The sequence below is a fragment of the Nomascus leucogenys genome, chromosome 15 (genome assembly GCF_006542625.1).
Source record: "Nomascus leucogenys isolate Asia chromosome 15, Asia_NLE_v1, whole genome shotgun sequence".
Taxonomy (NCBI): domain Eukaryota; kingdom Metazoa; phylum Chordata; class Mammalia; order Primates; family Hylobatidae; genus Nomascus; species Nomascus leucogenys.
In genome coordinates, this window is record NC_044395.1 from 75,884,791 (window position 1) to 76,003,325 (window position 118,535).

At 40.0% G+C, this 118,535-nt stretch overlaps 1 protein-coding gene and 1 pseudogene across 4 annotated transcripts; both read right to left on the bottom strand.

Moving 5' to 3' along the window:
- Positions 1-5,417: 5,417 nt before the first annotated feature.
- On the bottom strand, positions 5,418-11,145 carry CALCA (calcitonin related polypeptide alpha). Of its 4 annotated transcripts, XM_030829272.1 has the most exons (6): positions 11,045-11,145; positions 9,863-9,957; positions 8,672-8,812; positions 7,570-7,741; positions 6,418-6,598; positions 5,418-5,852 (listed from the first exon to the last, which is right to left on the bottom strand). In XM_030829272.1, the coding sequence occupies exons 2-5, from the start codon at positions 9,946-9,948 to the stop codon at positions 6,572-6,574; spliced, it is 426 nt and encodes a 141-aa protein (XP_030685132.1). In that variant the 5' UTR covers positions 9,949-9,957; positions 11,045-11,145; the 3' UTR covers positions 5,418-5,852; positions 6,418-6,571. The 4 variants fall into 4 exon arrangements, with proteins under 4 accessions (XP_030685132.1, XP_003282389.1, XP_004092693.1 ...); XM_003282341.2 differs by lacking the exon at positions 7,570-7,741 and having other exon boundaries at positions 5,419-5,852; positions 11,021-11,080; XM_004092645.3 differs by lacking the exons at positions 5,418-5,852; positions 6,418-6,598 and having other exon boundaries at positions 7,245-7,741.
- A 14,998-nt stretch (positions 11,146-26,143) lies between these two features.
- LOC100602284 lies at positions 26,144-87,473 on the bottom strand (annotated as a pseudogene).
- Between the last annotated feature and the right edge of the window lie 31,062 nt (positions 87,474-118,535).

The following is a 118,535-nucleotide window of genomic DNA, read 5'->3' on the forward strand; positions in this document are numbered from 1 at the left end:
CTGCTATTACCATTTCTACTTCAACATTGTTCAAGAAGCTCTAGTTGATGCAGGATGAGCAAAAATATGAAATAAGATTTATTGTTTTTCATAGATAATACAATTATCTACCTGAGGAACCCAATCCCAGTCAAAATACAAATAGTATTTTTTAAAAATTGAAAATTATTCTACCTTCTGGAAGAGTAAATGTGTGAAAATTGTCAAGAACGTTTTGAAAAAGATGAGTATGAGTATGGGAGTGTTTTTCCTTCCCTAGCTATTAAGCTGTGATACTGGTGCACAGAGATATCAATGCAAGAGAAAAACAAGAAGGCCAGAAGATGATCAGTATATGATACATTTGATATTTCAAATAAATTGAGGACATTTTGGTTCATTTAATAAATAATATTAAGATAGAAGACATAATCTGATAATTAATAAAATCTTTCACCTCTTTGTGAGTGTAACCACTGTATGATTTCTGAGATCTGTCATATTGTTGGGGAGTATTTGCCAAGCCAACTTGGAACCATGCATTAGGGGGGCGATTCTAGAATCCTGTTGCTTTTTGAGTATGGGTACATTAATTCTCTATCAATAATTTTTCAGTAATTACATAATTTGAGGCTGTATTGTTGAGTGCATGTATATCTTCTTGCTCTATTTTTCTTTTTCTATATGGAATATTTCTTATTCCATAAACCATTTTTTGCCTTGAATTCTATTTTGACCATATATTAAGAAGTTGTCACAACTTGTTGTTTGTATTTGTCTTATATATCTTTCATTATCTTTTGATTTTAATCCATTTGAATCTTTTTGTTCTGAAAGTTTCCTTTGTGGATAAACATTGCTGGATCCTTTAAAAATGCAACCTAATAGCCTTGGTGTTTAAATTGTTGACTTGAACTAATTTGAAATTATTTTAAAGCCATCTAAGTATTTATTATTGCCATCATTTTTCACATGGTACATCTACTATGCATTCTTGGGGTCTTTTTTTTTCTACTTTGCATTGAATAGGATAGATTCTCTTTGGCTAGTTTAAAGGTTATTTATTCTTTAAAATTTTTATGGTGGTTGCCTTAACTTAAAAAGGACCCATGCCTGTGTTTATTTATTCCTATTAAACATGAATTATATATGCCATTCACCTATTCCAACTACCCAGCTTAGAAAATAAAACCTTAGGAAAGAAAAACCTTGATAGAAGCTGCCTGTGTACCCTTCTTCATGACATTTCCTTCCCATCCCCACAAAGTTAATCACTCTTTTGAATGTGATATTTATAATCCCTATACATGACTTTATATTTTTACTATATGTGTATATATCTTTAACTTATGTATAATATTGTTATGCATGCTTTAATCTTAAAATAAATGGCATCACCTGATATGGATCCTTTGCAACTTACCTTATTTTACACTTACCATTATGTTTAAAATTTATCCAAAGTTGATACATACATTTATGTTCAGTGCTGTGTAAGGTATTGTGCATGTCCATTATATAAATAAGCCACAATTAATTTATCTAAGGTATATGTTATTCAGTTTCAGCAACAGGAGGCTGGAACAGAGATGAGACAAACATCCTTTAAGATGATTTTGAGAAGACAGAGTGAAAATGGTTACCAAAATAAATTACTAAAAAGAAACAACAAACTGCACGTTGTGCACATGTACCCTAGAACTGAAAGTATAATAAAAAAAGAAATAAGTAGATTTGTCAAGTTAGACGATCATCAAATTTACCTAGAGCTCAACAGGAGGAAAAGCAAGCTGTGGCAACAAAAATAATTTTATCCACTAATGCCCCTGAATTAATCTGCTCAGGTTGCCATAAGAGAATGCCACAGACTGAGTGACTTAAACAAAAGAAATTTATTTTCTCATAGTTCTGGAGGCTGGAAGTTCAAAATCAAAGTGCCATCAAGATTGGTGCCTAGGGTGGCCTCTCTTTCTGGCTTGTAGATAGCTGCCTTCTCACTGTGCCCGCACCTGGCCTTCCGCTCTGTGTGCACATGCTTGAAGAGAGAGAGAAGGCTCTCTTGTGTCTCTTTCTCCTCTTATAAGGACACCAGTCCTATCAGATTAGGGCCCTAACCTTATGACCTTTTTAACCTTAATTACATCCTTAAAGGCCCTATCTCCAAATGCCGTTAGGTCTTGAGGTAGGTCTTCAACATATAAGTTTGGGAGGACATTGGGAGTTAGGTCTTCAACATATAAATTTGAGAGGACACAGCTTAATCCATAACATCCCCAAATACTATGAATCACTTAATTATTGCCACAACGCTACATAAAAGCAAACTTAATTTCAGTGGCTTATAATAACAAATACTTGTTTTTCTTGCTTACGGGTTTGTGGGTTAGTTTGGATGAGGTTGATCTCAGCTAGTGTTGGCTGGGTATGGATCCAGGCTGTAGGCCAGGTTTAGGTCCACATGTCTTATTTTGGAGTCCAGGCTAATAAGGCAAAGAATACTGCTATGATTTGAATATGTCCCTCAAATTTCATATGTTGGAAACTTAATCACCAAGTTAATTTGTTGATTGGCAGTGGGGCCTTTGAGGGGAAATTATGATTAGATAAGGTCATCAGGGTGGAGCACACATGATGGGACTGGTGGCTTTATAAGAAGAGGAAGAGAGACCTGAGCTGACACACGCTCTTGCCCTCTTACCATGTGATGCCCTCCCCCATATTATTACATAGCAAAATGGCCCTCACCAGATGCTTGCAGGCACCATTTTCTTGACTTCCCAGCCTGTAGAACTATGAAAAATAATTTTTTTCTTCATAAATTACCATCTTTTGCATTTTATAATAGCAATGCAAAACGGACTAAGATAGATATCTAGGGCATGTTCTTTTCATGGTGATGGCAGAAGCACAAAAGCCCAAAAGCCAACCACATAAACATATTTCAAGCCTCTGCTTGCACCATGTCTACTATAGCCCATTTGCCAATACAAACCACACGGTCAAGCCCAGAGTCATGAGGTAGAGAAGCCAACTTCTCTCCCTATGGCAACTTCTACCCATGGCGAACCAACCATTAGATCACAGCAATAACAAGCGTTTATAATACTATGATTGTATAATGAAGAACTGGGAACAATAATTCAGTCAGCCACAGCATATATACTGAGGCTCTGATTGTTTGGGATGAGCATTAACTGGCATTAAAAGACATCCTTTCTCTGTAGTGTCCTGTGGGATTTTAAGTAGTAAAGACTGATGAGGCATCCACGCCCAAAGTCATTGTTTCTCCATTTTGTGCTTTGATTGCTTTATGCACTTTTCACATCTTTTCTTAGGTTCCTGATCCAGTGAACTCTGTGTTTTATTTGAGGATTAAAATTAACTGCACTCTTTTACTCTATGAACTCTGCGTCATTTGAGAAATATCCACAAGGTCTTTGTGTGAATTCAATATAGTATTAACTTTATTATTGGCGAAGGTGTCCTGGACCCAAGACTGAAATAGTCTTCCTGCTATTTCTCCTCCTGATTTTGAAGTTACCTGTCCACTCATAGGTATCAAACCCAGAGAGCACCCTCCTGGTTTACTTTGTTCACTGCATGGGAAGAAGAAGAAAAGCTGGTCAGAATTAATCACATGGAGGAGGAAGATGGGGTTAGAAGTGTGTCCAAACAAAATAAATAGTCTGTGTAAAAGTATTGAGGCAGGAAACAGAGTTACTGATAAACTGATGGCCACTGCAGTCTTTAGGCTGTTGAACAATTTACTATCCAGCTGTGATTGTTAAAGCTTAAGGCCCTTGGAGAATTTGGCATGAAGAAAAATAGGTCCAGAGGGAACCTAAGAGTTGACCACAAAAGTAAAAGAGAAGGCTTTACTTCGTTAATCCACTCTTTCATTCAATAAATATTTATAGAGTGCTACCTTGTGCCAGGCACACTGTTCAGAATTTTGGGATACAGCAATTAACAAAATAACCATATCCCTGACCATGTGAATCTTATACTTATGGCTGGGAGGGATACAAATAACAAACAAAATAAGTAAACAAAACATATAGTATGGTAGAAGGTAATAAACAGTAAAGAGAAAAAAATTAAGCAAAGAAGAGGGCTAGGGTATGTTGTTAGTGGGAGTGGGGTGCAATTTCAGAAAGAATGGTCAGGATAGGTGACATCTGAGAAATAATTGGAGGAGATGAGGGCTGTGGATGAAGAGTGTTCTTCACAGAGTACGAGTGGTGGTTGAGTGCTGGGAGATAGAAGTTGAGGAATAGTAAGAGGGCCAGTGTGCGGGAGAGTAGGAGATGAGATCAGGCAGGTAATGGGGGTGGTGGTGAGAGGAGAGAAAGGGAAGGTGAGCTTGGCCTGCAATGCTTCAGGTGTTTGCTCATGAGATGGGGAGTCACTGGGATGTTTTGAGCATAGGAGAGACACGGTGTGATCTACCTTTTACAGTCACAGTGGGTTACTGTGTTGAGTACAGACTGGAGGAGAGAAGGGGGCATAATTCTATATGGTCCTGAGAAAATAGAGTCAGTGGGTAGAAGGGGCTGACTTTTATAACCACTAGTTAACTAGCTAACTAATAACTAACCCTAATTAGCTGACTACCACCAGTGAAACTGGCTGCCAACTCACCTTGGGAGTTACACTCAGCAGCTTGTCACTGGTGGTCTCAAAGGATGCTATGGTTGTTGATGGTGGGTAATTCCTACCTTGAATAAGGAAGGCATCAGACTCTATGACATTCTGGATTCCTTCCAATATTGAGAGTCCTTGATTCTATAGCATGTACCATCTCAATCTCCTCCACTAGAATGTAAGCCCATGAGCACAGGGGGTTTTTTCTGCTCTGTTCAGTTCATTGCTCTATTCCCAGTGCCTAGAATAGTGCCTAGCATATAGCAGGCGCTCAGTAAGTATTTGTGAAGTGTATGAATGTCTCTATTAAACCTATTGCTGGACCTTGAGCAAGACGTTTCTCTGAACCTCACAGAATAAAAACGTTGGGTTGAATGGCATTGATGACCTTTCTAGGTTGGCCAGTCTGTGATCCCCATTTCAGGATCTGAGCCATTGTCTCTAAAGCAGGTTAAGGGGTGCATGAAGAGCTTTTTATATGGAGGAAGGGCAGGGCCATCCTCCTTACCCTGCCCTGGGTAAAGGCAAACCTGCATGAAGGAGGAGTACCTGGGTAACTTCTGAGGCTGGAGACCAGGGCACCCTCTGAAAATAAATATGAATTGTTCTCTTTGATATGCACAAGGCTCTAATTCCCATAGGGGATGCTTCACTAGAAACTGAGGGTACAAGACAATAGGGATCCATCCCAGCATGTTGTCTTTGTGCTAAGGGAGTCAGCTTGGTCAACAGAGTGCTCACAGGCCCCTGAAACTCTCCTGGGAAAAATAGCATAAATAGCAGCAGAGATTCCATTGAAGGGTGTAGAAAATACATTTTTAATTTTGATAGAGTTCACAAATGACAGCATTGACATTTCTTTAATCAAATACTTCTGTCAAGGCACAGCATCACCATGTGTCCCCAGATGCCCAAGAGGCAGTAATTTCATGTCCCCCTGAGGTTTAGCAGAGCCACCAGTGTCAATAGGATGGCTGATGAGGCCTAGATTTGCTACCAGATAAGCCAGTGAGACATGCTGTCAGATTTATGGTTACATAATCAAGTATTTAAAAAGATGCACAATAGGTAACTGCAATGATCTTGTTCTGCATTTAGCAATAGTTCCTTTCAAACAAAGAAGATAGTTTTCAGTATCAAGAAGGATGCCTATATATATATGTCTTCCATGGAGCCTTTCCTACAAATTGCTTTCATTACACATTAAAGGAGTTCAGCTTCATTGTCACCTAGGAGGAAGAAAATAACAGCTAGAATTTAGTTACTGGTTAATTGTCAGACTCAACATCTATTATTTCACTTGCTCTTTATAGTAATGCTTGGAGGTAGATACTGTTGTAGCCCTCAATTTATAGTTAGAGAAACTGAGGCTTGGAGAGAGTTAAGTAACCAGTCATATAGCTGGTAAAGGGCAAATACAATCCTTGAACTCAAGTCTGTACACTTAATTCGGAGGTACATGACATAGTAATGTATACTCTAAAATGATAGTGTCATTATCTTTCAAACTCAAATGCTAAAATAATCAAAATCATAAATGTCAAAGAGCAATGTTTTAAATAAACAGGATCTATATTTCTTGGTCTGATGATCTAAGGGTTACAAGGAGAGACTGAAAAAACAGAGATGAATCCAAATTCTAGGGTTTTAGCTACTGGAACTCAGATACTGGTGTGGGTACTTTCTCTTATGGATTTTTTTAAACCACATGGTCTCAGGGAGGCTCAGAGTGGTTTTACATCCCTGTAAAAACCAGTCATTCATCTTCCCATCCCATCATACAAGGGAAGTCACCTTCTTGAGTCATTCAGCTACTCAGGCTTGAAGGTCCCTGCGGCGCCTGCCAAAGGCTTTGGAACCCACATTGGTGGGCACAAAGTTGTTCTTCACCACACCCCCTGATCTGCTCAGCAAGCCTGCCAGCCGATGAGTCACACAGGTGGCAGTGTCACAGGCTCTCTTCTGGGCAATGATTCTGATTTGCAGGATGGAGAAAGAAGAGAAGATCTGTGAGTGAGAGGCTGGGGGAGAGGTCAGCCCCATGGGACCTTCATGGTAAAGTTGCTGTGCTGAAAGGCACCAATTAACTTTAAGTGTTTCTCCTAAACACAATTATCAGAGCAGAAAATCAAAGGCCATTAGGGAAAATGCCATGATCACTCCCCATAGATATTCCCAGGGGTGTCAGAAAGCCCAAAGGTGACTCTGGATGACTGGCTATGGAAAGTGGAGCAGTAACAGCCAATCTTTCCTGTATAAACTAACTAAAAATCAAAGCGGAGGTTTATGACACTGGAGTGAATTATGGCCCCACACCCAGCCCCATTCACAAAGGACTATAAAATCTATACCCCAGTCTCGGGCACCAAATATCCCTTCTTAGGAAAATAAAAAATTCCTCAGTCTTACCTGGAAGAGGAGCAGAGTTTGCAGCATCAAGTCCTAGAGGTGCTTACCTGCTCCTTAGGACCCCTGTTCTTGCTGCTTGAGCTTGGTCAGAGGGACCACCCACCATATCCTCTGTCCAGCTAGCCTAGGGTTAAGGCTATTTCTAAGCATAGGTCTTAGACACTATGAAGCCTGAGACATAGATCAGAGCAATGACCATCACAGCTCACATCTTTGGGGAAAAATGGTTTTATTCCTCAAATGATCAGCACATTCAGAAGCAGGACAGAGGAGCCCTCATGACATCTCTGGGGGACTCAAAGCGGCCCTCATTTTCTGGTGTTTTCCCGGGTGATTCTCTTCCAGACTGTGAGTCCTGCTCTCTTTCCTCCCATCTAAAGTTTGAGACATCCTCTGCCACGAGGAAAGCCACCAATACCAGCCCAAAGAGCCACCAGAGAGGAACCAAACCACATGCATCAAGTTATAGGAAGGATGCAAGAAGGGAAATTAGGAAGGAGAGGGAGGAGTTTAGTTGGCATCCTGCGGCACGCTAACATGAGGGTGATGGTCTCTCTCCAAGTCGCTGGACATATCCCTTTTCTTTCCAGGTGCTCCAACCCCAATTGCAGTTTGGGGGAACGTGTGAAACTTGTTGAAGTCCTGCGTGTATGTGCCCAGCATGCAAGTACTCAGATTACCGCACCGCTTAGATCTGGGGCTGTCCAGGCTGCAGGAAAAAGACATGCCAGACAGTACCATGCACCAGAATCTGTCCCCATGGGCAGTAACTTAGAAGGTTAGACCAGGCAGGGGACCCTGGGAGCAGGAGGGGCAGGCAGGAGGGCAGCTCACTTATCCTTCACTAGGAGATCTCAGAGGTGCAGTGGGCCAGGGCAGTGCAGGGAAGGGCTGGATGGGGAAGGATGATCTTTTCTGGCATTCCACATGCTGTTCAGTCCTTCATGCTTGACAGAGGGGTTCTCAGGGCAGATGCAGGGGCAACACATGCCTCTGCCTGAGCAGTGCTGGGGCCAGGACAGGGGCTGGTCTCTGCTCAGGCTGAAGGTACACAGGGATGTGGATCTGGGGAAGGGTGCTCTCCCTGGCCTCCTGACAACATGCACATCGCCACAGATGCCACACATTTAAAGGCTCAAACCTACCTCAGACACTGCTCTACCTGTCCCCATCCCCTACAAGGGCCTCACCTTCACCTTGCAAATGTGAAATGAAGGCTCCTTGCAGGTGTGAAAGAATGGCATATGCAGATTAACAAGGTGGATCCAAATTTCTAAAGCTTCCTGAGATACACTATATCTATCCCTGACTTCACCCTTACTAGTCTTAACTCATCCAGTGCTGGGAGGTCTCCCGGTACTGCAAGAACAATTCCCACAGTGAGCGATTCCACACCTCCCCATTTCATTTCCTAAGAACTTTCAGAAACGGAGCCTTTTATTATGTCTAACCACAGTACCTCCAGCTGCAGTGGGACCTCTGTCTCCCTTGGCTGAGAACAGCCGGGCCCCAGGTCCCGGTGAATAACACAGCCTGTTGGATTCCTGGCCAGTGTGTTCTCTCCTGCCTCTTGGGATCCACCTTCCTGGGTATGCTGCGGGGAGAGGAGGCCCTGTGCTGGGCGCTTGGGGAGCCTCACCTGGAGCTCTCTGCCTCCTGCTCCTGCTCCAGCTCACTGGCCTTCATCTGCACATAGTCCTGCACCAGTGCAGCCAGCAGGAGGCGCGCTTCCTCCTCACTGAGCATGGCTGGGTCTACTGGGCTGCTCTCCAGGGCAGACCTGTGGAGGGGAAGCAAACTCAGTGCAGGCTGTGAGCCCCTGCTTGTCCCTCCCCAGGATAAGCTGCCAGGCTTCCTGGTCTTTTGGCTTCCTGGTCTTTGCTTTTTCCCCTGAGGATGTGGCCAGTGGGAGTCCTAGGGGACAGGGCACAAGGCCAGTGTCCTCCTCAGGACCCAGGCACTGGGGTGGCCTCCAAGCAGTGGTGTGCTGGAGCCGGTTTGTATAGGCTTGTGAAAGCTGATGGTTAAATTTTCAAGAATTTTGCAAGCTGAGTGCAGCCATTATTAAAAATTAAATGCTTAAACTTACAGTTAGTGCTGAACCTGAAAATAGTTTCAGTTTAATAGATTTATATGTGAGTGAGAAATATATCAACAGGTAAAATACCAGATTTAACAAAAACAAATTTAGTGGCAAACTATTTAACAGAATAGGATTCAATTCATTTCTCAAATCATGGCTGAATAGGATAAATAGGATGGCTACACATACAAAAGTTTGGTTAAAAGCAACAAAAGCATTTTGTGAGACTCAGTGGGCTATATAAAATTTATAATAGGCTGGGCGCGGTGGCTCACAGCTGTAATTCCAGCACTTTGGGAGGCCGAGGCAGGCAGATCACCTGAGGTCAGGAGTTTGAGACCAGCCTGGCCAACATGGTGAAACCCTATCTCTACTAAAAATATAAAAATTAGCCAGGCATGGTGGTGGACACCTGTAATCCTAGCTACTCGGGAGGCTGAGGCAGAAGAATTGCTTGAACCCAGGAGATGGAAGTTGCAGTGAGCCGACACGGTGCCATTGCACTCCAGCATGGGTGACAGAGTGAGACTCTGTCTCAAAAAAATTATAATAAAGAATATTGTCTAAATATTTATCACTACTTATAAATTGTGTACCACACATCTTTATATCAGCAAAAAGTTATATATGTGCATGAGTACATACATTACCCCGGCCCCCTGTTGGTTTTTAAGCATTCAGTACACCACACTTAAGAGGCATGGAATTGTCTGATACCAGTGCAGTTCTGGCTTCAGGCTGTCTTACCCGAATGGTGCTGCATGGAGGCTGCCTGCCTGCAACAGGACCAAGATGCTGAGAGCCAGGAAGGGGGAGAACTTTTGGAAGCTCATGACACCTCTCTGCAAGGGAAGAATGAGGTAAACCACCTGTGCCAGTTCGAAGTTCTAGGAGCCCACAGACCTTGGCTCCTATCCTGCTTTTCTGTCTTGCTTCTAATGCCCTGGCTTTGTGGCTTCAGACTGGTTGTTATATTTCTCTTCTTCTTTGTTTCCTCATCAGCACAGTGGACTCCTGGGAGGTTCAGTGGGCCTGTAGCATGCACAGTTTGACAGAGCTGGAGGAGCGATCCTAGCGGGAGAGCTGAGTGGGGGAGGTCTCAGTCCTGCCCTTCTCCCCAAAGCCACACACATACATATAAACCTGTTAGCCAGGTCTCTGTGGAGGACATGCTCCCAGGCCCCTGTCACAGAAGCTGCTTCCATAAGGAAACCCAGAGCTGTCCTCCTCTTGTGGGGCTTTTGCATACACCTTGGTGGGAGGGATGGGGAGATCTGTCCACAGGGATTATCTCTGCAATTGGAATCTGAGAAATAAAAGAATCAATTTTAGTGCTCAGCCGCTCTGCCTGCTGGCACCTCAGTCCCCTGCAGGAACCAAGGTTTACTCTTAAATTGGGACCCAAGACTTTCTCTCTTTGCTCCCAGAGCCTGTGACTGGGGCTTGCAGTTTAGGGCTGCTTGTCCCTCAGTCGTCGTGCCTATTTGCCACCCATCCGCTCTGTTCCAGGTTCTGAACCAATTTCCCTGGGACTGCTGGGCGCCAGACGCCATCCCTGATCGCACCGTCTGCGGAAAGTTTCTCTTTCCTCCGGCTCTGTGCGCGGTCCCTAGGGAGCCTGAGTGTCCCGAGACTGGCCCAAGCCTGTGTGCAGTGCGAAAGAATAAGACTGGAGTCCGCAGCCGAGCAGGAAGAGCGAGCTGGGGGATTGAGACTGTCCGATCCAACCTAGGGCAGGAGCCTGGTATAAATCGCGGACTAACAGAAACTATCTGATGAAGAGACTAATGGAGAGAGAGGGAGAGGAGGAAAGGGAGAGAGAAATTGACTAATGGAGAGAGAGGGAGAGGAGGAAAGGGAGAGAGAAATTGACTAATGGAGGGAGAGGGAGAGAGAGACATATACCTGAGCCAGAATCTCGGGGCTCACCTGGCGGGAGGTAGCTTGAATCAGAGGCGGTGGCAGCGGTGGCGGCGGCGTCCAGCCAGAGCCCTGTGGAAGCGGCGGCGGCACTTGGGCTGGGCAGTGTCTCTGATGCCTCCCAGCGCCAGCGACTGCTCTTATTCCCGCCGCTGTGGGTCGGGAAATTTCCGACAGTGCACAGCAACCAATGGGCGGAGGGGTCCTTTGCCCCAGTTGGGTTGCGTCACCCTCAGGCTTCCAGAACCTGGAGGATCCAGTAGGACGGTCCCACTTGTATTTGCATTGAGGTCATTGATGGAAATGGGAGGAATGGTGGGGCACCAACAAGAAACGCCCTTAAAGTGAGCGGGAATTTGAGGGCAGTTGGACGTCATGGTGAATTTCACCTCTCAGTCTGGCCTGGTTTTGAACCCGCGCCCCACTCCACCCCTGGTTTCAGGATTTGGCGGAAAGGGTCCAGGATTGTAGGGACTCTTCCGACTCTGACCCCAGACCCCTGCCCAAGTGAGATTTTAAAGGTTAATGCCCCTATGGGTGGGTTCTGGGCCCAAGAAGTCTGACTCCAGTAGCTGGTATTACCTACAGAGGGCCAGGGCTCGTGGGAAACAAGAGACGGAGTTGGGAGCAAGAACTTTGTTAGACAGGAGTTCTATTACAGTTGGCCCAATTCCGGTTGTGTGATCATGGGAAAGTAACTTCACAGAGCCTCAATGTACTCATCTTTGAAATGGGGACCACAGTCTCATCTTGAAGGAATGTTGTGAGAAACAGCCCAGCGCCTGGGCCTCAGATAGGCAGGGATCTACAAGAGTTTCCTGGTCGGCATAGGGGATTCTGTAAGATCTCCATGGGTACTTTCCCAGTCTCCATCTCCCCGGACTGTCCCGGGGTACTCTTCAGATCCATTACGTGTGTGAGGAGGGTGAGGAGGGGGCCGATGACCTGCTGGGCCTGAGGGGTGAGTTGCAAGGTACAGATGCGGAAGCCTCCATCCAGACCTCTGGCCCTTCCCCTTCCTATCTTGCCATCCATCACCTGCCTGAGCCGTTTGCACAGCTGCCCCTTTGCTTCCGGCTGTTGTTTGCCAAGATGTCCCAGAGACATTTTATTCCGGCCCCACACCCCCCACCCCTGAAGAGTCCTCTACTAAAGAGCAGGCAGGCGTGACGGTGCTGTGTGGTCCCTGCCTAGACCAAGCTCACACTCACTTCTGGTCACACTCATTTACACACACCCAAACCCATTACTGCCTCCCAACATGTGCCCACTCTGAATCACAGACACTAAAAAACAGATACTTGCGCAGAAGAGTATCCTGAGGGGTTCACTCAAACGTGTCCCAAGCCTGCCTCCGAGTCTCTCGGGCGGTCGCATCCACACACCCGCACGACGATGACCTGCTTGCATCAAACCTGCACACATCACGAACAGACGCCCTCCATCACACCCAATTACGCGTGACCTCGACAACTCTCACATCCCGCAGAACCGGGTTTCAGTTCCACTGTGCCTGAGCGTTCAGCTCAGCAGAGGTCGGTACTAAGGCTCTTGCCTCCCACAGCGTCCAGAGTGGCGAGAAAGAAGCTTTTGAGCTTCCCCACCGTCTCCCGGTGTGAGAGCTCAGCGCGCGATCTGCAGCAGCCGGTCCGGGCGCTGCCTGTGCGGTGAGCGCAGCAGCGGCATCCCGGGGCTGTGGGAGGAGGCAAGGACCCTGGCTTGAGGTTCTTTGAGGCAGAGCAGAAATTAGCCCCTAGGTGTGCCGTCCGTGGCACAGGAACAGGCAAGCTGCGCGCGGAGCAGGGCTTGGATGGCGGATCTTGGGCACAATGAGCCCCGGATCCTGAAGGAAGACAACCCTGCTGAGACCCTGTCCGGAGCCTCGGAGCTTTTCAGCAGTTTAGGCTCCAATCTCCGGCCTGGGTTTTCGGTGCAGAGCTGCTTGAAGAGTTGCGAAGGCCGCAGTGCGGGCACTAAGTGGGGCGTAGTGCTTGGGCCTCTGCCACCGGGGCTGTAGCAGAAGAGTATTTGCGCTCAGCTACCACATACTTCAGCGGAAATGATTTTTTCCAAGACCAGAGGTTTTAACATAAGAACCTCCTGAAACCGTCTGTAAGTGTGTGTGTCTGTGATGTGTGTTTTCCTAAAGAGAGCTCATAGCTTTCGCCCGTGCCACGGTGACCGCAAAATGAAAGACTGTAGACGCAGATTTTGTGGCCATGTCAGTTTGCGGGGTCGGAATTCTACTCCTGACTGTCGTGTGTGTCTTCAGCCTTCAGAATAGACACGCACTCCCCACTATCAAATCTTTGGCAGCTACAAATCAAAGAAAGGCTCGTGCTGTGGGGCGCTAACCAGAGCCTGCGTCCAGAGGGCGCTAGTGTAACCCTGAGCAGTTTCAAGGCTGACTTTAAAAGTCAGGAGGGACGGTCTTTGGGACAGGAGGGAGGGTTATTAACTCACCTCTCAAGCACTCCTTGAGTTTGTAGGAAGTGCCTGGCGCCTTGCTGGGGGCCGAAAGTTTTTTTTCGTTTTTGTTTTAAAATCATTTTCTCCAGCAATTAGCACCATACCGGACACCCTAGTAGACGATCCGCCAAAGTTAAATGAATGAAAATTCATTCTGGCAAATTCACAAGGTAGCTTGCAGAAAATTCGGACCTAGTTAGAGCGGCATTTCTCTTTGCTTTCCGAAATCCACGAACTATTCAGCCAGACTCCTCCCATTTTATTTGTCACAGCAAATCTGTTCCCAGGTAGAAGTTTTCAGGAATGAGGCAGGGAAGTAAGGATTTCGTCTAGGGTTCTCTCTAAAGACTGAGATCTTCTGGTGCGAAATGCGAAGCCATTCTCTGAGCCCATCCCCGATTTACTGAGCGAGCCGAAGGAAGCGTAGAGCTTCCTATGCGCGGATCACTTAGATTTCATCCTGCTATTCCTGGAACTTCTCTGAGTTTCAGTACTAAACAGAGCATGGTTTAACGAAAGTCGCTAAGGAAAATGCTGATTTTAAAAAATGTAGTCGCTTAACTATTTGACCCTTGATTTTTACTGTCTTATTTCCTAACTTTAAAATCTGGAAACTAAGGTCAGTTTTGAAACAATCTGATTTTGGAAAAAAATATTTTTACAACACTCCAATAAAGTCTAACTGTAATGTTTGTTCCCATTCGTTTAGACCAGATTCCTGTACCCTTTGCTTTAGAAATAAAAATAAAGATGAAGTCTGGTTGAAAATTCTTATGTGAATTTCCATGTGATTAAAAAAGTCACACCTAAAGGCTTGAGTTCAGAGCTCAAGTTAAATTTATTGCTGCTCTACAATTCCTTTATAATATAGACTCAACCACAAAATCTCAGCAGTAGCAACAGCACTACCAGCAACAGTAATACCACAGCCCACAACACACACATTTTCTTCAGCCTGGTAGAAACGTGGAGCTATCAAATTAACTGGAAAATCCCAACTGAAAATCTATTGTGCTGTTTAAAGAAGGGCAGAAATCAAAGCCGTCCATCATCGTGTTTACTGAAGAACATGCCAAGCGAAGTAGTTGCTTCTGAACTATTTTCCTAAGACACTTTTAGACTGCAGTAAAGCTGCTTTTGGGGGAGGGAGTACAGAAGTGGCTGCCAAAGAGACAGCAAGATTCACAACAACCAAGATACAGAAACAGCCTAAGTGTCCATTGATGAATGAATTATTAAAGAAAATGTGGTGTGTGTTTATCATACACACAATGGAATATTAGTCAGCAGTATTATTCAGAAGAAGGAAATATTGTCATTTGTGTCAACATGGCTGAACCTGGGGGATATTATGCCACATGAAAGAAGTGAGGCCCAGAAAGACACATAATACATGATCTCACTTACATGCAGAATCTCAAAAAACAAGTCAAACTCAGTAACAAAGGGTAGAATGGTGATTATTTGGGGCTGCGGTTGGGGGTAAAAGAGAAATACTAGTTAAAGGATACAACCTTTCAGTTATAAGATGAGTAAGCTCTGGAGACCTAATATACAGCCTGGTGACTATAGTTAACATATGCTTGAAATTTGCTAAGAGAGTAGATCTCAAGAGCTCTAAGCACACACATACACACACACGAACACACACACACAGAGGAAACTATGTGAGGTAATATGTTCATTAACTTGATTGTTGCAATCATTTCACAAAGTATACATGTATCAAAATATCATATTGTATACTTTAAAAATAAAAACCTTTAATATGGAAATAAAAGTGAAAATAAAAAAGAGAGTGAGAGACAGCTGAAATTCCCCAGTGGGAATTTTGCTGAAGACGTTAGAAGAGGTGCATCTATATAAACACTGAAGAGGATATCAATGTTTTATTAATAACCTAGATATAGAATTATCTAAAAGATGTTGCATGTGCAGTAAGTATGAAAATTCATATAAATCATATTAAAATGAAACAAATAAAAGATATTATAATATAAATATTATAACTACCATCAAATAAGTTCCATCCCTGTGCCAGGCACTGTGTATATAGTATCTTTCTTACTCTCAACAGCTTAACAAGATAGATATTTTTATCTTTGTTGTATATGCAAGGGAAGAGTAAGAGTATTTGGCTTGAATTAATTATATTTTCCAGGCTCCTTTTGAGGACCTGAAACATAGCTTATCTGTCTGCCATATCAGGTAAGAGGTCTGGTCCCCTGGATCCAGGCACTGAGTCAGAGGAAGATATGGGCATGTCTGCCCGCTTCAGGGCCAATGTGGTTTGTAGTGAGAGACTCAATCAGCAGGCATAAATCATTTACAATTCCTGGACCAATATTTGGGAACATTGACAGTTTTGCAGCAGGAAAATAAATATTGGTGCCACCACTTAAGATAAGTAAATTGCTAAAGAATAAAACCCAAATCAGATTTATAATAATAGTCATAAGAGAAAATTTAAAACACTTGAGTTCAAACAAACAAAAATCCAAATGACTTAACTTCCTATATTAGCATCATGCATTACTTCATCTTGTCTGAAATTGTGGTTGATTTTATGGAGTGTTCTATTTTGCCAGTGGATGTGGGGGTTGAGATGGGATGGGATAGGAGTTAGTGGAAACAGTGCTGGGAGTCAGGAGTTAGGGTTCTAATTCTCACCCCAAAGGGTATGGCTTTGAGAAAATCGTTTGGGCCTCTGTTTCCACATCTGATATATGAACTTTTATGGGATTGAGGGATTCCTAAATTCCCTTTTAATTCTGACATTCTGTCAATATGCTGTGAATTTTATGCTGTTTTACAGTACTTTTCTATAACATCTGCTATTTGGCTTCCTCCACTTGCCCTGGCAGATACCAGTGTCTTCTAAAAGAACAGCTGAGGAGTTCAACATGAAGGAGGAAGGATATGTCATTCTTTGCAGTGACACAATCAGAAAAGGTACTGCTCCCCCACCTAAATATGAGGGATAAGTGATTTTCAGAAGAGACAGGAGAAGAAGGGAACAAATGTCCTGGTCCTTGTCTCCTTGTCAACAAAAGATGTACTGGTATCCTTTGAAAGGGGACAGAGAGGATGCCAGCTGAACTGGGGGCACTAAGTTCTCTGCTTTGTGAAAATGAATCTGCAATGAACTCCTGGTCTTTGTCTGGATGCCCATCTTTCTGCAAGTTGTCAGCAGAAGCTTTGCAATGTGGCTACTTGGTGAGTTCACATACAGCCCAACACATAGTTCTGATGGAGCCTGAAAATCAGCCCTGAAAAGTTCTCCTTAGAGGATGCCTCTGAAGTGAGAGGCATGAAAAAAGAGGCTAACCTTCAGGTAGGTCCAGCTAATATTTTAACAAATATTCAATAAATAATTTGGTTGGAAGGTAAATCAATTGAATATGCATAGAGAAATGTATTATGTCAAGTAGTACATACAATAAATACATAAAATGCATTTGTTTAGGGGGGTTATAAAATTAGAATTATATGGCTATACATGTTTGGAAATATTCTGTATTAGTAGAAATAGAATGAACCAAGCAAGTACTTTTATTAAAATATATGAGGAGCAGGTGAAAGAAAGAAGTATAGGACTATTTATATCTTTGTTACCAAAGAGCAAAGAGAAAGTATGGCTAGTTAACTGGAGTTAATGAAGAGACCCCCACCAGCTTTTCTAACTAGGCTCTCTTCTTGTGTTAATGACATTGTGTCCACAAATGCTGTGTGCAAATGAGGCAATCAGGTAGAGCCATCCTTGATCTTCAGATCATCTTGGGTGGGTTTGGAGTGCATTATGAGTAGAGAACAAAGACTGAGATCATATGGCTAAGGCCCTGTATTGCAAATAAAGGAGATATGCTGAGTTTTTGTGTTCAAGACCATCTTGGGCCTACCTGTTGGTCTCCTGCTGGTATAACCTGAGAAATGTGAGTAAATCCAGGTTGCCTCACCTTCTATGTTTGCTGTCATCATTTTATGTAAGGACCCCTGGACTAGGGAATAGTAGAGTTTGTTCTCTTGGTGGCTATTGAGAGCTAAGTTAGGTTGCTAGTAATTGGGTGGCCTGATGCCTCATTTGTTTCTCCCTGAACCCTATTGCTGTCAGAGGGTCAGCATTATTTAGAGGAAGTGAGATAATGAAGTTAAGAGGATTGAGGGGTCACCATATGCAGGAAAAGGTGGAAACGAATAAGACCAATTTACTAAAAGCACTATGTGGTCTCTCAGGGAGACAAGACCCACATATCTGAAATAATGAAAGAAGAATACAAGATAGTGAATAAGTATACTAGTTTCCCATTGCTGCTGTAACAAATTATCACAAATTTAGTGGCTTAAAACAACACACATTTATTATATTACATTTTTGTAGGTTAGAACTTCAACATCCAACATGGGTCTCACTGGTCTAAAATGTTTGCAGGGCTGTTTTTCTTTCTATAGGTTCTAGGGGAGAATCCATTTCCTTTCAATTTCCAGTTTCTAGAGGCCTCCCAAGTTCCCTGGCTCATGGCCCCCTTCCTCTATCTTCAAACCCAAAGTGGAATACATCTCACATCACATCACTCTGACCTCCTTTTCTGCTTCCCTCTTTTACTTGACAGGATCCTTGTGATTACCTTAGGTCCAACTCCTGGAGAACCCAGGATAATCTCTCTATCTCAGGGTCCTCTATTTAATCACATCTGCAAGGTCCCTTTTGCTCTGTTCTTGGGGATTAGGGTGTGAACATTTTGGGGGAGGTCATTCTTCTGTCTGCCATAATAAGTAAAGGCTGGGCTAATTGGCCAGGAATGTAAATGATGGGGGTTGGAGAAAGAGGCTGCAAGCACTTTTAGGAAGCCTCCCAGAGATGGTGGGGCCAGAACCAGAAAGTGGCTGAATGGGGGAAATTACAGAGTCTCTGTTGAGCGATCCATCTACTGGGTTGGGGAAGAGGATGAGGAGACAAGACAAGCCCTCTTTATATCGGGTGCCATCCTCTATGCCTCTTTTGCTGGGAAGGGAGACCTCCTGAATATGTACCGTATGGTTGTTGGCATTCACTCCTCAGGTGGACTGTCTAGAAATCATGAAATCTCATGTATCAGAAATTTCTCTTTTATCAACTTCCAATTTATTATGTGTCCCTTTGATATTCATGTTTAGATATGCTGTAAACAAAAGGGAGATACTGAGCCAACTGGTGTCAGGTTTGGTGCAGACATCTCTGGGGTGAAGTTCTAGTAGGGATGGGGAATGAAACCTTTGCCACCACATTAGTCCATGTCTTAGCATATTATGATGGTGCTATTAAATCTTAAAGTTGGAGCTTAGCCTTTGAACCCATGGCTTAGATATCTTGCTAGACTCCTTTGACAAATAACCAAAGAGCAGGTTTCTAATAAATTGATCACTGAATTAAAACACATTTGAAAAAAATCCACTTAAAAAAATTTAGTGGCTTCACTGAGGTTGGGCAGGCAATAGGGAATTGCTAAAATGTGAGGGGTGTGTAGGTGAGCCTCAGGACTTTCCAGCACCCAGTGTGGGGAAGATTTCTAATGTCTCCCTACTCCCATGAGAGAAGTTGGTAATTATTCATACTCAGGCATTGGGGCTTGTGAAGATTTTATGTGTAACTCCCCCCTACCATGGGACATATTAACTGCCATTAGAGCTGAGAACAAGGGACACAAAGTCAGTACATTTTAGCTTAGATCAGAAATGAGAAAAACATTTATGGCAGAGAGAATGGGATTTTACTTCTATGGGGGTTTTCCTGGCCTCTCATTCTTAGAAAATGAGAGGGCTTAACTGATATTTTTATAGAGTGGAGCTGACGTTGCCCAGGGAGCAATTATTCCCAACCTCAGTGGTACTTTATTTGCTGTAGGCACCTGGAGAAGTTCCTTCCAAGGTCCAGAGGCTATTTTTAGGGTGACTTCAACTGCCAGGGAAAGAGCTGAGTATAGTGGACCAAGGGCCAGGCTGGTCACTGAGAGGTGGATGGACTTAGTGGGTGACATCAAGGAATTACTCAGGATGGGTTCCTTTAACATGATTAAAATTCTCCCTTGGCTCAGACTAGCCAGATCTAGAATGGCTCTTCTCTCCCTGGCTAGGAACATTGTTCTGTGGAACAAGAGAGATAGAGATAGGAAGCTTCCCATGGTACCAGAAAGCTCATTACAGAGATGACTCCCTTATGGGTATTGCCAGGGAATAATAAGTTACATATAAGGGGATTTCTTATATAAATTGACTCTGACTGAGATTATGAAGAGTGGGGCTTTGAGGTCTTATGCAACTGGATTTGAGTCTTGGCTCTACCACTCACTTATTGTTCTTAGGCAGATAATAATCTCCCTAAACTACAGTTTCTCAACATGTAAAATGGGGATAATAAGAGCTACCTAGGAGGGTTAAAGCTATTTTATGCTAGAACACTTGACACATTGCTTGGCATGGAGCAAATTCTTAAGAGTGGTGGCCATTATTATTAAAACGAGCTTATTCCTTCAAGTGCCAAATGACATCAGCTTAATACAGTAAATTAAATAAAATCATTACACATTCCTCTGTCTTCTTCAGAGGCCAATCTATAAGCCTTTAATTCTCAGAATAAAACTAATTGCCAAGGCCACAACAGAATGGCTCTGCCTTTCCCAACCCTCTCAGATTCATGCCTGGCTGTGTTGCAGCCTTACTGCCCAGCGGGATTAAGCACCTGGCATATTGCCAGCATGTGTAGAATAGGCACTGTAGAGTGATGGCTATTATTGTCGTTATGACAAAAGCTTACCCCTTCAAGTGCCAAACTATATCAATTTAGTTTGAAAAATTAGAAAAAAAAATGGATTTCACACACCTCTACCTTTTTATAAAGAATAAACCAAATATAGTTTCAATTCTTTCTTGACAATTCATTGTCACCATCATAAGAATATCACTTAATGTGTTGGCCCACATGTTGGACCAATAGCCTCAAGCAAGATCATACCACATTGTCTTTCTTTTTGAGGTGTAATATATATGTAATTTTATGATTATTCTATTTTTTTTCTTCAGTTTGTCTCCTATCGCTTATTACTGGTTTCAAGTAATATAGTAGTAATCTATCTACTTACATTTTCATTTGGTACACAGCAAAACAAACAATAAGACACCAACAAAAACAAAAATCAAGCTTAGTAGAATTGTATGGGAACAAAGAACTTATAGTCATGGAGTATGGACCTGTAAATACTGGTCAAGAACTATAGAAAGGGAACTTTTTGGACATCTGCTCAACTAATTTGTACTCAAGAGAACAGAAGCAAAGCTTTTCAGAATTATGTTTAGGCACACAGCAGATACTGAGTGTGCTCTTATGGTCTTTTGGTCAGGAACTTCATGGTCTTTTGCAACAACGGCTTCAATTGACTTCTGCTTAGGGAAACCAAACAGAACAAGCAAACATGGCAGAGCTGTGTGTGCATGAAGAGCCTATAGACCTTGAGTGAGAACTTCATAATGGTCATAATGGCAATAATGGATCACTGTGACACCATTACAGTTACTCATATACGGGTTTTTTTGGTCTTTTTTCTCAGCTTTGTCTGGCTTAAGGGAGGTTGCCAGGCCAGTGACACCTGATGAGTGGGTGTTTTGTAGTTTTTTTCAGGAGGTAGAATACTGGTGAAGACAAAGTCCATGATGTGGGAAGGTGTCTCAGTCTGCTATCTGTTAGTTTTAACACCATACCTGAAACTGGATAATTGATAAAGAAAAGGAATTTATTTTTTATAGTTATGGAGGTTGAGAAGTACAAGGTTGAGGGGCCACATCTGGTGAGGGCCTTGTTGCTGGTGGGGTCTCCCTGCAAAGTCCTGAGGTGGCACAGGGCAGCACATGGAGAAGGGTTTGTGTGTGCTTGTTCCTCTCCTTATAAAGCCACTAGTACCACTCCTATGACAACCCATCAATCCGTTAACCATTTCATTAATCTGTCAATAGATTAATTCATCCATGAGGGCAGAGCTTTCATAATCCAATCACCTCTTAATGGCCCCCACTTCTCAATACTGCCTCATTGAGGATTAAGTTTCCATATGAGTTTTGGAGGGGACATAAAACCGTAGGCAAGGGGTCAGTGATCGAGGCTGAGATTTTATGAGGATTATGTCTCTAATTAATAGGGTTCTAAGGACATGAGTAGAAATGGTGTCTTTATTTCCAGGAAAATATCTAATTGGTCCTTGGAGCTGAGGAAAGATCAATCAATTTTCAGGTTTTCAGATCTTATATTGATTTCTGCACTGCAAACTCATTCTTTAGAATAAAAAACCCTAGAGGATCTTAAAAGGCCCTTCGGAAACCCCTTAGACCTGGCACCAGTTGTCTTAGGCGTACTTTTAAGCAGTAGTGAAACATGCTTAAGCAATCGATGCATAATTTCTCTTCAGCACCAACAAGTATTATTTACAGATAACCTCCAGTTAAATGAGAATGTAGTGAACAGGCTGCCTGAGGAGTCCAAGGACTGAGCAAAGACCACAGGTTAGTGAATGGTTCTTCCTTTTTCCCTCCTTTGCCTTGTGGTAAGTCTGGCAATGACTTGATCCTTTTGTCTTTGTCTCAGAATTTCAAGATTTATTGCCCAAAAGACTGCTAAGAAATCCTTTTTCCTCTCTGTAGGAAGATAGAGATTCCAGGTTCCTGCAGGTCATAAAGGAGGATAAGGAGAGGTTGTAGAGAAAGTTTATTTTTACTTCTGTCATGTATATTGAACAGGAAATGTCTACACAAGCCTTCTGGCTTTTATGTTCCTTCTCTGAGGTCCTACTATGTATGGGGTAAAGTTAGATTATATGCAGTTGCTAGATCATATAGAGATCATGTTAGGAAAGTTGTTCTAGTGATTTGACCTCTGTTTATATGTTTTACAAATAGTTACATGTAATTAGAATAGCTGTGAAGCCCATTCCAGTCTTATACTTTTAGTTTATTTAAATGGAGAGGGAGTGAAGGAGGTGAATACAGAAGAATAAAGAACAAATGAAGGATGTTATATGACAGCAATTAGATTTACTAGGGGGTTAGTTGAGAAATACTGGTGATGATTATTTTATTATATTTTGGTGGTGAATGTCTGCTCGAATTCCTGGTAAGCACTTCTAGAAGAAGCAGTCTTCAAGAAAGCTTCTTTCAGGGGGTTCTTGCTCAAGATGGCTGACAGAAGCAGCTAGTGTGTGCATCGCTTTCACTGAGAGGAAACAAAATGGGTTCAAGTGATTCTTGTGCCTCAGCCTCCAGAGTAGCTGGGACTGCAGGCACGTGTAACCATGCCGGGCTAATTTTTTGTATTTTTAGTAAAGACAGAGTTTCACTATGTTTTTGCCAGGCTGGTCTCAAACTCCTGACCTCAGGTCATCTGCCCAACTTGGCTTCCCAAAATGCTGGGATTACAGGCATGAGCCACCGTGCTGGCCAGAAGTGCCTGCCTTTTTAAGGCTGAATAGCCTTCCATTGTATGAATGAACTGCCCTATGCTTTTTCATTCATCTGTCCATGGACCCTTGGGTTGCTTCCACATTTTTGGCTGTTGTGAATAACGCTGCTATGAATATGGTTGTATAAATATCTCTTCCACTCCTGACTTCTAATTCTAGATGGTAGGTACCCACAAATGCAACTGCGGGATCATCTGATAATTCTGTTTCTAATTTTTCAAGTACACTCCATACTATTTTCCCTGTTCCTGCACAGTTTTACGTTCTGATCATGTTTGAGCATTCCTACTTCCCTCTAGTTTCACCATTGCTTGTTTGTTTATTATATCCATCCTAATGTGTGGGATCACATTTTTGGTTTGATTTGCACTTCCCTATGATTAGTGATTTTGAATATCATTTTATATGGTTATTGGCCATTGGTATATCTTTCTTAGGTAGATGTCTACTCAAGTCTTCTGACCATTATTAATGGGATGCCTTAGGTTTCTTGTTGTTTAGTTCTAGCGATTCTTTATATATTATGGATATCAGCCTCTTTTCAGATATACGGTTTGCCAATATTTTTCCTAATCTGTGGGTTATTTTTTTCACTCAGTTCATGGTGTTTTTTGATGCACAAAAATATTTCTCATTTAGCTGCAATCCAAGGAATCTAATTTTCTTTTGTTGCCTATGCTTTTGGTGTCATATCTCAGAAAGCATTCCCCACCCTGATGTCATAAAGGTTTTGCCAGCATTTTCTTTTAGGCATATTATAGTTTTAGCTCTTGGGGTTAGGTCTTTGATCCATTTTGTGTTAGTTTTTACATCTCGTGTGACATAGGGTCCACCTTCATTTTTTTGCATGTGGAAATCAAGTTTCTCCAACACCATTTGTTGAAAAGGCTGCATTTCCACCAATGAATTTTCTTGGCCCTCATGTTAAAAATCATTTGAACATGTATGTGAGAAGTAATTTATGGGCTCAAGAACAAACAAACAACAATAGGTAAAGAGGTAGCATGGGCCGGGTGCGGTTGCTCACACCTGTAATCCTAACATTTTGGGAGGCCGAGGTGGGTGGGTCACCTGAGGTTGGGAGTTCAACACCAGCCTCACCAACAGGGAGAAACCCTGTCTCTACTAAAAATAAAAATTAGCTGGGCATGGTGGCGCATGCCTGTGATCTCAGCTACTCGGGAGGCTGAGGCAGGAGAATTGCTTGAACCCAGGAGGTGGAGTTTGTGGTGAGTCGAGATCAGGCCATTGCACTCCAGCCTGGGCAACAAGAACAAAACTCCGTCTCAAAAAATAAATAAATAAATAAAATAAAATAAAAAATAAAAACACAGGATGATTTCAAGAGTTCCAATCTAGCCTAAAAAAGAAGAGTATAGAAGGGTGTGATTGGAGCAGAAAGAGAATAACTTAGAAACCATCATAATGAGAAAGTTAGGAATCTTCTTTCCAAGCCATCTGGAAATATACAATAAATATTTGTGAACTAAAATTTCCGTACTGTACTTTCAAACACTAGAAGTCATTTGTTCCATCTTTTTGTATTTTATGCCCAATTATCAACTTCTCTTCATTCCCCATCCCACCCCTTTTCTTTCTAGCCTCTGCTAACCACCTTTATAATCCCCACCTTCATGAGGCTCCTTTTGTGCGTATGTGTTTGTTGGAGTCTCATTGTGTTGCCCAGGTTGGAGTATAGAGGTAAGATCTTGGCTCACTGCAACCTCTGCCTTTTATATTCAAGCAATTCTCCTGCCTCAGTCTCCCAAGTAGCTGGCACTACAGGCATGCACCACCACCCCCAGGTAATTTTTGTATTTTTAGTAGAGATGTGGTTTCACCATGTTTGCCAGGCTGGTCTCAAACTCGTGGCCTCAAGTGATCCATCCAACTTGGCCTCCCAAAGTGCTGGGATTACAGGCATGAGCTACCACACCTGGCCAAGATTTTCTTTTTTGTTCCTACATATAAGTGATGACATGTAATATTTGTCATTCTGCGCCTGGCTTATTTCACTTAATATACTGACCTGCAATCTCATCCATTTTTGCTGCAGTGGAGAGGATTTTATTCCTTTTTAGTCTGAATAATATTTTATTGTGTGTGTATACTGCAGTTTCTAAATTGAAACAAATTTTTTAAAAACAAATATTTTAAAAATGTTTCGGAATGGGAAACTTTAGGGATACTGTGACCATTTTATTTTCTATTTCCCATTTTATGTATGTACAAGTGTGAAACAAAGCAGCAATCAATGTGTGTATAAATCTATAGCTTCAACAAATATAAAATGAAAATGCTAAGTGGTAAGAAAAAAGAGCACAATAAAATTTTTTATAGTGTTTAAGGACAATGCATTTGAAGATAACGTTTGAAGAAATTATATTACAGTTAAGTTCTATTCTTACTCATCAGAGCTTGATCCCTGTAGGAACTTCATAATTGGAACCATCTCTTTTGCTTAAAAAAAAAAAAAATCCGCATACCCACACAGGTACAAGTAAATCAGAATCTTAGGTAATGAGACTCAGGCCTCATCATTTGTAAGCTACCCAGGTGATTTCAATCAAAGCCAAGACTGAAGACCAGTGACATGAATCTCTATACATAACCTGCCTAAATAGATTCCCTAGAAGCAGTTTATAAAGGAATTCCACATGAACTGTGGGAAAGGATGTGCATTTGATGTAGAGTATTCCTCACTTAACATCTTTGATAGTCTCTTGAAAACTGCACCTTTAAGCAAAATTATGTGTAGTGAAACCAATTTATTTCTCATCAACATTATAACTAGACAACTTTAAACAAACCAATGGTGTTGGAAGACCTGCTCTACATTGTTTCCACAAAGTCAATTTTCAGGAAATTACAAAATGAAGTGAGGACTTCCTGTATATAAAAAGATGGTTGTGATTCCACCTGGAAAATACGGTTATTGCTCAGAAACTAAAGGAGGCCACCTAGGTAAAGAAGATTCAGTCATGAGGTTTATGCTAAACAAAGGATCCCAGAATACTCACCCGTTCCAGTTAAAGGCATAACAAAGAAAGCAATATTCACATAGGAAATGTGGAAAGGAATATAAGCCATCAAGCAACAAAAATAATGTGACAAAGGGGGCAGGATTTGCAGATGTAGAGATTTAATGTGGTTGCCCTTTCTAACCCACACAAGAAAAAGGATGAAACAGATCATGAGATTAGACTTTTCTCCTGCGCAGCCTCCACAGGGCACTTTGAATGCCTCTGTTTCTCAGGCTGCAGATGAAGGGGTTCGGCATGGGGGTGACCACAGCATACAACACTGATGCCACCACACCATTCCTGGGTGATAGTGACACAGCTGAAGTCAGGTACACGCCAATGCCTGTTCCATAAAATAAGCAAACAATTGCCAGGTGAGAGCCACAGGTGGAGAAGGCTTTATACTTCCTGTCTGACAATGGAATTCTTAGAATAGAGGGCACAATTTTATAGTAAGACAAAAGGATCCTTGAAATGGGAAGAAAACCAAATATAGTACTATCTAAATGTATGAATATGTTACTGATGACACAGTCAGAACAGGCATGGTTGAGAAGTTGAGATCGGTCACAGAAAAAATTAGAGATTTCCACATTCTTGAAGCAGGTGAATTGTAACAATCCAATTGTGCAGCTGGGAATCCAACAGGCTAAGGAAAAAGGCACCAACACTAAGAAGACACAGAGGTGAGGATTCATGATGACTGGGTAGTGCAGGGGGTGACAGATGGCCACAAATCAGTCACAGACCATCACAGTCAGGAGCATGTCGTCTGTACGTGCAAAAAGGACAAAGAAAGATATCTGTGTCAGGCAGCCCACATGGGAGATGACTCTGCTATGTGATTGCATGTCTACAATCATCTTGGGGACCGTGGCCAAGGTGAAACCAATGTCAGGCAAGGACAGGTTGGAGAGGAAGAAGTACATGGGGATGTGGAGGTGGGAGTCAGGGCTGACGGCCAGGATGATGAGCAAGTTCCCCAGCACCGTGACCAGGCACATGGACAGGGATAGCCCAGCAAGGACTGGCTGCAGTTCTGGATCATCTGAGAGTCCCAGGAGGAGGAATTCTGAGACACCTGTGAGATTCTGTGGCTCTGTGTGACTTGGACACCTTGAGAAGAAAAAGGATTGGAAAAATAAAAGATAAAAACCAGCACTTAATGCTGTGTGTATATTTCGGAGACAAGCAATTCACAAGGAACATTTTCACACTTGAGGACCATACACCCTCAGCAATATTTCTCAGTTGTGACAAACCCAAAAATCTCAGGATTATTACATGATTTACTTTTTTACTATTCAACTCTTTCTGTGCATACCTACTTTAGAGAAAATCCACTGGAGAATGATAGAAGACCAAAAAGTAATATATAACAAATCTAAGATCTCAGTAAAATATAGCCTACCCTTTTCAGAAAAAATAAAATAAAAAATGTTCTTCTCTCTCTAAGAAAACAAACTCAGTCTAATTTAAAAATTAAGAGGCAGTGAAATACACTTGATTTTATTCTGACACTGTGCAGCAAATTCCTTTGATGTAGAATATTTATAAGCACTATACAAGAGCTAGGATCACATTATCTAAAAATGAAATCGAACCTTATAGTTCTTAATCAAAAGACCTTTTTACATGCCAGTTACTTTTCATATATATTATCATCCTTAAGTTTTCTGACATAATTTCTTCATAAAAGTAAACACACACTCAAATATGGGAGCTATGTTTCCAAATTTATTTAATATATAACTCTCTGCCAAGCACATTGGCTCACACCTGTATTCCCAGCACTTTGGAAGGCCAAGGCTGGTGGATCACCTGAGGTCAGGAGTTCCAGACCAGCCTGACCAGCATTGTGATACCCCATCTCTACTGAAAATACAGAATTAGCCAGGTGTGGTGGTGGGCATCTGTAATCCCAGCCACTCGGGAGGCTGAAGCAGGAGAATCCCTTAGAATCTGGGATGCAGAGGTTGTATACTCTGTGATATTATTTTTGATATCCTAGGGAGATATTGCTTCTAATGTCATAGTGGGCATACACCCTGTGATATTATTTGTAATATCCTACAAAGATATTACTGCTAATATCACAGTGGGTGTATACCCTGTGATATTATTTGTAATATCCTAGGGAAATATTACCCTTAGTATTACAGTGGGTGTACACCCTGTGGTATTATTCATAATATTTTACTGAGATATTACTCCTGATATCACAGTGAGTGTACACCATGTTTGTACACTTGGTGATATTATTCATAATAACCTAAAAAAATTACTTTAATATCACAGTGGGTGTACACCCTGTGATATTATTTGTAATATCCTAGGTAGATATTACTCCTAATATCACAGTGGGTATATACCATGTGTGCACATCCTTTGAAATTATTTGTAATATCCTAGGAAGATATTTCTCCTAATATCACAGTGGGTGTACATCCTGTGATATTATTCATAATAACCCAGGGAATTATTACTCCTAATATCACAGTGGGTGTACACTCTGTGATATTATTCGTCATATCCTAGAGAAATATTTCTCCCAATATCACAGTGGATGTACACCCTTTTATATGAAAAGTAATATCCTAGGGAGATATTACTCCTAATATCACAGTGGGTGTGCACCATGAATGAACACCCTGTGATGTTATTCGTAATATTCTAGGGAGAAATTACTCCTAATATCACAGTGATATTTTGGTGTTATTCATAATATCCAAGGGTGATATTGCACCTGTCACGGTGGGTGTAAACCATGTGTGTACATTCTGTGATATTATTCGTAATGTTTTAGAACGTTATTGTTCCTAATGCCACAGAGGGTGTATACCATGTGTGTATACTCTGGGAGTTTATTCATAATATCCTAGGGAGATATTTCTCCTAATATCACAGTGGGTGTACATCATGTGTGTACACCCTGTACTATTATTTGTTATATCCTGTGCAGATATTACTCCTAATATCATAGTGGGTGCACACCATGGGTGTAAAATCTGTGATGTTATTCGTAATATCCTAGGGAGATATTACTCCTAATGTCATAGTGGGTGTACAGCCTGTGACATTATTAATAATATCCTGGGGAGGTATTATTCCTATTATCACAGTGGGTGTACACCCTGTGATATTATTCATAATATCTTAGGGAGATATTACTCCTAATCTCACAGTGGGTGTACACCCCATGATATTATTTGTAATATTCTAGGGAATATTACTGTATACACTGTGATATTTTTGTATTATTTTAGCGAGATAGCTCTTCTAAAGTCACAGTGGGTGTACACCATGTGTATTTGTAATATTCTAGGGGGATATTACTCCTAATATCACTGTGAGTGTACACCCTGCAATATTAGTTGTAACATTTTAAGGAGATACTACTCCTAAAGTCACAGTGGGTGTAAGATATTCTTCTTAATATTTTAGGGGATATTACTTCTAATATCACAGTGGGTGTACACCCTGTGATATTCCTCATAATACCTATGGATATATTACTCCTAATATATCACTTAGTAGTGATATTGTTCATAATGTCCAGGAAGGGAGAGAATTATATTACACCCCAATATTGCAGGCGTTGGGGAAGAATGATATTACACACAATATCACATGGGGTGTACACCTCCCCTGTGATATTGTTTCTCATATCCATGGGCCAAGAGGATGATATTACTCCAAATATCTCTGGGGTTGTACACACTCCCTGTGATATTGTTGCTAATATCCAGAGGGGAGAGGATGACATTATTCTCAATATCGTGGGGGGTGTCCATCCCCCTGTGATATGGTTCGTAATATCCAGGGCGGGAGAGGGGGGTGATACTAATCCCCATATTGCAAGAAGTTTAAACCACCCCCTGTGATATTGCTTCTAATATATAGGGAGGGAAATGATTATATTACTCCCAATATTGAAGGGTGTGTACACCCCCACCCCCCCGTGATATTGTTTATAATATCCAGGGAACGAGAGGATGATGTTACTCCCGAAATTGCAGAGGGTGTACTCTACCCCTGTGATATTGTTCCTAATATTCATGGGGGAATGCATGATACTACTTCCAATATTGCAGGGGTTGTACACCCCCCTGTGATATTGTTCTTAATATAAAGGATGGGAGAGGATGACATTACATTCAATATCGAGAGGGGTGTATGCCCCGCCCGTGTTATTGTTCCTAATATCCAGGTGGGGAGAGGAAGATATTACTCCCAATATCGCAGTGTTGTACATTTCCCGTGTGTTATATTTTCTAAAATACAGGGAGGGAGAGGAGAGTATTACCTCCAATTTGGCAGGTAATTTACACTCCCCTTGTAATATTGTTCCTAATATCGAGGGGGGAGATGATAATATTATCCTAAATATCGTAGAGGGTCTCCACCATCTCTATGATATTATTCCTAATTTCCAGGGGGAGAGAGTATGATATTACTCCCAATATCATAAAAGTGTACACCCCCGCTGTGATATTGTTCCTAATATCTGGGGGATGGGGCGAATATGATATTACTCCCAATATGGCATTGGGTGTACATTCCCCCTGTGTTATTGTTTCTAATATACAAGGGAGAGAGGATAGTATTTTTCCCAATTTGGCAGGTACTTTACACCGTCCTTGTAATATTGTTCCTAATATGGAGGGGAGAAGACAATAATATTACCCTAAATATCGCAGGGGTGTACACCACCCCTGTGATATTGTTCCTAATTTCCAGGGAGAGAAAGGATGATATTATTCCCAATATCGTAAAAGTGTACAAACCCCTATGAGATTGTTTCAAATATTCAGGGAGGCCAAGTATGATCTTCCTCCCAGTCTTGAAAGGGGAATACATCCCCCAGTAATATGGTCCCTAATATCCAGTGGGGGAGGGGATGACATTACTCCCAATATCACAGGAGGTGTACACCCCTCTGTCATATTGTTCATAATGTTCAAAGGGAAAGATAATATTACTCGAAATATTGTTAATGCCTTGTGTCTCCAGCCCCCTGTGATATGGTTTGTAATATCCAGTGGGGGAGAGTGGGGTGATATTACTTCCCATATTGTGGAGGGTGTCCACCCCCCGTGATATGGTTGGTAATATCTGAGGTGGGAGAGGGGGTTAATATTAATCCCCACATCACGGGGAGTGTCCACCCCCCGTGACATGGTTTGTAATATCCAGGGGGGGAAAGGGGAGTGATATTACTCCCCATATTTTGGGGCATGTCTGCCCCCCGTGACATGGTTCATAATATTTAGGGGGGTATAGGGGGTGATATTACTCCCCATATTGTGGGGGATGCCTGCCCCCCGTGACATGATTTGTAATATCCAGGTGGAGAGAGGGGCGTATTCCTCCCCACATTGCAGGGGCATCCATTCCCCTATGACATGGTTCGTAATAACCAGCAGGGGAGAGAAAGGTGATATTACTCCCCATATCGTGGGTGGTATCCACCCCCCTGTGACATGGTTCGTAATACCCTGGGGGAGGGGGGTGATAGTACTCCCCATATTGTGGGGGTTGTCCACCCCCCTGTGACACAGTTTGTAATATCCGGTGGGGGAGAGTGAGGTGATATTACTCCCCCGTCTTGGAGGGTGTCCACCCCCCTGTGACATGGTTCATAATATTTAGGGGGAGGAGAGGGGAGTGAAATTACTCCCCCTATCATGGGGGTTGTTTACCCCCTGTGACACGACTTGTAATATCCAAGGGATGGAAGAGTGGGGTGATATTACTCCCCCTATTGTGGGGGGTGTTCACCCCCCATGACATGGTTCGTAATAACCAGGGGGTGAGAGTGAGGTGATATTACTCCGCATATCACGGAGGATTTTCCCCCACTGTGACATGGTTCATAATATCCAGTTGGGGGAGAGGGGGGTGATATTACTCCCCATATTGCAAAGGGTGTCCACCCCCCTGTGATATGGTTTGTAATATCCGGAGGGGGGAGAGGGGTGTGATATTACTCCCCATATCGTTGGGGGTGTTTAACCCCCTGTGACATGGTTCATAATATCCACTGGGGGGAAAGGGGGGTGATATTACTCCCCGCATTGCGGGGAGTGTCCAACCCCCATGACATGTTTTGTAATATCCAGGGTGGGGAGAGGGGTGTGATATTACTTCTCATATCGTGGGGGGTGTCCACCTCCCTATGACATGGTTTGTAATATACAGTGGGGGAAGAGGGGGGTGATAATACTCCCCATATCGTGGGGGGTGTCCACGCCACGTGACATGGTTTGTAATATCCAGGGGGGGATAGCTGAATCAATCAAGCAGAAGCAAGGATATCAGAGATTGAAGATCAACTTAATGAAATAAAGTGAGAAGACAAAACAGAGAAAAAAGAATAAAAAGGAATGAACAAAACCTCCAAGAAATATGGGACTATGTGACAAGACCAAATCTACGTTTGATTGGTGTACCTGAAAGTGACAGGGAGCATGGAACCAAGTTGGAAAACACTCTTCAGGATATTATCCAGAAGAACTTCCCCAACCTAGCAAGACAGGCCAACATTCAAATTCAGGAAATACAGAGAATACTACAAAGATACTCCTCGAGAAGAGCAACCCCAAGACACATAATCATCAGACTCACCGAGGTTGAAATGAAGGAAAAAATGTTAAGGGCAGCCAGAAAGAAAGGTCGGGTTATCCACAAAGGGAAGCCCGTAAGACTAACAGTGAATCTCTCAGCAGAAAACCTACAAGCCAGAAGACAGTGCAGGCCAATATTCAACATTCTTAAAGAAAAGAATTTTCAACTCAGAATTTCATATCCAGCCAAACTAAGCTCCATAAGTGAAGGAGAAATAAAATCTCTTACAGACAAGGAAATGCTGAGAGATTTTGTCACCACCAGGCCTGCCTTACAAGAGATCCTGAAGGAAGCACAAAATATGGAAAGGAACAACCAGTACCAGCCACTGGAAAAACATACCAAATTGTAAAGTCCATCGACACTTTGAAGAAACTGCATCAACTAATGGGCAAAATAACCAGCTAGCATCATAATGACAGGATCAAATTCACACATAACAATATTAACCTTAAATGTAAATGGGCTAAATGTTCCAATTAAAAGACACAGACTGGCAAATTGGATAAAGAGTCAAGACCCATCAGTGTGCTGTATTCAGGATACCGATCTCACCTGCAAAGACACACATAGGCTTGAAATAAAGGGATGGAGGAATATTTACCAAGCAAATCGAAAACCAAAAAAAAAAAAAAAAAAAAAAGCAGGAGTTGCCATCCTAATCTCTGATACAACAGACTTTAAACCAACAAAAATCAAAAGAGACAAAGAAGGGCATTACATAATGGTAAAGGGGTCAATGCATCAAGAAGAGCTAACTATCCTAAATATATATGCACCCAGTACAGAAGCACCCAGATTCATAAAGCAAGTACTTAGAGGCCTACAAGGAGACTTAGACTCCTACACAATAATAGTGGGAGACTTTACATCCCACTGTCAATATTAGATCAACGAGACAGAAAATTAACAAGGATATTCAGGACTTGAACTCAGCTCTGGACCAAGCAGACCTGATAGACATCTACAGAACTCTCCACCCCAGATCAACAGAGTATACATTCTTCTCAGCACCTCATCGCACTTATTCCAAACTTGAGCACATAATTGGAAGCAAAACACTCCTCAGCAAATGCAAAAGAACGGAAATCATAACCAACAGTCTCTCAGACCACAGTGCAAACAAATTAGAACTCAGGAGTAAGAAACTCACTCAAAACCACACAACTACACAGAAAATGAACAACCTTCTCCTGAATGATTACTGGGTAAATAACGAAATGAAGGAAGAAATAAAGACACTTTTTGAAACCAATGAGAACAAAGACACAATGTAGCAGAATCTCTGGGACACATTTAAAGCAGTGTGTAGAGGGAAATTTATAGCACTAAATGCCCACAAGAGAAAGCAGGAAAGATCCAAAACTGACACCCTAACATCACAATTAAAAGAACTAGAGAAGAAAGAGCAAACTCAAAAGCTAGCAGAAAACAAGAGATAACCAAGATCAGAGCAGAACTGAAGGAGATAGAGACACAAAAAACCCTTCAAAAAATCAGTGAATCCAGGAGCTAGTTTTTTGAAAAGATCCACAGAATAGATAGACCACTAGCCAGATTAGTAAAGAATAAAAGAGAGAAGAATCAAATCGACTCGATAAAAAATGATAAAGGGGATATCACCACTGATCCCACAGAAATACAAACTACTATCAGAGAATACTATAAACACCTCTATGCAAATAAACTAGAAAATCTAGAAGAAATGGATAAATTCCTGGACACATACACCCTCCCAAGTCTAAACCAGGAAGCAGTCGAATCCCTGAATAGGCCCATAACAAAATCTGAAATTGAGACAGTAATTAATAGCCTACCAACCAAAAAAAAGTCCAGGGCCAGACGGATTCACAGCCAAATTCTACCAGAGGTACAAAGAGGAGCTGGTACCTTTCCTTCTGAAATTATTCCAAATAATAGAAAAAGAGGGAATCCTCCCAAACTCAATTTGTACCAATTTGTGAGGCCAGCATCATCCTGATACCAAAATCTTGCAGAGACACAACATAAAAAGAAAATTTCAGGCCAATATCCCTAATGAACATCAATGCAAAAATCCTCAATAAAATACTGGCAAACTGAATTGAGCAGCACATCAAAAAGCCTATCCACCACAATCAACTCGGCTTCATCCCTGGGATGCAAGGCTGGTTTAACATGTGCAAATCAATAAACATAATCCATCACATAAACAGAACCAGTGACAAAAAACACGTGATTATCTCAATAGATGCAGAAAAGGCCTTTGACAAAATTCAACAGCCCTTCATGCTAAAAACTCTCAATAAACTAGGTATCAATGGAATGATCTCAAAATAATAAGAGCTATTTATGACAAACCCACAGCCAATATCATACTGAGTAGGCAAAAACTAGAAGCATTCTCTTTAAAAACTGGCACAAGACAAGGATGCCCTCTCTCACCACTCCTATTGAACATAGTATTGGAAGTTCTGGCCAGGGCAATCAGGCAAAAGAAAGAAATGAAGCGTATTCAAATAGGAAAAGAGGAAGTCAAATTGTCTCTGTTTGCAGATGACATGATTGTATATGTAGAAAACCCCATCGTCTCAGCCCCAAACCTCCTTAAGCTGACAGGCAACTTCAGCAAAGTCTCAGGATACAAAATCAATGTGCAAAAATCACAAGCATTCCTATACACCATAACAGACAGAGAGCCAAATCACGAGTAAACTCCCATTCACAATTGCTACTAAGAGAATAAAATAACTAGGAATACAACTTACAAGGGATGTGAAGGACCTCTTCGAGGAGAACTACAAACTACTGCTCAAGAAAATAAGAGAGGACACAGACAAATGGAAAAACATTCCATGCTCCTGGATAAGAAGAATCAATATCGTGAAAATGGCAATACTGCCCAAAGTAATTTATTGATTCAATGGTATCCCCATCAAGCTCCCATTGACTTTCTTCACAGAATTGGAAAAAACTACTTTAAACTTCATATGGAACCAGAAAAGAACCCGCATAGCCAAGACAATCCTAAGCAAAAAGAACAAAGCTGGAGGCATTGCACTACCTGACTTCAAACTATATTACAAGGCTACAGTAACCAAAATAGCATGGTACTGGTACCAACACAGATATATAGACCAATGGAACAGAACAGAGGCCTCAGAAGTAACACCACACATCTATAACCATCTGATTTTTGACAAACCTCACACAAGCAATAGGGAAAGGATTCTCTGTTTTAAGAAATGGTGTTGGAAAAACTGGCTAGCCATATGCAGAAAATTGAAACTGGACTGTTCCTTACACCTTATGCAAAAATTAACTGAAGTTGGATTAAAGACTTAAACGAAAGACCTAAAACCATAAAAATCCTAGAAGAAAACCTAGGCAATATCATTCAGCATATAAGCATGAGCAAAGACTTCATGTCCAAAACACCAAAAGCAACAGCAACAAAAGCCAAAATTGACAAATGGGATCTTATTAAATGAAAGAGCTTCTGTGCAGCAAAAGAAACTATCATCGGAATGAACATGCAACCTACAGAATGGGAGAAAATTTTTGCACTCTATCCATCTGACAAAGGGCTAATATCCAGAATCTACAAAGAACTTAAACAAATTTAGAAGAAAAAATCAACCCCATCAAAAAGTGGGCAAAGGATATAAACAGACACTTCTCAAAAGAAGACATTTATACAGCCAACAAACATATGCAAAAAGACTCATCATCACTGGTCATTAGAGAAATGCAAGTCAAAACCACGATGGGATACCATCTCATGCCAGTTAGAATGGTGATCATTAAAAAGTCAGGAAACAACAGGTGCTGGAGAGGATGTGGAGAAATAGGAACACTTTTACACTGTTGGTAGGAGGGTAAATTAGTTCAACCATTGTGGAAGACAGTCTGTCGATTCCTCAAGGATCTAGAACTAGAAATACTATTTGACCCAGCAATCCCATTACTGGGTATATACCCAAAGGATTATGAATCATTCTACTATAAAGACACATGCACATGTATGTTTATCATGGCACTATTCACAATAGCAAATACTTGGATCCAACCAAAATGTCCATCAATGATAGACTGGATAAAGAATATGTGGCACATATACACCATGGAATACTGTGCAGCCATAAAAAAAGGATGAGTTCATATCCTTTGCAGGGACATGGATGAAGCTGGAAACTATCATTCTCAGCAAACCAAAACAAGAATAGAAAACCAAACACCGCATGTTCTCACTCATAAGTGGGAGTTGAACAATGAGAACACATGGATACAGGGAGGGGAACATCAGACACCTGGGCCTGTTGAGGGATGAAGGGCTGGGGAGGGATAGCATTAGGAGGAATACCTAATGTAGTTGACAGGTTGATGGGTGCAGCCAACCACCATGGCACGTGTATACCTATGTAACAAAACTACACGTTCTGCACGTGTACCCCAGAACTTAAAATGTAATAAGAGAAGAAAGATTCCAAGCATACGTTTACGTATACAAAATCAGACAAAAAACACTGATACGTAGGTGGTAGGCAAGTAGATAAATAAGAATAGTTTTATAATTAAGTTTCATGCTATACATGCCTTTTAAATGTACTTCATTGACTATATTTGAATTCAATACAATAAAATAGGCTTAAGGAATTGCTGAATTGTAGGTAAATACTTAATAACAGGATCATACAATTTATCATGAATTCAAGCTGTACTTTGCATTTTTTAGTGCGTATGTCCTCTTTAGACAATAAGAGTATTCTCCCTGCTATAAAAATACTTTCTCATACCTTCTCGTTTTTCTTAGTCATAAAATTATTTTATTTTGTCAGAGCATATACTACTTTTTCCAGTAGTAAAACAGGAATGAATTAACAAAATTTGAATGAAACTTAAAACAAAGCCTTGCATAAAATGTACCACATTATTTCAGGAGTATGATTCTGGGAATCAGATTTTGTATGTTACCTTGCAATTTTTTCCAAGTTACAATTTATATACTATCAGATACACCCATTTTAAGAGCACTCAGTTTGATTAATTTTGACAAATGTGTACACACATGTAATCACCACCATATTTAAGATGTAGAATGTTTTTATCACCCCAAAACTTTCCCTTCTTCCCCTTCCCAGCAAATCACCGTTTTCCTCACCCATACTTCCACTGATCTGCTGTGATTGTAGATTAGATTAGTTTTCTAGAGTTTCCAATAATCGTAACCATACATTATATACTCTTTTATCTGCTTTCTTTTTGGAACCTATCCATGTTGTGTATATCAGTAGTTTGTTTCTTTTTACTTCTGAGTAATAGTTCATTGTATGAATGTACCACATTGTGTTTATTCTCTTGATGGACATTTTGGCTGTTTGCAGTTTTTGCCTTTCATAAAAAAAAATCTGGGAACAATCTTGTACGTATGGTTTTGTGGAAATATGTTTTTATTTTTCTTGGGAAAATAGAAGTGTCATTGCTATATTACATGATAAGCATATGTTTAATTTTATAAGCTGCCAAACCATTTACCAAAATGATTGTAAAAATTTACATTCCCGTCAATTATTTATGACAATTCCACTTGTTCCACATTCTCCTCAACACTCGGCATTGTCAGCCTTTAAAATTTTTAGCCATTCTACTAGTGGTGTATTTGTATCTCACTGTGGTTTTGATTTGCATTTTCCTGATGACTAATAATCTTAGCATCTTTTGATGTGTGTATTGACCATTTGTATATCTTCTTTTGTGGAATGTTTGTCAAAACCTTCTGCCTGTCTTTTAACTAAGTGGATGTCTTCTAACATTGAGTCATAAGAGTTCTTATTATTTGTAAGATTTATACATATCTGATATATATTTAGATATCAGTTTTTGTCAGATGTATGTATTATGAATATTTTCTCCCAGCCTGTGGCATTTCTTTAAAAAGCAGGAGGTTTTAGTTTTATGAAGTCCAATGTTTCATGCTTTTTGTTTCCTATCTAAAGAAATCCTTACCAACTCCAGGGTCACAAAGATTTTCTCCTGCGCTTTCTTCTGTAAGTTTTATAGTTTTAGCTTTTATGTTTAGGTCTATAGTCCTTTTCAAGTTAATGTTTTGGTATGGTGTGGGATCAAGATTTCTTTTTTTTTTTTTTATCTTACATGAATATTCAGTTGTTCCAGTACCGTTTGTTAAAAAGATTATCCCCTTCTCATTGAATTGGCTTGGAACTTTTGTCAAAATTGGTTGACCACATGCATATATTTCTATTTCTGAACTCTTCTGTTGCATTGATCTGTATGTTTATCCTTATTCCATTACCACACTGTCTTAATTACTGTAGTTTACATTAATTCTTGAAAACAAGTAGTGTGAGTTCTCCTGATTTATTCTTCTTCAAATGGTTTTGGCTATCCTAGGTCCTTTACATTTTGATTCATTACTATTTCTCACAGGTTTTTTTTTTTGTAGATTTCTCCAAATTTGGTACTTACATTGTATCACCATCTGTGAATGAAAGCAGTTTTATATCTTTCTCTCCAATATGTATAACTTGTGTTTATTTTTCTCACCTTATTGCATTGACTTTGACATCCAGTACAATGTTGAATAAACATGATGGTTGTAAACATTTTTGCTTTGTTTACAATCTTTGGGGAAAAGCATTCATTTTTTCACAAGTAAATGTGATGTCAACTTCAGGATATTTATAGATGGCTTTGATCAAATTCCTTCTATTCGATAAAAACTAATAATTTTTACCATAAATTTGACTTTGTCAAATGCATTTTCTGCACCTATTAAGACATTCTATTTTATTTTTAATGTTATTTTGTTGAATTGCATTGATTGATTTGAAATATTAAACAAACTTTGCATTTCTGGGATAAATTCCACTTGTTCAAGATACATAATACTTTGTACATATTATTTGATGCAATTTGTTATTATTACAGTGTTAAGGATTTATTTTGTCTATGTAGATGATGGATATTAAATTAATCTGTGGTTTCTTTTTCCTATAACATTTTCATCTTTTTTCTTTAAATCAGGGTAATGCTAGCGTCAGAAAATGAGTTGGGATGGGTATCTCATTCTTAATCTTCTAAGTGAATTTGTGTAATTTTCACTTCATATGCTTTATTTTTCTTCTTTTGCAGTTCCACTCAGTTTCATTTTTTAAATCTTCCATTTTTCTCCTCATTACATTCATGTTTTTATTTAAATTCTTCAGCATATTAAACACATTTTAAAAGTAATTTTTATCTTTCTTGCTACTAATTCCACCTTATCATTTCTGTATCTGTTTCTATGGAATTATTTTTTCTTTGGGTACATTTTCTTCTATTTTTGCATATCTATCAATTTTTGATTGAATGTTAAACATTGTAAACATTTTATTGTTAAGTGCTGGATTTTGTTGTATTTCTTTAAAGGAAATTAATTTTGTTCCGGCAAGAAATTCAACTAGTTGTGATTCAGTTTGATCTTTTCTAGGCTTATTTTAAAACTTTTTATGCGTTTTGAGGGTGTGTTTAAAATCACTGTTCCTGTAGTACCAGTTTAGCACCAGATAGGCTTCTTCTGGCGTCTCTAGTAAATTTCATATGCATTTAACAATATCATTCTGCCCTGGCTGGAAGGAACTTGAATAATTCTGGCTCTGAATAAGCTATGGATATTGTTTGGCTTCTACTTCCTGGTAATTTTTCTTTTTCTACATGTTGTTATTTGTACAGTCTTGTTAAATTTTATGCTATGCATGGGCAGATTATTATTCAGTCAAAGACTCAAAGGGACTCCCATTCAATTACCCAGAGCCCTTTTTTCTAAATAGTCATCCTCTCTGCAATATTCTACCTTGCAAAATCTAGTTGCCTGGGCCACCCTAAACTCTAATCTCTGTCTCCTCAACTCAGGGAAAACTCCTCATACTTTGATCAGCTTCCCTATATCTGCACTGATGGGCCATAAATTGTCTATAGGCTAAAAGTGGAAGCTATTGTAGGATTCACCTATTTCCCTTCTGTCAGGGATCACAACCCTTTACTGAATTTGTCCAATGTCCAAACACTTTTATTTTATGTATATTTGGCTAGCTTTCTAATTGTTCCTGGCTAGAGAGTACATCCATGTTCTTTTACTCCCTCATGACTGTAAGCAAAAACTACAGTATTAAATAATAATCAGAATCTGTCATTGATGTTTCTCTGTACATTTTTTGGGGGGGATGTTGTGTACCATTTTAATCTGATGATTTTGATTTATAGATTTTATTATTTCAAGGATGTTTTTCTGGATTATATTTCTAAATAATTTTTGAGGGCATTCTGTTTGTTGGGTTCACTATTTTTGGGACATCAAATATCCTCCATGTGAGATTTTCTTTCTCTGATTTCTATGTCTATTTTTTACCCCATTTGTTTTACTCTTTTTTTCTATTAATTTATGATTATTGGATTAAACCTTCCAACTGTTTTTGAGTATTGCTTTGTATATCCTGTTCAGGTAATTTCTAGTTTGTGGACAATGTTATTTTGACTTGTTTTTATTTCCTTAAGTTTACAATTTCTATTTTTCTTTCAATTCTGTTACTTTGTTTTCCATTTAGACCTTAAGCTCTTGATTTACTGATTTCATATTTACTATTTATAGATCTACATATAGATCTACTTAGATCTATAAAGCTCGGCACTTGCAGGCAATTTGCTTCCATATTCTATGTTACGTTATTATCCGACTGGGTTATTTGACAGTTCTTGCTTACTTTCTGGATTATTTGCTTCCTGGGAATGAATTCTGTTTGATATCTCTCTCACTTTATTTGAGAATTGTTTTTCTTTTCTGATTGGAGGTCTAGATATTTCTTTCCATTCACTTTTCTGAAGCCAGTTTATACCTTGGGTGTTGACCTAAATGTTAGTTACTTAGAGAGGCTTTCTCTTATTCTCTTATCTAAATTAGGATTCCACTGTTATTCTCCATCTCTGAACTCTGGTCTTTTCCTTTATAGCATTTATTACAATGTGTGATTTTGATCACAATTTGAGAAAGAAAATTCCTTTTATCTTTGAGGTAATTTTTGCTCACACCCCAAAAGGTTTACTAGTGTCATCAAGGGTTTTGTTTTTTTTTTAATTTTTAGCATTAGAAATTTCATCATTGTGACTTGCTATCTGGTGAATAAAAAAAATTAGTGTGAAACTTTCAGAGAATTTTAAAGAAAAATAACTCGTTTATAAACAGCACAGATAATATAGCTTGCTTGGGGCATGAATAAATGTCTAAATGTCATTGGAAGATATTGATTTTCACAGCTAGTTTGTTTGATCCTTTCTATTAAAGTCCTTACCCAGTGCTAAGTGATCAATACCACTTAAGAGCGTTCTCAGAACATCACAAAAAAAGATGATCAAAAGGACAAAAATGTATGGCTAAAACAAAAATCTGATGCTCTTTTTTGGTCCTGTCTGAAAATGATATTTTACTCTATGCCCCAAATCTACCCCATGCACATTCTGAAAATTTCTGACTTCATCTTTTCAGACTTTTTATTCTCTCTCTCTCTCTCTCATATATAGATAGCTATATAACTACTTTTTATTTTGTGCATACTGTCATTGGCACAACTTAAGAACTGTGGCCAGACAAAAGATGAGAGGAATTTACGTGCTTGAAACCAAAACATTTTTATATTTTTGTAATATATCTAGAGCCAACTGAAAACAATTTGAAAAAAACACCACAAAATTTAATTGGGCAGAAAAGTGGTTAAATCCAACCTGGGTGTTTCAAAATACCATTTGTCCCAATTAACTCACTATAAAAGAGCCCAGCATGTTCTATTCCAAAGTAGAATCATTTTGGAAGCAAAGAATATCTTTTGTTTAACAATGGTGCATTCCTCTTAGAGTATAAAAGCCTCTGAGATGCCAAAATGGTTTATTTGGAACTTTTGTTGCTGGTATTGAGAAAGTAAATCCTAAAGATTTTGTTAAAATCTTTGGCAAGTCAAATGGTTTCTAACTATTTGTTTTCAACAAAACTGAAAAAGATTCAAATCAAGATATCTTGTACATCGTTAAAAATTATTTTCAAAGCTAGATCAGCAGGTGATTTCTGGCATTTAACTCAGAAGTAGTTCAAAGAATTGTAATATTGCAATGACAAAACTTCTTCCATTCCCATTCTCATTTTTTATGTGAATGAAGTTTCTCAACTCTTACATCCATTAAAACAACAACTACAAGATAGTGTGAGAATTGCTGCTGAGCATTTTTTTATTTTAGTAGTAGCTAAGAATTGTCCATGGATGATGGAACTGATTAAAAAAAATCCATCTTGTTAAGAGATGAATTTCTAGTAAAAACTGACTGTCCACATTTTATAATTAATATAAATATAATACAGTTATATTTAATCAATTCTATTATAAATATTTGTGATGATAATTCATTTTAGAAGAAAATTTTATAAAGTATTATAGATATGAGAAATGAAAATATATATTCATCTATTTTTTCAAGAAGAATAAAATGAATGAGTAAAAAACTCTCAACAATAAAATGTAATACATTATGATGAAATTCAAGGGAAATAGAAGTATGTAAAATTTTTGACAGTTAAAGAAGAGCCTACTCCTTTATTTCTGAAATGGATGATATCATTATCAAATTGCTATGGTGTTTAGATTCTAAAGGCTGTATTTAAAAGAGCAAGACATTGGGAGGCCAAGGCAAGCAGATCACTTGAGCTCAAGAGTTCAAGACCAGCTTGGCCAATATGGTGAAAGTCCATCTCTACTAGAAATACAAAAATTAACTGGATGTGGTGGCGTGCTCCTGTAATCCCAGCTACTTGGGAGGCTGAGGCAGGAGACTCACTTGAACCTGGGAAGCAGAGATTGCAGTGAGCTTAGATCGTGCCACTGCACTCCAGCCTGGGCAACAGACTGAAGTGCAGACCCTATCTGGAAAAAGAAAAAAGAGCAATGCAATAGCTTAAAATGTCTGTATTATAATATATTGGAAAGTTTATATTTTCCATTTTCAAGTTTATATTTTTCCAATTTCAATAGTTATTGAAATTTATGAGAAACATTTTAGGTGTCACCTAAAAAATAGTTAGTGAGCAAAATTGTTTGAAGATCACTGTACTAAGCTATGCAGACTTGTAATAATCTCAATTAGTTTAACTTTTGTAATCTGAAAAAGTAGGCATAATTATATCAAATTTACAGAGTACTGTGAGAGTTAAAAGAAATAATAAATGCAAACATCCTAGCAATAAAAATAGTCTCAATGAATGTTAAGTTTATTTTCAAGTGAAGACTCCAAGTTGAACTGACCTTTCTAAGAAAGATGGTGTGAGGCCTGCCCCAGCTCCAGTGAGAGAGGTTATGGAAGCCTCACCTTGGGTTAGCAGTCCTGGGTAAGGTGTAGGGACAGGCCAAAAATTCCAGAGAAATGAAGAGACATATCTGGGTACTACTTAATCGGGGCAGGACCAGAACAGGAAACCAAACAATTTCCCACTTCTCCGCATACAAAACATTTCTTATGTGTCTGATGCAGTGTGTCAAAGCCATTTCAACTATTATATAATTTAATCCCATGAACAAACTAAAACAAAGATTTTCCAGTGAGATTTTCTCTGACCCACTACATTCAAATTGCAAGTTCATCCCCATTTCCTGCTTAATTTTTCCATTATACACAACATCTGGCATTTCATATATTTTATTTTTTATTTGTCCCCCACTAGAATGTAGTAGGATAGAAATCATGAGTTTTGTTTACCGTGCTATATCCACCAACTGCAATAGTATTGGGCAAGTAGTAGATGTTTACTGAATTCAATGTATCAATAAATATTTAAAAACTTAAAGGAAAAATATTTAAGGGGACAATGTTTATGAACCAAGTGAAAACTTGTGGGATGAATGCAAGAACAAAAATGTGGACAAATAGGTGTTGAAGGGGCCTGTCTGAAGGGTACGAATTAATAAATCAATTTCATTCTGGAAAAATCTTTCCAGTGCTTTCAAAACTCTGCTTTGTGCTTTGTTCAGGTAGAGTTAATTAATGCTCCATGAGTAAAAGTTCCGTAGTAAAATAAGCTTGAGAAATCTTTTTGGAAATTCATGACATTAAAAGACTGAAAGAAAAAACATAAATGAAAATGTAATCTTAAATTTTAAGGGAAAGTGAATTTATTTGTGCAGAATACTTTTTTCTTCACTTACTTTTAAACGTTTTCCATCGAATATTAGCTTATGAATTTCTGCTCTTTAGGCATACCTCAGTTCTATGTTCTTAGTGAAATCTTGCTGAAAACACTGCTCTGAATACGTGACATGAGGCTAGAGAAAGTCATAACTGAAGGGACAGACTAAGTGAATGGCAGCTTGGAGCACCAACCTATAAAGGGGCTAAGACATCTCTAGACAATTGAAAATATGCCGCCAGTTCTGTTTTCCACTACCAGATGGAAAATGGTGAAATGCACATGGTTCTTACTTCTGCTGAAGGAGATAGTGCTCTCTAGTGGAAATTAAAACAAAAGGACCCTCCTTGCTGGCATCAATTGCTATAGCTGTGCTCCTCACTAACCACTACACGTAGCTATTAAATTTTAATTTCCTATGTTTTAAATTAAAATTTCTGTTTCTCAGCTCAGTTGTATTAGCCACACTTCCAGAGCTCAGCAGCCACATGTGGCTTGCAGTGACTGTACTGGATAGCACAGAAATAGAACATTCTCACCTTTGGACAAAGTTTGTACACGGTGTACCACTAACCCCAAGCCAACCAGCTGACATGCCTTAAGTCTGTTGTCATAGTCAACTAAAATTCCCAAACCATTAAAATGCCTGGTATTGTGCTTTTTACTAGGAATAAGTGATTCACTTTGTTGTTGAATTTTTCATTTCTTAAAAATACCTCTCAAGAAGTAATTTCAGAAAAAAACCACAATTTCAAATATTTTAACTTTAAACAAAAATGTTACATTAAACATAGCTTTTTTAGCATAAAAAGGCATACTATTTTTTATTTATGGAAAATTAGTTTTATTGTATCCCTACTAAATAATATTGAACAATTTTACAAAGAATTTTGGCTTAAAGCAGTGAGTGTCATATTTTTAGCTTATTTGTATTCTCTATCCTACCCTTTTCTAGGTGGGCTCTATCTTCCTCAACTTCAGTAAGGAATAATGAGAGTTACTAAAGTTTCAGGCTTGCGTTATTTCTGGAAATCCAAAATACTCACGAAAGCTATTTGGAGAGCAAGTTTTGTCATAAACAATCCACGGCATTTATCCTGCATGAAAGCTGGGTAGTAGCACAAGAAAACCTATAAAGATTCACAAACATTTGGCTTATTTATTCTGGTCATGTCCATATGTGTAAAACAGGCAACTGACAGGCATCATGCCCAAGAAATTATCATCAATTAAAATCCACTTTGGGAGGCTGAGGTGGGCAGATTATGAGGTCAGGAGTTTGAGACCAGCCTGGCCAACATGGTGAAACCCTCACTTTACTAAAAATACAAAAATAAGCCAGGCGTGGTGTCACACGCCTGTAATCCCAGCTACTCGGGGGCTGAGGCAGGAGAATTGCTTGAATCCAGTTGGCAGAGTTTGCAGTGAGCCAAAATCACACCACTGCACTCCAGCCTGGGTGGCAAAGAAGACTCTGTCTCAAAAAAAAAATTATCTTTTGTTTATTGCTGTAACCATTCTCTTAAAAATCTCAGTCAGTATCCTCTGCACACACTTCCCTCAAAATCTATCTCATATATAACATTCTAAGTGCTAGAAAAATATTAATAGTGTCTCTTTCTTTTTCTTTTGCCATTGACTTGAATTGTCTTGCTGGCTGAGACATATTTTTGATGCTTATCAAGTTAAATTACCTCTTTCTACTGAGTCAATTCATTCTATCATAAAACATAGCATGCAAAATATTACAGACAATGTATGACCTCATAATTATGTATTTTACATAGAATCTTTTATAAAATGCTTTTCTCTATATATTCATTAGCTTGACAATTTGTTGTTATTTTAATGTAACATATTTCCTCTTATCAGCACATTGGGAACTGGGGTTTCTTGATCAGGCCTTGGAAAAAGTGCATATGAATAGAAGCTTGAGAGATTAGTTGTCACTAATAAATTAAACATAAGACAAGTAAGTGTAGCATCTTGCAATTATGTCCCTAAAAGCTAACTATACATATATACAGAGAGCTTGGGGGAGACACGGCTCAGTAGATGCATTTGTGAAAAATATTTGGTGGTTTTAGTGATTCTTGATTTTGAGATATGTTGGCAAAATGACAGTGTAGTGGATACTAATTGGGACAACTGTCTGACTATCCCCTCTTTTCTCTGAGAACAACAATAACACACAGGGTTAGGTCTCCATTGGTCACATCTGATCTAAATTACCTGCAGCGAACTTGCCCAGGTGGCATGATAAAGACTGGCCAGCCAACCTCTGTTCCCAAGATTTGTCACTCAGAATTAAGGAAAGAGAGTTTGTTAACGACCTGTGAGATATGGCACCTGTCAGTACTATATTTTCCCAGCATGAGTGTCCTGGAAGGATTTACGCCTTTCAAGTTCTAGTCAACTAACTGTCAGGCCAGTTTGCCCATTCTGTGCAGTAAAATAAGATGTAGCCATTTATGCCTAGTGTTCCATTATTGGAACGCTAAGCTAGTGGGAGTCATTTACATCCTACTGCTCAAGGTCATCAGCAAGGTCTGATTTTTCACCAAAAAATTGCAACTTCCAGCATAAATGGATTAAAATCTCAGTTACTGTCCTCTGTACAAACTTCTTCCAAAATTCTTTTCTTTATTATTTATCCTTCAAAATCTCCTATCTTTTCAGTGGCTTTTTTTTTTTTTTTTTGCCTAAGCTCATTTGAGTTGGCTTTCTATCACTTGCAATCAAAGTTGAGAATACATATTGTTGTCAAAGGAGCTAATGAAATCTTAGTCTACAATACTGTAAGTAGTTAAGACAAGATGAGTGATACCCATATTTTATTTTAAACTGTTGCAATATAGTGATTCTGGATGTCAAATTTGATGGTGAAGAGATTCAAAGTTACATCATATAAAAGGAGTTTGAAAGAATTAGGAATTTAATTTAGAAAAGAGACTCCATTTGAATGATAGCCTGCTATGTGGCTATTAGATTTGTTTTATACTGATTTAACGGAACTTAAAAATTATCTGAAGTCCAACATGCTTTCAATGCCCAAATCTCTTCTATTTACTGCCTAGTAGGTAGCTGACTTATTCTTGATAAATCTAGTGATTTAAAAATAATTCCGTTAATAGCTATTGAGTACCCACTGTGTGCTAACTACTGTACTAGAATGTGTTTTGGCAACGAGGAGAGATATTGTCTCTGTCCTTGTGGCAACTATGCGTTCGCTAAGGAATTAACTACCACTTGACACATCTCATCTTTAGATAATTCAGAAAATTCTTCCTGGGACCAGTGGAAAAACATTATAGAAATACATGATCTATTTGAATAGTTTGAAAATGGCTAAATCTAAATAAGACCAGATATTTAGACAGATTTGGATAACATCCAGTTTTAGATTACATGAAAATAAGGACACCTTTTATACAAGTGGTTTCTAATTTTGGGACTGCAGACCACAAGGAATCCAAGGAGTTACTTAAAAAGGTTTAGGAATCCACATGTGCTTTAGTAATAATTTCAGATTAATGAGTAAAATTGCTACCACTATTATGTAAGTGGCCATTGAAATTTTCATCCATTCATGCCTTCATCATTCAATATATAGAAGACCTATCAGGTTCTAGATATTGTTCTAAAAGCTGGAGGAAAAATGCAGAACAAAAACATTTGGAAAGACTGGGAGTCACCACTTTGTGCTCCCTGGAAAACTCAGCATTATTTACTGTATGCTTTTATCAGAATGTCAGATGGCAAATCTATGATTCTGTTGGCTTTTGAGGAGAGGGGCAGACTGGGCTTTTCACATGCAAAGTTGATATACAAGTTGTTAGGTTATAAATAGTACTCTGTAAGCCGTATGATCCAGGATGACTCAAAAATTTTAGGACTTTTATTTTGACCTGTGGTAGTGGATAAAATATAACTTGACCAAAACTACATTATTTTTCTCTGTTCATACAAAAGAGAGTTTCTTCTTTTCTTATGGCAGTTAATTTAATGTGAAACAGGCCTGTTCAAAAATAATGAGATGTCTGTTTCCATGGCAGCTTTACAAGAACTGTCCACAAAGCAGAAGATTTCAAAAGCTCCAATAACCTGTCCTCAGAATTGTGTGGTTGTTAATAATCTTGGGAGACCCTGCAATCCTAGGGGATATGGTATCAGAAGTGAGAAAAGAAAACAATCAAGCTCTGTTCTTTGCCCCTTTCTTTGCACAGGGCTAAAAGGTGAGGGCAAGACTACAGAGACCCATTAGTCAAGATACATCTTAAAAAGAATTAGAACCAGTGAATGGTGCACTATCCCAGTGCTATCTGTTGTGGGACACGTTTTTGTTGCCTGTATTACAAAGAATAATACGTAAGTGTTCACAAGAGCGGTGCCTTCTTCCAATATTACTGATAAAATCAATACTATCTATGCATAGTCATGTTAAAATACAGAAAATCTTCTAGGTTATAAGCAGATAAAAAAGGACTCTACAGTATTAATATACTTAAAAGAAAGATATGTCAAAAGAATGGAGTGTTGGCATGAAATATGGTAAACATGGTGTCAAAGAGGAATATTTTGGCAGCATTTATACAGTGTTGTCTAGAAAATGAAGAGAAACCACATTGTTACTTATATCTCTGCTGTAGGACAGAGATTTTTTAAAAATCAGGTTTTATTATGGCTTGAACGAAATCTCTTTGTGGTTTGTACATTTCTGTGCTTGCCAAGTAATTATTAAAAATTCTTAAATTGCCTCTTGATTAACTAGGTGCCAGGAAGCAGACACAGTATACTATTCATTGTGGAGGTATATGTTCCATTGTATATTAACATGTTTTCATGGAAGATCTGATCAGTGAATTTGGGTATAGAGTGTGACTGATAGTCTAAATTAGTAAATTTGACCTTCTAGCTTATGTATGTATCATTTATTGAGAATCTGAGATCCACCAGCTCATGTTCATGGATAAAATGAAGACTAGAAAAGCAGACTATAACCTTGGACGATGATGCCATCCCATGAGACTCTGTCTAAGCAATTAGTTATTTACCCTAGGTGAATTATTTTCCACCTACCTTCTGGTCCTCTGACCTAGAAATCAGTCATTGGAAATGTGGAAGATTAGTCTCATTTGTAAGGTGATTTACAAAGAACAAACAAAACTGGAAAAAGGTCCCTCTGTCCAGATATATGTTTTTATTTCCACCCCACCTATGAACATCCAATTCCCAAATTGGTATCTATATAGGCATAGATGATTTAATATAGTACACACTTTATTTTAAAAAATTGCATTTATACATTATAGATGCCAATTAAAAATTCCCAGATTTCAAACACTTAAGTTGAATGATTCTTACGAATTTTGTTGTTGTTAATATTTTAAGTGGTTTGATAAGGGGAATTAGGAACAATGAGGACAAATGTTTTGAAGATCTTTTTCAGGCTTAACTCAGGTACAAATCTGGTTTAAGTTGTATTGACCATCACAGATTAGCTATAAACTAAACTCTGGCTATGACTAAATATGTTGGATTGAATGACTTATAAGTAACTTTTAATTTTTAAAAGTTGATAAACACGATGAGGAGTGTAACTGCCCGATAATTTCACCTTGCTTGCTGCCTAAACGGAGCCGATTTATCAAGAAAGGGTAATTGCAATAGAGAAAGACTTACACAGAGCCAGCTGTGCAGGATACAGGAGTTTTATTATTAATCAAATCAGTCTCCTGGAAAACTCGGGGACTAAAGTTTTTAAGGATAATTTGGTGGGTGGGGGCTTAGGAAGTGGGGAGTGCTGATTGGTCAAGTTGGAGTGAGTTTTTCTTGCTGTCTTCTGTTCCTGGGTAGGGTTGCAGAACTGTTTGAGCCATATTACAGGTCTGGGTGGTGTCAGCTGGTGCATCAGAATGCGGGGTCTGCAAAATATCACAGGCACTGATCTGAGGTTTTACAATAGTGATGTTATTGCCAGGAGCAATTTGGTAGGCTTAGAATCTTGCAGCCTCCAGCTGCAAAAGTACTAAACCATAATTTCTAATCTTGTGGCTAATTTGTTAGTCCTGGAAAGGCAGTCTAGTTCCCAGGCAGGAAGCAGTTTGTTTTGGGAAAGGGCTGTTATCATCTTTGTTTCAAAGCTAATTGATAATCTAAGTTCCTCCAAAGTTAGTTTGGCATATTCCTAGGACAGCCTGGAGGTTAAAGCAAGATGGAGTTCGTTAGGTCAGATCTCTTTCACTGTAATAATTTTCTCAGTTATGATTTTTGCAAAGGTGGTTTCAATCCCTCCCTTTGGATTTTCTAACAACTTATTCTTCAAGTGTGGGCTATGAAGTTGGAAAAAATGAAAACTGCTCTAACCTTTTCCTGCTGACAGGGGGATAGACGTTGACCCCAAGGTAAAAGGAGTGGAACTGCTTTGCCGCTGTCTGCATGTACTGATGGGTGCCTCATTAAGGTTTCAAAGCTTGCATGACAAGGGCGTTAGTATTCTCATCTATAGTTTTAGCAAAGATCAGTGAACTATAAGGTAAATAATGAGTCCCAGGATAAAGATTGAAAGCCTTAGCTTCAGAAGTTTTGGAGAATTGATCTTAAACTCTGGGGGATCCAGGTGAATAGCTTGGAGAACAAATTCGACATGGGGTTACTAACCGAGAGAGATTTGGGTCAGAGGTTGTTAGACAGATTGGGATAGACAGGAAAGAGTGAATTTAAATGTACTGTCCCATATCTTTTTTTGTCAGTTGCCTAGTCCTGAGACTAGATTAGTTCAGCTCAACAGCTATCTTATGTATCAGGAGGTTCATTGCAAATGGGCTAAGCCTCTTAAGTTATAGAGGAGGAAGGTGGTGGCAATCTGACATGTTTTTATTGCCTGTATTACAAAGAATAAGCTTCAGTTTTCAGGGCCTCAGGTAAAAGGTAGTAGCCATTTCATTGAGTCCAAGTCGGAAAAGTGAAACAAAAATCTGAGAGTGTTAGTTTGGGGACTTGCAGCCCACAAAGAATTCAGGATTTAGTTCAAACTATAGAAAATAATAAAAATTCAAGAACAACTAACAACAGATATACTATAGTTTTTTGAAACACATTTTTTCTCTCTCCAGTCCCCACTTTTATTAAAGACAAATCATAGTAAGACAAGTTTACTTGCAAAATAAATCTTAGTTTTATTATGCTTGGCCTAATTATTTGCATAAAGTGCATTAGGAATAATTATTTTCCATACAAATTGTAGAATCTATCTTAAACTTTTTAAAATTGGCTTTGCTGAAAGTTTGTTCCATAAGGAATATTAGGTTACACTCTTTTTTTTTTTGAGATGGAGTCTCACTGTTGCCCAGGCTGGAGTGCAGTGGCGTGATCTCGGCTCACTGCAAGCTCCGCCTCCTGGGTTCACACCATTCTCCTGCCTCAGCCTCCCGAGTAGCTGGGACTACAGGCACTCGCCATCATGCCTGGCTAATTCAGGTTACACTCTTTAAAGCCTTGAGCCTAGTTACAGATTTGTGACATCAAATACCTAGATTAGTTGGGTAAATTCTTCTTGGCTTGAGGTCTGAGGATAACTTGGGGGCTCCTGGGTCTGTCAGAAAGTGACATTCTTTACTTACCTTAGGCCAGGAACCCTGGACAGGTATGAGGCCAGTTAGCCCAATGGGCTTTTTTTTTTTTTTTGACAGAGTCTTGCTGTGTCACCCAGGTTGGAGTGGAGTGGTGTGATCTCGGGTCACTGCAACCTCTGCCTCCTGGGTTAAAGGGATTCCCCTGCCTCAGCCTCCCAAGTAGCTGGGATAGCTGGGACTACAGGTGCCCACCACCACTCCTGGCTAATTTTTTTGTATTTTAATGGAGATGGGGTTTCACTGTGTTGGCCAGGATGGTCTCAATCTCCTGACCTTGTCATCTGCCCACCTTGGCCTCCCAAAGTGCTGGGATTACAGGCGTGAGCCACCATGCCTGGCACCCAATGGGGTTTTACTGGCTCTACAAGTCAAGTTTGATTCTTAACAAAAAAAAAAAAAAAAGCACACCATTCCAGTCCAATCTTTTGGTAAAATAACCAGCATCTCCAATTGGGTTCTGTTACAAAAGAAAACAGATTCTTATTACACTTATGAAAATAACTATACTGCCATAAGTTGAGTATACTGACAAATAATTTCTAAATTCTGGAGAAATCAGGTAAGAGAGAAAACAATATGCTCTGAACTTTGTTTACAAGAGTATACTTTACTCAATCACTAGAAGTTGTAAATAACTCAAAAGGAAAAATGTTCTCCTAATTCTGAAAAATAAAAGGATTAGCAATGTTTAACATATCAGCTCTCCATGAGAGTCTTAGAAGTTTTGTTTGTTTGTTTGTTTGTTTTTTTCTAATTTTATTATTATTATACTTTAAGTTTTAGGGTACATGTGCACAACGTGCAGGTTTGTTACATATGTATACATGTGCCATGTTGGTGTGCTGCACCCATTAACTCGTCATTTAGCATTAGGTATATCTCCTAATGCTATCCCTCCCCCCTCTCCCCACCCCAAAACAGTCCCTGGTGTGTGCTGTTCCCCTTCCTCCGTCCATGTGTTCTCATTGTTCAGTTCCTACCTATGACTGAAGAACATGTGGTGTTTGGTTTTTTGTCCTTGCGATAGTTTGCTGAGAATGATGGTTTCCAGCTTCATCCATGTCCCTACAAAGGACATGAACTCATCATTTTTTATGGCTGCATAGTATTCCATAGTGTATATGTGGCACATTTTCTTAATCCAGTCTATCATTGTTGGACATTTGGGTTGGTTCGAAGTCTTTGCTATTGTGAATAGTGCCGCAATAAACATACATGTGCATGTGTCTTTATAGCAGCATGATTTATAGTCCTTTGGGTATATACCCAGTAATGGGATGGCTGGGTCAAATGATATTTCTAGTTCTAGATCCCTGAGGAATCGCCACACTGACTTCCACAATGGTTGAACTAGTTTACAGTCCCACCAACAGTGTAAAAGTGTTCCTATTTCTCCACATCCTCTCCAGCACCTGTTGTTTCCTGACTTTTTAATGATCACCATTCTAACTGGTGTGAGATGGTATCTCACTGTGGTTTTGATTTGCATTTCTCTGATGGCCAGTGATGACGAGCATTTTTTCTTGTGTTTTTTGGCTGCATAAATGTCTTCTTTTGAGAAGTGTCTGTTCATATCCTTCGCCCACTTTTTGATGGGGTTGTTTGTTTTTTTCTTGTAAATTTGTTTGAGTTCATTGTAGATTCTGGATATTAGCCCTTTGTCAGATGAGTAGGTTGCAAAAATTTTCTCCCATTCTGTAGGTTGCCTGTTCATTCTGATGATAGTTTCTTTTGCTGTGCAGAAGCTCTTTAGTTTAATTAGATCCCATTTGTCAATTTTGACTTTTGTTGCCATTGCTTTTGGTGTTTTAGCCATGAAGTCCTTGCCCATGCCTATGTCCTGAATGGTATGCCTAGGTTTTCTTCTAGGGTTTTTATGGTTTTAGGTCTAACATGTAAGTATTTAATCCATCTTGAATTAATTTTTGTATAAGGTGTAAGGAAGGGATCCAGTTTCACCTTTCTACATATGGCTAGCCAGTTTTCCCAGCACCATTTATTAACTAGGGAATCCTTTCCCCATTTCTTGTTTTTGTCAGGTTTGTCAAAGATCAGATAGTTGTAGATATGCGGCATTATTTCTGAGGCCTCTGTTCTGTTCCATTGGTCTATATCTGTGTTTTGGTACCAGTACCATGCTGTTTTGGTTGCTGTAGCCTTCTAGTATAGTTTGAAGTCAGGTAGCATGATGCCTCCAGCTTTGTTTTTTTGGCTTAGGATTGACTTGGCAATGTGGGGTCTTTTTTGGTTCCATATGAACTTGAAAGTAGTTTTTTCCAATTCTGTGAAGAAAGTCATTGGTAGCTTGATGGGGATGGCATTGAATCTATAAATTACCTTGGGCAGTATGGCCATTTTCATGATATTAATTCTTCCTACCCATGAGCATGAAATGTTCTTCCATTTGTTTGTATCCTCTTTTATTTCATTGGGCAGTGGTTTGTAGTTCTCCTTGAAGAGGTCCTTCACATCCCTTGTAAGTTGGATTCCTAGGTATTTTATTCTCTTTGAAGCAATTGTGAATGGGAGTTCACTCATGATTTGGCTCTCTGTTTGTCTGTGATTGGTGTACAAGAATGCTTGTGATTTTTGCATGTTGATTTTGTATCCTGAGACTTTGCTGAAGTTGCTTATCAGCTTAAGGAGATTTTGGGCTGAGACGGTGGGGTTTTCTAGATATACAATCATGTCATCTGCAAACAGGGACAATTTGACTTCCTCTTTTCCTAATTGAATACCCTTTATTTCCTTCTCCTGCCTGATTGCCCTGGCCAGAACTTCCAACACTATGTTGAATAGGAGTGGTGAGAGAGGGCATCCCTATCTTGTGCCAGTTTTCAAAGGGAATGCTTCCAGTTTTTGTCCATTCAGTATGATATTGGCTGTGGGTCTGTCATAGATAGCTCTTATTATTTTGAGATACGTCCCATCTATACCTAATTTATTGAGAGTTTTTAGCATGAAGGTTGTTGAAATTTGTCAAAGGCCTTTTCTGCATCTATTGAGATAATCATGTGGTTTTTGTCTTTGGTTGTGTTTATATGCTGGATTACATTTATTGATTTTTGTACGTTGAACCAACCTTTCATCCCAGGGATGAAGCCCACTTGATCATGGTGGATAAGCTTTTTGATGTGCTGCTGGATTCGGTTTGCCAGTATTTTATTGAGGATTTTTGCATCAATGTTCATCAAGGATATTGGTCTAAAATTCACTTTTTTGTTGTGTCTCTGCCAGGCTTTGGTATCAGGATGATGCTGGCCTCATAAAATGAGTTAGGGAAGATTCCCTCTTTTTCTATTGATTGGAATAGTTTCAGAAGGAATGGTACCAGCTCCTCCTTGTACCTCTGGTAGAATTTGGCTGTGAATCCATCAGGTCCTGGACTTTTTTGGTTGGTAAGCTATTGATTATTTCCTCAATTTCAGAGCTTGTTATTGGTCTATTCAGAGATTCAACTTCTTCCTGGTTTAGTCTTGGGAGGGTGTATTTGTCGAGGAATTTATCCATTTCTTCTAGATTTTCTACTTTATTTGCATAGAGGTGTTTATAGTATTCTCTGATGGTAGTTTGTATTTCTGTGGGATCGGTGGCCGTATCCCCTTTACCATTTTTTCTTGCATCTATTTGATTCTTCTCTCTTTTCTTCTTTATTAGTCTTGCTAGTGGTCTATCAATTTTGTTGATCTTTTCAAAAAACCGGCTCCTGGATTCATTGATTTTTTTGAAGGGTTTTTTGTGTCTCTATTTCCTTCAGTTCTGCTCTGATCTTAGTTATTTCTTGCCTTCTGCTAGCTTTTCAATGTGTTTGCTCTTGCTTCTCTAGTTCTTTTAATTGTGATGTTAGGGTGTCAATTTTGGATCTTTCCTGCTTTCTCTTGTGGGCATTTAGTGCTATAAATTTCCCTCTACACACTGCTTTGAATGTGTCCCAGAGATTCTGGTATGTTGTGTTTTTGTTCTCGTTGGTTTCAAAGAACATCTTTATTTCTGCCTTCATTTCGTTATGTACCCAGTAGTCATTCAGGAGCAGGTTGTTCCGTTTCCATGTAGTTGAGCGGTTTTGAGTGAGTTTATTAATCCTGAGTTCTAGTTTGATTGCACTTTGGTCTGAGAGACAGTTTGTTATCATTTCTGTTCTTTTACATTTGCTGAGGAGTGCTTTACTTCCAACTATGTGGTCAATTTTGGAATAGGTGTGGTGTGGTGCTGAAAAGAATGTGTATTCTGTTGATCTGGGGTGGAGAGTTCTGTAGATGTCTATTAGCTCTGCTTGCTGCAGAGCTGAGGTCAATTCCTGGATATCCTTGTTAACTTTCTGTCTCATTGATCTGTCTAATGTTGACAGTGCGGTGTTAAAGTCTCCCATTATTATTGTGTGGGACTCTAAGTCTCTGTGTAGGTCACTAAGGACTTGCTTTATGAATCTGGGTGCTCCTGTATTGGGTGCATATATATTTAGGATAGTTAGCTCTTCTTGTTGAATTGATCCCTTTACCATTATGTAATGGCCTTCTTTGTCTCTTTTGATCTTTGTTGGTTTAAAGTCTGTTTTATCAGAGACTAGGATTGCAAATCCTGCCTCTTTTTGTTTTCCATTTGCTTGGTGGATCTTCCTCTATCCCTTTATTTTGAGCCTATGTGTGTCTCTGCACGTGAAATGGGTTTCCTGGAGTGGTGGAGCCAAGATGGCCGAATAGGAACAGCTCCGGTCTCCAGCTCCCAGCCCCAGCGACACAGAAGACGGGTGATTTCTGCATTTCTGCTTGAGGTACCGGTTTCATCTCACTAGGGAGTGCCTAACAGTGGGTGCAGGACAGTCGGTGAAGCGCACTGTGCGCGAGCCGAAGCAGGGCGAGGCATTGCCTCACTCGGGAAGCGCAAGGGGTCAGGGAGTTCCCTTTCCTAGTCAAAGAAAGGGGAAGCAGACGGCACCTGGAATATCGGGTCAGTCCCATCCTAATACTGCGCTTTTCCAACGGGCCTGGAAAACGGCACACTAGGAGATTGTGTCCCGCACCTGGCTTGGAGGGTCCTATGCCCACGTAGTCTCGCTAATTGCTAGCACAGCAGTCTGAGATCAAGCTGCGAGGTGGCAGCGAGGCTGGGGGAGGGGCGCCCGCCATTGCCCAGGCTTGCTTAGGTAAACAAAGCAGCCAGGAAGCTCGAACTGGGTGGAGCCCACCACAGCTCAAGGAGGCCTGCCTGCCTCTGTAGGCTCCACCTCTGGGGGCAGGGCACAGACAAATAAAAACGCTGCAAGAACTTCCACAGACTTAAATGTCCCTGTCTGACTGACAGCTTTGAAGAGAGTAGTGGTTCTCCCAGCACGCAGCTGGAGATCTGAGAACAGTCAGACTGCCTCCTAAAGTGGGTCCCTCACCCCTGAGCAGCCTAACTGGGAGGCACCCCCCCCAGTAGGGACAGACTGACTCCTCATTCAACCCAGTACTTCTCTGAGACAAAACTTTCAGAGGAACTATCAGACAGCTGAATTTGTGGTCTCACGAAAATCCGCTGTTCTGCAGCCACCGCTGCTGACACCCAGCCAAACAGGGTCTGGAGTGCACCTCTAGTAAACTCCAACAGACCTGCAGCTGAGGGTCCCGTCTGGTAGAAGGAAAACTAACAAACAGAAAGGACATCCACACCAAAAACCCATCTGTACATCACCATCATCAAAGACAAAAAGTAGATAAAACCACAAAGATGGGGAAAAAACAGACCAAAAAAACTGGAAACTCTAAAAAACAGAGCACCTCTCCTCCTCCAAAGGAACGCAGTTCCTCACCAGCAATGGAACAAAGCTGGATGGAGGATAACTTTGATGAGTTGAGAGAAGAAGGCTTCAGACGATCAAACTACTCTGAGCTACGAGAGGAAATTCAAAACAACAGCAAAGAAGTTAAAAACTTTGAAAAAAAATTAGAAGAATGGATAACTAGAATAACCAATGGAGAGAAGGGCTTCAAGGAGCTGATGGAGCTGAAATCCAAGTTTCGAGAACTACGCGAAGATTGCAGAAGCCTCAGTAGCAGATGCGATCAACTGGAAGAAAGGGTATCGCTGATGGAAGATGAAATGAATGAAATGAAGAGAGAAGGGAAGTTTAGAGAAAAAAGGATGAAAAGAAATGAACAAAGCCTCCAAGAAATTTGGGACTATGTGAAAAGACCAAACCTACGTCTGATTGGTGTACCTGAAAATGATGGGGAGAATGGAACCAAGTTGGAAAACACTCTGCAAGATATTATCCAGGAGAACTTCCCCAATCTAGCAAGGCAGGCCAGCATTCAGATTCAGGAAATACAGAGAACGCCACAAAGATACTCCTCGAGAAGGGCAACTCCAAGACGCATTATTGTCAGATTCACCAAAGTTGAAATGAAAGAAAAAATGTTAAGGGCAGCCAGAGAGAAAGGTCGGGTTACGCACAAAGGGAAGCCCATCAGACTAACAGCTGATCACTCAGCAGAAACTCTACAAGGCAGAAGAGAGTGGGGGCCGATATTCAACATTCTTAAAGAAAAGAATTTTCAACCCAGAATCTCCTATCCCGCCAAACTAAGCTTCATAAGTGAAGGAGAAATAAAACACTTTACAGACAAGCAAACGCTGAGTGATTTTGTCACCACCAGGCCTGCCCTAAAAGAGCTCCTGAAGGAAGCACTAAACATGGAAAGGAACAACCGGTACCAGCCACTGCAAAAACATGCCAAATTGTAAAGACCATCGAGACTAGGAAGAAACTATAGCAACTAACGAGCAAAATAACCAACTAACATCATAATGACAGGATCAGATTCACACATAACAATATTAACGTTAAATGTAAATGGGCTAAATGCTCCAATCAAAAGACACAGACTGGCAAACTGGATAAGGAGTCAGGACCCATCAGTGTGCTGTATTCAGGAAACCCATCTCACGTGCAGAGACACACATAGACTCAAAATAAAGGGATGGAGGAAGATCTATCAAGCAACTGGAAAACAAAAAAAGGCAGGGGTTGCAATCCTAGTCTCTGATAAAATAGACTTTAAACCAACAAAGATCAAAAGAGACAAAGAAGGCCATTACATAATGGTAAAGGGATCAATTCAACAAGAAGAGCTAACTATCCTAAATATATATGCACCCAACACAGGAGCACCCAGATTCATAAAGCAAGTCCTGAGTGACCTACAAAGGGACTTAAACTCCCACACAATAATAATGGGAGATTTTAACACCCCACTGTCAGCATTAGACAGATCAACGAGACAGAAAGTTAACAAGGATATCCAGGAATTGAACTCAGCTCTACATAAAGTGGACCTAATAGACATCTACAGAACTCTCCACCCCAAGTCAACAGAATATACATTTTTTTCAGCACCACACCACACCTATTCCAAAATTGACCACATAGTTGGAAGTAAAGCTCTCCTCAGCAAATGTAAAAGAACAGAAATTATAACAAACTGTCTCTCAGACCACAGTGCAATCAAACTAGAACTCAGGATTAAGAAACTCACTCAAAACCGCTCTACTACATGGAAACTGAACAACCTGCTCCTGAATGACTATTGGGTACATAATGAAATGAAGGCAGAAATAAAGATGTTCTTTGAAACCAACGAGAACAAAGACACAACATACCAGAATCTCTGGGACACATTCAAAGCAGTGTGTAGAGGGAAATTTATAGCACTAAATGCCCACAAGAGAAAGCAGGAAAGATCCAAAATTGACACCCTAACATCACAATTAAAAGAACTAGAAAAGCAAGAGCAAACACATTCAAAAGCTAGCAGAAGGCAGAAATAACTAAAATCAGAGCAGAACTGAAGGAAATAGAGACACAAAAAACCCTTCAAAAAATTAATGAATCCAGGAGCTGGTTTTTTGAAAAGATCAACAAAATTGATAGACCACTAGCAAGACTAATAAAGAAGAAAAGAGAGAAGAATCAAATAGATGCAATAAAAAACGAAAAAGGGGATATCACCACCGATCCCACAGAAATACAATCTACCATCAGAGAATACTACAAATACCTCTATGCAAATAAACTAGAAAATCTAGAAGAAATGGATAAATTCCTCGACAAATACACCCTCCCAAGACTAAACCAGGAAGAAGTTGAATCTCTGAATAGACCAATAACAGACCCTGAAATTGTGGCAATAATCAATAGCTTACCAACCAAAAAGAGTCCAGGACCTGATGGATTCACAGCTGAATTCTACCAGAGGTACAAGGAGGAACTGGTACCATTCCTTCTGAAACTATTCCAATCGATAGAAAAAGAGGGAATCCTTCCTAACACATTTTATGAAGCCAGCATCGTCCTGATACCAAAACCTGGCAGAGACATAACCAAAAAAGAGAATTTCAGACCAATATCCTTGATGAACATCGATGCAAAAATCCTCAATAAAATACTGGCAAACCGAATCCAGCAGCACATCAAAAAGCTTATCCACCATGATCAAGTGGGCTTCATCCCTGGGATGCAAGGCTGGTTCAACATACACAAATCAATAAATGTAATCCAGCATATAAACAGAACCAAAGACAAAAACCACATGATTATCTCAATAGATGCAGAAAAGGCCTTTGACAAAATTCAACAACCCTTCATGCTAAAAACTCTCAATAAATTAGGTATGATGGGACGTATCTCAAAATAATAAGAGCTATCTACGACAAACCCACAGCCAATATCATACTGAATGGGCAAAAACTGGAAGCATTCCCTCTGAAAACTGGCACAAGACAGGGATGCCCTCTCTCACCGCTCCTATTCAACATAGTGCTGGAAGTTCTGGCCAGAGCAATCAGGCAGGAGAAGGAAATAAAGGGTATTCAATTAGGAAAAGAGGAAGTCAAATTGTCCCTGTTTGCAGATGACATGATTGTATATCTAGAAAACCCCATTGTCTCAGCCCAAAATCTCCTTAAGCTGATTAGCAACTTCAGTGAAGTCTCAGGATACAAAATTAATGTACAAAAATCACAAGCATTCTTGTACACCAATCACAGACAAACAGAGAGCCAAATCATGAGTGAACTCCCATTCACAATTGCTTCAAAGAGAATAAAATACCTAGGAATCCAACTTACAAGGGATGTGAAGGACCTCTTCAAGGAGAACTACAAACCACTGCTCAATGAAATAAAAGAGGATACAAACAAATGGAAGAACATTCCATGCTCATGGGTTGGAAGAATCAATATCATGAAAATGGCCATACTGCCCAAGGTAATTTATAGATTCAATGCCATCCCCATCAAGCTACCAATGACTTTCTTCACAGAATTGGAAAAAACTACTTTCAAGTTCATATGGAACCAAAAAAGAGCCCGCATCGCCAAGTCAATCCTAAGCCAAAAGAACAAAGCTGGAGGCATCACGCTACCTGACTTTAAACTATACTACAAGGCTACAGTAACCAAAACAGCATGGTACTGGTACCACAACAGAGACATAGATCAATGGAACAGAACAGAGCCCTCAGAAATGATGCCGCATAGCTATAACTATCTGATCTTTGACAAACCTGAAAAAAACAAGAAATGGGGAAAGGATTCCCTATTTAATAAATGGTGCTGGGAAAACTGGCTAGCCATATGTAGAAAGCTGCAACTGGATCCCTTCCTTACACCTTATACAAAAATTAATTCAAGATGGATTAAAGACTTATATGTTAGACCTAAAATCATTAAAATCCTACAAGAAAACCTAGGCAATACCATTCAGGACATAGGTGTGGGCAAGGACTTCATGTCTAAAACACCAAAAGCAATGGCAACAAAAGCCAAAATCGACAAATGGGATCTCATTAAACTAAAGAGCTTCTGCACAGCAAAAGAAACTATCATCAGAATGAACAGGCAACCTACAGAATGGGAGAAAAGTTTTGCAACCTACTCATCTGACAAAGGGCTAATATCCAGAATCTACAATGAACTCAAACAAATTTACAAGAAAAAAACAAACAACCCCATCAAAAAGTGGGCAAAGGACATGAACAGACACTTCTCAAAAGAAGACATTTATGCAGCCAGAAAACACATGAAGAAATGCTCATCATCACTGGCCATCAGAGAAATGCAAATCAAAACCACAGTGAGATACCATCTCACACCAGTTAGAATGGCCATCATTAAAAAATCAGGAAACAACAGGTGCTGGAGAGGATGTGGAGAAATAGGAACACTTTTACACTGTTGGTGGGACTGTAAACTAGTTCAACCATTGTGGAAGTCAGTGTGGCGATTCCTCAGGGATCTCGAACTAGAAATACCATTTGACCCAGCCATCCCATTACTGGGTATATACCCAAAGGACTATAAATCATGCTGCTATAAAGACACATGCACACGTATTTTATTGCGGCACTATTCACAATAGCAAAGAGTTGGAACCAACCCAAATGTCCAACAACGATAGACTGGATTAAGAAAATGTGGCACATATACACCATGGAATACTATGCAGCCATAAAAAATGATGAGTTCGTGTCCTTTGTAGGGACATGGATGAAACTGGAAAACATCATTCTCAGTAAACTATCCAAGGACAAAAAACCAAACACCGCATGTTCTCTCTCATAGGTGGGAATTGAACAATGAGAACTCATGGACACAGGAAGGGGAACATCACACTCCGGGGACTGTTGTAGGGTGGGGGAGGGGGGAGGGACAGCATTAGGAGATACACCTAATGCTAAATGAGAGTTAATGGGTGCAGGAAATCAACATGGCACATGGATACATATGTAACAAACCTGCACATTGTGCACATGTACCCTAAAACCCTAAAGTATAATAAAAAAAAAAAAAAAAAAAAAGAAATGGGTTTCCTGAATACAGCACACTGATGGGTCTTCACTCTTTATCCAATTTGCCAGTCTGTGTCAAAAGTTTCTTCCTAGCCTTGAGGGTCTTTACAATTTGGCATGTTTTTTCAGTGGCTAGTACCGGTTGTTCCTTTCCATGTTTGGTGCTTACTTCAGGAGCTCTTTTAGGGCAGGTCTGGTGGTGACAAAATCAGCATTTGCTTGTCTGTAAAGTATTTTATTTCTCCTTCATTTATGAAGCTTAGTTTGGCTGGATATGAAATTCTGGGTTGAAAATTCTTTTCTTTAAGAATGTTGAATATTGGCCCCCACTCTCTTCTGGCTTGTAGAGTTTCTGCCGAGAGAACAGCTGTTAGTCTGATGGGCTTCCCTTTGTGGGTAACCTGACCTTTCTTTCTGGCTGCCCTTAAAATTTTTTCCATCATTTCAACTTTGGTGAATCTGACAATTATGTGTCTTGGAGTTGCTCTTCTCGAGGAGTATCTTTGTGGCGTTCTGTGTATTTCCTGAATTTGAATGTTGGCCTGTCTTACTAGGTTGGGGAAGTTCTCCTGGATAATATCCTGCAGAGTGTTTTCCAACTTGGTTCCATTCTCCCCGTCACTTTCAGGTACGCCAATCAGACGTAGATTTGGTCTTTTCACATAGTCCCATATTTCTTGGAGGATTTGTTCATTTCTTTTAATTCTTTTTTGTCTAAACTTCTCTTCTTGCTTCATTTAGTTCATTTGGTTTTCCATCGCTGATACCCTTTTTTCCAGTTGATCGCGTTGGCTACTGAGGCTTGTGCATTCATCACGTAGTTCTCGTGCCATGGTTTTCAGCTCCATCAGGTCCTTTAAGGACTTCTCTGCATTGGTTATTCTAGTTAGCCACTCGTCTAATTTTTTTTCAAGGATTTTAACTTCTTTGCCATTGGTTCGAACGTCCTCCTTTAGCTCGGAGTAGTTTGATCTTCTGAAGCCTTCTTCTCTCAACTCATCACAGTCATTCTCTGTCCAGCTTTGTTCCATTGCTGATGAGGAGCTGCGTTCCTTTGGAGGAGGAGAGGCACTCTGATTTTTAGAGTTTCTAGTTTTTCTGCTCTGTTTTTTCCCCATCTTTGCGGTTTTATCTACCTTTGGTCTTTGATGATGGTGACGTACAGATGGTTTTTTTGTGTGGATGCTCTTTCTGTTTGTTAGTTTTTCTTCTAACAGTCAGGACTCTCAGCTGCAGGTCTGTTGGAGTTTGCTGGGGGTCCACTCCAGACCCTGTTTGCCTGTGTATCAGCAGCGGTGGCTGCAGAACAACGGATATTGGTGAACTGCAAATGCTGCTGCCTCATTGTTCCTCTGGAAGTTTTGTCTGAGAGGAGTACCTGGCCATGTGAGGTGTCAGTCTGCCCCTACTTGGGGGTGCCTCCAAGTTAGGCTACTCGGGGGTCAGGGACCCACTTGAGGAGGCAGTCTGCCCATTCTCAGATCTCCAGCTGCATGCTGGGAGAACCACTACTCTCTTCAAAGCTGTCAGACAGGGACATTTAAATCTGCAGAGGTTACTGCTGCCTTTTGTTTGTCTGTGCCCTGCCCCCAGAGGTGGAGCCTACAGAGGCAGGCAGGCCTCCTTGAGCTGTGGTGGGCTCCACCCAGTTCGAGCTTCCTGGCTGCTTTGTTTACCTATTCAAGCCTCGGCAATGGTGGGCACCCCTCCCCCAGGTTCAATGCTGCCTTATGGTTTGATCTCAGACTGCTGTGCTAGCAATGAGCGAGGCTCTGTGGGCATAGGACCCTCCGAGCCAGGTGCGGGATATAATCTCCTGGTGTGCTGTTTGTTGAGCCCGTTGGAAATGCACAGTATTAGGGTGGGAGTGACCCAATTTTCCAAGTGCCATCTGTCACCCCTTTCTTTGACTAGGAAAGGGAATTCCCTGACCCCTTGCACTTCCCAGGTGAGGCGATGCCTCGCCCTGCTTCTGCTCACGCACAGTGAGCTGTACCCACTGTACTGCACCCACTGTCCAGCACTCCCCAGTGAGATGAACCCAGTACCTCAGTTGGAAATGCAGAAATCACCTGTCTTCTGCATCGCTCATGGTGGGAGCTGTAGACTGGAGCAGTTCCTATTTAGCCATCTTGGCTCCACCCCAGAAGTTTTTTTTCTCTGTTCCAATAGCACAATTTCTAATGTTATCAGAGACCTGTATTCAAGAGTACCCATCAGGGTTTTCTATCAGATTATAAACAACCTTTTGAAAAGAATCAAAACAAGACAATAATTATCTGTGGGTGACAAAATTCTCAGGACAACCATAGTTAAAAATGCAATTAAAACAGAAATCTGGTCATCTCTGTGACACACAACAATTTAACATAAGAATTATAATTGGGGGAGGGGCCATGAAAATCTGATGGAGCCATTAGGGGGAGAGGTGGCTGTGGTATCCACGAATCACCAGTCTTAGTCTTTTCTGCCTGTCGGCTCTGGAGAGTCAGGACAGTCTGGAAGACAGTCTGGAAGAGGGGAAATCCCCCCAAGCACTGGACACCTGCTCTGCCAAGGGGCAGCCAGACTACCTTTTTAAGCAGGTCCCTGATCCCATTTCCCCTGACTGGGTGAGAACTCCCAACAGATGTCTCCAGATACCTCATACAAAAGCCTCTAGTTGGCATCAGGTCAGTGCCCCTCTGGGACAGAGCTCCCAGAAGAAGGAGCAGGCAACCATCTTTGCTGTGTTGCAGCCTCCACTGGTGATACCACTAGGTACAGGAGGGACTCAGGTGAATAAAGTCTGGAGTGGAACCCCAGGAAACCACAGCAGCCCTACAGAAGAGGGGCCTAACTGCTAAAAGAAAAATAAACAGAAAGCAGCAACAACAACAACATCAATGAAAAAGGCCCCACAAAAACCCCAGCCAAAGCTCAGAAGCTTCAAAAATTGAAGGTAGATAAACCCACAAAGTTGAGGAAGAATTAATGCAAAAACACTGAAAACTCAAAAAGCCAGAGTGCTTCTTCTCCTCCAAATTATCTCAACATCTTTTCAGCAAGGGCACAGAACTGGGCTGAGGCTGAGATGGATGAACTGACAGAAGTAGGCTTCAGAAGATGGGCAAAAATGAACTTTGCTGAGCTAAAGAAGTACGTTCTAACTAATTTCAAAGAAGCTAAGAACCAAGATAAAACATTGCAGGAGCTGTTCACCAGAATAACCAGTTTAGAGAGAAACATAAATGACCTGATAGAGATAGAAAACACAAGATGAGAACTTCACAATACAAACACAAGTATCAATAGCTGAATAGACCAAGCAAAATAAAGAATATCAGAACTTGAAGATTATCCTGCTGAAATAAGGCAGGCAGACAAGATTAGAGAAAAAAGGAAGAGAAGGAGGAGCAAAACCTCTGAGAACTATGAGATTACGTAAAAAGATCAAACGTATGACTGATTGAGGTACCTGAAAGAGGTGGGGTGAACATAACCAAGTTGGAAAACACACTTCCATATGCCAGGAGGATATCATTTAGGATATCCCAGCAGGATATCATCCAGGAGAACTTCCCCAACCTATCAAGACAGGCCAACATTCAAATTCAGGAAAACCAGAGAACCCCAGTAAGATACTTTATGAGAAGATCAACCCCAAGACACATAATCATCAGATTCTCCAAGTTCAAAATGGGGAAAAATGTTAAGGGTAGCCAGAGAGACAGGCCAGGTCACCTACAAAGGGAAGCCCATCAGACTAACAGTGGACATTTCAGCATAAACTGTATAACCCATAATAGATTGGGGGCCAATATTCAACATTCTTAACAAAGGAATTTCCAACCCATAATTTCATATCTAGCCAAACTAAGCTTCATAAGCAAAGGAGAAATAAGATCCTCTTCAGACAAGCAAATGCTGAAGGAATTCATCACCACCAGGCCTGTCTTGCATGAGCTCCTGAAGGAAGCACTAAATATGGAAAGGAAAAACTGTTACCAGCTAGTACAAAAACACACTGGAGTACACAGACCAATGACACTATGAAGCAATTACATAAATAAGTCTGCAAAATAACCAGCTAACATCATGACAGGATGAAATTCACTCATAACAATACTAACCTTAAATGTACATAAGCTAAATGCCCCAATTACAAGGCACAGAATGGCAAGCTGGATAAAGGGTCAAGACCCATTGGTGTGCTGTATTCAAGAGACCCATCTCACATGCAAAGACACACATAGACTGAAAATAAAGGGATCTAGGAAAATTTACCAAGCAAATGCAAAGCAGAAAAAAGCAGGGGTTGCAATTCTAGTGATATGGTTTGGCTGTGTCTCCCCACCCAAATCTCACCTTGAATTGTAATAATCCCTATGTGTCAAGGGCAGGACCAGGTGGAGATAATTGAATCATGGGGGCAGTTGCTGCCATGCTGTTCTCATGATAGTGAGGGAATTCTCACAAGATCTGATGGTTTTGTAAGGGGTTTCCCCCTTTGCTTGGTGCTCATACTCTCTCCTGCTTCCCTGTGAAGAGGTGCCTTCCATCATGATTGTAAATTTCCTGACACCTCCCCAGCTGTGCTGAACTGTGAGTCAATTAAACCTCTTTCCTTTATAAGTTACCCAGTCTTGGGTATATCTTTATTAGTGGTGTGAGAGTGGTCTGATACAGCAAATTGCTACCAGAAGTGGGGCACTGCTGTAAAGATATGCAAAAATGTGAAAGTGACTTTGGAAATGGGTAACAGGCAGAGGTTGTAACAGTTTAGAGGGCTCAGAAGAAGACAGGAAAATGTGGGAATGTTTGGAACTTCCTAGAGACTTGTTGAATGGTTTTGACCAAAATGCTGGTAGTAATATGGATGGACAATGAATTCCAGCCTGAGCTGGTCTCAGATGGAGATTAGGAACTTCTTGGGAACTGGAGCAAAGGTGACTCTTCCTATGCTTTAGCAAAGAAACTGGTTACTTTTTGCCTCTGCCCTACAGAACTGTGATACTTTGGACTTGAGAGACATAATTTAGGGTATCTGGTGGAAGAAATGTCTATGCAGCAAAGCTTTCATGAGGTGACAGAGCATAAAAGTTTGGAAAATTTGCAACCTGATGATGCAGTAGAAAAGAAAAACCTATTTTCTGAGAAGAAATTCAAGCAGGGTGCAGAAATTGGTGTAAGTATTGAGAAGCCAAATGCTAATTGCCAAAACAATGGAGGAAATGCCTCCAGGACATGTCAGACACCTTTATGGCAGCCCCTCCCATCACAGGCCCAGAGGCCTAGGAGAGAAACATGGTTCTCTGGGCTGGGTCAAGGGCCTCCTGCTGTGTGAAACCTCAGTACTTGATGTTCTGTTTTCCAGCTGCTCCAGCCATAGCCAAAATTGGCTAAAGTATATAGCTCAGGGCATTGCTTCAGAGGGTGCAGGTCCCAAGCCTTGGCAAATTTCATGTGGTGTTGGTCCTGTGGGGACACATAAAGCAAGAATTGAAGTTTGAAAACCTCCACCTAGATTTCAGAGGATATATGGAAATGCATGGATGTCTAGGCCTGGAAAAGCCACCCTCAATGCCAGCCCATGAAAGCAGCAAGGAGGTGGGCTATACTCTGCAAAACCACAGAGGCAGAGCTGCCGAAGGCTGTGGGAGCCCACCTCTTGCATCAGTGTGACCTGGATGTGAGACATGGAGTCAAATGAGATCATTTTGAAACTTTAAGGTTTAATGATTGCCCCACTGGATTTCAGACTTGCATGGGGCCTGTAGCCCCTTTGTTGTGGCCAACTCCTTCCATTTGGAATGGGTGGATTTACCCAATGCCTGTACCCCCATTGTATCTAGGAAGTAACTAATTTGCTTTTGATTTTACAGGCTCATAGGCAGAAGGGATGTGCCTTGTCTCAGATGAGACTTTGGACTTGGACTTTTGGGTGAATACTGGGATGAGTTAAGACTTTGGGGGACTGTTGGAAGGGCATGATTGTGTTTTGAAATGTGAGAACATGAGATTTGGGAGGGCTGAGGGGAAGAATGATATGGTTTGCTTCTCTGTGTCCCCCCAAATCTCACCTTGAATTGTAATAATCCCCATATGTCAAGGGCATGATCAGGTGGAGATAATTGAAACATGAGGGCTGTTTCTGCATTACTGTTCTCATAATAGTGAGGGAGTTTTCATGAGATCTGATGGTTTTATAAGGGGCTTCTCTGTTCACTTGGTGCTTATTCTGTCTCCTGCTGCCTTGTGAAGAGGTGCCTTCTTCCATAATTGTAAATTTCCTCAGGCCTCTCCAGCCATGCTGGGTTGTGAGTGAATTAAACCTCTTTCCTTTATAAATTACTCAGTTTGGGGTATATGTCTTTATTAGCAGTGTGAGAGTGGACTAATACAACTAGTTTCTGACAAAACAAACTTTACAGCAACAAATACAAAAAAAGACAAAGAAAGGCATTATATAATGGTAAAGGGTTCAATTCAACAAGAAGAGCTAATTCTCCTAAATATATATGCACTCAATACAGGAGTACTCAGATTCATAAAACACGTTCTTAGAGACCTACAAAAAGATTTAGACTCCTGCACAATAATAGTGGGAGATTTTAACACCCCACTGTCAATGTTAGAAAGTTAAAACAGAAAATTAACAAAGATATTCAGAACTTGAACTCAGCTGTAGATCAAATGGACCTGATAGATATCTACAGAGCTCTCCACCCAAAAACAACAGAATATCATTCTTGTCCATGCCATATGGCATGGAACTTACTCTAAAATTGATCACATAATTGGAAATAAAACCCTTCTCAGCAAATACAAAAGAACTGAAATCACAACAAACAGTCTGTCAGACCACAGTGCAATCAAATTAGAATTCAAGATTAAGAAACTCACTGAAAATCACACAAGTACAAGAAAATTGAACAACTTGCTCCTGAATGACTCTTGGGTAAACAATGAAATTAATATAGAAATCAAGAAGTTCTTTGAAACTAATGAGAACAAAGAGACAACATACCAGAATCTCTGGAATGCAGCTAAAGCAGTGTTAAGAGGGAAATTTATAGCACTAAAATGCCCACATCAAAAAGCTAGAAAGATCTCAAATCGACATTCTAACATTGCACCGAAATGAACTAGAAAACCAAGAGCAAACAAACCCCAGAGCTAGCAGAAGACAAGAAATAACCAAGCTCAGAGCAGAACTATAGGAGATAGAGATACAAAAAAACGCTTAAAAAAATCAATGAATCCAAGAGCTATAAAAAGATAAAATAAATAGACCACTATCCAGACTAATAAATAAGAAAAGAGAGAAGAATCAAATAGATGTGATAAAAAATGATAAAGGGGATATCACCACTGATCCCACAGAAATACAAACAACCAACAAAGAATGTTATAAACACCTCTATGCAAATAAACTAGAAAATTTAGAAGAAATGGATAAATTCCTAAACACATACACCCTCCCAAGACTGAACCAGGAAGAAGTTGAATCCCTGAATAGACCAATAATAAGTTGTGAAATTGAGGCAGTAATAAATAGCCTACCAACCAAAAAAAGCCCAGGACCAGATGGATTTACAGCTGAATTCTATCAGACTTAGAATTCTACCAGAGGTTAAAAGAGGAGCTGGTATCATTTCTTCTGAAACTATTCCAAACAATTGAAAAGGAAGAACTCCCTAAGTCATTTTATGAGTCCAGCATCATCCTAATACCAAAACCTGGCAGAGATACAACAAAAAGGAGCACTTCAGGCCAATATCTCTGATGAACATCAATACAAAAATCCTCAATAAAATACTTGCAAACTGAATCCAGCAGCACATCAAAAAGTTTATCCACCACAATCAAGTTGGCTTCATCACTGGGATGCAAGGCTGGTTCAACATATGTAAATTAATAAATGTAATTCATCACATAATTATAATTAAAGACAAAAGCCACATGGTTATTTCAATAGATGTAGAAAAGGCCTTCAAAAAAAATCAATATTCTTTCATGTTAAAAACTCTCAATAAACAAGGTACTGAAGGAATGTACCTCAAAATGATTAGAACCATTTATGAACAAACCCACAGCCGGTATCACACTAAATGGGCAAAAGTTGGAAGCATTCTCCTTGAAAACTTGTCCCAGACAAGTATATCTTCTCTCATCACTCCTATTCAACGTAGTATTGGAAGTTCTGGCCTGGATAATCAGGCAAGAGAAAGAAACAAAGCACATCCAAATAGGAAAAGACAAAGTAAAATTGTCTTTGTTTGCAGATGACATAATTCTATATCTAGAAAACCCCGTATTCTCAGCCCAAAATCTTCTTAAACTGATAAGCAACTTCAGCAAAGTCTCAGGATACAAAATCAATGTGCAAATATCACAAGCATCCGTATACACCAACAACAGACAAGCAGAGAGCCAAATCATGAATGAACTCCCATTTGCAATTGTTACAAAGAGAATAAAACAAATACCAAGAAATACAGGTAACAAAGGAAGTGAAGGACCTCTTCAAGGAGAAGTACAACCACTCCCCAAGGAAATCAGAAGGACACAAACAGATGCTCTGGGTAGGAAGAATCAATATCGTGAAAATGGCCATACTGCCCAAAGTAATTTACAGATTCAATGCTATTCCCATCAAGCTACCATTGACATTCTTCACAGAATTAGAAAAAACAATTTTAAAATTCATATGAAACCAAAAAAGAACTCATATAGCCAAGACAATTCTAAGCAAAAAGAACAAAGCTGGAGGTATCATGCCACCTGACTTCAAGCTATGCTACAAGGCTACAGTAACCAAAATAGCCTAGTACTGATATAAAAACAGAGACATAGACCAATGTAACAAAATAGAGAACTCAGAAATAAGACCACACATCTATAACCATCCGTTCTTCAACAAACCTGACAAAAACAAGCAATGGGGAAAGTATTCCCAATTTAATAAATGGTGCTGGGAAAACTGGTTAGCCATATGCAGAAAATTGAAATTGAAACTAGACACCTTCCTTACTCCTTAAACAAAAATTAGCTCAAGATGGATTGGATGTAAAACTCAAAGCTATTAAAAACTCCAGAAGAAAACCTAGGTTAATGTCATTTGGGACATAGGCACAGACAAAAGTTTCATGCAATTGATGAAAACAATTGCAACAAAAGCAAAAATTGATGAATGGGATCTAATTAAACTAAAGAGCTTCTTCACAGCAATAGAAACTATTATCTGAGTGAACATACAACCTACAGAGAGGGAGAAATTTTTGCAATCTAACCATCTGATGAAGGTCTAATATACACAATCTATAAGAAACCTAAATTTACAAGAAAAAAAGCAATCCCATTAAAAAGTGGGCAAATGACATGAACAGACACTTCTCAAAAGAATGTCTTCTTAAGAAGACAACAAACATATGACATATGACAAGGAGGGCAACATCAGTGATCATTAGAGAAATGCAAATTGCAACCACAATGAGATACCATCTCATACCAGTCAGAATGGCAATTATTGAAAAGTCAAATAACAACAGATGCTGTAAAGGTTGCAGAGAAATAGAAACACTTTTACACTGTTGGTGGGAATGTAAATTAATTCAACCATTAAGGAAGACAGAGTGGCAATTCCTCAAAGATCTAGAACCAGAAATATCATTTGGCCCAGCAATCCCATTACTGAGCATATATCCAAAGGAATATACATCATTCTATTATAAAGATAACATGCGTTTGTTCATTGCAGCACTATTCATAATAGCAAAGACATAGAATCAACCCAAATGCCCATCAGTGATAGACTGGATAAAGAAAATGAGGTACATATATGCCATGGAATACTATGCAGCTGTACAAAGAAGTGAGATCACGTCCTTTGCAGGGACATGGATGTAGCTGGAAGCCATTATTCTCAGCAAACTAACACAGGAACAGAAAACCAAACACCACATGTTCTCCCTTGCAAGTGGGAGCTGAACAGTGAGAGCACATGGCTGCAGGGAGGAGAACAACACACTCTGGGGCCTGTTAGGGGGAGGTGAAGGGAGGGATAGTATTAGGAAAAATAGCTAATGCATACTGGGCTTAATAGCGAGATGATGGGTTGACAGGTGCAGCAAACCATGGTGACACGTTTGCCTATGTAACAAACCTGCACACCCTGTACATGTACCCCAGAACTTTAAAAAAATTATAATTATGACTAATAACATTTACTGAGACATGTCAGCATTTTAGGAATCTTATTATTAATTTTGTAACACATATTAACATATTTATATGAATATAACTCGAAGAAAGTTAAACACCATTTTAAATTTGACAATGTTTCCTGTATGATTTTAATACATCAAGTAAGCTGAATATGTCTCTTTTGGACTTTTGGGGACCTTTTTTGAAATTTAGAATATGATCTTGGAAGGCTTGCCAAATATTAAAGGTTTAAAACACTGGATATCACAAAATATGATCACAGGTTATTCATTTAGCTGAAATGGTAACTCAAAAAAATTTTAAAAGGAAAAATCCATACTCACTGATAGAGGAGAGAATCAGCTTTCTAAACAAGACCCAATAAAGACAGCATGAACCCAGTGAAATCTATCTGTTCTCCCTCCCCACTCCGGCTTTTGTAGTTTACTCAAAAGGCAAACAAAAATCTTTTATCGTCTCTCAATATCCTATAAAATTTTTTTTCAAAAGAGAAAACCAAATTTTATTTTTGTATTAGTGCATCTTTAATGCTAAAGCTGGTTTTTAATTAAATTTTATAAATCTATTCAGTTTTAACTAGTTTGATTATAAAGTAAGATCATAAACTTTTTACAACTTTATAATATTTTTGTTAAAGAACAAATCGATGTTCAAAAAAATCCTGTTACTTTGACATATGGGCCAAGATTCTGGCCCTATGTCAGTGTGCATTTGTTTTAATATTTGATTTATGGAAGAACGAAATAATAAATACCCTTTTAATTTTAGTCAACTTGCTCACTGACAGAATTCTTTTTAAAGTTAATTTTTCATAAACCTTCTATGACTTGCTTAAGGTTTCAATTTTATTTTCTTTCTTACAAGAAAATATAATTCTTAAATTTTCTAAATTAGACAAAATTAGTTTTTTGAAAAAAAGATATTCCTATGACTTTGTATCAAAAACACATAATTTTTCTTTTTAGTGTAAGCAATTTTAATTAGATAGGTGCAGAGTCTAGGATACACAACAGAAATGCAGATAAACTCTGACTGTTTCCAGCACAGCTAGGAGACATGGCTAGCTCCACATGTCCCCAGGCCTTAATTAGAATCTATTGATTCTAAAGCATGTAAATTACACAGTTTTCAAAAGTCAAAGAAGCAGTTTATGACATTAAAGTATTTAGCAAATCTAATCTCTGACTTAATTTAGACCAAATGTCTAAATTTTGAAGACATTTTTATTTTACCAATAATCTTTAAAGCTGTTTTTATTTCCCAAAGATTACTATAAAGTCACATGAACTAGAAGGCATTAGAGTTTCTATTTTTCTGACAAAATATTTGATTTAAGTACTTTCATTTTCTTTAAGCCAATTAATTAGAGCTCCTTTATATAAAGATCAAACACACAACACATAAATATACAGACAGAAGAAGATGTAGCAGTTGTGAGTTTTTTGTTTTCATTTTATGAACCTTATCATAACTCATACAGGCCATCTATGACACAGGTGGACTTTCTGACTTGTCCTATATTTTCCTCTTTCTTCAATAATTCGTCATTCTACTTTAGGAACGGAATTTACTGTACAAGATCCTGTCTCATGTTAAATTTCTTTTCTTTATAACCTTCCTTACCATAAATACATCTTCAGATCCATAAATTTCTTTACATATCTCTCCTCTACTAAAGTAATTTCTGATGTCTCCTAAAGTCAAAAATGTCAGGTAATATGATGCAAAATAGAGCAGAGCCTTAGAATTTGAGAGGAACCTGTCTGCTTACACTTCTTGGGGTTCCATGAGGAAAACAGAGATTTCTCCCAAAATATGCCCTGTGGCACCTTCTCTGCTTTTCCCAAGGAGTCCCAGGCTCTCGGAAATTACCTTAGGTCCTCTCATGTGGGCATCAAGGGTGGCAAGAAGACATACTGGGGAAATAATTCAGTAGACTGAGAAGAAAAACAAACAAGAACTTTTTCTCAAAAAAGGGGAAAAAAAAAGATCCAAGAAGAGAAAAGTCATAAAAGCCTTTTAAATATATATGTATATGTATATATACATATATAAATATATATCTTGAATATTCATTTTTAATTAAACTGGTTTTAACCATAGAGCTCTTTAAATAATTTATTTTTTTATCTCTTATCATGTGACTCTAGCCAGGACAGACGGCCAATATTTCTGGCTTTTGAATTCTACCACAGGTAACCTCCCATGCAAAATTAGCGAATCTTAACTAAGGTTATGACTTAACCATGGATGCATAAGCTATCTCAGAGACGATAAGCAGTTTCTTCTTTCTTTCCTTCCCTTCCTTCCTTCCTTCCTTCCTTCCTTCCTTCCTTCCTTCCTTCCTTCCTTCCTTCCTCCCGTCTTTTTGTTCTTTTTTCCAAGATTTAGAATCTCCCTAAAGGTAGTTCAGAGAAAGGAAAAATCAAGACAGAAAATCAGAAGCAGTCCATTGGGAGGGAAATGAATCAATACATGACAAAAAAAGAACACAAATAACAAACCAGAATGGACTCATTCCTTAAGCCAAGAATTGAACTTGGGCTACCATTGTCAAAAGACAAAGCCTTAGCCACTGAGCTGCAGCACTGAGCAGTTTCCATGGCTTTTTCCAGAAGGAGGCTACAGCAGCCAATTTCGAGCTTGCAAAGGCTTTTAACTGCTGCTTTTAGGGCCAACTATGATATGAACCCCAAAATTCCTCTCCTCTAGATGGCAGAGACCAAGAGAAAGTATCCCCACGTGGTCACAAGGTTAAGCTCTCAAGGACATGAAACAAGAGAGAGAAACTTCATCCATTACTGGTTTCAGGGACCTGCAACAAAGTTTGTAACCAATGAGCTTGCTAGGCTGGTTTGAAAAGCAGGTATATAGGGTTCCTAAGCCCACATTCTATCCTGTGATACTCATCTCTCAATGACAGAATGACATAGAAAGACAAATGCCTAGCACAAAGTACACCAGACTCACTACAGCCTAAGAGTAGTCTCACAAATTCTTTTTTCTATTAATCAAACCCTGCAGAGGAGACAAATAGTGATGACATTTACTGTATACACACACACACAGGCCAGAAGCCTGGCTGGTAAGAAATTCTTACCCTTTTTGCTGGCACACCATGTTTCTGGGTTCCCTTTCTCTGCAGCTTCCAGAAGAATGGGGTGGCTTTTGATGACCCTGCTCCCTCTGCCACAGCTGTGGGGGGCAGGCCATGTCAAAAAAGAAAATTATCCATTATGTTTTATGGAATCATAGACAAAACTTTTCAATTTTGCAAGATACTGCCCAATAGGTTGCATGAGTTACCAAATTAACATTTTCCTTCCCAGCTGAGGAAAATATACACAACAAATGGACACTATTTACCTTGGTCCGCACCCAATATCAATCTGGCAAGACTCAAACTTTCTCCCCTTGGTCCTTATCACCTTTGATCCACTCAAGGTGGGGAGGGATGGCCTCTGACTGGGAATTTTAGAGGTGTTCTCTGGGCAAGATGAAGAGCAGACATTCACCCCAAGTCAGGCCTGTTGAGCTTTCTTCAGGACTCACCAAATGTGACCAGAACTTGGGTTCTCCAAGTTAGGCCTGCTGGACTTCTGTCAGCAATTCCTTCAGAGATCCCCTCCACATATACAAACACACACACAAAATACAGGACAGACAAAAGGTCTTCCAAACCAAGATCCCTAACCGAGAATTCCAAGAGTATTCCTTCCAAACTAGCCGCCTGCCTCTTCTCCAACTGGGAAATCTACCCTAAATCTTTCTGACTGAGGAGAAATCTCCTGAATCATGACTCTTCCTACTAATTAGAAAGAGCCAACAGAGATCCCTGAAGGAGCTCAAAAAATTTGGATAAGAAAAGAGGTGTTGGCAGATCCTAGAATACTCACCAAATCGGCTACAGTTGCAGATACTCCATGATGGGGCTATAGACAGACACCCTGTGATAGGACTACAATTACAGACACCCTTTGGTGGAACTACAGACAAATGCTCTGCAGTGGGGATACAGACAGACCCACCACCATGTGGCTACAGACACCCCACTATGCGGCTACAGTTATGGGATGGGACATGTCCCCAGGACTATTTCTCTATTGCAATTAAATCCATGCACATTAGATCAGCAGTGCCCTACCGGTAGAGATGGTACCGGAGTCAACCCCTAGTCCAGGAGAACTAGGTGATCACTTGGCTAGCCTCTGGGTTGGTTGCCAGAGGGGGCTATTGAACCATGAACAGGTAGCCACAAGGGCAATCCCAGATGAGCCCCCAAATATGTAACTGCCCAATGGGTTCACCTTGCCCACTGCCTAGATACAGCTGATTTATCAAGACAGGGGAATTGCAATAAAGAAAGACTTATCCACACAGAGTGTGCTGTGTGGGAGACTGAAGTTTTATTATTATTCAAATCAGTCTCCTGGAAAACTCGGGGACTGAAGTTTCTAAGGATAATTTGGTGGATAGGGGCTCATGAAGTGAGGAGTGCTAATTGGTCAGGTTGGAGATGAAATCATAGGGGGTCAGAATGAGTTTTTCTTGCTGTCTTCTGCTCCTGGATGGGATTGCAGAACTGGTTGCGCCAGATTACAGGTCTGGGTGGTGTCAGCTGGTGCATCATAATGTAGGGTTTGCAAAATATCACAAGCACTGGTCTGAGGTTTTATAATAGTGATGTCATTGCCAGGAGCAATTTGGGAGGCTTAGAATATTGCAGCCTCCAGTTGCATGACTACTAAACTATAATTTCTAATCTTGTGACTAATTTGTTAGTCCTGCAAAGGTGGTCTAGTTCCCAGGCAGGAAGGGGTTTATTTTGGGAAAGGGCTATTATCATCTTTGTTTCAAAGCTAACTTATAACCTAAGTTTCTCCCAAAGTTAGTTTGGCATATTCTTAGGAATGTACAAGGACAGCCTGGGGGTTAGAAGCAAGATGGAGTCGGTTAGGTCAGATCTCTTTCACTGTAATAATTTTCTCAGTTATGATATTTGCACAGGTGGTTTCAGGAGTCCAGTACAGAGTAAAATGCACGGACCAGGAAGCTTAAGGATATTCTTTGTATTGAATGCTTGGTGTGAGCTGTGAGGGATGTTTAAAGGCAGAAAAAATTGCTATCAGTAAGAAGATTTAGGCACCCCTTTTTATCTAGATGGGAGAAAAATAATAAATTGATTGCATATTCAGAAGAAAACCAGATTGTTCAGTAGAAAAATTCATTTCCTGGAATTGAAATCACTATCAAATATCATTTTTAAATGGATTTTATTTTCAAAATGAAAAAGGCTTTTTGTTTGTTTCTGATTATAAAAGTAATGGGATTAATGGGAAAGATAATGGTATAAGTGCACATTTATCTATGCCTTATATTTACTGAAATGAAGGAAAACAATGAACTAAGAGAAAGTAAACTTCATTAATGCTGGAACTAGAGCAGGTTTCATCTTTATAAAACAATCTTGGGATTAAGGATGCCAAGAGCAGGTTCATGATCTTCCTGTTCATGTGCACAGTGGGCTGGGCTGTGGGAAGTGGGTGGAGCTGGGTCACAGGAACCTCAGTGGCACGTCTCAATCAGAGGAGCAGATACTGTTGACATGATTGGGCTGGAGGAAGAATGGAAAACATCTTACTTGGAATGAAATGGGGTCTAGAAGAGAAATTGTATGACTAAATAATGCCGTTATGTTTCTATGACTTCCCAAGCGGTAGAGATCTACAGGTGAACCTTTACTGCAGCTGCAAACCAGGAATAATAGTATTGATTTGCAAAATTAAATGTGCACTAAGCTTTTAAGACCTCTCAATATTGAAAATAGATTGTATATCAGAAGTAGTAAAATAAATCCAAATTTAAGGTATGCCTCCCATGGAATACGGGATAGCGCAGGATTAATAATAAATGTTTTAAAAAAAATACAGTAAGAAAATGCAGTCAAATTTCCGCAGTCAAATTTCCCAAACTGCAGTTGCAGATAGACACAGCTCCGTACCCACTGATCCACCCGCCCATGATAGACAGCTTATACCAGAGAAGAGAGAATATTTCCTGTAAAAATCCCTCCCTTTAGCATTAATGCTAATGGCAAGATCAAAATAATGCTTGAGTAAACAGGAAGGAGACTCAAGGAGTTTCTACCAATACTAATCAGGGACAAATTTTAGACTTACATTAAGAGATACATATGCAGGAAAATATTCAGCATGCAAACCAAGTAAACATTTTATAGTGAAAAGGATTAAAAGAACGTTTTATGCAAAAGACGGATGAAAGTAACATTTTGGAACATTTACTCTAGGAAACGAACATTTTAACTATAACCACATTGTGCTTTCAAGGAAATTAAAGAAAACAAGGATTCAAGCAGGACATTTTATGATAGGGTGAGATAGAAAGCTACTGGAAAAACTAAGGTAAAAAGAAAAGGAAGGAAAGGATCACTTTCCAGACATAAATAACGTTATACTAATGTTAGTTTCCTGTTTTAATAATTATACTATATTTATGTAAGTTGTTTATATATATGTATACATGTGTATATGTACATATGTGTGTGTATATATATATCCAGTTATATATATATATATACACACGCACATATGTACATATATATATATATCCAGTTATATCTATACAGATCTCACTGTTGCACTGTTGAACAATGAGATCTATATCCCAGCATCTAGAGCACTGGGATATAGTAGGTACTCAATAAATATTTTTTGAATTAATGAATCAATTTCACTCATAGGTGTGCCATAGTGGTAAAGAGTAATCATCAGAATTATTCAGGGAGTTGTTTAAAAATACAGAAATCTGGGTTTCATCCCATATCTGTTTAATTAGAATCGCTGAGGATATAATAGAAATTGATAAGAACAGAACAATAGTGAGAGACTTCAACATATGCCTCTCATGATCACACCTAGTGACTCACTTGGAGAATTTGAGCTTCTTGTCTCAAACATTTGAGGCTCATCATGTCTGTAAGTCCTGATTCCTGGGGTTGGGGGATGGGTATTATTCTACCTGGGCACAGTCAGGATTCTATCAAGCCTCAAGTTATGGCTGCTGCCTGGTAATTTTTGTCTCTCCCTGGTAGTAAAACAATAGGGAAAGAAAAAACTTACTATACAATGGGGTAGTTAACCCTGATCACTGTAAGGAGGTATGGTTGATGCTAAATAATGGAAGCAGGGAGAAGTATATCTGGAACCCAGGGGACCTGATGGGGTATTGCTTTGTGTTTCCAACCCAGTTTTAACTGTGAGTAGGCAATTACAACAAAGATGACCCAACAAAGACATGATAACTAGAGGCTTTGGCTTCTTAGGGATGAAAATGAGGGTCACAACACCAGGAAAGCAATTCAGACCAGCAGAAGTACTAGACAATGGTGGAAAGACATCTGAAGTGGATAGTAAAGGGGGAACATAATAAATATCAGTGATGATCTTGAGATCAACAACTGCAGCAGGGATTCTGTGGTATGAATCTATGTGTCCCCTCAAAATTCTGATCTTGTAACTTAAATCCTAAGGTAAGGTATTAAAAGGTGAGGTGTTTTGGGAAGTGATTAAGTCATGAGGGCTCTACCTTCACGAATGGGAATGATGACGTTTATTATGAAAAAGGTTTCAGAGAGCTGTCTGGCCCTTCCATCTCTTCTGTACATGAGGACACAGTGTTAGTTCCTTTTTGCCCTTCTACCACGTGAGGATGCAATGAGAAGGTGCCATCTTGGAAGCAGAAAGCAGCTCTGACCAGACACTGAATCTGTTGGCACCTTGAACTTGGACTCCCTGCCTCTAGAACTGTGAAAAAAATAAATTTCTGTTTCTATACATTACCCAATCTCAGGTATTTTATAGCAACACAAACGGACTAAGACAACTTATTCCATTAACACTTCTCACAAAAAGTCTCATTTTTCCCTAGAATTGTGACCAGCCACTATTCTGAAGAATTAGTGGAGTAAACTTAGTGTGAGGAATAGTGGATCTGAACAGCACAAGACCTGAGCTGTAGCAGATATTGTTAGTGCTCTGCCTACATCTCCTTGGATCCCTTTTACAACTGTCATGCTTATCAGCTTCTGCATCTTTTTGTCAGGGGTCCCTGGAGACCCTTTATCTCTTCACGTAGAGAGCCACTTGTTCTTGGGAATTCACAAACCTGAAGGTTAGCTGTTAACCAATGACTGATGAGTGTGCAGAATATAAATATTCTAGCTCCTCAGCTCCTGAGCAGGACTAATATTATAATCTACACTATATCCAAAGCTCCCCTGTGGGACCGAGTCAAAATTACCCTACTGGGGACTTTTCTTGATATTGCACTCTTGCTGGAGTGTTTTCCATCTCATTTTTCCTTTATTACCAGTTTTTCTTGGTGATTTCTTTTTTCTGTAGAGATGAGGTCTCATTTTGTTGTCCAGGCTGGTCTCAAACTCCTGGGCTCAGGCAATCCTCCTGCCTTAGCCTCCCAAGGCTGGGATTATAGGCATGAGCCACCATGCCTGGCCCAGTAATATTTCTTAATAAATCTCATTCACAGGTTCTGATTCTGGGGAATCTGATTTCAGAAACTGATAATATGGTTGGGGTTTAGGGAGTGTAAATGATTAAGGTAGAATTTCACCAGTTTGACATGATGGCAATTTGAATCATTAGTAAGATGATTTGTAGTTTTTAAGACATGCATATTTCTAACTGTCTGCATTTTTGGACCGAAACGCTTATGCAACACACACATATACCCAGCATTAAATATTTAGATTGTGTCTAGACACTGAGAATTCCCAGTTAACTAAGACTATAGCTATAATTTGAATGTGTCCCCTCCAAAATTCAGCTATTACGAATGTGATAGTATTAAGAGGTGGAGTCTTTAAGAGGTGATCAGGCCATTAGGCTCCTTCTCTGTAAGTGGGATTGGGTCTATATAAAAGAGGCTTCAACATAACAAAGAAGTGGTTGTCTTCAAGTCAAAGAGAGAGGTCTCAGGAGAAGCCAAACCTGCTGACACTCTGATTTTGAACTCCCAGACTCCAGAACTGTGAGAAAATAAATTTCTGTTGTTTAAGCCACCCAGTCTGTGTATTCGATTATGTCAGTCCTAGCAGACTAATATACAGTTGATCCTTGAGCAACTGAATATTAGTTTGAACTAATACGGGTCCACTTGAGTTTGAACTGCTAGGGTCGACTTGTGGATTTTTTTCAATAAATATTACACCACGTGTGCCTACATATCCTGTTTCCCCTTCCACCTACTCCACCTCTTCCACCTCTGCCATCTCTGAGACAGTAAAGACAAACTCTTCCCCTTCCTCCTCCTCCTCAGCCTACTCTAGGTAAAGACAATGGGAACGAAGACCTTCATGATAACCCACTTCCACTTAATGAATAGTACATGTATTTTCTCTGTCTTATGATTTTCTTAATAGCATTTTATTTTTTCTAACTTACTTTATCGTAAGAATTCAGTATATAATACATGTAATGTTTAGAAAAAGAGGTTTCATGCAGTGTTCGTCTAGCTTGCCCTTCAGCCTTGGGCCATGTGAGGACACTGCATTCCTCCCCTCAGTAGGATGCAGCAGCTGGGCGCCATCTTGGAGACAGAGAGCAGCCCTCAACAGATACTGAATCTTTTGGTCCTTTGTTCTTGGACTTCCCAGCCTCCATAACTGTGAAAAAATAAATTTCTGTTTTTTATAAATTACCCAGTCTGTGGTATTTTGTTATAGCAGCATAAATAGACTAAGAGAAAGACCAAATCTATTGTTTTGTTTTACAAATGAAACTAGAAGATGTGTGCTGCTTCATGATTCAAGTTCTGGTTTTGCTGCTATTCTGGAGCACCAAAGAAAGAGTCACCATTGATGTCTGTTCTATGCAAGAGTGGAACCCTTCAAAAAGTGGAACAATTATGCGCCATTACGAAAGAAAGAATATTCCTCCAGCTTCTGCTCATTTTCCACACTGTTCCATCTGTCTGAAACTCTTAGCATTATGATGCACTCCACTCCATTGAGAGTTTTATAGTGTAACCAACAATGACACCAATGATTACTCTGAGAAAAACATGGCACATGGGAGAGTCCAAAAGCTTTTTATAAAGATAACACACCTGTGCCCTAGTGACCATGAGCAAAGAAAAATATCTCAATGCCAATTCTGGCTTTCCATTCTTATAAAGTATTCCTTAAATCATAAAGGGATCTGGTATTTGGCTAATGCGAGCATGCAGAAGAGAAATAGCATTATAGCTGGAGTGTGAATCAACGCAAACCTTCATAAAGATGAAGAAACTGAGTCTCAGAAAAAGGAAGAGAAATAGTGAGTTAGTGGTAGAGTTAGATCTAGGACTTCTATTGGGAACTTCTATTGGGATGGGGTTACATTTTGGATTGTTTATTGTTGGTAAATAAGAAAACTATTAATTTTTTTCATTCTCTTCTGGGCAGATAAGCATATCACAAATGATTTATATCCTGCTATCTAATATTTATCCCTTTTGATTTTCTTGCCTTAATATATTATTTATGATATGGAATAGTTGCAATTATGCAAGTTTTTCTTGTTTTGTTCCTGATATTAGTGGGAAGGTTTCTAATATTCTATCATTGGGAATAACATTTTTTATAGGTAGGAATCCTTTATCAAGTCACAGAAGTTTTCTTTTATTATTTACTTGCTAAGCATTTTTCTTTTTTCTTTTCTTTCTTTCATTTGCTTGCTTGCTTGATTTGAGGGAGAAGTGTTGATTTTTTAAATATGGGAAGTTTAGCACAATAACTAAGGGGCCTGGTTCTGGAGACCAACAGCCTAGATTTCAATCCTTGCTTCACTGTATACTGGTGGTGCATCCTTGAACAAGTTACTTAACTGCCCTATCACTCAGGGAAATGTAAATATTACCTAACTAACAAAGTTGTGAGAATTAAATGAGATGATAGATATGAAGCTTATGGCACAGAAGTGCCCAGTATGTGTAACCTGACTACTAGTCAGCCTTGATTCTTATATTGGTATCCATGTCAAAGAGCTGCATAGAATCATGTGATCTTAGTTTTCATCTAGGCCAGCTAGTTCTCAGACTTTTAGATTATATACATTGTAACACAAATTATTTTAAAATCTGTGGTGAAGATATTGTTATCAGCTTTTTATTTATCATATAAGGTTACTAATAAAAGAAACAAAATATACAACTATAACAATGTTAAACGAGAAAAAAAGTTCATTTACTGCCTTAAAATGAGGAAGAGTGCAATCTCAAAATAAAAGACGGCCTTCTAAAGTGAATAAATATGATGATTTGGGGAATTTACTATATTATTCTCCTTTTTCTCATTCACCACAGAGCAGTGAACATGACGTGGACTGGTAAGTTTGGGAGCCTCTGACCCAGACCCATCTCTCACCTAATGCAAGAATCATTCTTCCTCCAACATCCCTCTCAGTCTCTGATGGACTTTTCCAGAAGTGGGGTGCTTCATTTCTGAACAATCTGGTTAAAAATTATTCTCTGAACTAGCTTCCTTATAACTTCAATTCACTGTTGCTTGGATTGCTGTTTGGAAGCAACACTGAGTAAATTTGTTCTTGTTCAACAAATGCCTGTCAACTGTTGAGACAATATTTTTTCCCCCTCACCTCACAGTCACCCTTACTTGAGAGTCGATATCCATGATACTTTCAACCTCTTCTTAACTGCATGGCCTTTAAGATCTCTTCACCTTGTATTTCTCGTCTCTGAATACAGTCAAGTTTCTCAAACTCTTTCTTAATTTGTAGAATCACCTCATTTACAACAATAGGATCTGGCATGATAATGGTTTAGTCACGAACATTTGGTTGGGAGTGTGAATGTAACATGTAGCCTGCTCAGGTAGAAAAAATTCCTGGTTATGAGGGACTTCTATAAGAGGTAGTGTTATGGGATCTTTAGGATGCCAGTTTTCCAGCTAGAAACCTCTGTGGCTGGTGATGCCTTTGTCTGAGTTCTTGTCCTGCATCCTGGAAGAATGAGGTATGCAGACAAGTGGAGGGTGAACAAGATGGAGAGGAGCTTTACTGAGCTCAGAGAAGACCTACAGTGGTAGCTTCTCTTTGTAGGCAGGTGGGTAGCTCCTCTCTGTAGGTGGGTTATCTTGTGGAGTGTTCAGCTCTCAGCACAGAGGAGGTTCTGGAGAGGGTGGCTCCTCTCTGCCTACAGGTCCTCTTGTCCTCTTTGCACCTCTCACTGGAGAGGGTAGCTCCTTTCTGTCTGTTATGTCCAGCTATCACTAGAGGCGGTAGCTCCTCTCTGCAGCTGGTCCTTCGTGGTCTGTCTGTGTCCCTCCGTCCTCTGCCCTGCTGTGGCTGATCCCAGGGCTTTTATGGACATAAGAGGGGAGGAAGTGCATGCTGATTGGTCCATGGGTGGCCATGGGCAGGCCGGAAGAAGCACCACAAGTCCCTACTCTGGTCTGCAGGACTGGCAGTCTGTCCCTCAGCCTTCAGGCCCTCCCTGGCCCTCCCTGACCCTCTAGGGCTTTACCAGAAACTGCCCCTTCCACCCAGGAATCTGTCTGCCTCTCACTGGCATTCATGCCCCCAGGACTCTGCCCCACTTTGCTCCCAGATCAGAGGGGGCACTGACAGCTGGAGATGCCAGGCACTGGGGGCAAGCACTTCTGAGCCTGTCAGGGGATGGGGTCCCAAGAGTACAGGGATGCCTGAGTCTGTAGCCAGATTTGGGTGGTGGCAGCTGGGAGGGAGGTGGGGCTCCTGCCCACTCAGTGGCCTGCATCAGTAGCAGCAGTTTGGGTGGCTGCGGCTTTGCCCAGGAGGGCAGGGATCCTGCCTGCTCCCAACCCTCCAAGAACACGGGAGGCTCGGATCCACAGTCGCAATTTGGGCAGCTGCAGCCCCGCCTAGGAAGGCGGGGCTCCTGCCGGCTCCATGGAGCAGGAGGTCTGGGTCTGCAGCCGCGGTTTGGGCACCTGCGGAGCTCCCGCCCCCACTCAGAAAGGGTGGGGCTCCCACCTGCTCCATGAAATCTGCAGTCCCAGCTGTGTCTCCCTGCTGCAGCTGGTATGATGGCAGCGGCAAGCCACCTGGAGCAGTAGCTGCCATCAGTAGCTCACCTTGTTTTGAGGTTAAGAGGCAGTTTGAAGGAGTTAGTGATTAAAAATATAGACTTCGGCCATCAGACAGAATTGGCTTGAGTTCATGTGCATCTTTAAATAAGTTTCTTAACCTCTCTAAGTCCAAGTAAGGTTTAAATGATTATATTTATGAAGATCTTAAAATGATGCCTGGCATATAGCAAATACTAAATTAATGTTACATACATCTTTTTATTCTTATTCATTTTAAGCATCAGCATCTTAACTGCAATTGTTATTTGGGTCCAGCCAGTCCAGAAATCTATTTATAATAATGTCTGGGAATATTCTTTAGCTCGACATTATACAATAATAAAAAAAGGCTAAACTGAGAATATCTGAGTCCACATTATGGAATGGGAAACCACAGTGTGTTTAATTATATGAGTAACTTCAGGATAACCATTTTTATTATTTATTATTAACTTTAATTTTGTTATTGTCTGTGTGTTACCTGTGTATCTTCTCAGGGAGGGCCGGAGACAGAGCCTGGACCTTTCTCTCTCTTCTCCTTCTTACTTGCTCCTTCCCACAGTAGGAGGAACGAATTATTTGACAGATGTAACTTACAAGAACGTAGCAGCAGTCATAACTCTAGTAGGGGCAGGATAACGACAATAAAGAGTGGGCTTTTCTCTCTTCTTTTTTTGGGCTTCTTGCTGATGAGGAGTCAGCATGTGGATAGGACACAGAGACCTGGCTCAGGAAGGTCAGCTGAGTTCCCGTTCTCTGAGTTTTGGCTTCTTTATCACACTTGGACAACTAAGGTCAATCCTTTACCTCCGATTCAGGAGGAAGCTCCATGCTGGCCTCTGGTCTAAACCACTTTCTCCAATCTTTGAAAAAAAGCTAATTGACATTATGACTTAACTCTAATGTTAATCTATAATGATGGTAGCTATAACATGAGATTCTGATATCCAGGTCCATTTCTTTAGCCATTGAATAATGAGTTATTAATTTATTCACCCACTCACTCATTCATACATTAATTTTGGAGATTTACTGCTCAATATTTGTTGAGTGCCTACTGTGTACCAGGGACTCTCTTAGGCCCTGCAGCTACAACAGTGTACAAAACAGACTAAAATATCTACCCCAATGAGACTTACATTTTAGTAGGGAAGTCAGACCATAAATGATAGAAATAAATAAAATATAAAAGTATCAGAAACATAAAATGTGATATATGCTGCTGAGGAAAAGTAAAGCGGAGAATAAGGTTAGGAAGTGTTGTAACTGGGATGGGGTCATATTTTGGATTGGGTGATCAGTAAAGGCATTATAGAAATGGGAAAGGACTGAAGGAAGAGAAGAGGCAAGATCCGAGCTACCTAGGGGACGGGTCCTGGTAGAATGAACAGGATGTGTACAGGCCAGAGGTGGAGATGGCCAGTGTGGCTGAATAGGATTTTGACACTTCGAAAGCAAGAGAAGCCTCTGGAAGATTTTAAGCACAGGAGTGATATGATATGCCCTATATTTTAACAGTGCACAGAAAAGACACAATTTCTGCCCTTGTGAAATTTATATTCTAATAGAGGATGCAGGTGATAAACAAAATTAATAAGTAAAATGTATAGATGGAAAGTGATGCTACTAAAGGAGAATAAGTGAAGGAGAGAGCGCATTTCGGCCACCATGTTGAGAACAGATTGTTGTGGGGCCTTAGAGAGAGTGTGAGTGTGGCTAGAAAAGGGACAAGTTAGAGGTCATTGCAGCGACTGAGGCAAGAGACAGTGAGAGTGACTGAGAGCAGGGTGGTAGCAGTGGAGGTGGTGGGACATGGCCAATTTGGGACATATTTAGAAGGCAGAGCCAACTGGTCTCTGCTGTTAGATTGAATGTATGGTGTGAGAGAAAGAGAATTCAGGGATAACTTCAACGTTTTTAGGCTAAGTGACTGGAAGGATGGCGTCTCCGTTAACTAAGAGGTGGAAGGAGCAGGTTTTGGGGAAACTAGGAGTTTGTTTTGAAACTGTTGCTTGCAAGGCCTAACATACATCCAAGTAGATATGTTGAGGGGGGTGAATTGGAGTTAAGATAGAATATTTGGCATGGATTTTTCCTTTTCAGGTCATGCTTATCTTGAGCCATCATTTTCCACCAAGAAGCAGTGAAGAGCATTGGTTCTACAGTTTGATTCCCCAGGCTCAAGTGTGGCTTTAAAAGCTTTATGCTGTTGGGCAATTATTGAACCTCTCCCTGCCTCAATTTTGTCATCTGTAAAATAGGAAATAATTGTGCGACTCAGGATTGTTGTGTGAATGAAATGAGTTCATCCCTTTCATGATCTTGGTATTGAGCATGGAATGAAATATTATTCAAAAAATTTTGAAAAAGTTGTAATAGCAGTAGCTAACACTAATATAGCCTTCATTTTATGCCCAACACTATTCTAGAAAGTTTGTAATATATTAACTGATTTATCACTCAAAAAACCCTAGGAGGCTGATACTATTACTTCCTAATGGCGTGGAGATGGCATGGATGGTTAAGTTACACAGGTAGCAGGTGGTAGAGCTGGAGTTCAATCCCAGGCAGTCTGGCTTCAAGGGCCATGAACTTTAATACCACACTGCACTACCTTTCAGACCATGTTAGCTATGGGTATTATTTTCCTGGGTTTTTCCTTCCTCTTATGAGAGCATCCATTCTTAATCTACTTATGAAGCAGCTCAAAGTTCACTTAGAGTCCAGTATTTATCAATTGTACTTCTAAGGCATATGGTTACCTTCAATATACTTTGCAAAATAAAATATTGAATTGCCCTAGGAATGACCCAACTCCCCATTTGCCAGGTCATGTTGCTTCCTGTCCTTCTCTAATTTGAGCACTCCGTCTTCTGTATTGGGTGATAAGCATTCTGTCTTTGCAATAGCAATGCAGAGATTCAGGTCTGCCTACTTTAATGAGAAGAGATTCTTGGTTGAGATTCCATCTCCTATGGCTGCTGCCACTTGGGGGCATTCTTGTTTTACCATTTCATGTCCACTGGTACTTGCACAGTAGTTGCATATCTAGGTGGTAACTCATAAACACTTGGGTTCACTCTTGCTATACCATATCATGAATAGAATATTTTATTTCTAACAGATATTTTATATCTCTATCCAGCATCTTGTTAGGTAAAATATAATATTTTAAAAATCAAGTAAATGTTTTTTAATCATGTAAAGATTCCAAGTATTTAGTTATAATCATAGTATATGTACAATAACAAATTAAAGCAATGGCTTTGGCATGTGCTTGTGAAAATAACAGAACTAGACATTTTAAGGAAAAGTCCTAATTACATAATTGGAGTGAAAATGGACTCTTTGAACCCTCTGCATAAATAATGGTATAAACCAGTGGTTGTCAAATCCAAGCATGGGCCAAATCCATTTGGGGCCTGTGAGCTAAGAAACCTTCTTATATTTTTAAATGGTTGAAAAAAAAGATGAATGATATTTTGTGACACATGAAATTATATGCAATGCAAATTGAGGCATCTATAAATAAAGTTTTATTGGAACATAGTCATACTTATTCACACAATATTGATGGCTGCCTTCACACCACAGTGACAGAGTTGAGTAGTTGTGATACAGATCATATAGCCTGCAAAGTCTAAAATATTTACTATCTGCTCTTTGCAGAAAAAGTCTGTTGATCTCTGATGTAACCTAATAAGCAAATAATGCCCCAAGTGTCCTTGCTAAGGCCAGAGTCCTACAACAGGGTTTGTGTGCTCCTCTGTTCAGAATAGGCAGAGACTTCATTTGACTACAGATGCTGATTGCAATCAGAGGAGACAGTCAGGGGAAAAATATTCTGCCTAATTCCATATAGCACTCCGTTTTTATCCTAATATGCGTTTCCTTTGAAAAGAAGATGGTTCTTATAAATTGTTGATTTGTTTTCCAGAAACAAAACAGTCATGGATGTAGAAATACATCTTGAAAGCCTCAGTGTTGTTTTTCAGAATGAAAGTTATTTTATTATTTTCTCATTATAAAACCATATGTTTAGTGCAAAACAGAAAAGCCACAGAGAAGCTAAACATGAAAGCAAAAACTACCTAAAATCTCACCTCTCAGAAATCAGTTTGACATAAGTTTATCCTGTGGCCTAACAGAATTATTACAGAAAATTTTATTAACAGAAAATATTTCGTTGCCAGCCTGGCAAAGGCAATCTGATGTTGGTGTGTATGCAGCTGAGGAGCCCTTTCCACAGTGAGGGTGGTCGGGTGGCCCACCTTCCTACTCCACAGGGAAGTCCATTGTCTCTTTGCAGGAAACTAGTAGGTCTGATCACTGTCTAAACTTCAGGTAGCTCAGTTTATCTCGGGGATAAAAGCAGGAAAATGTTCTACAGAAAGCATTGCATATGCATCCATTTGTTTAACTTTTCAACCAACCAATCGGTGAATAGTAAGTATATTAGTTTTCCACTGCTGCTGTAACAAATGAACACAAATTTAATGGCTTTAAAACAGCACAAACTTTTTCTCTTAGATTTCTGGTGGTCAGAAGTCTCAGATCAAGGTGTTGGCAGAACTATCTTCCTTCTGGGGGCTTTTGGGAAAAATACATTTCTTTACTTTTTCTAGATTCTAGAGGCCAAGTGCATTTCTTGGCTTGTGGCACCTTCCTTCATTTTCAAAATACATCACTCCAATATCTGGTTTTATGATCATATCTCCCTTTTTCTCAATATCTTGCCTCCCTTTTTTAAGGATCCTTCTAATTACACTGGATCACTGGCAAATCCAGGATAATCTCCCCACTTCAAGATCCGTAATTTAATCATATCTGCAAAATCCCTTTTGCCAGGTAAGGTCACATAGTCACAGGGTATAGGGATTAGGACATGGACATCTTTTGGAGGCCATTTTTTCTGTCTACCACAAGAAGTGAGCACTTGCTTTGTTCCAGACACTAAACTAGGCTCTGGGAAACTAGAGATGAAAAGCTGAATTCCAGGCCAGAGGTAACAGATATGGGGCAATGTGCAAATTCCACAGAGAAGGTGGCCTTTGCTGGGAATAAATATTTGTTTTCCTCATCAACGTTATAACAAAATGATGTTGAATAAAATGATGTTATTCAGGAATCTGCTATATTTAGGAGAAGTGAGTCTCTTTGTGTAAGATCCCATTGGATTTCCCTGATGAGAATTTCAACCAAACAAGGTTTCAATGGGATTAAATGTAAGATAGTTTGTGGGTAGAATTTATCCCCTGCTTTCAATCTCAGGGAATGTAATAAAAGGACAGAGCACCTTTTCTACTGTGCTGTAGAAATGACTCAGAAATTTGCTTACAGGTTTGACTGTAGGCTTCACCCTTCCCACTTAAAGTTATTTATCCCCAACATGAAGGAGAGATCCAACTTAGGGTTCAAGATGGCCTGAGTAATTGACATTTTCTACCACAAGGCAGTGTGCTGAATGCTAGGAAGGTGATACCAAAGGATTACTAGACCCTATGGTTAATATGAAGTAAAAAAGCACGTGAAACCCTCTGCCCTGTGTTTTTCTCCTACTTTCCTGAGATTTCCATCTCAAAGAAATTTCCATATCAAAGTGCAGTCAAGCACAGAAAGATCATTCCTGATCAAATTCTCAAAAAGAGGGAAACCTTTTTGGGTGAATGAGACATTTTTAGGAAGTTATTTTAACTTGGAAAATAATAAATTCCATTACTAACAGAGCTATAGGTATTAGGCAGGTTAATGTTTTTCATTAGATAGCAGGCTTTGCAAACCAAAAGTAGATGCAAGTATTTATGTGCATTAGTCAGAAATCTTTTGGTTTTAAATTACAAGAGGCCCATCTCAGAGTAGTTTAAAGTAAAAAAAAAAAAAAAGATTCATTGACTAACATGAGTGGGGGATTAAAGATATAATTCTGTATTCAGTCATGGCTGAATCTACAACTGAAGTAATGCCATTAGATTGTCTCTATTTCTGTACATCTTGACTCTGCATTCCTCTGTATTTGTTCTTTTTCAGCGTGGTGGCAAAGGTGTATGCCGGTATCCTTAGGCATACATTTTCCTTTCAGCGAATGATTTCTAAACAAAAGGAGCACCATTTTCCCAGTAGCTCCAGGAAGAGTCCCAGGAGTGACTCTAGTTGGATTGGCTTAAGTCACATTCCCCTCCCTGAGCTTTCAATTTTAAGAGGGATGTGGACTTTTATAAGTCAGGCCTGGGTCATGTGCCTATTTCATAAACTAGAAGTAAATTCAGTTCTCCAACTACACGTGGACAAAAAATGGAGCAGGGATGGTTCCCTAAAAAGGTGCTGACTAGATAGAAGGCGCTGATTGCTATTGGATGGGCTCATCTATGAAGGTTGGCTGCAGCAGTAGACATCACCCAGGGGTACCATAGGAAAGTGGTGGTGGATGCCCTGTGGTGACTAATATATCTTACTTGTGAACATTCATGAGAAGCCCTCATCCCAGAAGTCCCCACAATACCATGCTAAGGGGCAAATTTGTTGGAAGCAAAGGAGGTTTTTCATCAGCAGGTAAATAACCTGTGGAAGCATGAGTTACATGGGTAAAGCCATAAATTAAAATCAAAGTGAGAATTTGAAGTCAGATATTGTATAGCAGGGCTTACAAGGGAATCAATTTGTGTTAAAAGGCTCCATTTTTAATGCTTGCCTATTTTGTGATGCTTCTTTTTTTTTTTTTTTTTTTTGAGACAGAGTCTCACTCTGTCGCCCAGGCTGGAGTGCAGTGGCATGATCTCGGCTCACTGCAAGCTCCGCCTCCCAGGTTCACGCCATTCTCCTGCCTCAGCCTCCCGAGTAGCTGGGACTACAGGCACCCGCCAGCAAGCCCGGCTAATTTTCTGTATTTTTAGTAGAGATGGGGTTTCACTGTGTTAGCCAGGATGGTCTTGATCTCCTCACCTTGTGATCCACCCACCTTGGCCTCCCAAAGTGTTGGGATTACAGGTGTGAGCCACCGCACCCGGCCGTGATGTTTCTTTTATACTGTGTATGCTGCTGCTTGGAAAGATGGAAGCTGATTTATGGTGGTAGAAAGGGGCAAGTTAGTGAAGGATGAGAAGGAGGAAGTGTGGAGGGGAGCTGAAGATGGGAAGAGCAGAGAACTGGTATGCATTTAGATTGAATTTAAAGGTTATATTCAGAAATTTATATAAACATATATATTACACAGCAATAAGAAGTTTAAAAATGTTAGTCTTTCATTTATTGGTGCAGTTCTTGGGCACTGAAATAGATCCACTTCTCCACCAAAATGTCCTCTACTCTTTTTATAGGGGTCTTTTCAAACAGTTCCAGGCAAGTAGAAGAAGCAATCTATTTCCTGGACATATTTTCTGTTAATTAATAGTGCTGGAGTGACTCTTGAATTTAACAGATACTTTGTAGTACATACTCCGTTGGTTACTTCTATAATATTTTAAAGTCTTTTGGGCTGATTTAAGATGGACTGAATTTGGTGAAAAGGGAATGGAAATTGGATGTAAGGATAAGAGTTTCCTTTTTTTTTTGAGACAGAGTCTCACTCTGTTGCCCAGGCTGGACTGCAGTGGCACGATCTCGGCTCACCATAACCTTCGCCTCCCAGGTTCAAGCGATTCTCTTGCCTCAGCCTCCCAAGAAGCTGGGATTACAGGTGCACACCACCATCCCCATCTAATTTTTGTGTTTTTAGTAGAGACGGGATTTTGCCGTGTTGACCAGGCTGGTCTCAAACTCCTGATTTCAGGTGATCCACCCTCCTCAGCCTCCCAAAGTGCTGGGATTATAGGTGTGAGCCACTGTGCCCGGCCAAGAGTTTCCTTCTTAACTTCATCATATACTAGATGTATAATCTTTGGATAGTTAATTAATCTCTCTCAGTCCATGTATTCCAATCTATAAACTAGATATAATAATACCTACCCAGAAGCTTGCTTTGAACAATAAAGTAGGTAAAGACTCTGCAAAGTGCCTGGCACATTTTTGGGCAAAAATAAATATTTGTGCAACAGACAAAACTTGTCGTGGAATCATAGAAACGATAATCTCACATTTCAGTTGTCAGACATTTCCCACAAATTTATCTATGGCCTGGTCTTTTTGATAAATTTCCATAGAGTGAGTGATTTATTAGGTAAAGCCCCTGAGAGTGGTGAGCTCAAAGAGGCTTTCAGGAAATACATCCACCACGGGAATTTTAGTAGCCTGCTCCTTGTTCCAAATCGTATGTAGTCAGGGTTAAATATGCTGGACCATCAATCTGAATATAAATACATACTTCTTTTTTAAAACCTCAGAGACAAATTACAAATTATGACCTATAAATGAACCCAGGGCATTTCTGCTTCTTCTTGGAAGATTTCCAAGATGCCATTAAAGAGACTTGCAGTTGCTTATTAGTATATTTAAGCGCTACCCTCTCCAGACTCACTATGCCAAGGAATAGTGGTTAAGAATTGATCTGCTTGTGGCCAGATGGGCCAGCAAAAAGTATAGCAAAAATCACTTAGGGAAGGTAGATATAACAATGTGTGTGATCTTATTGCAGATGGCATTTATCTTAGTCTGCTTGGGCTTCATAGCAAAACACCATACACTGGGTGGCTTAAACAATAAACATTTATTTCTCTGGTCCCTGAGGCTAGAAGTCCAAGACCAAGATGCAAGCAAGGTAGATTTCATTTTGAGGCCTCTTCTCTGAGTGGGTGCCATCTCGTTGTGTGCTCACATGACCTCTTCTTTGTGTGAAAGAGAAGACAGAGAGCTCTGGTGTCTCTTCTTCTTACAAGTATACTTATAAGAAGTATACTTCTCATACTTAAGAACTTATATACTTCTTACGGTATGCATCATGGGGGCCCCACCCTCATGACCTCACCTAAACCCAGCTATCTCCAATGGCCCTACCTTCAAATACTACCACATTGGGGGTTAGGGCTTCAACATATGAATCTCGGGGGGACACAAACATTCAGTCCACAACAGCATTTATGAGTGTCAAAAGATGTGGGGAAATATGGCCACAATCCAAAAGATTCATAACCTCCTCAATCTGACTGTTCATCCCTCCATTGCAAAACTAACTGATTATTGTATTAAGTCATCATTCCCTTTTCCCCAACCCACGTCAGCAGTATTAAAACCAGTTCTACCTTGCACCCAGAGAATTATTTTAGAATTTACCCTGTCACACAATTGCTGTCTACTCATCACTAAATATCGCGACTTTGATGATACTACCCTTTTTTGAGGGGGAAGAGAACATAATATTTACATAAATAAACAAATTTTGCAAGCTATTTGAAGTTGAGTTTTGTAGAATTATCCTACATGAAGTCTATAAGAAGGAAAACTGGAAGATAAGAATTTATCAGTGTCAGTTTAGTATTATCCCAGGGAAACAAAGATTATCTAACAGAGGGTTCTGATCCTCTTTTGTGGGTAGGATCTTACCAGGCTTTGCTAGTGATGAGATAAAATATCCCTGTTGGCTATCAACTTTCTTGTACCTTATTTTTTTCCTGTTCACTAAGAAAGATCCTGATGACTAATTTGGCTTCTCAGGTATCTTGATATGAGGAAGCGTAAGCACCAAAAAGTGGCATAAAATTGTGGTCCTTGGAAAGAGGAAGGCATACATTGTAAACCTTACATACCTCAGGTTTTGGTGAGTCCAATTTATGAGAGTCAGTTCTCCAAGTCTGGTCAACCCTGGTGGACTGAAGAAAAAAAGAGTTTCTAGATTTTAAAGCTTCGAACAAAAGCCCGGTAAACAGACCAGAGCAAGATATTCAGCTCAGTGAGACCTTGCTTGAATTGCCAGCCAGTGTATCTTTGTGTCTTATGTCTTCTTGCTTGAACAAATCTGAATGGGCAAACAGAGTGGTCATGTCAGTTGCCACCTGCCAGCTGTTGTGTCACCTTCACTGACAGAGAACTAACTCCCCTTGCCATCCCCACACAACAGCTCTACCCCATGAATAGAATACTTGGCAGCATACACAGCAACTATGCCAGAATGCTGCAGACATAAAATAGAATCATATTTTCAGGATCTCTGATAATTTCTTCATATGTAACATGCCACCTCCTCAGAGTCCACCACCCCTTAAAACAGCCTAGTTTTAAAGGGACACTTTTTATGCTAAGAGTCAGTGAAGGGTTTTAGAAGCATTTTATTTATTATTATTATTATTCTTTGAGACGGAGTCTCGCTCTGTCACCCAGGCTGGAGTGCAGTGGCGCGAACTCGGCTCAATGCAAGCTCCGCCTCCCGGGTTCACGCCATTCTCCTGCCTCAGCCTCTCCGAGTAGCTGGGACTACAGGCGCCCGCCACCACGCCCGGCTAATTTTTTGTATTTTTAGTAGAAACGGGGTTTCACCATGGTCTCGACCTCCTGACCACGTGATCCACCCGCCTCGGCCTCCCAAAGTGCTGGGATTACAAGCGTGAGCCACCGCGCCCGGCCTTAGAAGCATTTTAAAAAATTGAGTACAATTGTGTATTCTTCCTTTGTGTGGAAGGTTATACATGGGTACAGTTACAACACCTAGCCCAACCAGAACTGTATCTCTGAGCACAGTTGATAGTATCTGAAGTTAGAAACCGTGTTCTGAAGGAAGATGAGCTAAAAACTTTGAGGCGGCCGGGCACAGTGGCTCATGCCTATAATCCCAGCACTTTGGCAGGCCGGGGCGGGCAAATCACCTGAGGTCAGGAGTTTGAGACCAGTCCGGCCAACGTGGTGAAACCCCATCTCTACTAAAAATACAAAAATTGGGTGGGTGTGGTGGCAGGCACCTGTAATCCCAGCTACTAGGGAGGCTGAGGCAGGAGAATCGCTTGAGCCTGGGAGGCAGAGGTTGCAGCGAGCTGAGATTGCGTCCCTGCACTCCAGATGGGGCGACAGAGTGAGACTCCATCTCAAAACAAAATAAATAAATAAATAATAAAAAATAAAAACTTTGAGGCAAGTTAAGTAGAAGGCATTTTTACTCATTCACATTGCAGACTAGACATCCTGGTAGTTTTCTGTCCACTAACCAATTTTTAATACAGATATTCTGGGTTCACTCTTTTTTCTGGGTCTTTCTGGATTTTTCCCTATTCTCCAAACAGAATCTTGCTGTCAGTATAGTCTCTGTAATTCTTCAGGGTACAAGTTCCATTGAACTGCATACATTAACACTATCCTTTAACTTTAAACAGACCTTTGTCCTTAGAGCAGCTGTCTCTATGAATATTTCATCAGTGAATGTTTACTGGTAACATTTTAAATTCTCCTTTATTTTAAACAACTTCCCTGGATCTCCTTGTTTTTTTGTGTTTTTTTTTTTTTTTAAATTAGAGTTGTGTATTTTTTTTCTTAAAACTCTTACTGGAGACCATCTTCTAGATATCCTAGGAATATATAGGTATAACATGCAGAGGCTTTCTTTAAGTAGAGATATCAGTAATGATCTGTCTGTGTATTGCTCACATAAAATATCTCCACAAAAAATAATTCTTCTGATAATGGAATAGTGAAGTGTATAAAGCACACAAAGATACAATTCAAGAATAAATCTTCCAAAGAGACGAAAATTGAGGTGCCTCGAATATCTTTAAATATCAGGATTTTGACTGAAGCCACAGGCCTCAAATTGCTCACTAAACTATGCCTAAAATGTCAAGCTGAAGTCCAGTCTGGTGCTAAGACTATCAGTTATGCGATGATAAATATTCCTTCCTTTGAGAACCAAGGTGTCCTCTGAGTCCTAACATGTATATGCTAAATGAGCTGTTCAATAGATGTATCCAAACCACTGATCCAAATGCTCATGTGGCCTTATGACATGTCACTAGAAATTCCTTTCCAGTTTGAAGTCAATCAATTAGTGTCTTTTAGTTTTTGTCATTTAACCAGTTGTCCTTCATGTAGTCCAAATATATGCTTCTTGTCTACCAGGATTTCATGAGATCCATACCAGAACCTAAGGCTGTGGGCATGGGAAGCATCAAATTTTACCTGTATGTCCCTGGGAGTAATGGTGAGAGGTGAAAATCTTATTTCCACATCTTAGTTGTCTTTTCTAGCTGCTGAGGACACAGCACAACACATAAGTTATTGGTTTAATACATATGTTGCATCTGGCAGGAGAGCTCCCTAATGCTACAGAATGTCCCTGAGTTGGTGCCTAATGTAAGCCCGTCACCATTAACCCTAATGACATTTCACCATTTCATAAACTGGATACTTCTGGGGTTGGGTACAGAGAAAGCTAATTTCTGCACTTCCTTTGAGGTACATGGATATCTTTGTCTCAGGCAATGTTACATGGGACATAATATCAACAGATCAGGCATTCTTAAGTCTAAGAGAAGTTGTGCTGAACAGGGAAGGAAAACTCATATTCAAAGTATGACTTGATTATGGTAAGGACAAATAATTACCCTTTCTAGGCTATGTGGAATGTTCTCTGGACTCTAAACCAGGTTAACTCCATAAAATTATACCAATTAAGTGAAGCAGCTACTTGATAACTTCTACACTCAATTTCCTGCTGTTCTGTGTCCCAGTTAATCACAGGTAAAAGAAGCCTCAGTAATTGTGAGGCCTGCATGGCAGAGTTCATAGCTACACTGCTTACCACTTAAAAGGAGTCCTCTGTCCTTCAGATCAGTGAACAATCCAACTCCAAATCCATCATGAGGTCTACTTTTCCAGGGCCACTGCCAGTGTTGTCTTAGCATGGGTTTCCTAGAAAACAGGATCTGAGGCAAAAACTTATATCCTAACATTGCAGAGTAGAATTTAATGCCAAGAAAGCAGAAGTCATGACACAAGGGAAAGAGGGAGGGCAAACATGATGGGATGTGCCAGTGAGCTGGCCACCACTCTTAGATAATGAACAAAGCTGATGACTTGGCCTCATAGGTTATCTTCAGAGAAGCCAAATATAGCATTACTGCACCTTTGGTTCAGAGACTGGAGGAGATGAAGTGGGAAAGAAAGGGAGGAAGGGAGATCCTCTAGTGTCTTCTAGTGCCTTCGCCCATTGATTAATTAAGCTCATCCCATGAGGTGTTACTTCTCTTGCACTTTTGGGTTGGGTTGTATTGCCTCTTCTTTCCAGGAAGCTGCTGGGGAAGCAGCGTTGTACTGGTCCCTCCTTCTCAATCAGCTCTATGCCTGGGGTCATTTGATCTATATGTGTGTGGTTGTAGAGAGGGCAGCTTCAGTGACTTGGCTTTGTGACTATGGGAACTGTGTTAAGGGTACTTGGTTGAAGGAGGAGTGAATACAAACAGTAAGAAGTAGGTATAGCCATAAGAATCTGGAAGTAATGCATAAATTGAGTGTTGCTATAACAGAATACCACAGACTGGGAAATTTATAATGAACAAAAATTTATTGGCTTATGGTCCTGGAGGCTGTGAAGTCCAATATTGAGGGGAGGGCATCTTGCAGGGGCCTTCTTGCTGTGTCATCCCATGGTGGAAGAGAGGATGAGAAAGAGAGAGAATAGCAGGCCAAACTCATCTTTTTATTATGAACCCACCCCAGTAATAATGAACCCATTCCCACCATAACAGCATTAATCCATCCATGAGGGCAGAGCCTTCATAGTCTAACCACCTCTCATTAGGCCTCACCTCCCAACATTATTGCATTGGGGATTAAGTTTCCAACACACAAACTTTGAGGGACACATTCAAACCATAGAACTGCATCTGGTAAAGGCTCAGAAAATTGTGTTGAGAAAATATACCTATACCCCATTAGACTCTTGTCTGCCTAGAAATTCCACAGGAATAATCAAGAATACATTTCCAGCCTGTATTCTCATAAAACATTTATACTTCTTGCATCCCTAGGGCACCTAGCAGAGTGCCTGGCACACAAAATGCTCTAGGCAATTTAGGCTTCAGAAGCCTTTAGAAGCCTTATAATTCTTAGGAAGCTGTCTCCAGTGTCTGATGGACCCAGTGGACAAATTATCACACTATGGATTTATCTTCTCACAAAGTGTACATATTAGAAAAAAAGAGGAAAAGAAAAAACCTACTTTCCATGACATTTAATTGAATTGCCTGGTTCATTTCTATAACTTCAATCACATAACCTACTGGAAATAATTTTTACCCCACTTGTACACTCTTGACTATTTTTTTCCTTGAACATAGAGAAATGTAAACCATTTTCTTATTAGAACAGGATATTTGAATTCATGTGCCTTTTAATAATTCAGAGCTGTTTAATTTTGGACTTAAAACAAGCAAGAATATCCTTTAACACAGATTCTATGCTTTGTAGGTAACTTTTATGTTTAGTTTGTGAGGAAAGAATGAAGATTGGAGGTGGTAGGTGGTAAGAAGAAATCCAAGGGTAAGTAGCGATCTATTAATTGGTATTTGGAAATGGAAGAAAGTTTTTTTGCTTGTTCTTTTTTTTTGAACCACAGAATCCTATATTACAATCAATTAACATATTAAAATTGATTATCAGTATTGATAAATCAGTTTTCTTAGTCAATATTTCAGGTGCTTGAGCTATCATTCAGTGAAATTCACCCAACATCACCAAGTTATATCCTTTGAGAATGTATATATTAATATAACAAGTAAAAACAATCAATTACTGGAATGGTTTAGCTAGACTGTGCTAATCATCTGCAATAATTCATGTTAAATAAAGATCTTCACTATTCTTGGACATGGATGGGTATGTAAGGGGATTACTACATAGTCTATTCAATTAGAACACATGCAGTAATTAAGACCCCATTAAATCAACCTCATTCAGGTATTACTCCTTAGCAGCATTTGAAAGGTACTTTTTTTACAGTTTTATTTGGCAAGGATAAACTATATGAAAATGGGAATTGTTTATAATTAGCTAACATATTTATTACCTGTAATATGCATGCTTTATAATCATGCATTATCATTCATATGTATAGCTCTTAGGTGTATGGAAATTGTGAAATAAATGTCTTCAATTGCTATTATTATTTCTATTATTATTATTATTAAAATGATCCTGCTTCAAAAGAACTGCATGCCCTGAGAAATAATCAAGCCAGGCTGTTTTAGGGCTTTGCTATTGAATTACCTATTTCGTGTTGAACACACATTTGTTGCATTGCCAAACCCAAGGTCTAAGGTGCTTTAATGGTAGACAGAATAGTTGAGATAGAGGTTGGAAGAGGGAAGGATGAGCAAGACTTACAAAACTTACAAAAACTCCTGTCTGTTTAGCTAAAATTCAACCATGAGCTCTATAGTCTTTAGGGTTGTTTGAGTGTTGCTCATTGAGTTCTTTAAGAATTACCATAAACCGGCCAGGTGTGGTGGCTCATGCCTGTAATTCCAGCACTTTGGGATGCCAAGGTTGGGGGGATTACTTGAGGTCAGGAGTTCGAGAACAGCCTGGCCAACATGGTGAAACCCAGTCTGTACTAAAAGTACAAAAATTAGTCAATGTGGTGGCACACAGCTATAGTCCCAGGTACTTGGGAGGCTGAGGCAGGAGAATTGCTTGAACCTGGGAGGCAGAGGTTGTAGTGAGCTGAGATCTTGCCACTGCATTCCAGCCTGGGCAACAGAAGAAGACTCCGTTTCAAAAAACAAATAAACAACTCCCACCCCCACTCCACACACACAAAAAAACCCTTTGTTAGCCTCTGTCTTGCATTTCCTGTTTGCCTATTTTAATTGTGAATCCTCCATGGTAAAATAGTTTCACTGCAGCAGAATGTCTTACCAGTGCCCGTACTGCCACCTTAGGAGGCCTGGAATTGCAATGCTCCTCAGACCACTTGCCAGCTGCTTAGCTATATTGCTGGAGCTCTTTTAGGCCATCTGTTCACATCACTGATTTTTTTTTTCTTTTTTGCTAATAGTTATAACTAGATTACTAGGAGCCAGTGTCCCAGGATCCTCATATAGCACTGGATTAATACCTTCCCTACTTCTCTTATGACCCAATACTTAGCACTGAATTCCTGTACTGGCCCTCATTGATTGGCTGCCTAGCTCTCTGCTCCATTATCAGGACAGAACTCCAACACTCTGGTTTTCAACCTTCCACAGCGGGAGGGGGAATTTTGGTTTCCAGTTCTCCCTATTTTCTGATTGGGTGTTGGGGTGAGATCCATACTCTATGATGTGAAATATTTCAGACTCTTGAGTGGTCCCTCCCTTTGTGGATTCCTGATCACTGTGTTTGACTAATGAGATCTGACACTCAGTACTGATGGCTTCTGGAATTAAAAATGTGAGGCAGTGTCCACCTAGGCACTAGCTTGGACAACCCAACTCTCTTTTGCCTGTGTCTGTATTTAAATTTAAATTGGTTTTTCCTAATTCCTATTTTGATGTTGCCAACTCAGAGGTTGCAGTCCAGGGCCACCTGGATTATGACCAGTGTGAAATCTTATGAGAACCCCATGGCAAGTCCTGTGAGAATGAAATGGAAACAGAATAGATAACTTTGGAGAAAAAGACCATCAAAGCATGTCTGAGAACATTTTGGTTTGTGTCATTGGTCTCCAGGGCCAGTCCTAGTGACAACATTGTTCAGAATATGGCAATTTGTATATACAGAATCTCTCCATCTTTCATTTTCAAAAGGATTTATTTTTATCCCCAAAATATCTTCCAGTTTCTTTGTCCTAAGGATCCCTGCTTCTTTGGCAGTTTTCCGCTGGCCACATTAGTTGGAAACCTCTCTGAGCACCTCTGCTTGGCTGCCAATCCCTATCTGACTGACAGCATCTAAGGGATGACCTCCTCTGGGAATAAGTAGGAAAATTTCTGAGGAATAACTAAAAGTCTTGTAGAAAACAAAGCCTTCTTCCAACCACTTACAGTTTTCCTCTAAGTGTTCAGCAAAGAGAAACAGCTTGTGGAAATCTTTCTCCTTGTGTTTGCCCTTTGAGGGCCAGCAAACCTTTTTCTCTTCATTATATAGGACTGTTTGGGTGGAACAGTAACTTAGAGATGTCATCATCTCATGGAAGGGTCTTGTCTTTAATGTGCAGAGCAGATGAAAGCCTGTAGAAATGTGAGCATAGTGTAAAAGGATTTTACACTGCAGTGTGAATAATGACAATGTTTTTAATTGAGAAGAGCATTGCTGTGCATGAGCCAAGAGACTCCTTCTGCAGCTGTTGGGAACCATTTCCTCCAGGACTCATCCTGCTAGTCTATCATCAGGTGAGAGTGTCTCTTGGGCTGCCTGCCAGTTCTTGGATGGCTGAAACACTTGCCTGAGTTCTGGCTGCTCACCTCACAGTGCTCTGTGAACAGAGTTGCCCAGAGTGACTCACACAGAAAACTGTTACCTCATTTTGTTGAATTCCATTGTGTGGGCTGAAGGTTGAGTTTGGCTGGGAGAGAGGAAAGTGAGGACCAGAGATGAGGAGACGAATTGACAATCCCAATTATGAAATGACACATGAGAACATCAAAGGTCTTAAAAAGGAAGGTAAGGTGAGGGATTTGCCCTCTATTGGATTTCTTTTGCTGCAGGGTACTTGTGAGTCACAGACTGAACTGGGGGCAGGCACAGTGAGTTCAAGAGGGTTGATGCAATGATATGAAAATGTTTCAGTTAACAACCTCCAGTGAAGTCTCACAGGGCGTAAGGATAAGAAATGACTCTCATTTCAACTGAATGAAAAGCAATAACCTTGAGAAACCCCATTACTGAGTGGCTGTCCTGGTGCTAGTGTAGCTCAGATGCAAGTTGGACTTTACCAACCCCTTACAAGATAGGGTTAGCTTAAATCCTTCTTTCATGCTTTATAGTCTTTGGGCTCTAGTTTTCATGTGTGCTGACTTTGATCCTGCTTCACGTGGGCTCTGAGATAAAATTCAGTTCCTTCCTTGATTTCTCAAAAATGTCTAGTTTAACAGAACAGAAAAAATTATAGCCAATTTTATTAAAGATATGGGGGTTATAGGAAAAATCATATCACAGCTTGCCAGGTAAAAAAGCTAACTTTTCATATTAGGCATTTCTGTTTTTTCAATGTTTTTGTCTTCATCTAATCCGTAACTACCAAGGCAAGCTTCTCATTTACTCATCACCTCTGTGAGCTCTTAGGCTTCTGCTGTTTCTACTTTCTCCTACTTTTTTTCACTCATCCCTTCCAGACTGTCCTAAGGGGACTTTAAATTTTCTTCCCTCTATTATGCAGAACAATTCAGTTTTTCCTGACTTCAGATCACAGACTTTGATATCCAAACCCAATAAGGATCCAATAAAACAACAGTAATGATGAATAATCAAAACAAAAACAAAAGCAAAAAAGTTTTTGCACCACTATTATTCATTTAACCAATATTTGCTGAGTGGTTACTATGTCAAGCACTGTTCTAGATACTAACCATCTCTGGACATAAATTTGCACAGCATCTTTACCCTCTCAGGATTTTACCTGGTTTCAATTAGAATATCACATTGGTTGCCCTTGGGCCCAGATTTTTGGCTAGTTCTGATTTCTGCACCAACAGTTCCTTCATTCATTCTATCCTGGAAGACAGACATATCTCTGACCCATCCAATCTGTGGATGGGTCAGAGAAGTAGTCAACTAAGGAGACCCTGGATTCTAGTTTGGGGACTGGAGACTTCCTCTCTGAAAGTTTCTATGGTGTTTGTCACAGTCTTCAGATATACTGAAGAGATGATCAAAGGACAGTGATGGCCCAGACAAGACTGAATTTTGTCCTCCAAATGGATTTAGTTTTCCAAGAGCCTTCTTTTCTTTCTTTCTTTTTTTTTTAATTTTTTTGAGATGGAATCTCACTCTGTCGCCCAGGCTGGAGTACAGTGGTGTGGTCTAGGCTCACTGCAACCTCCACCTCCTGGGTTCAAGTGATTCTTCTGCCTCAGCCTCCCAAGTAGCTGGGATTACATGTGCCTGCTACCATGCCCAGCTAATTTTTGTATTTTTAGTAAAGATGGGGTTTCACTGTGTTGGCCAGGTTGGTCTCGAACTCCTGACCTCAGGTATCTGCACACCTCGGCCTCCCAAAGTGCTGGGATTACAGGCATGAGCCACTGCACCCAGCACCAAGAGACTTCTGTAATGACTATGGCTGGGCACCTGGAGAGATAGTTGGCGTCACCTAGAATTTGACATGCCTGTTGGACATGATTGAGCAGAGGTGGCTATTCATCAGGAGCTTCTTGATTCTTCTTAAAGATCTACAATTGCTATGAAAAAGGCAAATACACATAGATATTGAAAGTGTGGCCACTGAAATCTGACTGCTTTATACTTAAACTCTCTCTTACTAGATATGACATTGGGCTAGTATTTAACTTCTCTATCCTCAGTTTTCGCAACTCGAAAGCAAGGATAACAGTATTTACGTCATAGGGCTGTTGTAAGGATTGTGTGAAGTTGCATAGTAAGCATTCATAGGCTTCCATCAGACTTGAGATGTTTATTAACCCAAACTTTATGCTGGACACTCTTCCAGGTACTGGGATTACAGTGATGGACAAGGTATTCAAGGAGACTTCTCCCAAGGAGCTTATATTCTAGTGAAGAAAGACAAATAATATTCGAACAAGTATATTTCAGAGATAATTTCAGAGAATGCTGAGTTCTGTAAGGGAAGTAAAACAGTTTAATGTCATAAAGAAATTGAAAGGACTTTTTTAGATAGGTGGGCAGCAAAGGTCTTTTTAAAGTAGATGACACTGATTTTTACACTGAACACTAAAATGTGATTCAGCATCACTGATCAGTGATTCAGTGATTTTTGAGCCAGCTGTCAAGAGTGATGATGTGGTATGTGTGCTGAGGCGGTGCCAAAGAAGGGAAGATTGACAGGTGAGAGAAAGCTTTTTAGGATGAGAAACCAACAAGTGCAAAGGCTCTGGAGTGGGAAAGGTCTTGTTGTTTCAGTTCTAGGATTTTTAAAAAAGCCAATGTGAGTATATGGGTGAGGGGAGACTGGCATAAGAGGATCCTGGTGAGATAGAGAGGAGCTAGACCACATAAGAGATTACTTAGTGTAGGAAAAGGATTTAATTTTTAAACCTAACTATATAGATTTGTCAGAAGGGGAGTGACTCAATATAATCTATACTTTTAAAAGATTACTCTGAGAGTTATGTGGAGGGGAAATTATGTGGGCAACAGTTAAAGCCAGGAGACTAGTTATGAGACTACTACACTTGTACGGGTAGGAGATGATGGTGGCTTAGTCCAGGAAGGTGGAGTCCTAGTGGAGGTGGAGAGAAAGTGATGGATTTGGGATGTGTTTGGGGGTGAGGGGGATAGTTAGTAGGACACACTAGTGGATTGAATATAGACAAGGGGAAAGGAAGTTATATGTGCTGCCATTTACTATGATGGGGGAAAGTGTGTATGTGGGGGATCAGATTTGGATGGAAAAAACAAAAATTCTTGTATCAGAAATGGTTAGAGAGGATTATTAGACATTCACAAAAAGCTGTATGTGGCTTACTCAATACTAATTCAAAGGCTTCTTGCAAGCCTTTCTACAGAGGGTAGAAAATTTAACACTTGATTTCCCAAGTTCTCTTGAAGCTAGAGTTCCACACAGACTTAGGTTCTAGAAATCAGAGGCATTTGTGAACACTTGGAAGGCAAAAGTGAGCACTCGAACATGATGGCTGTTTGAGAGGAGATGGGGTATTATGGGAAGTCACTTGGAGTCAAAACTGCTACAGGTGAGGAGCAATGGACTTCCTACTAGAACATTTCCACGATGTGGTTTGTTTTCCTGGATGTTATTTCTGACTATGTGGGATCCAGACCTGACTCCCTGGCCTTTTAAAAAAATTTTGTAAGCTCCTCAGTATCCTGTCCTTATATGCAACTAAGCCCTCAGATTATTACAACGCCAAATATTAATAATCAGCATTATTGTTAACAGTCACACTGCCATCTCCCATGATCCTCTTTCCTTTCAGGAGAACTTATGAAAATTTAATTTTAACTCATCAAGAAAGAGAATTAAAAACACTTATACACATAAACAAACCTAATTTAATTTTCTTAATTGATAAACAGAAGAAATTCTTCAGTAATTTTGTGGCTAAGGACACTTCCAAGATCCTAGGTTTGAAAAGATAGGGTTTGTCCAACAAGAAATAACAGATTGATCCATGAAAACTTATAAATCAGGACTGGGATACTCCCCTGCTCCCCTTCAACCTTCATCCAGCCTTAGCAAGCAAGTCCTTTCTATATTCCTTTGAGGAGGGCTTCTGTGTGGGTTCTGGTCTTATTGCCGTGAGAGAATAGAGGACACTGAATTTTCTTTGTGTTTGCCTATTGATTAAAGGGATACTGAAGATAACTGTCACTAAGACTGCCAAAGGCCTTCTAGATACTCTGGGGAAAGGCCTTAAGAATAAGATGGGCTGGAGTAGCCAATGAGGTCACATCATCATATAACAGTCTGTTGGCTAATCTTTTGCAACATGATATGGATTGAGTAAACTTATTCCCGACTACTTCTAGGGAGGATCAATAAGCAGTGGCAGTCTCTTTGTAATAATAATCTGGGCTATAGCAGGCTGTCTCAGTGCTCTGACAGGATTTGCCATTCCTATTTGTATCCATAGTTCTCTACAATAAGACCTATGATTCTCTGCCTAGGCATTTTCTCTGGCCACAGAAGCTTGGCCATGCAGGACTGGCTAGATGTGCTGGGGCATCAGCATCCCTGGGAACTACCCCTTAATAATGACAGATTGTAGTTGGTGGCTAAATAACTTAACACTCCTTGGGTGGGACAATTCTGAGACATGCTCTTTACAGTGTTCCAGAGGGTCTCCAGAGGATGAGGCCTCAGTTCCCTATAGCAGTAACCTGCTCATGATCATATTCTGTAAAGGCTACCTTTCCTCCTCTGTCCCACTTTCCTGTTTCCTTACCAATGCAACTCCTAAAGAAATGGTTTGTACTCAAATTCTTGTCTTAGGATCTGCTTCTGGGGAAACCCAAAGTCAGATAATGGATAACATTTACATAGCACTTACTATTGGCTGCACATTGTTCTAAGAATTTTATGATTATTACCTTATGTAATCCTCACAACAGCCCTAGGAAATAAGTAATAATATTATCCCTATTTTACAAAACAGGATCCAGAGACTCAGAAAGTTTAAGCGATTTGCCTATGGTCACATAGCTAATAAATGTGGGAGCCAGAATTTGAACAACAGTGTCTGGCTCCACAATCTGTATTTAGCAACAATTACATTATACTATAGACCTGTGCTGTCCCAAAGAGTAGCCACTAGCCACATATAGATAATTACTTAAAATTAATTAAAAATGAATAAAATTAGAAATTCAGCTCTTCAGTTACAATAGTTATATTTCATGTGTTCAAGAGCCACATGTGTCTAGTGTCTATTATACCAGATGGTGCAGATATAGAACACTTCTATTATTGCAGAAAGTTCTATTGGACAGCACTGTTAGACCCTCTTTTAAATGTATAGTCTTTCTCAAACTTCCTTAATACCACAGAAACAGTGAAAGAAACTACAGAAACACTCACCGGCTGGGCATGGTGGCTCACACCTGTAATCCCAGCACTTTGGGAGGACGAGGCAGTTCGATCACGAGGTCAGGAGTTCGAGACCTGCCTGACCAACATGGTGAAACCCCGACTCTACTAAAAATGCAAAAATTAGCCTGGCATGGTGGTGTATGCCTGTAATCCCAGCTACTCAGGAGGCTGAGGCGGTAGAATCGTTTGAACCCAGGAGGTGGAAGTTTCAGTGAGCCAAGATTGCACCATTGCACTCCAGCCTGGATGACAGAGCGAGACTCTGTCTCAAAAAAAAAAAAAAAAAAAAAAAAAAAGAAAGAAAAGAAACACCTATTCAGAAACTTCCTCTATAGAGGCCATAGTGAGAGCTAGAAAAGATAGGAAAATGGCCTCTGAGTAGCTGCAGTAAATGTCGTAATTTAATGCTCTAGAGCCGTTTAGCATTCTTCAGCTCTGCATGTAGGAGAGACACCTAGATCCTTTCCTTAATCTCCTTCCTTCTGATTCACTCCAGCCAGTTCTGTTGAGCATGTTTCTATTGTTTTCCTGATGGCATTAAATTAGAAGGTGAGTATTGAGGTAGATTGGGCCTGGGGCTAGTGGCAAAGATATTAGAAGAAGAAGAAGCTACCAAAACCCCAAAACATGATCCTGAGATCCTGAGTGTGAAGGAGGAAATGAACAACTAAAAATGGTGGACGATGAGCTCTAAAGCATGGCAGCTGGGGGCAGCAAGAGTGGAGATAGATAAACAGCCCAGCCAACTCAGGCTTTTACTCCGGACACAGCACTGTGACTGATGTTCCTTTGATGATGGCTGTGAGTCATCCAGTGAAGGTTAAGAGGAGAGTGTAATGCATTTTAAGAGGGTTTCCATCCAAAGTGACTTTTTTAAAAAGTGCATTTTCCACTTAAAGTATGTTTCTCTTACCTGGGAATTTATCTTAGCAAGAACTGTCATTGTCTGAGAGTGTTGAATGAAGCAGATTTTATACCAATTAGCTTTACAAGGAAGTTCTTATTAAGGACTTGTATTTCTACCTTTTTTGCAGTGTGGAATAATGCTCTCAGATACAGAGAGAGAGTCAGTTTGGGTATTGTGAGTCTGAGCCAAGAGAGAATTTTAATCATCTCAGAGAAACCTAACCTGAGTAATTTTTTGACGTCACTCACTGAGTCTATTTATTAGAGTGATCAGCTTGAGTCTGGGCCACTATGCTTTGCTCATTCTCTGGCAAGCACAGACAACACTAAAAATATTCTGTAGAAGGGACCTCTGCAGGTTAGATGTTGGCATCTCTATTTCTCTGGGGTTTGAGGAGAGCAGCCTGCAGGCCATATGGCCTGTGATGGGGAACAGGACTCAGCTGAAGTAGAGTGCCCAGTGAATTGAGTTTAAATTAGAGGGCTCTGTGAAGATTGTCTGTATTTCCACCCTTTAGCCAGTCTTCGTAACTGGCTTGGCAGAAGAGAAGGCAGTGTAAAGACATATGTTTCTAGTATAAACTCTATTAAGGTAGATAAATATATCAAGAAGCAAGGAATATAGAAGTGCTTAGGGCTTTGAGCAATTGGTTGCCTCTGTTGGTAGAGTTACAAGATGAGCTGAAAGAGTGATTGCAGGACCCAGGATTTCCTTTTAATCTTATGCAGTTAGATGACTGTCCCTCCTTATTCCCAGAAAAGACTGGAAGATTACCAGAATGAATGGCAAGACTCTCAGCTTCCTTCCTTACTCATCAGCTTATACTCCACCCAACTTCCATCCTATTGCCCTCCATAGGAGATTGCAGGAATCCTCTTAAAGCAAACAAGAAGCCAAAAGAAGACTTATAGCTACTGATAGTTTAGGGTTCACCTCAATAAAACAGCAAGATCACTTACCATCCAATCACTCTATATTCAGGTCCATCAATGGACAACTCTGCCATCCACATCTTCTGATTAGCACTTTATTGCCTCTCTTGCTCTGTCTTTTTTTTTGAGATGGAGTCTCACTCTGTTGCCCAGGCTGGAGTGCAGTGGCCCGATCTCAGCTCACTGCAAGCACCTCCTCCCGGGTTCACACCATTCTCCTGCCTCAGTCTCCTGAGTAGCTGGGACTACAGGCGCCCGCCACCACACCCAGCTAATTTTTTTGTATTTTTAGTAGAGACGGGGTTTCACTGTGTTAGCCAGGATGGTCTCAATCTCCTGACCTCATGATCCGCCTGCCTCAGCCTCCCAAAGTACTGGGATTACAGGCATGAGCCACCGCACCCGGCCTGCCTCTTTCTTAAATATAAGTCAGCAGCCCAGGATAACTAGAAATGTAAGAATAGCCTCTAATGTGAAAAGAATAAAACAAGAAACCTATATTTAATGTCCTCAGAGAGCTAGGAGAGGATGCTGCACCCCTTAAATAAAAACAGGAGGCTATAAAAAGTAACATTCTCAGAATAAAATAGCTTTTAGAAATTAAAAATATGATCAAAAGGATGAAAAAAAAATATACGCTTGAAAAAAAACCCTCCCAGAAAGTTGAACAGAGGGAGAGTGAGAGAGAGAGAGACAGAGACAGAGACAGAAAGAGAGAGAGAAGAAAATTATCAAAGAAACAAGGCAAAAAACCTTCCCTGAAGTGAAGGATATGAAATTTCAGATTGCAAGTAGTCCTCCAGTACTCAGAACAATCAATAAAAACAGTCCACACCAAGGCACATCATCATAAAATTTTAGAACACCAGTGAGAAGAGAGAGAGAGATAGATCTTATAACAACAACAACAACAACAACAACAAAAGAAAAGATAAAATGGGTTTCTCAACAGTGACGCTGGAAATAGAAGACAGCAGAAAATACTTTCAAAATTTTGAGTGAAAGTGATTTCCAACCTAGAATTCTTCCCAGAAAAGCCACCAATCATATAATGGCAAATATGCTCCACCAAAGTGAGAGAGTAAACCATGTATGAGGAACAAATAGGATCCAGGAAGAGGGATAAACAAGTGATGGGCAGAAAGATAATTAAGCAAATGAAAAGAGAGGGACTTACTCAAAATAAAACATATATACAAGGAAATGTAATCAAAGTACACAATGTCTCAGCTAGGAATAATATGTATATAATCTTAATAATGTAAACCCTGAATATATTTTTGACAAACAAATAGATGATGTTACTACACTGAGAGCATGTGATTAGGGTAGGATGTGTTCTGTTTGCAGGGAGGGGTGATATACAAGGATTCTTGTTAAGTAAGTACATCACTGAAATATAAGCACAGGGAAGGCAGGAGTTTCTGTTTTGTACACTGTGAATCCTAGTGCCCAGAACAATGCCTGGCACATAGTAGGTCCTCAATAAATGCATGTTGAATGAGTGAAACTTTCTCCTAAGCAACACTTCTTCTAGGAAATTTGTAATGAAAACAGAAAGTAAGCCAAACAAATAAAAATAAACTTCAAAATTATAGTACGTGGAATCTGTTCCCAAAATGTTAAGACCACCATTTTCATACTTGATAAGTAATACTATAAGTTTATTTAAACTGAGTATCAAAATATTTAAGACACAATTTAATAGCTAGATATTCCTAGGAAACTATTGTCTACAAATCTTTATGGTCGTTTGGTTGGTTGGAGAGGCCTTCAGGCTCAGAACAGTTCCAGGGAAATCAAGATGCAATTTTCTCAATTTAAAAAATAAATTATTTTATTAACTTTTCCTCCCATTCACTCACTAATATCATACAAAGATGGACTGAGGGAAACTGCCTTGTTTTGCTTTGCAAACTGGCAGACTCCTGAAGACATAAAGCCCTCAGTACTTCTTCTCACATTTGATTCTAGAAATTTTTCACCAACACACTGATAACTTTTATTAAAATAAAAAGACGTGCATCTTTGGATAAGCAATCTTCCCTTCCATCTAACAGATCTAAATTGTGTCTACATCCCAATTTAATTTGGGTGAACTTATTGTCTGACTTTGAGGGTAATGAACCCATGAATTTTTCATTCACTGCTTTGCTCTTTCTGCCTCATTGAGCATTTGCAGGAACCTATTATGTGCCAAACACTGTGCAAAGACGCTAGTGAGGGAACAAGACTAGGTCAAATAATCCTGGGTGCGCAAAGCTAAAATAGCTAGTCCCATGGAGACACTGAAGAAGACAACAAACTTGACTAATGGGGTATGTTTGTGTTTAGGTTGTTAAACTTCCCTTGGTGTCTGGTAAGCACTTTTCGCAGAGCAGCGTGCAGTGATCCCAGTCTTGGCGGCCTTAATAGAAACTACTGCCTAATCTGCCCCAGGCAGGAGCTGGGTGCTGGGTTGTGGGCCACCCAATGCGTGCCTGTGAAGCAGAGGGCCTAGTCCAGGAATTGTGCCATGCTATGGCATATCGGGGGAACCTGCCCCTGATAATTCAATGTTATTTCATGTAGGTTCTTTTCTATTTCCCTAAGTGTCGACCAGTCTGAGAAGGGAAAGGGAAAGAGTACAAAAGGGAGAAATTTTAAAGCTGGGTATCCGGGGGGGACATCACATGTCAGCAGGTTCCGTGATGCCCCCCAAGCCGCAAAACCAGCAAGTTTTTATTAGTGATTTTCAAAGGGGAGGGAGTGTACGAATAGGGTGTGGGTCACAGAGATCACATGCTTCACAAGGTAATAAAATATTACAAGGCAAATGGAGGCAGGGCGAGATCACAGGACCAGGGCGAAATTAAAATTGCTATTGAAGTTTTGGGCATGCATTGTCATTGATAACATCTTATCAGGAGACAGGGTTTGAAAGCAGTCGGTCTGACTAAAAATTTACTAAGTGGGAATTTCCTCGTCCTAATAGGCCTGGGAATGCTACGGGAGACCGAGGCTTATTTCATCCCTTATCTACAACCATAAAAGACAGACATTCCCAGAGTGGCCATGTTAGAGACCTACCCCTGGGAATGCATTCTCTTTCTCAGGGCTGTTCCTTGCTGAGAAAAGGAATTCAGCAATATTTCTCCTATTTGCTTTTGAAAGAAGAGAAATATGGCTCTGTTCCACCTGGCTCTCAGGCAGCCAGGCCTAATTGTTATCTCCCTTGTTCCCTGAACATCGCTGTTATCCTGTTCTTTTCTCAAGGTGCCCAGATTTCATATTGTTTAAACACACATGCTTATGAACAATTTGTGCAGTTAACACAATCGTCACAGGGTCCTGAGGTGACATACATCCTCAGCTTATAAAGATGACGGGATTAAGAGATTAAAGACAGGCATAGGAAATCACAAGATTATTGATTGGGGAAGTGATAAATGTCCATGAAATCTTCAAAATATATGTTCAGAGACTGCAGTAAAGACAGGTGTAAGAAATTATAAAAGTATTAATTTGGGGAACTAATAAATGTCTATAAAATCTTCACAATTTATGTTTTTCTGCCATGGCTTCAGCCGGTCCCTCCATTCAGGGTCCCTGACTTCCCGCAATATCTCTCCCTTTCTTTTTATATAAATGTGCCATGGCAATGAAGGCTTGTTCGTTCTCTCAATTTTGACGCAGGATTCTTTGACTGGTCTGGCATACTAAAGACAAGCCAATTAAACAGAGAAACATAATTCCAAAATTTACTACAATCGAGCCCCCAATAGACTTAATCCAAGTTGCGGGGTTTAATCCAGAAAGATTTTCTGTCACCTGATCTAATGCCTCTGCTCCAGGCAGGATAAATGAGCTTGAGAGGCTTCAAAAATTTGTTTCTTTAATTTAGTTATGTCCAATGATAAATTATCTTCCCTACCTAGAAGGTGTCCTTTGACCATTTCCCATGAAGGATCAGTCTACTTATAGGAATACGGGGTGATACAGAAATCTGAAGTATTCCAATTGCACTGCATTTGCATGCAATGTTCGAGACTCACCACCCAATCTCCAAGCCAAGTAACAGACTGTCTTAAATCATTAATTTGATTAGCCCATTTTTGATCAATGCCTTGTTGAGAATCCCACATTTGGGTGGAATTGGCTTGCCAATCATTAACAACATCAGCTGTTTGAATAGATTGGTGTAACGCCATTCTGGCAGTGGTGGCCAGTGCAGTGACTGTAATTAGGCCCATGATCACAGCAATTAAAGTGAAAACGAATCTCTTAGATCTTTTTATAATTTGCTGTAACACTTCATTAATTAAATGTATTGAGGGGGAGAATTCCCAAGGTCTGGGCAAAGTTACCAGAATCCAGATTCCTTCTTGAACTCGAACCAACATTACACTTTTCCTGGAGTCAAAATAGGAGTTAATACAAGTGTATAAATGACAATTAATGCATTGGACAGTTTGATTGTTTGTCCAAATTTTGATATTTCCCACTAACAGCATGTAAGGAGGCTTAACACAACTCTGTATGGGAACAGTCAGGTTGGAGGTAAGTAAAATGGAATGTCTGGATCTACACTGATACCAAGGGAGAGGGACGGTACTGGGGACAACAGACAGAATAGTTTCCCCTTCCCATACTCACAGTCCAATTTCCAAAGTCGCAATAGCCAATTTCCAAAGTTCTGGCTGTTCTGAGCTCAGAATGGGGAGTATCATATGAGGTCTCGGTGGGGTAATGCCTTTATCTTCCCATTTTAAGGGAAAGAACGAACTGAACATCCTATGCAAAGTAGAATGATGATTCTCGTTCTCTCAATAAGAAATAAAATAATTAGCCCCCAGGCATTCCTTTCTGCCAGAGGAGCAATTTTTTTTAAATAGCCCTTTGGTGCCCAGTCTATTACTAAACCATATGAGTCATTTTTTAATATTACTGCATGTGAGTTAACACAATCTTCTCAAACTAAGTTTTAGATGGGCCCTCAAAATTTTTAGGGCATGGTTTTCCTGCAGGTTTATATTGAAAGTATGGGGTATCTCCCATTACTCTCCCCTTTCATTTGTTTTAAAGGAGAAAGGGAGAGGCTGGAGACAAAATGTCCCAGTTCCTCTGTAGCTGATCTCTCCAGAAGATAAGCAGCCCAGACTTGAGTTTCTAGATGGATACAACCAGGTGCATGTCTGAGGCACAGAGGGCAGTATTTATAACTCATGGTAACATTAAATGCAGTGCCTTCTTCTCCTGGTTGAGCAGGGCAATGGTCATCTATAGCTCCAGGCATCCACACACTATCGTTAGTGTAGATTTCTGCAGGAGCATCCATCCAGGTGAGAGGTCGAATAAGTGGAGGAAAAGGCACATAAGCCCAATAAGAATAATTTTGTGTAGCAGGTAAATCAGTGTGAGAGGAAACTGGTGAGACAGAAAGTATAAGGAGGAGAATCATTAAATAAAACCTATTGTGAGATTCAGTGCAGAAGGAAGAAGAGAAGAACAGAGGGATGTTATTTTTAGGCTAACAGAAATGGTGAGATTTTTAGGTTTGTAAGCAGAAAAAGAAAGATAATTAGAAGTGAGATTAGTTAGATGGGTCTCCATTGCCATCAGGGAGGATTGAATCAGACCCATTTTGATTTGGCATGCCAGCTTCTGAGGAGTTGGCACAGATCTCACTATGTCTGAGGGTGGTCTCTGACGTGGACGTCTTTTCCCTGTGGTTTTCATTTGATGATCTCCTGGTGAAACACAAGCATATCCTCTTTCTCATGTTAAGTAGAATCAGAGACAATATTTAAAGGTGTGGGGAAATCTTGTAAGGCAGTAATAACAGCACTTAACTCTGCCTTTTGAGCAGAGGTATAAGGGGTAGAAATAAGCTTGTTTGTAGGACCTATATAACCAGCATTTACATTGCTGGAGCCATCAGTGAACGCTATAACAGCCTCAGGAATGGGCTGATCTTTGGTCAATCGAGGGACCACCCAAGAAGTCATTATTATAAAATCAAACAGTTTGTTTTTTGGATAATGATCGTCAATAACACCAATAAAATTAATCAAGTGAATTTGCCACAGTATGGAATGTTGAAAGGCGGTTTGAACTTTGAGCCTATTTAAAGGAACTAGAGTTAAATTTGGATCAAATCCGGAAATTTTAACTATTCTACACCATGCCTGTCCAATTAAAATGGCCATTTGGTCCAGATAAACAGACAAAGTTTTTGACACAGAGTGAGGAAGAAAGTACCAGTCTACTAAATCATTATGTTGAACTATTAGCCCAGTAGGGGAATGCAATGAAGCGAAAACTAGAAGCTGCAAAGGCTGAGACGGCTGTACTCTAGATAACTGGGTGGTCTGGATTATTTCCTCTATGAATTCCAGTTTAGTGAAGCCTCAGGAGTCAAAGTCCTGGGACTGTGGAGATTGGAATCTCCCCGCAGTGTAGAAAACAAGTTAGACAGCACATAGGTGGGAATACCTAAAGTAGGTCTTAAATAATTAATGTTACCTAAAAGTTTTTGGAAGTCATTTTAAGTTTTCAAAGAATCTCTCCTAATTTGAACTTTTTGAGGTTGAATATGTTGTCTATTGATCACCATTCCTAAATATTGAACAGGAGTGGTCTGTTGAATTTTATCCTGAATGATGTGTAATCTAGCCTCTGTAACATGGCGGCTCAAAATTTGATAACAGTCAATTAATTCTTTATCAGTGGGGGCAGCAATTAAAATATAATCAATATAATGAAGAATATAGGCCTGGGGAAACTGAGCTCGAACTGTTGAAAGCACTTGCCCAACATAAAGCTGGCAGATTGTAGGGCTATTTAGCATTCCCTGAGGAAGTACTTTCCATTGATAACAAGCTGCAGGCTCCTGATTATTGATAGATGGTACAGTAAAAGCAAATTTTTCACAATCTGATTTATGCAAAGGAATATGAAAAAACAATCTTTAAGATCAATAACTATGAGAGGCCAATTTTTAGGTATTAAAGCAGGGGCAGGCATGCCAGGTTGGATGGCCCCCATAGGTTTAATTACAGCATTAATGGCCCTTAAATCGGTTACCATCTGCCACTTACCTGATTTCTTTTTTACTAGAAACACAGGAGAATTCCAGGGGGAAAGAGAAGGTTCCACATTTCCAAGTTGTAACTGTTCAGAAACCAAGTGAGTTAAAGCCTCCAGTTTTTCTTTAGAAAGCGGCCACTGCTGAATCCAAATGGTGTGTCAGATTTCTATTGTAAAGGGATATAGGATCAGGAGGCATGGCAGTGTCCACCATTAAAAATGATAACCTAAACCCTCCCTGTTTTCTTTTACAGTAACAGGGAGGGGTTTAGTAATCCCTTCATGTTTTGGACCGAGACTGAGTCCAGGAACAAACCCCATGTTTTCCATCATATGCTGACTGGGAGCACTATAAGAGTTATGTGGAATATTAATTTAAGCCCCAGTATCTACTAGGCCTTCAAACTTTTTTA

What these genes read in the sequence shown, in the direction of transcription:
- CALCA (XM_030829272.1), bottom strand. Translation starts at nt 9,948, where the DNA reads ATGAGCTTCCAAAAGTTCTCCCCCTTCCTGGCTCTCAGCATCTTGGTC. An exon ending in CTCCATGCAGCACCATTCGG is followed by an intron (nt 8,813 to 9,862) that starts GTAAGACAGCCT and finishes TCCCCTCCACAG; the next exon opens with GTCTGCCCTGGAGAGCAGCC. An exon ending in CAGGAGGCAGAGAGCTCCAG is followed by an intron (nt 7,742 to 8,671) that starts GTGAGGCTCCCC and finishes TTTTTCCTGCAG; the next exon opens with CCTGGACAGCCCCAGATCTA.